The sequence below is a fragment of the Trematomus bernacchii genome, unplaced genomic scaffold (assembly GCF_902827165.1).
Source record: "Trematomus bernacchii unplaced genomic scaffold, fTreBer1.1, whole genome shotgun sequence".
NCBI classification, from domain to species: Eukaryota; Metazoa; Chordata; class Actinopteri; order Perciformes; family Nototheniidae; genus Trematomus; species Trematomus bernacchii.
The window spans coordinates 1127722-1250259 of record NW_022987669.1 but is presented as its reverse complement, the minus strand read 5'-3'; the positions used below and the strand labels follow the sequence as shown (position 1 = coordinate 1250259).

General features: G+C 40.6%; 1 protein-coding gene across 2 annotated transcripts; it reads left to right on the top strand.

Moving 5' to 3' along the window:
* The first annotated feature begins 46922 nt into the window (after positions 1–46922).
* On the top strand, positions 46923–110291 carry basp1 (brain abundant, membrane attached signal protein 1). Of its 2 annotated transcripts, none has more exons than XM_034135972.1 (2): positions 46923–47035; positions 106927–110291. In XM_034135972.1, exon 2 carries the CDS (start codon positions 106943–106945, stop codon positions 107687–107689), a length of 747 nt encoding a protein of 248 aa, XP_033991863.1. In that variant the 5' UTR covers positions 46923–47035; positions 106927–106942; the 3' UTR covers positions 107690–110291. The 2 variants fall into 2 exon arrangements, with proteins under 2 accessions (XP_033991863.1, XP_033991864.1); XM_034135973.1 differs by lacking the exon at positions 46923–47035 and adding an exon at positions 104004–104195.
* The last annotated feature ends 12247 nt before the right edge of the window (positions 110292–122538 follow it).

The following is a 122538-nucleotide window of genomic DNA, read 5'->3' as shown; positions in this document are numbered from 1 at the left end:
TAGATGTGATGAAGGCTTTTCATTTGAAAAGCCCCTCTGCTTTTGAGCCTGACAAAATAATTATATAAGTAGATAGAAAATGCAAGAAATTGTTAAAATAATCCATCCCCTTTTCAAAGCTTAGCTCATTAGAAATTTGCATGACAAAACGATACGTGTATTAAAACATAATTTTGAATGAATTATTGTGGAGCTGCATTGAGATCCCAGCCTACACATTATTTTCTAAAGACTTAATACAACATATTAGTTTTTTCCAAATGGTTCAGCTTTAAGTTGAGCCGTAACATTTACCAGCTGTTGCAGGATAAATCTTACATGATTGTTAAAAAGCTCTTTGCAAAACCAGCAGTACAATCTGGGTCTCGAGGGAAAAGAGAAAGTGTTCTGTGATGACTGTGAGTGACAACACAATAGAAACAACGCACAGCGTGTTCAATGGGAAGCCTCAGTCTGGGAAACAGGAGGAAGTCTGCGAGGGCAAAGTGACCTCGAAACCTTCGTCTAGAGGACCAATCAACTGTCAGTCTTTGTGGGAACCAATCAGCACGAGTTCAGCGGTTATTGAGATTTGAATGAATGGACACACATAGTGAGAGTAGGGCATTGTGGGAACTGCAGTGTTGACATTAGGAAAGGTCTGGGAAAGCCTCACAATGACTCACACACACCAAAATAAACACCGAATCACACATGACAGGAACACAAACACACGTCGGTGAGTTATCTGCAGAGCCAGACGCACACATGCCTCACACTGTACACAAACACAACTGCACACAAACACCAATAAACAAACAGTAATTATACACATGCATTAAAACACATGACACAAAGCCAGGTATCAAATCATACCCATTCTGCACCAAAATGAGGACGTGTTGAGGTTTTTAAAACACAAGAAAATCTGTAAAAAATAGAGGAAAGACTCCTTTTATATATATTTTTCTTCTTCTGTATTTTACATTCAACGTCCAAACAAAGAACTGGGCAAAAAGCAGGTTTAGTAAACAGTGAAAATGTTACGGGGATTACTTTATTATGTTCAATAAATCTAACTGATTCAATCTCGTTGAAGCAGTTTCTGTCGTGTTTAAATGGAGTGTGTTTTACCACAATCAATGCAGACTGGTGGCCTTAAAGCATATATGTCCCATGTGTTTGTTATATTAATACATTATAACAATTGTGCAAACTCTCACAAACATTGACTTTATAAAAGTAAAAAGTAGGTATGGTTGCTCTCACACACACTTGATGTAAAGGGTTAATGGCAGACCCTGTTAACCCCACTGAACTTGAATTTAGTGAATAGTTACACACAAATAAAAAGTCATCTGATCACTAACGTCATTACGATTCCTGCTCTTGGCACGTCTGCACACAATGTAATGGTAATCAACGGTATTTCAAACAGATTAACTGCTCCTAGATCATTTCAAACGACCCAAAGCATTGCTTTAAATGTCCTTATTCAGAATTGAAATGGTTTAGTGTGTTTTCATTATCTTGATTGTGAGCACGTGTAATCGGATTACCTGTGGAGCGCAGCTTGCTTTAATATTCTCTAATCCATCGATCTATACATGAGGCTCCGCTGCTCTTATCTCTGCTTATCTTTTGGAAACCACATTCTCTTTAATCCACTTAGGACTGAAGTCTACTCCCTCAAACCCAGTTAGGAAACTCATTTTGAGCCATTTGGTTTTGCTTTAAAAGGAACATTTTTGGTAGAGTTATAAGAGGAGGCAGAACTAAGTCAGTTACAATTAGAATAATGGCGTTAAATTGCTATGAAATGTTTATGTTTGCAAGCTTTAAAATGAAAAAACGTGGTCACTGGAATGCACATCATCTGTCATAATAACCTCTGCCTTCCCTTCAGCTCCCCCTTATTGAATTCCCAGACCTTAATACCCTTTAATTAGACGTTACATACCACTCATCCACCAGCTCCGTGAGCAGCACCATATTATCCTGCAGAAGCCTGGAGCTCATGATACATGACGTGTCACTTTGTAAGAAAGTCCAGAAGGGTTTTCCAAACTTTAATCTAAACTAACAGACTGTTGGGTGATGGGTCGAGTTACTGTTGTTATTATTATGTATTTATTTCAACATGGACCGTGCATACAAATACATTCATCTCAGAAAAGAGAAGAGATGAATTATGCCAGATTTGAGCTCATTTCCATCTGCAGTCCTTAGGCAGGTACAGTTAGTTAGAGTTACACATCTCTTGTGCTGCTGTATGTGGATAAGGGAGATTAGATGGTCCATGCTTGTGTTTACTATCAAGTCCTTTATCTGCATTTTCAGGCTGATTGACATATTCTGCTCAGAGAAACTCCCTCTGAAGGGAACTCAGGGATTTTATCCTTTGCAGACCATTGACATGCACTAAAACCTATTTAACACACTACAGGAGAGGGAAACACACAAAAACCAGCACAGCCAGTAGTCCCTTGAAAAGTGTGTTATCAGCCATTGGTTGGTTATTAAATCCATAAACAAACACTAAACAGACAATGTGAAAAAGCTAAAAAATATATATTTCAAGCTATATTTAGCAAAATATGTTAAAGAATTGGATGAAAATGCAAAGCTACTGGTGTTCACCTTTAACACTGAACAACGCTGAGTTCCCATAAAGACAACCCTGACATCCAAATGAATACAGTGTGTTGGCTTGAAGCTGCACAACAGGCTCGTTAACAAATCACCAAGGGGGCAGATTTACCCTTCAAAATGCCACGAATAAGCACGTTTTAACACGGCAGAAGCCATTATCCGTCCTGCGAGCGGCGCCTTGATGTGGCAGCAGAACAACAGAGCCCAATCTCAGCCTCATCAAACCCAAAGGCTCGTAAGTGAGGGGAGAGGAACGCCAAACTTCCCTGATGCAGGAACGAATGCAAACCCCTGGCTGTTGGTTTGTACGGGGTTAAATGAAACCATATGTGAGAGGCAGCAGATCGGCAGCCACATCCTGCAGGACGCTCCCTCGGAACATTTGTTTCATATCCCAGGAAAAAGATTTATTAAAACCTACTGCAGGTCTATTTAGGATCATTCTGAAGCTCATTCAGAGTGGAAGCTGTCATTCCACAAAGAAATAGTGCAACTGTAAAAGCCTTTGTCAGCATATACGGGGGGTTTAAGTGACTATAAGGATGTGACTCAATGCATTGTGGGAGAAAGTGGTGTTTTCTGAGGCGACTGACGATGATGGAGAATGGCAGACGGTGTTTATCTCAACAACATGCCAACAGACAAAGACACACAGTTATTCTGCACACACACACTGTTGTGATGAATTGCTATCATATGAACATGTAACGCGGCAGCCATAAAACACACATGGACTGGTTCACAACAGCCAAGGCAACTCAGCAACTCCTCCGAAGCTTTGAGGAGTTGCTGACTAAAGTTTTAAATAATGTTGACGATAGGTTTTTCATTGGCTGCGATAATCTGCCTGCTGGCTTTATTGTTACTATGACAGTATCTGTATGAAGCTGCTTTTTTATTGCACTATTGCACACTTTCCTAATTACATTCAACAAAAGTCTGATTCATGAAGTTACCTCGAGTATTCAACCTAAAACCTGATCTTTTTGTCACCATGGCTTTTTTTGTATGTTATACACGTTTTTCCTTCATAGTAGTAAATAGTAATAGTAAATAACTAAATAACTATATAACTAGGGATGTCCCGATCACCTTTTTTTGCTCCCGATCCGATTCGGATCATTTGATTTTGACAATCTGCCGATACCGATTTTTCCCGATCCGATCTTTATGCAATGCATTAAGAGAAAAAAAAGGTAACAGATAACGGCTGGTCATCCAACGCGATGAATTCAGCTATCTTGGCTGTTATTCTTTTGGCCTTTTCACTGTTCTGGGGCAGTTTCTCTTTCCTTTTAAAAGTCTCTGAAAGTGTCGGTTGTTTCAGTGCCGTTACCTGAGTGGCCGCTGTGTACTCGTCGTGTTGTTGTTGGTGGTGTTTGTATTAGATTGGTCGTGTTGAACGTAGCTCTGTTCTTTCCACCACGCAGAACCTCCGCCTTGCAAACATTGCATCTGGCTGTTACACTGCCTTCGCTTTCAATTTTATAATACTTCCAAACTCCTGACATTTTCTCTGTCCCGACTCCCGAGGCACCAGCTGAACGTAGCCTCTCGTTAGCTTACTGCTACTATTAGACACTGCGCCCACTCTGTTGCCAGATTTGAGAGAAATAAGCAACCAGGTCTATGAAAACAAGCCCAAAAGAACACATACATGATGTTGTGTAATTTTAAACCAAAACTAAGGCCTCAGGATGGCTTTAAGACGTGAAAATGGTCATTTTTGTTTTGTAACATTAAATAAAATAAAAATATTTTATAAAAAAAAAAATCCCGATCCCCGATTTTTTTCTCCCGATTCCGATCTTTTGAAAATCACGTGATCGGCTCCGATCCCCGATCACGTGATCGGATCGGGACATCTCTATATATAACCCAACAGTTATTGCTATTACTTTGTTGATACAGCTCCCTTCGTGCCTCGCTGTGAAGTCTTTCTTAAATTTTGGATATACTTGTGCTGTACCCCATTTGGAAGAGGCCAATCACTTGGCTCCAGAAAGTGCTGTTTGCCGTGTTGTGGAGAAACGCTCCTACAATCAACTTCACACTCGACACCGCCCTCCCTTGGGTCCTCAGAAATACACCCGCCAAGTTTGCAGTGGATTAGCTGAGCAGTTCTTGAGATATGCGTAAAACAGCACTAAATACTACAAACACAGACAGAAATACTCCAGACATAATAGACTTAGATGAAGCACTAACTTTTTATGTTTGTAAATGAAGCCCTTCCTCCAGCGTCTGACCAATTGTTGAGTGCCAGCTATAACTTTTAATGGAACATCAATTATCTGAAAACGTCTCTTTTTCCATCTTCGTCCACAGTTGTTTTGTACCAAATTGTGTGACTATTGCTTATAGCAAAACTAAAGCAGAAAAAGAAGCCTTGGACCAATTCAAAAATAGTGGAAAATATGTCTATTCTCAGATGGATGTGGCTTATGTGGAAAGATTCGTCTGACCCAACAGAATCCAAGACAACATTGAACATGAATTTAGTTTCTGAGACAACTGGTTCAAAAGTGAAATGACAAAACGTAAAGTTCTTGTTATAGCGCCGCCATCAGGCCAAATTGCACCACTTTCAAAACGGCAATACATGTAGTGAAGTAGATCAGATGATTGGAAGATATATGTTTATCTCTGGGATTGTGGAAGACAGTATTTCGATCTGTCTGTAGACACAAACTGAAAGACTGACAATAAAGTTGACTTGATATGTGAAGGACCCTCACAGACAGATTCCTTTCTTCAGCCTTGCTTCACGGTTAGATTCAACTTGGTTTTAAGCAGGAAACAGTTCTTTCAGCAGAACGTTTGCTGCTCAGATTCTTCAAATATTTCTGTGTGTGAATATAAATGGTCTATTTCTTTACTTCTCAAGTGTGACTAAAGTGCTCATCCTCACTAGAGGAGATTGAAAGACCACGTGTAGACAAAGAAAGGCTTTCTGTTAACATCTACTGTACGAAAACTACTTTAGACCGGGACCAAGAAACACATTTGTTTGATCTCCACTTACGCAGCTGCCGTGGCAAGAGAGCTGACCCACTATGGCAGGAAACAGGAAATTAAAATAATACATGAGCAGTGAAACCAAATGTCTCTTTCAAAACACAGAACATATTTAGCTAATAGGTCCATTTACTGCATTGACCACAGATTCCCTCCAACTCATTTTCACTGCCAACGACCACAAATGACACGGGGAAATGAGCGACAGAAGTCACCCCAGAAAAGAAAGAAGGTATTCAACACACAACTTTTACAAACTGCATCTTTCTTAGGCGTACTGAGATCCCCATGAGGTATCTCTCCAATGTTTTCCAGACAAAGGGAAGATGGTGAGTTAAGGTGAAGTTCACAACAGTCATCTCGACAAACCACAGAAACGCAGCATGCCAAGAGGCTCCAGTACTGCTGTTTTATCTTGATGTACAACATAGAAATGACTTCCCTCATTAATCAAGTGCAGTATCATTCACAATCATCAGCGATATGCCTCATGTGCTTTTTCAATGAATTCGGAAAAAGCTTAAAAACTGTAGGCTTAGGAATGAACAAAAGGAAGTCTGTTTTGTCAAATTCATACAGAACGTTTCCACTGACCACAGGATCAACTTTAACAAGCTCCCCTCCGCTTACATTTGCTCCTGATCCTTATTTTACTTTTGTAATGACGTCAACGTTAGCTCAGAGGCTCTGTGGTTGGACTAAGTTTAGAGCCCAAACTCAACTCAGAGATGGTCAACATCCAGAGAGCGCGTTTGTGGTTTCATTTTTCCTTAAGTGTGTTTTGAGTGGGAGTTCAGGCAGGGTCTGTTTCCTCTCAGCCAGGACATCATTACTTTGAATACATAGTACATCAACATGTTGCTAGGGAAGATTCAGATCTCACTCTTGAAAACAACTGGGGTTAGAACAGGACAGTTTGAGATGACTCACTACATTTTGGTTGAACTCGAATTAGCATATTTTGGTTACTTTTTATTTTGTCGAAAGCAGAAAACTAGCCCTTGTTTTTAACTGTTGAGGATTTAAATGCTAACACTAACCTGTCCACAATGACAATGCCAACATGCTGACCTTAAGTAGATAGAATGTTTACCATGTTAATGAAATTAGTTTAGCTGGTTAGCATAATGACATTTGCTAATTAGCTTAGTTTAAGGTATCTAGTTGATCCAAAGTCTGGACTGGATATCCTGCCATGGCATGGAAACAACATACACAACTGCAAAAAGAAGAATTAACTTAAAGGGGACCTATCATGCAAAATGCACTTTTGTACGTCTTTTCTACATGAATATGTGTCCCCGGTGTTCCAGGGAACTCACCAAGTGTCAGAAAACACAACCCTCTCTATTTCCTCCATACCCAAATCTCTAAAAAAAGGGGCTGCAACGGATCTGATAAAAACTGATCCAGATTTGAACACTGTCCTGACGTCAGGACAGTGGCGCTACGGCTATTGGGCCAACTCCACCAATCAGGAGGAGACAGCCACGGCCATTGCCGTTCGAAAGCGCTGGAGACGCTGTAGTACATATGCCAGGCCTGTAGGTGGTGCTGTTCTCACTGAATCTGCCCTTGCTAAAACAGGGGTAAAAAAGTGAAAATTGAGCAAAATGAGGCATGGCTAAAATGCATGATCTGTTTGGTATTTTGAAGAAAGAAAAAGTATAAATATGCCTTATATAGGTATGGTCCTACACTATATTATTATAATATAGCGTGATAGGTCCACTTTAAACCTACGCTGTAGATCTTTGGTTTTCAACACATACATAAATTCAGTTATAGCTAAAACCCGGTCATTTCTTATTGCCTTTTTTTCTGACCTTCGTGTAACACATTGAGTCCATTTTCTACAACCAAAGCAATTGTAGTAAAAGTTAAGAGAAACACATGTTAACTGCTGGTAGGAGATGTGATGTGAACTGCTGTCTTAAGCGTCAAAACCACACACGTTCCAGTACAAATAAAAAAACACAAGTATGGACCTGAAAATAAGCATAATAATGTCCCCTTTAAATGTTAGACCACGTATCAAATGCAGGCCTGGAGAAATATGAATGGATTTTTAAGAACTTATTTAATTGTCTGTCTGCCTAAAAATGCCATATTGTAATCTATGAAGTATCACCATATGACTTTACTTTGTGCAAAAATGCTGTATTGGTAATTTGCTTGTTGCCAAAACAGTCCAGCATTTGGGATTTCATAGCATATATATTAACAATGGAATAAGCCTTTTGTATTTACCTACTGCTTAATGTGGACTGACTTAAAACAGCAGTGAAGGTGGAGTTAAGATGTACTTCATGGCACAAATAGGACACCATACACCCACAGCTTTTAAATAAAACACTAGCTCACAACCCACTCAACATGTAGCACCTGGTAGGCTTGAATTATTAACAAAGTCACTGTCAGGATGGGTCGAAGGTCACGTCACTCTGCACACTCTGGTGTCGGAGAGTGGGCGGGAGCAGAGGTGTCGATTGGAGGACAGGAAGCAGCTGCTCATCGGCTGATCGTCCTGCTGTCAGTGAGCAGAGTATCAGGAAACATCCGGGACAAAGACACCTGATGAAGAGGGATCCACCGGGTGATGAAAGGGATACCAGCTCAAAGGGATGGCACTTTTACGGCGATCGCAGCTCAATCAAATATTCAGTTAAAGCGTGGTGTAGGAATTAGTCCTAAACCTGGAAACTGGTGAGCATTTAAGCACTTCAGGGCTAGTCAATGAAGTCAATGTTTTCTTTGAATGTGGTTTAGCCTGAAATAAAGTCTGTGGTTAACAAAGCTGAAGAGATTTATATTCTACGACTTGAAATACGTCAATACATTTCCCAACAGGTGAATTTAAAAATGGTGGTTGCTAACAAGGAGCTAAATGAGACGACTAAACGTCATCACGCCCAACATTAGCCTCCTTTAGCTTAGCGGTGGAGACGTGAAGTCATGTGACCGTGCTGTAGTTCCTCTATAGCCCAACATTAGCCACCTTTAGCTTAGCGGTGGAGACGTGAAGTCATGTGACCGTGCTGTAGTTCCTCTATAGCCCAACATTAGCCTCCTTTAGCTTAGCGGTGGTGACGTGAAGTCATGTGACCGTGCTGTAGTTCCTTTATAGCCCAACATTAGCCTCCTTTAGCTTAGCGGTGGTGACGTGAAGTCATGTGACCGTGCTGTAGTTCCTTTATAGCCCAACATTAGCCTCCTTTAGCTTAGCGGTGGTAACGTGAAGTCATGTGACCGTGCTGTAGTTCCTTTATAGCCCAACATTAGCCTCCTTTAGCTTAGCGGTGGTGACGTGAAGTCATGTGACCGTGCTGTAGTTCCTTTATAGCCCACATTAGCCTCCTTTAGCTTAGCGGTGGTGACGTGAAGTCATGTGACCGTGCTGTAGTTCCTTTATAGCCCAACATTAGCTTTCTTTAGCTTAGCGGTGGTGACGTGAAGTCATGTGACCGTGCTGTAGTTCCTTTATAGCCCAACATTAGCCACCTTTAGCTTAGCGGTGGTGACGTGAAGTCATGTGACCGTGTTGTAGTTCCTTTATAGCCCAACATTAGCTTTCTTTAGCTTAGCGGTGGTGACGTGAAGTCATGTGACCGTGCTGTAGTTCCTTTATAGCCCAACATTAGCCTCCTTTAGCTTAGCGGTGGTGACGTGAAGTCATGTGACCGTGCTGTAGTTCCTTTATAGCCCAACATTAGCCGCCTTTAGCTTAGCGTGGTGACGGTGAAGTCATGTGACCGTGCTGTAGTTCCTTTATAGCCCAACATTAGCCACCTTTAGCTTAGCGGTGGTGACGTGAAGTCATGTGACCGTGCTGTAGTTCCTTTATAGCCCAACATTAGCCTTCTTTAGCTTAGCGGTGGTGGTGTGAAGTCATGTGACCGTGCTGTAGTTTTTTTTAATGTTTGCTTTTTTACCTCTGATGATTACACTTATGCTTCAATGCACCATTATAAAAGTGGAGTATATCTGTTTAAATGATCTTGCAGAAGAATACATGTAAGTATCATAAACATGCATTTGCCAAAGATCCAATTTTCTGCAAAAACTTCCAATGGAACTTCCAACTATTGGCTTGTTGTGGAGGGAACGAGGGAGATGCTGCCTTTCTAAAGAAATACATCATCACTACATTACTCTAATAAAAACATGCCTTAACAAATGGAAGTATAACTCTTTCCCACGCTGCATTCTGAAAACTTCAGAGACACCCAGCGTTGGGAGATGAAGCTCCCAGGATCCTCCTCAGCTGCTGAGTGGATAATTAAAAGGCATGTAGTGCTGGATCTGGAGAGCAGCTGTAGGGTGGATCCATGTGAGCGAGCAGCTGACTAGAGAGACTAGGAAGAGACTCTTTTTTTTAGTTGGACGACAATCAAACAGCCAGGGGAAACACACACAAGAAGACTGAGAACAAGAACACTGGGAGTCTTCACGTCAACTAGCTCATGGACACTTCTAATTTGTTTACTGTCCTATAAACCTGTGTTCCTGTTTGCACTCCATTTAAAGACAGTTACCAGGAACCAAGAGGCCTAACTTTTAAACATTTTCTCATTTGTTATTGACAGTTAGGGTTAGGGTTATCAACATATCTAGCAAACTAAGCAGTGTTGCCACATGAAACAGCAAAGGTCACATACTTAATGAGTGAGTCAATTTTTTAAATGCACATTTATAACAAGATTGGATGTGTCAGGATCAGTTGGATTGATTGCAAATAGTATGTAATAAGTCAGAGCAGCATGTTGCATTGGAAAGAAGACAATCTTTTTGTTTTAAAAGTTGAGAAAAGCCAAGTGTTCTTGACAGAATTGTAAAGCTGCAAATGTAAAATCTTCTTTGATTGCAGGTGGATTGAAAGAGTGAAAAGATTCCCGGTGCGGATTCAGTTTCATGATACCCTGAAATAGAGTTTTGCAACGAAAAAAGAAAGTGTCGTTTGAAGATTTGTCACCTTTTGGTATTACAGTCTACCTTCAAAACTGAACAGAAGCACATGGGTCTTCACTGTGAGTGTGACAGCTGATGCCTGCCATGTGTAACGGCTCTGATAACAGTTTTCACTCAGTCCCACAGCCTCATTATCACTACTGGAACGTTTACTTTCTCATCTGCAGGCAGACGCCGTCCAACAGGTCATTTTCTCCACCGATTCTGAACCACGTGTCGACACACAACTCCCTGGAAAAGCTCAGATCAAGCCTCAATTGTCAGAAACTATCATTTGTCAGTTCCTTCGAAAACACCAACCTTTCAGGAACAAACTCCCATTAAGTCTGTCCCAAATGCAGAGAAGTCTTAATGCCTCATAGTGAACACCCAGTCCCTTTTCCAATACATCTAATTGCTCAATCCTCCATACATCTGCACATGTCCTTGTATGTGTCTGGACCCGTCTGAATCCAGTCTTTCTGGAGGAATCTGTAGGATCTGGTGATGAAATCTGTCTCAACAGGGTGTGGGAGCTGCTGCACCAGATGACTTTGACCGTGATGTTACATAACCTGAGAAACCCCCGGGAAACTGTTTACAAAGGAAGTGTTGTTATTGTTGTTTATGACTCCATGTGACTGGAAATAGTGTTAACATCAAGACAAAGTACCGACTTCTCATGTGTCCTTCGAGGCATTTCAAGGAATCATAAAACACGTTCTAAGAATATTGCCAATGCCTAGAATACTTTAAATGAAACTAATACATATTTGATCTCACAAGACAACTACAGTATAAGACAATAGAATAGAAAGCCTTTATTGTATATATAAATATATATGTTTGCGTTCACTCTACAGTGAGTGTGCATTTTTCTTTTATAATATTGACTAATAGCAATCACAATAAATACCATTTGTCTCGTCAGTTCAAAACAACTTGTATGACATTATAATTTCCTTCTCATGTAAAACTGTAATCAACAACATTTGAGTATTAACACTACACCTCAGGACTTTATATTTTAAATATTATCAGTAACAACAGAATTTAGAGCAGAGTTACATCTTCATCAGAGGACAGGCAACATTATAAAACCCAACGTCATAATGTCAAGAGATGAATAATCATTAAAGTTGTGTTTTGCATTGTTTACGTTTCAATAAGTCCTACGTTTATGCAAACTTTTGTAAATTAATTGAATTGACAATAGGGATTTAATCACTAAAAATGTGACGATTATTTATAAATTGTATTGATATTGTCTTTTAATGACAAATCAAAAGTTTAAAGTGGACCTATCATGCTATATTTGAATAATTCTTTTAGCTCTGTTTTAGCAAGGGCTGATTCAGTGAGAACAGCACCATCTACTGGCCTGGCATATGTACTACAGCGTCTCCAGCGCTTTAGAACGGCAATGGCCGTGGCTGTCTCCTCCTGATTGGTGGAGTTGGCCCAATAGCCGTAGCGCCACCGTCCTGACGTCAGGACAGTGTTCAAATCTGGATCAGTTTTTATCAGATCCGTTGCAGCCCCTTTTTTAGAGATTTGGGTATGGAGGAAAATAGAGAGGGTTGTGTTTTCTGACACTTGGTGAGTTCCCTGGAACACCGGGGACACATATTCATGTAGAAAAGACGTACTAAAGTGCATCTTGCATGATAGGTCCCCTTTAAATATAAAAATGGAAATATTTGTTGTTGCTTCCAGCCTTAAGATTTTCTCTGTTTTGAGATCACTTCATTTATTATTTAAATACATACAAAACAAGAGTAAGTTGACATACATTCAATGGAGTCTAACCCCAGTTTCAAAAGCTGTCATTTGCACCAGAACATGACAAACTAAATTGACAATGAAAACTATAAAACAATAAACAACGGTAATGATTTACCTGCTAACATGATAATGATGTGATCTGCAGGGAATACTTCTGTCGTTCACAATAAGGACACGACGGCCGGTGAGCAAACAACACCCCTCCTTTATCGTTCCCTCAACAAACACACCTTGAAACATTAATCCATCAGATCCCGATGACAGCGAGCAGTGTCCTTTTGCACCTCCTGATAATGAGTCTGAGTCAGCGTGGCTAAATATTCATCAGCTCTCATTATGCTGTTCTCGTAACTCGCCAGGATTAAACTCTACGCCGATGACACCCTGGATTTATAACGAGGATAATGTTTATGACTCAGCCGTGCATTCACTATTCAAAGTCGTTGAAATGGGTTAATCCCTTCTGACATGTCTGACATGAAATTGGTCCATGTTCTACGTTTGGTTACAGTATGTCACATGTGCAGAACATCTTTTACATCTGAACGGACCTAAATGCAATTTTCCCGCTGATTTTTCCCCTTGAGAAGACTGGAATTATAATGGGAGGATTTGAGCGTGTGAATACACATATGAATATGGAGTAGGGAAGTGCTAAGCCAACCACTTTGTGTAATTACACGCTGAAACACTCTAACAATGTGCAATGAATCAATCCATGAGGAGAAAACACATGTCAGAAAGGCACATGTGTGTTTAAGGTCAGACATGTTGGAAACGTTGGAATGTGCCGACTCCCCCTGAATATTCGATGGAGTCGGGAGAGTTTGGTTGTGATGGAGGAAACAGGTGTTTGTGTTTATAGCTGTTTCTGAGGGATTGTTAACATGCTCTACTTACTGTCAGCCTACAGCACAACACAACATTTATTCGTTGTTCAATGGAGAAAACAGGTCAGTATTTAGTCTTCTTTAAGATTGAAAACACTCGTCTGCTACTTGCACGTTCATTTTCAAGGTTTCATTGAGGCTCCGTCTCCTTTAAAGGACATGCACGACCAAGACACGTCAAAAACTGGTTAACAAGTCCATGCTGTTACAGAACACATGTTGCATCTGCATGACTTTAAGTTGCACCTTTCCCATTGGACGGAAAAGCCCCAAACACCCACCAACATCTGGCTTTTGTCTTCAGTGGGAGAGGTTACAATCAGCATTCATTCCCAGGTCAAGAGTATTTATCGACTCCGGAAACATGACACTCTGGTGAACGTGCTAATTATCGGCCCTTTTCTGGTGCTTTGTGACAACTGTTGGAGCGAATATATGAGGAATAAAATCAAGGAATTGGACCTGCTGATTATCGTAAAACACACTTCATTAAAACTTGACACAAAAACTGGTCAAACCCATGTTTCTTGATCCTTCAACTGTTCAAAAAGTCACCAACTTAACTTCAAGTTTGAAAGAGAGACTCAATAAGTAAGAAGTATAAAAAAGATGTTACGTCCATAAAACTTTTCAGGCACATTCGTGACGTTGAACATTAAATTAATTTGCATTTAACGTATATAATATCCTGCTTTATTTATATTTTGTTTACTGTAAATTGGTATTTCAACATGTATCATTTCCATTTTGAGATGTTTACATTTTAGAATTGTTCATTTGTAGTCTTTTAATTTCTCTTATGTGCAATGCCTTGTCTGTTATGCTGCTGCAACGCAAACATTTTCCCAAATAGGGATCAATAAAGTACATCTTATCTGATCTGATCTTATGAAAAGTCAAACTAGTCTGCTGGAAACAGGAAAGGACGATTTTCCTGCATCTAAAAAAGCTGAAAAAACACGTTTATTTTATTGCGCAACCATCGAAGGGTGATATTTCTGACCTACACGTTTAGGTTCAACTTTTTAAAACATATTTGTAGATCTTCTATAATTCAAATCTTCTGAAAGCGACCACCGCACTGCGTTTCTGACCCACCCTATGAGGTTCAACTTTATTAAACATACTTGTCCAAGAGAGCAGAAACTATGTTGCTGGACCCAAGACTCAGCACACTGCGACTTCTCACACATTCACTTTTTCTTAAACCAAATAAAGTCGTTATTTTCTTTGAGTTGGCTCGTTATCCCAGCACCTGGCCCGGCTACTGACGACTGGAGAGATGCTTTTGGGTTCCCATTTCCACACAGCCACATGAAACAACAAAGAGGACACTTCCAACCCCCCAACTAGAACATAAACACGCTTATCCTGTTCATGCAAGAAAGATGAACACGTTCAAAAGAGATATGGAGAAGCCCTTTGAAAACAAACAGCTTTGAAGTGGAGACATTCTAACTTGCTTTTCCTGTCGTGTTTTTCTCGACCGCTTCCTGCTTGTTTTAGGTGTTTATCCACGTGACGGCCATTTTGGATTATTCTCATATCAGTTCATCCGAGGCAAAGATGTGACAAAGGCAGAGGTCACTAAGTACATTTACTCAAGTACTATACTTGAGAGATACTTGTACTTAAATTGAGTATTTCCATTTTATTCTACTGTACTTCTACTCCACTACAGTTCAGAGGTACATGGTATACTTCTCCTCCACTACATGTATTTAATACCTTTAGTTACTTCACAGATGTGGATGAATGATGTGAAATATAATCAAGTGTTAAATCAGACTTTAGTTCCACCTGGAGTAAATCCTCAAGCTACCCTGCAGTATACAAAGTCATTCAAACTAGCTGCACCTTTACCAGCTTTGAGAACACTTTCATGATCAATCATTATAAAACATATCATATATATTATTCTGAAATGGACCAATCTGCACAATGACTACTTTTACTGTCGCTACTTTCACTATATTTTGATGAGAATACTTTTATACTTTCACTTGAGGAACATTTTGAATGCAGGACTTTTACTGTAACAGAGTATTCCTACACTCTGGTACTTCTACTTTTACTCAAGTACAAGATCTGAGTACTTCTACTTTGACTAAGTACAAGACCTGAGCACTTCTGCTTTACTCAAGTACAAGATCTGAGTACTTCTACTTTCACTCAAGTACAAGATCTGAGTACTTCTACTTTTACTCAAGTACCAGATCTGAGTTAGTACTTCTACTTTTACTCAAGTGCAAGATCTGAGTACTTCTACTTTTACTGAAGTACAAGATCTGAGTACTTCTACTTTTACTGAAGTACAAGATCTGAGTACTTCTACTTTTACTGAAGTACAAGATCTGAGTACTTCTACTTTTACTCAAGAACAAGATCTGAGTTAGTACTTCTACTTTTACTCAAGTACAAGATCTGAGTACTTCTACCTTTACTCAAGTACAAGATCTGAGTACTTCTACTTTCACTCAAGTACAAGATCTGAGTACTTCTACTTTTACTCAAGAACAAGATCTGAGTACTTCTACTTTTACTCAAGAACAAGATCTGAGTACTTCTACTTTTACTGAAGTACAAGATCTGAGTACTTCTCCCACCTCTGGACACAGGTTAGAGAAAGCCATAAGGTTGCCAGTTTGAATCTCAAAGCATGTAATAGAACCAGTGTGACCGTTGCAAAAAGCAACCGTCCCTGTTGTTTTGGCCTGGGCCTGTGCAGGCCTGACCACAGTCCACTGATCCTGGACCTGTGCAGACCTGACCACAGTCCACTGATCCTGGGCCTGTGCAGGCCTGACCACAGTCCACTGATCCTGGACCTGTGCAGGCCTGACCCCAGTCCACTGATCCTGGACCTGTTCAGGCCTGACCACAGTCCACTGATCCTGGACCTGTGCAGGCCTGACCACAGTCCACTGATCCTGGACCTGTGCAGGCCTGACCCCAGTCCACTGATCCTGGGCCTGTGCAGGCCTGAACACAGTCCACTGATCCTGGACCTGTGCAGGCCTGACCACAGTCCACTGATCCTGGACCTGTGCAGGCCTGACCACAGTCCACTGATCCTGGGCCTGTGCAGGCCTGACCACAGTCCACTGATCCTGGACCTGTGCAGGCCTGACCCCAGTCCACTGATCCTGGGCCTGTGCAGGCCTGAACACAGTCCACTGATCCTGGACCTGTTCAGGCCTGACCACAGTCCACTGATCCTGGACCTGTGCAGGCCTGACCCCAGTCCACTGATCCTGGACCTGTGCAGGCCTGACCCCAGTCCACTGATCCTGGGCCTGTGCAGGCCTGAACACAGTCCACTGATCCTGGACCTGTGCAGGCCTGACCACAGTCCACTGATCCTGGACCTGTGCAGGCCTGACCACAGTCCACTGATCCTGGACCTGTGCAGGCCTGACCACAGTCCACTGATCCTGGACCTGTGCAGGCCTGACCACAGTCCACTGATCCTGGACCTGTGCAGGCCTGACCCCAGTCCACTGATCCTGGACCTGTGCAGGCCTGACCACAATCCACTGATCCTGGGCCTGTGCAGGCCTGACCACAATCCACTGATCCTGGGCCTGTGCAGGCCTGACCACAATCCACTGATCCTGGACCTGTGCAGGCCTGACCACAGTCCACTGATCCTGGATGACTGAAAATAAAAAGCTCTTTTTGCATTTGTTTGTTTGAATGAGGAGGCGCTCTCCAGCTGTTTAGAGTTTGCGGAACAAAGCGACTGAATGCCACAAGCCCAGCCTGTAATCTCAGTTATGCTTGCTGGGCAGCTTCCTTGTTTTCTCATCATTGAGTCAAACCTGCAGCATCCACAGAAAAGAAAAAGGCCAATGGGAGTTTTTGTTTGCCATTTTTAGGTCAGGCATTTGTAGTGGGGCCTTCATGACCTCAAAAGGGACTGTCGAGGGATGTTTGTTATTTCACATCTCTCCTACTCTCTGTCATCATAACACCTGGGGATGTGCATGCAGCAATACAACTTTGTGCACAGATCAGATCAATAAGTCATTCATTAGATTGTAGTGCATCAACCCTTTCCCCCTGAGCCCCTCACAAACACACCATCACTGCGTTGACCCCACAACAAACCCTGCATACCACCACCCGTTATGCATTGTCTACTTCTGCTTATAAAACACAACGATTGTCCTTTCCAGACTTTATGAAGCCAGACCACAGGAAATCCAGATCCTGATTAAATAAAGCCACAATATGTTCCTGTTCTAGAGTCAAAGGACTGTCTGGACAATGTGAAGTATTCTTTTATTCAAATGGTAGAACGGTTAAAACAAAGGGGGTAATACGGGACTGTCAGAATCAAGCTTGTAACCTTAAATGAATTAAGATCCAAATGTTTTTCCCCAATGCACAATAGCTGCAGCATCCTTTTTGGCACGACAAATCTTAAGTACCAGACTCCTCGAACAACGCAACATAATATACTTAAAAGAGAAATACAGAAAATAAAAAGGGCAATAATCAAAGAGTCACAACAAGCAGCAAACTGCAGTTTCAGATTGAGCAAATGTCCCGTCTGTGACTCATCGTCACCACAGCCAGAGCTCCACCGCTGTCTGCAGCAAACCAGCCAAATCAAACTCACATGGGGAGTTTTAAATCCCAAGATAGAAACTAGAGTTTGCTGGACTTTCTGCAGCTCATGCTTAACTGTGCTGGAGTGACTGTGGCTCTGAGGTAGAGCGGTCGTCGTCCAATCGGTGGTTTGTGGGTTTAGTCCCAGTCCTTCCAGTCAACAGGTCTCCAAACATGTATCTTTGGGCAAGACATTCAACCCCAAATGACTCCTGATGGCATGTTCAACTACTAGATCTGAATGTAAAGACTGGTGGGACGTCATGTGTACATCAATACATAACTGTACATGTATTCGTTTAGCAAGCAGCGTCCAATTAAGGGTACAACACAAGCCACAGTAGATCATAGGAGGAAATAGGATATGATATATTGGCATATTTAGTGTAAATACATCTCAGAAATACTTTGCTTTTGGTGCTGGAAGTGCAGAAGGTTTTAAAAACGTGACTTTTTCCTGTTAGTCGTCGGATTTTGCTAATAGTTCCAGTTATCACCTTAGATATACTACATGAAACTAAAACTATGCAGTACCATTAGCGAAAAAATAGGGCCATAAAAGGTAGAACATGACCAGACTCCATACTGAAGCCCACCTGAACTACTTTACTCTGCGTGTGTGTGTGTGTGTGTGTGAGTGTGAGTGTGAGTGTGAGTGTGAGTGTGAGTGTGAGTGTGAGTGTGAGTGTGAGTGTGTGAGTGTGTGTGTGTGTGTGTGTGTGTGGCTGGCAGCTGAGAGGCCAGCGCTGCCATGTGTTGCCCAGCTGTGCCATCGTAGCGCAGGGAACGGGCAGAATATAAATACTGTCTTCCCCTTTCTGCCTTTCTTCAGAAACACAACAGACGCCTTGTTGTAGGAAAAGAAAAAAGGGCATTTTTACCCTGAGACACACACACTGCGAGGCGCACAAATTAAAGCAGTATTTCAACGTGACCTATAACTGTTCAAAGCGGGGAAAGTGGTGACACATGTAAGTAGGTTTTGGTCTTGTTTCAACAACGTTTTTTTTAGTTTAAAGTTCATTTTTTATACAATGCGGCCTCTTTAAGGTTGTCCCATTGGCTTTTTGTGGAGGGAACCAGGGAGATGCTCCCAAGAGTCGGCAAGGACTCTTTAAAGTAGAGACACTACATACTGATATACACCTGAACATCAGCAGGAGAGGACTCTTTAAAGTAGAGACACTACATACTCATATACACCTGAACATCAGCAGGAGAGGACTCTTTAAAGTAGAGACACTACATACTGATATACACCTGAACATCAGCAGGAGAGGACTCTTTAAAGTAGAGACACTACATACTGATATACACCTGAACATCAGCAGGAGAGGACTCTTTAAAGTAGAGACACTACATACTGATATACAACTGAACATCAGCAGGAGAGGACTCTTTAAAGTAGAGACACTACATACTGATATACACCTGAACATCAGCAGGAGAGGACTCTTTAAAGTAGAGACACTACATACTGATATACACCTGAACATCAGCAGGAGAGGACTCTTTAAAGTAGAGACACTACATACTGATATACACCTGAACATCAGCAGGAGAGGACTCTTTAAAGTAGAGACACTACATACTGATATACACCTGAACATCAGCAGGAGAGGAATCTTTAAAGTAGAGACACTACATACTGATATACACCTGAACATCAGCAGAGAGGACTCTTAAGTAGAGACACTACATACTGATATACACCTAACATCAGCAGGAGAGGACTCTTTAAAGTAGAGACACTACATACTGATATACACCTGAACATCAGCAGGAGAGGACTCTTTAAAGTAGAGACACTACATACTGATATACACCTAAACATCAGCAGGAGAGGACTCTTTAAAGTAGAGACACTACATACTGATATACACCTGAACATCAGCAGGAGAGGACTCTTAAAGTAGAGACACTACATACTGATATACACCTGAACATCAGCAGGAGAGGACTCTTTAAAGTAGAGACACTACATACTGATATACACCTGAACATCAGCAGGAGAGGACTCTTTAAAGTAGAGACACTACATACTGATATACACCTGAACATCAGCAGGAGAGGACTCTTTAAAGTAGAGACACTACATACTGATATACACCTGAACATCAGCAGGAGAGGACTCTTTAAAGTAGAGACACTACATACTGATATACACCTGAACATCAGCAGGGAGAGGACTCTTTAAAGTAGAGACACTACATACTGATATACAACCTGAACATCAGCAGGAGAGGACTCTTTAAAGTAGAGACACTACATACTGATATACACCTGAACATCAGCAGGAGAGGACTCTTTAAAGTAGAGACACTACATACTGATATACACCTGAACATCAGCAGGAGAGGACTCTTTAAAGTAGAGACAACTACATACTGATATACACCTGAACATCAGCAGGAGAGGACTCTTTAAAGTAGAGACACTACATACTGATATACACCTGAACATCAGCAGGAGAGGACTCTTTAAAGTAGAGACACTACATACTGATATACACCTGAACATCAGCAGGAGAGGACTCTTTAAAGTAGAGACACTACATACTGATATACACCTGAACATCAGCAGGAGAGGACTCTTTAAAGTAGAGACACTACATACTGATATACACCTGAACATCAGCAGGAGAGGACTCTTTAAAGTAGAGACACTACATACTGATATACACCTGAACATCAGCAGGAGAGGACTCTTTAAAAGTAGAGACACTACATACTGATATACACCTGAACATCAGCAGGAGAGGACTCTTTAAAGTAGAGACACTACATACTGATATACACCTGAACATCAGCAGGAGAGGACTCTTTAAAGTAGAGGACACTACATACTGATATACACCTGAACATCAGCAGGAGAGGACTCTTTAAAGTAGAGACACTACATACTGATATACACCTGAACATCAGCAGGAGAGGACTCTTTAAAGTAGAGACACTACATACTGATATACACCTGAACATCAGCAGGAGAGGACTCTTTAAAGTAGAGACACTACATACTGATATACACCTGAAATCAGCAGGAGAGGACTCTTTAAAGTAGAGACACTACATACTGATATACACCTGAACATCAGCAGGAGAGGACTCTTTAAAGTAGAGACACTACATACTATATACACCTGAACATCAGCAGGAGAGGACTCTTTAAAGTAGAGACACTACATACTGATATACACCTGACATCAGCAGGAGAGGACTCTTTAAAGTAGAGACACTACATACTGATATACACCTGAACATCAGCAGGAGAGGACTCTTTAAAGTAGAGACACTACATACTGATATACACCTGAACATCAGCAGGAGAGGACTCTTTAAAGTAGAGACACTACATACTGATATACACCTGAACATCAGCAGGAGAGGACTCTTTAAAGTAGAGACACTACATACTGATATACTGAAAAGCCAAATAAAGGAGAGGCTTTTATTGTGAAAGGATAAAACAGGAACAGGCAACATTACTGCAGGGCGTTTAATTCACTGTTTGCTCAACCTCTCTGCTCAGAGCTTCATAAACATTACACTTCCTGTCCCTGCTTCACAATTACAGCTTTCCACTGGGCGTCTATAGTTAGAGTTTCATCATGGAGCTGCCTAGAATCCAACTCTAGGCAGAGTCTCTTCAGGTAACAGCAGCTAAATGGATAATAAAAGTTATCTAAACGCTCTTCGGGTAAACATTACACCAACTTTTCTTTGCTTTTCTTTCAGCCGTTTTGAGAAAATCCAGCACGCCACGTTTTATATTAAATCAAAGTGAGATGTCCCACTAATCCCACAGATCTGAGTATCGCAAAACAGCCTTGATGTTCAGGTATAAAATCCCTTTGAAGCAGTGTGACCCTCTAAACTGCAGAGATAACCTTGTGTATTCTGGCTGCAGCTATTTCCCAGATAAAGTGTGAGATCTCTGGGACACGCTTCAACCATCAGAGCTTTTAACGTCCTTTAACGACTTTGTGGCTTATTTTGAAAAGTGTCAAGTCACTGAGTGCACTCGCAGAGACAGGCTAATAACGCTGGTGGCTTGGCCGTTGGAGAACTGGGTTAAGTGGCGAGGCGAGGGTTGCATTACAGGAGAATTACTTTGCAGTGCATGTGTAAACAAACTGGAAGAGTGTATTCAATCACAGGAATGTTTAAAACACCACATTCACACAGTCTTATGAGGTAAGGGTCCTCTGGAAGTAACTTAATGCTCACATTTCCAAGGAGAGGTCAGAAATGATGTCTACTGCCACTAAAGTTTTAGCTCAATGACACTTTGACTAGCATCGAGATAATATTCAGAGAAACCATTTTAACAAAAGAACAGGAAAAACCTGGACACACATCTGCGTTTCAAGATTGAAGCTAAAAGTTGAATATTGGACAAAATAGAACATATATGATCTGTATGGATGGCCGTGGTTCAAAGGCTGGATTCATTTGTGGTTTAGGAATCATTTGACAAGTCAAGCTAAAGGAATCCCCAGTTTAAGCCAGCGACCAAACAAAAACAAACCGTTTATTCATCCCTCAACTCCTCGTAACACATGACGACTAAATGCAGCTCATTTAAAGAGTCCCTCAGTAAATTGCTTTAAAAGTGCTCAGATATTACCACATTGTAAATTGACATCATGCTTGGATGAAAAAATACTATTCACAGCAAGCGAGGACCATCTAGTTGACGTCTAGATTTGGTAATGACTTCGTTATATTATTGAGTTTATATAAGCAGACAAATCAATCTCACATCAGGTCAGGTGGCTGTTCTGGACTTTTACCCTTATCTAAAGTTCGAGATGTTCGAGTGTTCCCATTCAGGATAACCTTGAGAGCTCGTCCTCATACTGTACGTGTTGACCTAAAGAGTTCATGTTGAATCAACAGTTCTGTTATACTTGTTTCAACAACTTATGGATGACTGCTTTGGCCGGTACATAGAACCATATACAGACACGGAAATACTACAAACACAAGAGATGAATGTTGCCTGCACATCTTCAAAAACGTTCCCCAGTTGTCTCAGTTTTAACCCGAGGTGTCTAGACCTTTTTTGACTGCACTTCCTGGAACTCCACTAAACTTTGAGCAAATGCATTTCCTGCAGCAGACGTGTGTTCCAAAGCTCTTATCTGAATACATATCGTCATCTTGAGCATTGAAATTGCACTAACTGTTAATGGACTTCATGAATCAAGCATGAACCTGAAGAGAGACGCCGCTCTGATTGCCTTTTTGGCTCCATGTTGCGGCAAAGAAAAAATCAATCTGCTCGTTAAATCTGATCAACTTTTTTCATAATGGCCAGAATAAAACTCTGAGGAGCCTGGAGAGGAGAAGCACTCTTGAAAGGTAACAGCATGGCACGAGCAGCAGCAGATAATTACTGGAAATGGAGGTTTGGTTTTTTGGATTGTGCCCAGCCTGTTTTATGGGGTGTGTGTGTGTGTGTGTGGTGTGTGTGTGTGTGTGTGTGTGTGTGTGTGTGTGTGTGTGTGTGTGTGTGTGTGTGTGTGTGTGTGTGTGTGTGTGTGTACGGGGGTTTCCAGGAAGCAGAGTCCAGGATCAGATAACCCTCCTACCTCTCTCCCAGATATGATCAGAAACAGAGCTGCATGTCTCCGAGGCAATAACTGACGTCCTTTGTGGTTTGGAATCACAATGTTTGTGCGTCTCTTCACGATGTATTTCACAGGGAAAGTTGGCTTTTTTTTTTAAACATGGTCCAGCTTTATTATAAGGTCATTACAAGTATTCAGTAAGAGCAGCTAAAGTGGGACGGTAAAGACTTCCAACTACACCTCTTCTTCCAAGATGAGCCTGTCTCAGATAAACGGTTATGTACTTAAGTCACAGACAAACCCTCTAAAAAATGGTTTCCCCAACCTTGAAATGAACAGACTGCATGGTTTACTGCATTCATGCTATTGTTGTGACTCATTACGTTCTCCCTCTGCCAACCAGAGATTGGCGTCTAACTTCATTCATACCACTAACGCCCGACTCCCAACCCAACACCTGGTTTCCCCTTATTGTAATCTGGGGTCACTTCAACCATGTCACTATCAAAAAGGACCCAGTCCAACCAGAAAGAGAAACAACAACTGGACTTGCTGTATGCAAACGTCAAGAATGCCGTCTTTAGTTTGAATTGATACACATTTTTCCAAACCTTATTTCCCCACAGGATAAATAAAGTACCTTGAATCTCATTCTGATTAAATCGTGCTTTTTTAGTCTTGGCATCCAATCAATGTGCTTCAAAACCCAAGCCAGCATTCGCACCAATCAGAGGTGCTATGTGCTTATCGGAGGTGATAAATATTCACACTCACGCACTGACGGCACAACCAACAGCAGCAATTCATGGTTCATTTTCTCTCTCGAAGTCACTTTAATATGCTGGACCACCGACCGTCTGATTGGTAGACGACCGTTCAACCTCAACAGCCTTAGCCAACCCAAAGAAAGTAGAGGATTAAGACACATCTAGCCACATTCAACACGCTCTGAACACTGTTCTCAGCTCTTATGGAAACATATCAGAGCGTTACATGTATGACCAGACTTTACACATATGGTTGCCTGTAAAGAGGATTTGTTCTGCTCTCCTGGAGAATGTGAAAGGTGAGAATAGCTTCCTTCCTGCAGGTGCTTCAAGTAAATCATTACAGCGGTTTGTGGGCCAGGTGTTTGTGGACGGTTATTTTGAGGGCAAGGTGTGTGTGTGTGGTGTGTGTGTGTGTGTGTGTGTGTGTGTGTGTGTGTGTGTGTGTGTGTGTGTGTGTGTGTGTGTGTGTGTGTGTCTGTGTGTGTGTGTATGACAGTGTAAACCTCCCTCAGGTATGTGTGAATCATAAACCACAACATACCAAACAGCCTCGTTAGGTCGACCGCTCGTTTCTTTTGGCAGGTGTGCATTTGACTGGCTTGCTGCGACAGAAACCCATTTGTACCGTAATGATTTGTCGTTGTCGACACTAGATAAGTTGCTTTCTGATGATTTGATTTGCCAAAGATTAAAACGATTAACATAAAAGCATTTGCTAACCATGTTAACAATGTATTGGTTAGTTGGTTTATTGAGCAAACATGTCGTTTCTTTCCTATTTCCCGTTTCTAAAATATGAGGATTTAATGCTTTTATCTCTCTTTCTAAACATGTTATGGACTAACATTTGGGCTTTAAGAGTCATTTGCAGAAAAGACGACGAGAGGACAAAATGAAAACAATGTGTGTACTTTTATTAGTTTGTTAAATCAACATTTGGGCAGCTCCTTTGTGACAGAAATCCTCCATTATTTGAATATAGGGTAAAGAACAGCAGCACTCTGACACACACCTTGGATGAGAACACACTCCCTCCTCTGCTCTCTGAGTGACTCCTCGTCAGGGAGCAGAAATCAAACCGGGTCAGATTGAAAAAACGTCAGGTTTCCTGTTTTTAATTGAGCGTTTCAGCAGCGGGGGGGTGGGGGGGGGGGGGGGGGGGGGGGGGGGGGCGTGGAGCAGCAGGACTCTGAGGGATTAGTGTCAGGAGAACGTCTCACATGAAAACCTGTTTCACTGGATTATGAAATATTGCATCTGCAGCCACTGAAGCGAGCACAGGTTCCTGCAGGGCGCGACACTGAGTGTGCTCGGGCTAACAGATAGGTGGACACTCTACACACAGGAAGAGAGACGGTTTTTAACATTATCTTAATTATTATGCACTTTCTACTCTGTTATAGGGGAGAGGGATCCGTCTGCTGTTCCCCATTTGTTTTGGGAGTTTGTTCGTTATTTAAAGCATAGATTGAAAAGGAAACAGGGATTGTAAAAACACAAATGTGCCAAAACACAAATTAAGAAACATCCTCACCAATTTGAGGGAAACGTGCAGCGTTTATTAAAACACAACGGAGACCAGGGGACACAAACTAAAAAACTGTCTCTGTTGCAAAGTTAGCCATCTCATAACTGGAAGTGTTTGTCAGTGTATCTGAAATGACTAGGTTTTACAGCAGATCTGCAGAAACATCAGAAGGAGTCATGTGATCACATTGTTCAAATAAGCCAATAAAACTTATATTTTAGGTGAGTTTCCAGAGATGTTAGCCTCTGCAGACCATTTACATACACACAAACCTACTACCAACAATCTGAATAGGGCCCCTTTAAGCACATTTCACCTTTTTTATCAGTGAAAAGAGACTCATGTAACTGACCCAGGAACCCTTCAATAGAAGTCATAAAGTCATGTCACGACAGCTGAACCCACCCCATCACAACAGAGCACAATCTGGAGACAGTGACGTGTGGAAATGGACCTTGAAGATCTCCTCCAGACCTGTTTAAAGACTTATAAAACTACCATTGACGTCCTCCTTCTCCCTCTTTACCAGAATATATAAGCATGCATGTTGTCCATGCGTCCTGCAGCTCCTTGTGAACACATGTGCAGGGAGTTGGAGGGAGAGGGAGAGGTTAGGAAGTGTTTCGATCCAGAGGAATGTTTCGAAGGCTCCCGGCAGGAAGTGAAGGCTTTATGGAAATCCAGAGGAGGAAATGAAGGAGGCAGAGGAAGGTGATGGAAGAGGAGAGGAAAGAAAGACTAATGGATGGAGGGGGAGAAAGAGCGGGAAGGAACACAGAGCGATGATTTACTGACCTGTGGATTCAAGGAGTGAAAGATACACCCTAATGAAGACTACATGTCCTGGATTGCACTTGAGTAATTGCTTTAATATTTTCAGGGCTAAACAGCGTGCCAATGTTTGTGTACGCAGATATTTTTATCTTCTAGAAGTCATACATATTTTTTTTTAAAAGCTTTCCATTTCATAAAATGCATTTTTTTGTTGTATTGTTGTTCAGAGACGCAGATCCATTTCTTGCTTAAATACATTTATTTTGAACGATGATAACGTCCGTCACATTTGAATTGGCAAGCTAGGAACCAGATTTTGTGTTTTTTGTACATTTAGTTAGTAAGTCATTTCAGTCTACAAAAATGAGCTTCTTTGTTTAGCTGGACAATTTAATGACAACTCTGCATTGAAGATTCATCAAATACCCAAACACGCTATATACAAAAGTGCAATTTGTCTAAAATGGTTCAAAAACATATTTTGATATCTTTGGTGTCATATTGCCGTTGCATAGAGAAAGGAAACACGCTTTGTTTACTATTGTCAGAAAATGGCCAATGCTTGACGCAACGTACTCCGTTCCCTGTCCATCTGTCCGTCTTTCACATCAGGATCTTAAATTAATAAAAACCGCACTTCTATAGTTGTTGCATTTTATCGCATATTGTTCCTTTGTGTTGTTTTAACTCCAGAAAAATGGCTGTCAATTCATATGTTTGCATATTTGTGAGTCTGAGTGAGCTCAAAAAGGTTCAGGAGATTGCCCACACTATTGTGGCATGGATTAACGGAGACAAGAAGCAGATGTGGAAGTACCTGGAGCATCAAGTCAGAAATGTCTTATCCTAAAAAATGTAATATGTGAAGGACAGGAAGACACAGAGTCGGCCATGTTGGTTCTTTAGGTCCTGCATTTTACTTTAAACGTTAACTCTGCCACTTATTAGCAGGTTAGTCTATTGACGTGTTTTCTAACTTATTTTTGAACATTTTACTTCAATTCATTGATAAAAAAGTGCAAATTCAGGTGCATTGCCTTGTCCACATGACGCCTTAACAAAATAATTTCCCAATTTGGGATCAATAAGGAATATTTGACCTCTGGTTTCAGACAGAGGGTGAAAAGAGGTGCATTAAAGCATCAACACATGATTATAAGATCCTGAAGTTATTTAGTGCATTTTAAAAAAGGAGGTAGAAGCGTTCTTCATCAAATGAACTTCCAGGATCCGAGGAACATTATCTGTGTTTTTTTCCACTATAATTACAAAACAAAGAACCCCAAAAATGTGTAAAACTACCGGATGACTTTGCGTAAAATGCCAGGTCTCTCAGATGTGTTGGGAATGCAAACAGAATACGAGCGGCTTTTAGTTCATATTTCCGGGAACCATTTGGTCAGAAAGGGCCATAAAACTATTTATTATCAAAATGGTTTTAACAACATTTCTGTCAATCCCTTAAAACCTAATAAAACTAATCGTGAGGCGCTTTGGGGAGAGGTCAGAGGTCAGGATCAGAGTCCAGAGTCTCACTCCTGCTTTACCACCAGGTTGCAGCTATTAAAATCATCAATTTAAATAGAGCCGGCTGCCAAAGAAAGGGAATAAAAATAAATAGGTTTCCTGTCTGGAGCTACAGACTTTCTGTAATTTCCCACAGTCACAGTACCCCCCCCATCCCCCCCCCCTCCCAGTATATGCAGTGGTTTGACAGCTTTAAGATGGAGAGCAGGCGGCGCTGGATCTCATCCAGAGAGTCTGAAGGTGTCGTTTCAGCAGCAGCGTTAAAAAGCTTCCAACTCCCTACAAGCAACTCAGGGGAAAAAAAGTTTTCGTTGCAAACTCAATTAAGTGTTTCAAGGCAGGAAAGCGAGACTGGACCCCCGCTCAAGATTCATTCATTATTTTTGATTTATTTAAGAGGCCTTTTGGCCGTGTTCCCTCTCCTGTAGTGTGTTCTATAGGTTTGAGTGCATGTAAATGGTCTGCTAAGGCTAAAACCCCTGTGTTTCTGGGGCAGTTTTCAAGGTAAAGAACGATCATCAAGCCCATTCACATTCATTGTTTTCTTGTCGTACGTTGGCCAAATTGCATCGACATTTTTGCCTTTTTTCTACTAAGACAGGAGTCACTATTGGGTATGAAAAACGGATTCCTCAGTCTCTGATTGGTCCCTCATCAAGGTGACCTGAAGAAACTCCTAAAAAAAACCTGCAGACACTTCCTGTTCACTTGTGATGCTTTTCTTTCCTTTGTGTTGTGACTTGCAGTGGATTCTGCATACACTTGATCTTTACTGACTCTCAGTATATTAGGTCCTCTTGTGAAAAAACTAAATACCACAGCCATGCAATAGCTCCTCCTTAATGAAGGTTATAATAATGGAAGGGTGTTAGTTGCCACAGGTGAATTAAATATTGACAATTATAACCTTAAAAGTCAAACTCCTGACCAAATGTTTTGAAGTGTGCATGACGGTTCAACCATTTTCTGGCCATATTTGACTACGACTTAAAGTGGACCTATCATGCTATATTATAATAATATATTGTAGGACCATACCTATATAAGGCATATTTATACTTTTTCTTTTTCAAAATACCAAACAGATCATGCATTTTAGCCATGCCTCATTTTGCTCAATTTGACATTTTTTAGATCTGTTTTAGCAAGGGCAGATTCAGTGAGAACAGCACCACCTACAGGCCTGGCATATGTACTACAGCGTCTCCAGCGCTTTCGAACGGCAATGGCCGTGGCTGTCTCCTCCTGATTGGTGGAGATGGCCCAATAGCCGTAGCGCCACCGTCCTGATGTCAGGACAGTGTTCAAATCTGGATCAGTTTTTATCAGATCCGTTGCAGCCCCTTTTTTAGAGATTTGGGTATTTGCATGATAGGTCCCCTTTAAGGTAACATTAGAGGACACATCTAATATTGCACGCCCACATACTTTTGGCCATATTGTGCATCTCTGAATTGTTTAATTGTAGGCATTGCCCGGTTCAACTGTTTCTTCTTCACTGCCTCTTTCAGGAAAGGAGTCTCTATTGGGAATGAAAGGCAGATTCCTCAGACTCCTCAAGGTGACCTGAAGAAACTCCTAAAAAGCTTCAGACTGAGCAACGATTCAGCTGAACGTAAAACTCAGGCGTCCTACGTCCGCTGTGCACGAAACAACAAATCTGCAAGCAGTTTAAATTCCTCTCAGCTCCACGGGAGTCAGGTTTCATCTTCAGAACGAGCCAGGAGCCACAGCGGGAGGGACGACGCTCACCATCATCGTAAAAATGAAGCCGTTTCAGATGATGTTTGTTGTGGTGAGCCCATTACCGTCTGATCGGCCTGGAACGCTTTATGGCTTTAAAGGAGAAACGCAGGGAGAAAGGGAAAGGAAGAAAGAATAAGACGTTTCTCGACTGGAGTCTTGAAACTACGTTTAGGGTTGCAGATTGTCACAGGCGAATTGTAGAAGTGTATCCGTCTGAGAGACTTCATTACAAGCATAAAGAAGAAGTTCTTGACACCGAAAACAAAGACAGAAAAATACGTTTCTGGACTTGAATGTTTACGGTCGCAGGAAACAGATTCTCACAGGCTTATTGTAGAAGTAAATCTGTCTGTAGGACTTTAAAACAAGCATGAGAAGAAGTTTTCAACACCGAGAACACACTGCCAAGACCTCAGCCCCCGTAAAGCTTCATGTTTGCTGATCATTTATCTTCATTTTCCAACAAAAAAACTCATAAATTATGAAAAGCTCTGCCAATTTGGAGCTATATAAACTACTGTTCCTGCCAGCATAGAAACAAGGACTTCTGATCTATTGGGCAGAAATGGAAGAAGTATTCAGACCCTTTACTCAAGTACACTCCAAATGACTTTTGGTTAAGTTCTGCATTGGAAATGTTAATTAGAAGTAAGTAAATATTCCATGTGTACAGTAACTGTGTCAACTCAGGTCTCCTTTGTGTTATCAGTGTGTGTGATGAAAACCATAGCTCACACACATCCCTGCACAGCAACACCTGAGGGCATGCTGCTCTCTGATTGGTGGAAAGGTGAAGACACGCCCACCAGTTCAAATAAAAACAAACCCAGTAACCGTCAGTCTGCAGGCTCAACTGTGAGGCTCCACTGCTGAGTGCACACACACACACACACACACACACACACACACACACACACACACACACACACACACACACACACACACACACACCACACACACACACACACACACACACACACACACACACACACACACACACACACACACACACACACACACACACACACACACACACACACACACACACACACACACACACACACACACACACACACACACACACACACACACACACACACACACACACACACACACACACACACACACACACACACACACACACACCACACACACACACACACACACACACACACACACACACACACACACACACACACACACACACACACACACACACACACACACACACACACACACACACACACCTTACTGACGCTTCGATAAGCAGGCTAATACCGCTGCCTGTCATTGGATATAATAAAAGTGTATATCAACCAATCTGAGACCAGGATTTTTTTAACCTGAATGAAACCTGCCTCGCCCTGCATTCTGGGAGAATTTGAGGGTTTAAAAATGTAATTTAAAATGGTTCTTCCACTCTGCAAAAGGCTTTTATTTATGTTGGTATGATTCAATTAGAGGGGGTGACATAGCTGTACCCACCATGAAAGTCATTCATGTATTTCTGAGGTGTATAAAACGTCACTTTTAGCGAGCAGACATTTCGACATTGGCGAAGGTGGCTTTCCTCTCCAACCACTTCCTCTTCTTCTCCTCCGAGAGAGCAGTAAAATATATCTTCTGTTGAGGAGACATTTCTATAACTTATATCTAACTCTATATAAAAAATGGAAACAGGAAGATGAACAGAAGAAGGTGTGTTTAATAAACTACTAAATTACTTTTAATACAATGGCAGCAGTGACAAGTGAGGAGTCGGAGGGAATAAAGATGGTGTCTGTAGTGTGGATCCGTATCTTTATTTGAACAATTTAATCAAACATTGCATGCCCCCCCGATCCCCCTGATAGGCTGGTTTTGGACCTCTGTATTTATAACATCCTGCATAAGGCCATGGGTGAGTGATACATGTGGTCACATAGAAAAATACCAAAGGGTTTGTAGATGTTTTGAGCCAGTTGTCTGCAGGATATGGATCAACAATTGCTTCTAATTTCACCAAATCGACTCTGATCATCGATCTCCAATGACATTGTGTAGTTGCTAACCTGCTGACCATCGGATTTGGGCTCCTAGTAGATTCTAAAATGCTACGTTTTCTAAATGTTTTGATCCAAAAACCTTACCGCCAGTTAAATGACAGAGGATACTTCCCCCAAAAAGGGGCGGGAACAAGACATAGAGGGAAAGTACCCGACTTGTGCTGCTAAACACTTTAAAGTCAGTTTAGCAGTGATTCTAGATGAGTTTCTTCCACTCTTAAACCTGGGGAAAGGACATCCAGTGATTGTGTTTTTCTTTGCAGAGGAGAACCGCTGCCTCTGAAGAAAGTGAGCAGCTGATGGAGGTCTGCAGTCTGACTCTATTTATAGAGCCGCTCTGACTTCAGACTGTTGTGTCTGCAGAGGTCATTAGAGAGGAGTCCGTCCACTCTGCTGTCTCTGAGGGACTGAGCTGCACCTCTGAAGACAGAGCTGTATTTAACATGTTGGAAAAACCTCTCAGACTTCATACACTTTCACTGGATTAGAATCAAAATGCACCAATGAGAAGGAGCAACTGAGACGTGTGTTTTAGTTTACATCAAGTCCTGCAAATAACACCTTTGTACTCTTCACTAACCAGCATTTGCATATGAATGCCAAGTCTGTGGGCATGTTTACTGTAAACTGACTGTGGCCTAGGCTCCACGGGAACGAAAACGGGTTGAATCCGCATATTTCTCATGCGTATAGCCCTTTAAGCTCGACGACGCCGTAACGGAACGGTAGAAACGGACCCTGCAAACGACAACGGGTCCAAAGGTGGATAGATCTGGGAACGGAGCGCTCTGGGGGGTCCAACGGGGCCGTGTGGTCGCCTATACAGTCATCCGTTTGTGATAATGACGACTCAATAGCCCCGCCTCTGCTGCTCACCCCCGCAAAAGTACACTGCACACTGAATTCAGATTATTTATCTTTATCTCGATATGGACATAAACGCGAGTGAAGTCTAATCTGACAGGACGGAGACACGCAGCTCCTCCCGCTGCATCACACACACTTCAAGTCAGATTATCACCCTTAGCTATTTTAATTACCTCTCAAACTACCTAAACTAGTTATAAATATGTTCATTTTTACTGTCGGGTCACTCATTACAGGATCAGCTGCTGCATGAGACAGACACTGACGCTGTCAGAAGAGAGGAAAAAGAGATGTATTTGATGATTATATATCATTATATCGTCGTTATTCATTTGTTTTAAAGCTCAATAAATAACAATGAAGACCTTTGACCGGCACTTTTATAATTTTGTCCGGAAGATTTAAACTTTAACACACGCTGACCGGCGAAAAACTCTGCCCGGTTCCCTCGGCCCCCACCGCGGAGAATACACAGAAGTGCAGCCATGACAACCATTCTTCTTCGCTGCTTTTGTGGAGGAAGTTGCTGCTTTTGTGGAGGAAGTTACAGCGCCACGTACAGGCTCGACATATGTACTGCAGCTTTTCCAGCGGTTGGATCTAAACGGAGCCGTCTCGTGTAGCTTGACACAATCCGGTGTATATTGCGTGGGGACGGAAGGTTTTTGGCGATTGCGTTTGCGTTACTCCGATGCGTTTTGCCGTATGCGTTCCCGTGGAGCCGGGGCCTGTATTCATATATTTCACTCTGTGACTCAATTCCAACCCGTGGTCTCCTTATTTCCACTGAAGACATTTGAAGAAACACATAAGAGCCGTTATGAGAGTTAATAAACCAATACAAATGTAATTGGTATTACCCTGGGTGCACTACAGTTGTAAAAAAGCTTCAGGAACATTTCAATAACAACCCAAGCGTATTTTTGATTGACGTTGAATTGCACGAAAAAAGTGTCATAATTTACATTTCTTTGTTACCTGGAGTGCACAATAAAAAAATCCAAATAAAGACAATAATGTTGATATATGTACAACAACTACGTTTAAGTTGACAGTGTCTGGAATGCACACAACAAATCCTCATTTAGTGAAAACTCAATATAAACACAGATGTCTTTTTTGCAAATGAACCCTTTAACTGTCAACGTCTAACATATTTCATTCTATAATTTAGAGTTGAGAGCAGGCAGTAAAACGAATCTACCTGCAAACACGAGTGCAGATATGAACACAAAGCACTCATTGACATTAAATATACCCATGATGCATTGTGTGTGAGTTTGCACAGACAGTGAGGAGTGTTTTATTTACTCAACGTACTCAGGGAGTCACCCAGTGATCTACAGAAGCTCTTCATCCTCACAGAGTCTTCCTCCAAACCGTCTTCAGTGTAAATATGAAACAAACTGGTCTCAAACTGCTGGAGCCCTTTTCCTTAAAGACTGGGCTCTTTGTCTCCGCTGCGATTAGCTGGCAGATATGAAGGAAGGCAGGCCGATATAGGAGACGATTGAGCACGCCTGCCTGCGTCTGGCTCTCACAAATACCCCCCTTTTTTATTTCTCTCAGACTGGAGCTCAGCAGCCAGATGTAGTCGTCACAACTCTTCTGCTGCTGCGGCAGGAAAACCTCTGTGTTTGTTTTACCTCAACGCTCCTGTGAGCTCAGCGACCTTTGGCCCTGAAAGCCTCGCTGGGGTTTGAAAAAGCACGAGAACCAATGAGACGGCGGCAATCTCTAAAAACCAGGAAGCAGGATGTTTGTTATCAGCTGTTTAACCGTTACACCTCCACCTGATAGTCTGCTTGACAGAAATGTTAAGTACACAAATGTTTTATGATAGACATGTATAGTAGGGTCCCCAGCACATAGAAACTGCCAGATTCTAACTTCCATATATTGGAAAATGTGTACAATTGCCATGAGTTGCATTAATAAGCATTAAATAGCATATGCAGAAAATAGTTTGACTGATTTGGACCATTGTTGTGTTGTGTTTGAGGTTATTGAGGATGTTGAATCAATTTCTGACAATTTAAGGATAACAAATGGCAGTTTTGGGTCCTCTTAAACTTAAAAATCGACCCAAAATGCATCAAAATCAGCCCACAGTGAGTACAAATACGGCCACTTTCTGGTTAAAACTGCAATATTTGATCCTGAAATTGTCAGAAATCCTTAATAACCCCCAAAAACCACTCTAAAATTGTCCAAATCAGTCAAGCCATTTTTATAACAATTGTCTGGATATGCTATATAATGCAAATGAATGCAACTTGTGCTTATTATGCAAATTGCAACAACATGTCCGGGTTCCCAAGAGGACTCTGTGAGCTGGCAAACAGACTATGGAGAGAAACCGGTTTTAAATGGCTCTCAGGTTTTGTCTGTCAGCGGTTTTACAGCTGCTCAGATGAGAGACAGATATCTTGAAGGCTCGGAGTCTCTACAGGAAACATTGAGGAGTGACTCAGGTGTCCGTTACCTACAGAGAGGTGTGGAGCCTGATGTCGTAAGCCAACCGCATTTAGAGCCTATTAGCCGTGAGTCACAGCACGTGGGAGATCTACACACCTACCAGGATTCAAGACCAGTGGAGAAAGTATTCAGATGGTAAAAGTACGACTAGATTGATCAAAGTACTCTGTAACAAGTTAAAGTCCTGCAACTGAACCACCCACATGTTGATTTATCTGTCGAGAACACACACCGCAAACATTGTTACGAGGCTGATAACAAGATTTCTTAGGAAATGAAATGTGTTGTTCGTAAAGAGAGCCGTATAATAATCAGCAACCAAAGGTTCCAGCATGGCTCACTCTTTACACCCAAAGATACACCTTTAAAACCATTGACACTTTTTCCTGTTAAACTTATATATGCGTTTGCTCAATAAACATCAGAAACGTTCAAATGTCCATCATCAGTCCCTAAAGCTTGAACTAAAGTCTTCAAAAAGTCTTGTGTTTTTCCAAACAACCAACAGTCCAAAACCAAAATATAGATATCAAAAGACAAGATAAAAGCAGAGCAATCCTCACAATGACCAAAGGGATGTTCAGGTGTTTTGCTTCAACATCAGAAGACTTTAAATGTCCATCACCACTTCCTAAACCCCAATCTGAAGTCTTTAAATGTCCTGTTTTTTCCAACAAACTGGCTAATGGTGCTTTTCCACTGCAGGACCTAGCACGGCTTAGTACGGTATGGTTAGGCCTTGGTAGGCCAGGCTCACTTTATGCTGCGTTTCCATTACAGTTTACCAACTGGGGTAGTAACTATAGTAACGCAGTGTAGGCGGGGCGATCAGCTGTTCGGCGGGCGGAGTGACGCTGCGTAAAACTGCCGTGACGTCATCTTCAAAACATCAGCCGTTAGCTGTTAGCTGTTAGCACTCAGAGCTCACAGCTCCTCATATCTGTTCAGAAACTAGACAAAAGTTAAACAAGTACAAACCACAGACTGCCTGTGTCATGGTGAATACAGTCACTGCTTTATTTATGTCTGTATAGGCCGTTGTTGTGAGTGTGGACGGTCGGAGCATATACTGCGTTAGCTTAGCCAATCTCCATTCAGAAAACACGCATTTTAAAAGGTTTTTCGCCTGCCGTCTGTCTGCAAACTTGTCAAAGCATTAATTCATGGTTTTTACTAACCGGTATCAGTATGTTGTTACTTCGGCATCATTTTGAAACGTGTATTACAATTAAATCACGGTCAAATATGTTCATCTTGTTGTAGTTGTAGCCCCCCCTTGCCAGCGATTCTCTCTGGCCATTCAGCAGTCGAGAGTGTTTACGTCACTAGTTTAGCATACTCAGCCCGGTTGTTGGCCCGGCAAGAACCTCGATTTTGGAGGGCCAGAAAAAAGGTGAAAAAGTAGCCCTGAGCCGGAACTACCCCTAGTGGAAAAGCAAAAAACTTAACGCTTAAACCGTGCTACGCGCTGCAGTGGAAAAGCGCCATAATACCAACAGAGAAAGAAATAAGTCCTCTTAATTAAGAAGCTGAAACTAGGAGAAGTTTAAAGACGAGTTTAAAAACTAACAAATCATCAAAGAAGTCCAGTCTTGAAGTTCTGGCTCATAATGAACTATTAACCTCCAGCTATGTATAGAAAGTTGCAAGTGTAAAACCATTGGGGAAACATCTAATGATTGTTTTCTTGTTAAATCAAGTAAATGTTTATTTAACAAAAGATCCGAAAACCTTAAATTGTCCATCATCATTTCCTAAATCCTGAACTGAAGTCTTCAAATGTCTTGTTCTTCCAACAACAGACCAAACACTATGTCGTTTACAATCAATCACCAAAGAGAAGAAAGAAGCAGGGAAATTCTCAAAATGTAGAAGTTGAAAATGTAGTCTTTAAATGCTGGTACTTGATTAACTATTAACAGACTACTTGTTTCAGCTATGTTTAGGATTACAGGGTCCTTTCAGCGAGTTAAAAGAATAGTAAACTACTTTTCTGTGGAGATATGTGGAGTTGTGTTCATATAGGGAGCTATCTAATAACCACCAGGCAAAAGTAATATCTTGACTCCACTAACGATTGTGTTCAACTTCTTGGTAATTATTGTTGTAATAAATTATCAGAAAAACCTTTAACTGTCTTGTTTGTTCCAACAAAACAAAAGAGAAAGACAAGCAAAGTAATCCTCACACTTACCAAGCACTTGATGACCTATTAACGGACTAATTGTTTCAGTTTGTTTATGATTACAGGATCTCTTCAGGCAGATAGAAGCAGGAACAATAAGATGGATTCTTTGCATGTTAATGATAACAGCTTAGGAAACAGAAGAGAGCATCATCTGAAACACAGGGGATCACAGACACTAAACCCCCAACTGTCCATCATCACACAACCATTTCATTAAGACCTCGTTATCCAATCAGAAGCTTCCTCTTCTGACATCTATGAATAGCTTTACAGCACTTTGTTCAATGGAGGAAACTGGGAAAGAGATCCACTGGGACCCTCCAACCCCCCAGTCTGATACCTTACAGTGTGTGTGTGTGTGTGTGTGTGTGTGTGTGTGTGTGTGTGTGTGTGTGTGGTGTGTGTGTGTGTGTGTGTGTGTGTGTGTGTGTGTGTGTGTGTGTGTGTGTGTGTGTGTGTGTGTGTGTGTGTGTGTGTGTGTGTGTGTGTGTGTGTCATTTGAAGTGCTTTATGACACCTTTGCTGCTATAAAATCATTACATTTGAATAAGAGGTCATAGGTTATGTTCCTCATTGAGCTTCATTGAGTTAATCACATGTTCCATTTTCCATTTTCCCATATAATGATAATTTAGGACAACTTGTTGCTCCTCGGTAGTGAGTTAACTCACTTTATTGCACTTTATGGTAATTGTATGCAGATAATAAACAAATATTATCCCGATAAGGATTTACACTGTTTTTTGTGATGCTGAAAAAGTGGTTACCTCAAAGTTTGATGCGTTTAAAGTGCATGCTTTGGAGTAAAAGTGTTCCCAATGCAACACAGTGCATGGTGAGATAGTTACAAAGCATCCTGAAGTGTAGTATAGGAAGCATAAGGAGTAAAACACATTGCATGGAGTGTTAAATCTCCTGGAGCCAGCATGCTGCAGGAGAGAAGCAGGAAAACCCTTCTTACCTCCGTGAAGAAGTTATCCATTGCCCTGGTTATTGTAATCCTTGAGGATTTACTGTATGGAAACCCCGCGTGCGGTCAGTCCCACTCATGTGTTGTTAGTGAGAGTCCAAACTCAAAGGGAAAAGAGGCTCAGATCCGGGGGTCTCAGTCCATGGTGTCCCTGCTGCAGGATGGAGCACCGAGAGTACCGTAGCTCCACGCTTTGTTTCAGGGGTAAATCCTCCTGGAGAGTCCGGGAAAAACGCTCCTCCTGCAGCCTCACAAAACTCTCTCTCTCTCTCTCTCTCTCCTCTCTCACTCCTCACTCACTCTCCTCTCTCTCCGGGTGTAGTTTAATTGTTTGCTGAGACTTTAAACGAGCAGCAGAGAGAGGAACAGGAGCCGGGAAACTTTGGAGAAGCTCCGTCAGTCAGAGAGAGAGAGACCGGTGCACACAGAGATCCTGAAGCTCCACCTCCACAGACAGCAATTTCTCCCTCTCCCTCTCCCTCCTCCTCCTCTTCCTCCTCCTCCTCCTCCTCGCTGTGGAGCTGAGTGAGTGACAGGTTTGCAGGTAAACAGCAGAAATGCATAACTGGTGGAAGAAACCTACGGAAGACAAGAAAACAAAATATTTAATGTAATTGTTCACATCCAGAAAAACGTTATTCAACCTTTAGTATGTCAGGTAAACTATGGCTCAATTTTAAATGTCAAGTTCTTATCAAAATGTTTCTCGACATTTCATCTTAAATTTCGAATTTCTAACCAAACATTTTGACTTATTTCATATTTATTCTCAACATCTTGCCTTTTGTTCCCAAACATGTTTACTACGTTCCCAAAATGTTGACGTTGTTTCCAACATTTTGAATTGGTTCCCAAAGTTTTGGCATTTTTCCCAATTTATAATTTTTTTTTGCAAAAATGTTTACTTTGGGAATAATTCATGAATGAAATCTACGGAAGGCAATTAGGGACCGGAAAAAATACATTTCATGCACAATATTTATTTTATGTGTCAAGTTTACATTTCAATTTGTTTATCAAAGTGTTATTTCAACTTTTTTTCTGGGCATTTCATTTTTATTCTCCAAATGTGGCTTTGTTCCCAAAAATGTTTACTTTGTTCTCAACATGTTAAATCTTCTACTTCTTCTTTGTTTGAACCCACTCAGTTTTGGAAACTCGTCAGGTTTTAAGATCTGATGACAAACTTCTGACTTAATTTGAATTTCTTACACAAAGCCTGTGACTCCTGTCTGTATTATCCCATAATGCACTGCATGGTTACACATTAACATTCCAGCTGTAGGTTAACAACACTCAGGCTTCATGTCTAATCCAAACGTGTGTGTGTGTGTGTGTGTGTGTGTGTGTGTGTGTGTGTGTGTGTGCATGCGTGCGTGTGTGTGATTGACCTTTGACCCCTCTCTGTGTTTGCCCCCGGCCCTGCCAGATGTCCTGGTGTTGGGGATTTAGTGCCCCCTGCTGGTGAAGGCTGAGGTTTTTATCTATGATTCAGGTTAACTTCACGGTGTATAAAACAGATCAACATGTAACCCCCTTCTCCTTTTGGAGTTAAAAAGCAAAGGTATTCTCTATTGAGTGGATATACTGTAGTTAACGATGTGTATTTAGTGAGAGCGTTATGGATATTTCCAAGAGACAGGTCAGGTTTCAGGTGTAAAATCTCTGAGAAAAATGGCCAATTTATGTCAGAAAAAAGGTTTGACTTGTGCATAAGACCAACAGATATGTGCATGTTTTGCAGAAAGATTGCTGAGACTTATATTTCATTTCTGGTTGGGAGTTATGAAGAAACTAGTCAGGTTTTTTCCAGCAGAAATCTCTCCAAGATGTTTCCCGAACATTCAGCCACATTTCTTCTGATGTCACTGTGATTTCTCTTGAGCACTTTTATGTATAACCTCTAGAGAAACAGGAGTCTTCTGATGTGCTTCAGATGATATAATCATGTTTTCTCTGTGGAGTCTTTGGAGTCAAACTTGTTTTGAACATTAATGCATGTGGTTTTGAAATCCTGTGACTATCAGCCCCTGGGAGAAGAGTGGGAACACAAACTGAGAAGCAACAGGAATAAAACATGCACTAGTGTGCGTGACAATAGGAGGTAGATGTTTGATCTCTCATCATACGGTGAATCTGTTCTGCAGTGATGCTCAGGTTTAGGGAATGGCATGCATTCTCTCAAAAAAGTCCATCAAAGACGCAAGAAATGTTTAGTTTTTGGAGGGAAATGACTTGCTCAGGGTTTCTGTGGATCCAGCTAACATTTGTCGGACAGCTTTGGATCAAATGAGACTTTATTTAGCACGTCTTACATCTCAAATCTGCTATACATCCAGAGACCAAAAATGACTCATTTAGACCAAGAACTGGGGTACTTTATGTCTTAGAAGAACATCTCTTCAGCTTGTGACAATCACAGTTTCTCTCACACTTATTTTATGCTTCTGACCAAAACTAATTAAAAACACATTTTGACAGATTTTGACTTTCAGCTTTATTTTGAAATGTATCACCTCTTTGTATCTTGTCTTGTTTCACTTCCTGTCTTTAGTTTCCCTCCTGTCCGATTGTCTGATTGTGTTCACCTGTGTCCCCCCCCCCCCAAAAAAAAATCTCCTCTGCTCTACTTTGTGTGTCATGTGTATGTACATTTCCCCTCTGTGGGACTAATAAAGGAATTCTGAGACAAGCAAAGAGGAAATGCTAAAACTCGTTCCCACCCTATAATACCTGTTCTTTGCTTGTTCTTTAAAGCGATAAACAGCAGTGATAAGAAAAGAATAAGAAGTACTCTATTGATGGATTTCTTTGCGTTTCAGCAGCATAAGGCATGGTGAGTGGTGACCAAGTGATGTTGGACCTCCTGGTCGTACCTGGAGTCATTAGTCGCTGGGCGTTTTTTCCTCACCTCTCTGTTGTTAACGCACCCTCCCCCAAAGGTCACCTGTCTGGGCAATGTCACCTCAGCAACGTTTGACCCCTCCCTCAGAGGTTAAGTAACACCTGCAGCCTGTGAGCCCCTCAGGAGGTCAAGGGTCAGGGTCGAACTGGATTTAGTGTGCAGAATGAGCCTTACGAAACGTAAGATGCCGTAAAGGCTCATTCTCACTCTCGAGCCGCCGTGTGAAGGGTCTTCAGGAGTTGACATGAAGGTGTTGGTTTTGAGAGGAAGAGTGAGTGATGAGGAGCTCTTAATATCCTCTGCAGGTTTCAGCAAGTTCACAACAATCACAGAAGCTTTACCTCGCAGGATGCTGGGTTTAAAAAGCTCAAACCTCTTTTTCTACTCTTCCAGACATACTGACTTCAGAAACATGACTCCTCAAAGTGGACCTTTACTTTAGTAAATGAACGGATGCTTTGATGATTCAAACGTGATTGGCTTGTATTGGGCGATGGTTGTCAGAGTTTAAATGAATTCCTCTTCAAAACCAAATGAACGGTCATATTGATATTCACACTCAATGAGTTGAGTTCGATTTAGTTTAGTTAAACCTACGTGTAACAGCTTAGTTTAGTTTACTGGCATTCACACTCAATACGTTTAGGTTATTTAGTTGACCTTAGCTTAGCTTCTCTTCCCTTCGTTTAGTTTAGCTCAGTTTATTTATATCCACACACAATTTGTTTGGTTTAGCTTACATGTATCTTAGCTTAGTTGAGTTGAGTTTGGGTTAGCTTGGCTTAGCTTACCTTAGCTTAGCATAGTTTAACTTAGTTTAGCTTAGTTGAGTTGAGTTGAGTTTTGATTAGCTTAGCTTACCCATAGCTACGTTTAGTTTAGCTAAATTTAGTTTATTTTGATTAGGTTTAGTTTGGTTAAAGTTGGCTTGATTTTAGTTGATTTTGTAGTACTTAAAGGTGGGGTAGGTAATTTTGGAGAAACCAGCTCGAGTGCGCTAGAATTTGAAAATACACAACCGGAAAAAATCTGCCCCTTCCTTCAGACTTCCTTACAAAACCCCTCCTCCAACACACACGAACGCGCACATGACCAATGAGGGCACGAGATAAGTTTGTGCACAGATGGAAGGCTGACAGGCAGGTAGGCCATCCAGTTATTTTAGCCGGGCCGGCTCAGATGATTGGTCGTGCTTTTTACAGTACTACAGCTTCCACAGATGACATTTTTTTTATGGATTATTTGTCAAAGCACTTCAGATATTCATTGCTATCGGGATGTTAAGAGCATTCCATGGAATATAACAAAAAGTGTATCTCGAGCCGGTTTCTCAAACTTACCTACCCCACCTTTAAGTGTAGTTTATTTTAGTCTAATTTGGTTAAACTTAGTTGAGGAAAGTTATATTTGATTAGTTTTACTAATGTTAGGGATTCACTGCAGGCTGCAAAGAATGGCATGAACATGAACTCTCAAGTAAAGAGATAGAACATCAGCTAAAATATAACTCTACCAGTATCTTGTTTCTTTGGACTCATCGCCATGACGATCACAGGAGCCACTTTTCTCTGTTGGTTGATTCTTCGCCAAACTTGAAACTGTCCCAAACAGGAAGAGGAAGACAAACACGTCCTTCCTCTCTGCTCCTAAAGATGTGAGATAACGGGGTCGGGACTTTTTCTGCCGGGACTCCTGCTGAGAGTTTCAGTGATGAAGCCAAAAGCGACTTCCTGACTGGCATCGTGATGAGAGGAGGACGAAAACACCTGGAGGACAAGGACCGGCTGGAGAGACGGGTAACATGTTGTGTCTCTGTGTATGTGGCGCATCGAAAACACTGTTGTTTCAAAAGTCAATCAACCCTTTGGAATAACCTGCATGTTTGTATAAATGTGTTCCAGATAACGCTCTGATCTTCACCTAAGTTACAATAATAAACAACCACAATCTGTATTTAATGACTAGCACACATATAATGGCTTTGGAGGATTTACCAAGAATCCAAGGGTTCACTTCCTTTGTCCACGCTTCGAATGTTTAATGGGTCTGTTCAATAAAGACATGAAAGATTATGAATGTGTGTGTGTGTGTGTTATTAGCTTAAGCACATTGTGTTTGTCTATCGTTGTGACTTTGGTGAAGATCAGATCACATTTAATGAACAAATCATGACTAAAACATGGGAATTCAAAAGGGTTCACGTACCTTTTCTTACCACTGTGACCAGCCCAGCTACTTTCATGCAAAATGTCAGAACATTATTGTGTCTAGTAAAGTAACATGATGAGTTATAATACCCTATACAAGATTAAGAGACACTAAAACGTTACGTATTTTAGTTGATAACCACTCAAAACCTGTGGAGAACCCGTCATTGATCTATGGAGACCCCCTCAGTGGGTCCTTTTAAACGTTCAAAGACTCCTGGAAGTCTCATCAAGGCCTGATTCAGGGAGGGAGGGGTTGGTAATTACATGCAGTGAAGCCTGTCTTTACCTCCCTGTGATTACTGAAAGCTAAATGCTAATCTCAACCACTTACCGACCAATGATGACGCAGCAGACTCTGGGCATGACGAGCCTGGGGATTAATATCAAGCTCTGACAGAGAAATAGTGGAAATACAAAAAAAAGTATTTATGTTAAAGTTGATCTCCAACATCCAAATGGTAAAAGTGTGAAGAAAGTGGAATAAATGTGTTAAATCCATTTGAATGGAAATTAGGACTCCTCTCTAGAAGATGAATCTAAATTAACCATGTATAAAGAACGGAACATTCATCATTGCTTGTACCATTTTAACTTGTAGACAAATAGCCTTATATCACTTTATCTTATGTTGTTTAAATCCTAATCTTTTGGATGAAAGAGTTATTCTTCACCAAGAAAAAGATATGCAAACTGTCAATGCTCTCATGCACCTGCACCTCAGTTAGTCTATCTTTCAGAGTAAGGACCATCAGAGGATCTAGAAACAGAAATATCTGTATAATTAAACTGAAACAAGCGTCAAATCCAAATGAAAAGTTAAAGAGAGGATATACAGGTGTATATATATATATATGTTTATAGCACATGACTCTCTTTACAGTCACAATGAGTGGTATTTATGTTACTTTCTGTTTGACCTCATTCTATTTGACATGTACCTTGCTTATCCCTGCATTCTAATTGCACTATTATGTAAATGAAACTGTTTTCTTGCACTATTGGATGTCTTTCTCTTTGAGACTTCTCGGTTCAGGATGCTGAACTAAAAGCTTAAATAATAGCGGTGATGATGTGTGTGTCGTGACTCGTCTCCACACCGCGCTTCAAAGCTGCGTTTGAACTCGACTCTGATCTTTGAAACTGCTTCTTCTTTTTAACCTCAGGCCGTAAATTCACTTCAATAAAGCGATCCTTTCGCTGCGTGGCAACGAGCGACTCTTCAACTCAAAGTGATGATCAGAGGTGTGGGAGCTCTTCTTCCGGAGGATTCATCTGCAGATGGAAAACAACCATCAGATGCTCCCTCAGGTATTACGGGCTGCTCACTACAGCAGGTGGGGAGCTCAGATACTTTGGGATATACAAATAACAAAGACAGGATTTATTTAATTGTAAAATATATAATGACGGCCCCCTTCCCTCCCTTCATACCTTCATCCCTTCCTTTCCTCATCCCCACATATCTACACACTTTTGTCCATGTTTTATATAGGTATGGCCCTACAATATATGTTTCAAATATAGCATGATAGGTCCACTTTAAGTCTCTACTACAGACCAGCCAGACAGACATGATCCTTCTTCATCCCTTCCCCCTTTAGTCATTCATTCTTTAATATTGTAGTGAAACTAGAATGAACTCCCTCTATGGTCGTCATGTTCTGGCAGAACTCTCTAAATTGCACCCCCCAGCACATGAACCCAAACCTCTCTTTGTGTCCCTGCCAGTAAGTAAAGATGTTCCCTGTGAACTGACCCTTAAGATAAACACCCAGAGGCGTGTGCAGCGCTGCCTCGAGTCTCGGTTGGAGTTCATACGCGGTTCTCAGCAGAGGATCATCTCAGCGCTGACAGGGTTTATCAGCCGCTCTGAGCAGAGGTCAGGTGAAGTCGGTCAGTCGGGTCACAGACTCTTCCAGAACAAACTGACCTCTCCGTAATCCCCCCACACACTTCCTGCTGTAGGGAGAGGAGGGGGCTGCAGTAAATCCCCCCGGAGCAGCTGATAACAAACTGCTGAATCACTCTGAGACCAACCATGGAGCAGGATGCACGTTCTTCAAGCTAATGTAGAGATATCGCATTATACAACAGCTTCTTACAATTATATTCTGCATGTCAAACTGTAATTAAGTCAAAAATGGAATACTACTCGTACTCGTGGTGTTCAATTGTCCTGGTTAGTTGGTGAGAAAATATCTGTTTTGTAAAGAAGCCCTGGAAGTAAGACATTTTTGTTTCTGTGGGGATCCATTTTCGTACAACAGGTATATAGAGAATAGGTCTTGCCTGGTGAATGTTTCAAAATGTCTTTATCTACAACAAAATGTGCAACTGTAAATTACACAAGGTGGGTGAAGTGTTGTTGATGTAATACTCATTGTGGCCACAGGAGACCAAAGTGCATCACTTCCCTATGACATGAATTGGATTAAAACCATTTGTGTATCTGCCACACAGAAGGAAAGGTAAAATATTCTTCATTAATAAGTTCTGTTCATTTAAGAAAACACATTGTCTTCTTCATTTGTTTTTATAGGAACAAATGAAACAACTCAATTATTTGCAAACACTGCCATCTAGTGTCTAAAACGGAGTACTACAACACAGTGGGAAGAATGTTATATTCATAAAACAAATATAATGGATAGGTAAATATAAGGTGCATTTTCTTAAGAAACCCTTTACTTATACATTTTACTGATATCGTTTTTGAAAAAGGATATATATTTTTAAAAGTAGTATTAGGGCTAAAACTATTGATATGTGGATTGACCTAACTTTGAATACAAGCACTATTGAATCAGTTACTTTACACATTTCAGTATTCTTAGATTTTGTCCACTGTTTACATATTCTATTGACTTTTTTGTTGACTTGTTATTACTAATTAAATGTCACTTAATAATGTTATATAATGTGTTTTGCATTACAATGTATACTGTACACTTGCCTTGCATCATGTGCATTCATTCATGCATCAACAAGTCATTTAAACTGATCGACAGAGTCAGTGTGTGTGCAGTGAGGGGCAGGGGGCGCACAGAGACCACCTTCATGCACACACACTGAGCACAGAGCCGTATTACTGCTAAAACATGCGCAGAGAAAATTCAGCTTATATTAAAAAACACGAGTTATAAAACCACATCTACCAGGAAGAAGGGGTTTTAGACAAAGACGAAATGTGTTTAAAGCAAGTAACTTCCCTACTTGTGAGCTATGAAACATGTTAGAGGGATATTACTGGGTTTTTTGTAAGAATATTACGATAAAATTACCATAAAGTACAATTGGATATCCTAACAACCAAATATGGATCCCTAAAGAATCCACATTTGATGTATCATAATGCTTTATTATAGCAATAGTCATACAGTAAAATAGAGATGAAGCATTGTGCTTATGTGTGTTTGCATGCGTGCAAAATCCACCCGCGTGCGTGTACGTATGGATGCGCGTGCAGCAGGCACGAGCCGCCGGGCGCGCAGGAGAAGCCGCAAAAAAACCCAGCAGCCGCTACTGAAACTGCGCGAGGAGCAGAGGAGCAGAGGAACTTCAGAGTGCACGGTAAGAGAAACAAACCTGCTTATTCCTCTCCTTTCTGCCCAAAACAGCTTTTTGGGATGCTTTGACTTGTTGTTTATTTTTAATTGTTTTTGTTTCATCCCTTTTGTTCTTTTTCTCTCATCTCTCCGTTTGGGGTAGCGCACTGCATGAGAAACGAGACAAAAGAAGCGGTACATTTGACGCGAGAAAAGACAGACAAGAGAATAAAAAGGGAGATTTGTTTGGTTTTTAAAAAACATTTCCAGATAGTATTTCTTCTTGTATTCTTCTTTTTTTTATCCAGGCGGAAAATGTGCACGAGCTTAAAAAGGGGTGTGTACCGTCTGGAGGAACACGCGCTTCAGACACATTTTTTTTTCTTTACACTTTTATTGAGGAAATCTGCACAGAAGCGTCTCCTCTCTGACACTCTGATATTTATTGATTTCCCTGAATTGAATTATTATTATATATAACAATCACAGGCTGTATTTTTACCTCATCATTTACAGCCGGTAAACATTTCCAGAGACCCCCCCCCCCCACCCTCCTCTCTCTTTGTCTGTCTGTGTGGAGGTGTGAAGCTGCATTCACACACACACACACACACACACACACACACACACACACACCACACACACACACACACACACACACACACACACACACACACACACACACACACACACACACACACTACACACTACACACTACACACACACACACACACACACACACACACACACACACACACACACACACACTACACACTACACACTACACACACACACACACACACACACACACACACACACACTACACACTACACACTACACACTACACACATTTGTCCTGATTTAGATGAATTATTAATCGCATATTTCCGTTTTTTATTGCACTGAGGAGGTGGAGGATGGAGGAGGATGAAGAATAGGAGGGGGCAGGGGGGGATGTGAGGATGAGGAAGGGGGTGATGAACAATTAGGGATAAATACCCCCCTACTCCTCCTCCTAAATTAAGTTCATCCTCTCATTTGGCTCGTGTTGCTGCTGCATGTTATTTCAAACTTTATTGTCCATCCTCCGTCCGTTCAGAGCCTGCTCCTTTGTTTGCCGCGGCACGCATGCGCAGTGTGAGCAGGGTGTGGATGCGAGAGATGCCACCTTGCCTATCAATAGGATGGAGAGGAGGAGGAAGAGGAAGAGGAGGAAGGGGTTTTAATTCTTCGTCTATTCATTTATAGTGAAAGAAAATTTGATTAGAAATAACATTTTTTTTTAATGATTTCTTTGTGTGTGTGTGTGTGTGTGTGTGTGTGTGTGTGTGTGTGTGTGTGTGTGTGTGTGTGTGTGTGTGTGTGTAGTCGGATTGAGTGTGAGCCACAATGCCAGTGATGCTGTTTTTACTGAAACATCATGCAGTAGATCTAAGTGATGCTGTACTGAAAAATGTTTATTGATCAATTGGCGTAAAGACAACATATTAACGATTATTAAAAAATAGCCGACAGCCATTATCAAGAATAAAATGGCAGACTTTCTCTGAATCCTGCCTCTAAAATTGATGCTGCTTCTTTTGTCTGCTTTATATATTTGTTAATGGAATATTTTGGGGGCTTTTATGGAGGTTTTACTAAACAACAAATTGATTATTTGAATAAAATAGTCAATAGGTTAATCAATAATAAAACGTTGCATTAGCTGCAGCCCTAACTAAACCATCTGAGGTCAATATGGAGTTTCCTATCAGTGCCTTTACTGAGTTGGAATAATGTCCGACACTTATCCATTATGTTGTAGTGGAATTGATGTATTTAATATGTTTTATTCAATTTATTTCCATAATATCCATGCAATATTTATGAAGTGCTCCTTTGGGAATATGAGTTATCAGTGTGGGGCGCCATTGTGACTTTTTAAATGTATATATTATCTGTTTTGTAAAAAAGTAAGTAAGCATTACTGCAATAATTACTGCATTTTGGGATATATATATATATATATGTGTTCAACTATATATTTATCTAAAACCCAGGGGCGCCGCTTGCGGACAGGCAAGACAGGCAACTGCTTGGGGCCCCGGACCAGAAGGGGGCCCCCAAAGAAGGTCGATTGAAAACCGACAACCTGAAACCCCCTTTAATTTACTGCAATGACATGTCGGGAAACCCCCTCTAGGGTGCCCCATGCATAGCGCGCCGTCAAAAGCTGCTTCATAAGTTAAGTTTCGTTTCTCCGCACTGCACCGCTCCGCACCGCACCGCTTCGCACCGCACCGCACCGCTGAGCACATGCACATTTAGTACATTTTGCTTAAGATTAAAGCTTCTTGATTGAACTCAATTCATATAGAGAGGTCTGTGATACGTGTAAGAAATGTGTTAGAAAAAGTCATTAATAATGTGGATAAATGGAGCATTCTGATTGGTTCATACACCGTCATGTGACTGTGATGTATGATTCTGCCTGGGCAAACATGCCTCCAAGTAAAAAAACAATATATATAGATATTAATACAACAATTAAGTAACGAAAAACACATGTTATCTTTATAATTATATGAGAAGAAACACACAATAATACCCTGTCTCCAATCATGTTATTACAACTGAGCTTTAGCTATAATATTCTTCTAAAGCTGTTCTTATTGTGTTGGCTTTGAAGATGTCACAGCTCCCTCTGTGTCCTGTTATAAGATCGCTATGGCAACGTGGGGACTGTAGTCATGTGACCCGTCTGTGTGCCATCTGATTGGCTCTCATAATTCTAGCCCTGAGTCCGTTCATTCATCCTGCTGCAAGGAGACAAACAGACACCTGATGAGAAGTTACTGCTGTGACTCATCCATTACCAACACTCATGGTGTGTGTATGTGTGTGTGTGTGTGTGTGTCAGAAAAGAGAGCAGACATGGCAATGATACATTTCTTGCCATATTCTCTTATAATCTTTGTGTTAGATATTGTCTTTTTTGTCAGAGAATATCAAAAGTTTTTTCTCACATTTACTAAATTAATTTTTTAGATTGTAACATTCCTTTTTACAACATAAAATACGTCAGTAAATACTCCACTGGTGAATTTAAAATGGAGGTTGCTAACAAGTGTCTAAATGAGACGACTAAACGTCATCACGCCCAACATTAGCCGCCTTTAGCTTAGCGGTGGTGACGTGAAGTCATGTGACCGTGCTGTAGTTCCTTTATAGCCCAACATTAGCCAACTTTAGCTTAGCGGTGGTGACGTGAAGTCATGTGACCGTGCTGTAGTTCCTTTATAGCCCAACATTAGCCTCCTTTAGCTTAGCGGTGGTGACGTGAAGTCATGTGACCGTACTGTAGTTCCTTTATAGCCCAACATTAGCCGCCTTTAGCTTAGCAGTGGTGACGTGAAGTCATGTGACCGTGCTGTAGTTCCTTTATAGCCAAACATTAGCCAACTTTAGCTTAGCGGTGGTGACGTGAAGTCATGTGACCGTGCTGTAGTTCTTTTATAGCCCAACATTAGCCAACTTTAGCTTAGCGGTGGTGACGTGAAGTCATGTGACCGTGCTGTAGTTCTTTTATAGCCCAACATTAGCCAACTTTAGCTTAGCGGTGGTGACGTGAAGTCATGTGACCGTGCTCTAGTTCTTTTATAGCCCAACATTAGCCAACTTTAGCTTAGCGGTGGTGACGTGAAGTCATGTGACCGTGCTGTAGTTCCTTTATAGCCCAACATTAGCCTCCTTTAGCTTAGCGGTGGTGACGTGAAGTCATGTGACCGTGCTGTAGTTCCTTTATAGCCCAACATTAGCCGCCTTTAGCTTAGCAGTGGTGACGTGAAGTCATGTGACCGTGCTGTAGTTCCTTTATAGCCCAACATTAGCCTCCTTTAGCTTAGCGGTGGTGACGTGAAGTCATGTGACCGTGCTGTAGTTCCTTTATAGCCCAACATTAGCCGTCTTTAGCTTAGCGGTGGTGATGTGAAGTCATGTGACCGTGCTGTAGTTCCCTAATTCGTTTGGACTACAGATGCGAACGATCACTGAAATCTGGGTATTTTTAAACTGTCAAGTTGCCGTTTTTTTGCCATTGAGCAATTATAAACAATTCTGTATTCAGCTCTCTTCATAGATCAATCAGTTTCCTCCTCCTCTATGTCAAAGATTACAAAAACAACAAAGGCACTATTTGTCGAGGCTCCAGTTTGTCATGTGATCAGCCGGATCACTCTCACACGACGCAGCCTCCATCTTAATTAAGCCGTCAGCCTGCAGACGGACGCTCGTTATCCAACAGCAGAAGAGATGGAGCAGGACAATAGGAGGCTGCTAAACACACAACACTATGTGTGTGTGTGTGTGTGTGTGTGTGTGTGTGTGTGTGTGTGTGTGTGTGTGTGTGTGTGTGTGTGTGTGTGTGTGTGTGTGTGTGTGTGTGTGTGTGTGTGTGTGTGTGTGTGTGTGTGTGTGTGTGTGTGTGTGTAGAGGAAGGTGGGGAATGGGTGCAGCTGCAGGTTGAGTCACCATTGCCGATACTACTGTCACTACCGCGGCAAAGAAAGTAGACAATTTAACACAATTCGGTCCGTTTTTGGTCTTCATTTCTCAGAAAAATACTGAGATGTGGAATACTTAATAATTAGTTCATTGATGAGTTGACCTAAAAAGAACAAATAAACGACAATGAGGATATTCAAATCATGATTGAGACCATTATCAAGCACACAATGCCAGACTGTCTCTAGATCCTGCTTCCTAAATGTGAGATTTTGCTGCTTTTGTTTGATTTATATCTTTGGAAACCACATATTTTGGGCTCTGATGGAGATTTTTCACTATTCTCTGCCCTTTTTCATAGACGCTGTGTTAGTTGCGGTCCTATTTACACCATATGAGGTTAATAAAAAGTTGCCTAGAGGTGATTTTACTCACCTGGACGGACCATTCAAATGAACAAAAACCCTTTCTCACAATGCCCTAACCCTAACCCTATCTGATTTGAAGATATTCAGTGCCTTTTTCTAGTAATATGCTTGAATATCATTCAAATTAGACACAAAAGGGTATTTTCTTCCTTAAAATAAAGACTGATAATGATAGGTGGATGATGTCAGTAGATGCTGTGAGAAAGTGTCTCATATTTAATAAGCGAGTGTTATGGAAGCAGGTTGTGTTTGACCCTGTGATGAAGTGCAGAGCTCCAGCCAGATGCTGACTGCCTCGCAGCATTCATGCTAATCCTGGTTCTCGTGACTGGGCAAGATGTCTCATGTATGTTCTGATGTATGTATGTACTGTATATAAAAGCTGAGTTGTACTTCATACCTGTTCTCCTACTTTAATGAGTGACGAGTGGCTCCAGGCTGCATTAGCTGCTACTAGCATAGCCCATCCTTACATCCAGATGTTCTTGAGAAGTAGAAAATGGAAAATCTATGACCACTATTGTAGTGTTTATGATGTGAAAAATGTGTCTGTGGCTCAAGGGATAATTGGTAAATATCTACCAATCAGAGGGAGCCAATCAACATGTTGAAGTGTCCTTAGCAAAGATACCCTAAATTGCTCCCATATAGAAGTGAATTTAAGTCACTCTAGTTAAATTAAAATGTAAGACAACACCAATGATATCTGATGAAGGGATCAGGCTTGAAGGCTCTCCATTCGTACCAAATTTCAACACTGTGTATATTCTATATTTACATTATTATCCGCTCAACGTGAGCAAACTGAACGACTTCTACTGCATTTTCCACAAGCTTGAAATGCATTTATGGTTGTCCAACATATACAATCGTGTAGTGACCACCAACATTCATGATCTGAATCAACCATTCATGATCTACTTTTGCGATTGCATTTAGTTTTTTTCGTCGGCCTCTCATTATAACAAACAAAACTGATGGTTAGTGTTGGGGAAATATTTTCCAAGGCCCATAACTTTGACCCAGTTCATCAGTTCAAACTGTCCTGACTGAGCACACGCACCTGTAGCCTTGGCTGCTGTGCTCTCAGTGTTTTGTCTCCCTGCTCCTGCCTGCTGGCGTCAGCTGATAGAGGTGTTATGATTCTATCTTGTTCTGCACAATGTTGATTATTCTCTCTGAACTAGCTAAACACACGGGTCTGGGGTAGAGATCTTCAGAATTGACGTGGCAACTCTCCCGTGAAGTCAGAACCTCTGACTCTTTGACTTGTTTTGTGAATTCTCCGGCCGAAGCTCCAAATAAACCCATCAGTGTTTGACATCAAAGCTCCAGCTCTCCCTGTGTCTCCTTTGAGTCGGTGACTCCTCCTGCTTTGCTACACAGAAGTTTCCCCCACAGTTAGCAGTGCATGCGATTTGATTTACCCAGTGACACACACACACACACACACACACACACACACACACACACACACACACACACACACACACACACACACACACACACACACACACACACCCACACACACACACACACACACACACACACACACACACACACACACATACTATGTATACATCACTTCAGGGGACATTATATTGACTTACATGCATTTCCTGGAGACTTATCCTAACCGTAACCATAACCAACACATGCCTAACCCTAACCAAGTCTTCACCCTAAAATGAATGATGCCCCTCATGGGGACCGCCATTATGTCCCAGGGAGGCGAGTCCCCACACGTGACTGTGTAAACAGATTTAGGTCCCCACACGGATAGTAATGCTAGGCCACACACACACACACACACACACACACACACACACACACACACACACACACACACACACACACACACACACACACACACAAATAACCAATAGTTAAAGAGTGACAAAGGGACAAAAGTCATCTACAAAGAGTGAAAAAACGTTTCACAGTGTAATATTCTGAGTTTGGGAGTGAAATGAGGAAGTGATTTTGTTGGAGTGTCGCCACTGTTCACAGCCAATTGTTTTATGTTGTTTGACAGAGCGGCTCTCTGCAGTGTGAAGGTGAAAATATGAAGTGTTGGCTGAGTGTTTACTCTCTATAAAAAGAGTGCAGGGAAACCAGACGTGTATATTTAAAGCTTGATAGGACTTCTGCATGTGTTTGACTAAAGTCCGCCTGACAGGAATGAGGAAGTTGGACGTTTCGAATTTGTGTCAAAGGAAGCGTGAAAAGTGCCTTTCTAAAAGTTTATTTTGGTGCTGTTTACACTGAAGTGGAGTCACAGGGTTTACCGGCAAGATGGAGGCTGTGTGACGATCATTTCCCAACAACATGGACGCCTCATGGTTTATATCTGTCTTTTTATAGAAGTTATAATGAGGAGCACCGGGACAGAGAAGGTCCCACTGAGGTTGTGTCCTCTGTGTTTTTAAATCACCTGGGGGAAGATGATGATAGTTAAAAAAATACCCAAGGCCAACAAATGTAACTACCTTTCCACTATTGGTTGCATTTTTTAGATTAAAATGTTTAGGTGTTTAAAAGAACAACGTAACATTGGAAACAAATGCCTTTTCTGCCTATATTAAGTATTTATTTAGCAGGTTATCATTATCATAGGATATCATTGATACGCATTATGTCTTGAATATGTGTGAGTTGTAAAATACATTGTAAAATGCTGCAAGAACCACTTAGAACAAATTATTTTCAACACTGTGATAGGGAATCAAACGTTCCAAAAAATGCCAGAACCTGATACAAGTAGGGACATCAATGCACAGTTTATTTAAAAAATCTATCAAGGTTTATGTCCTTTTGTATTCTGTCTAATCTTGAGAATTAAATAACGTAAAAATAAACAAATTGCCTCTTGCAAAAATCATATTTTGCCAATAGTAATTAACAAAAGTCCTAGAATACACTCAGACACATAGAAAAAAGGGAAGGGCAATGGCATTAAAATGATGGCAACATGTATATGATCTCATGTATATATAGTCGTAACTACAGTGAGAAGATATGTTTCGTTAAGAGTCTGTGTAACAATGGTAAAATATGTTTTTTGTGTTTTTTCTGCCACCTAGTGACCAAAAAAAGACCTACACAGCCTCAGATTCATTACTAGTGTAACGTTCCCAAGCATCAAGAAAAACCTCAGTGTTTCATGAATTTGGAATCATTCTAAAAATATCTGAGAGTACCTTTTAAATAGTTAAAGTGGACCTATCATGCTATATTTGAATAATATAGTGTAGGACCATACCTATATAAGGCATATTTATACTTTTTTTTTTTCAAAATACCAAACAGATCATGCATTTTAGCCATGCCTCATTTCGCTCAATTTGACAATTTCTAGCTCTGTTTTAGCAAGGGCAGATTCAGTGAGAACAGCACCATCTACAGGCCTGGCATATGTACTACAGCGTCTTCAGCGCTTTGGAACGGCAATGGCCGTGGCTGTCTCCTCCTGATTGGTGGAGTTGGCCCAATAGCCGTAGCGCCACCGTCCTGACGTCAGGACAGTGTTCAAATCTGGATCAGTTTTTATCAGATCCGTTGCAGCCCCTTTTTTAGAGATTTGGGTATGGAGGAAAATAGAGAGGGTTGTGTTTTCTGACACTTGGTGAGTTCCCTGGAACACCGGGGACACATATTCATGTAGAAAAGACGTACAAAAGTGCATTTTGCATGATAGGTCCTCTTTAAAGAAAGACATCTGCAGAGCAAGACCTGACGACGTGTCTCGCTTCAACATGAGCGCTAACACGGTTTAACAAGTGCTTAACTCGTGTCTTTGACCCGGAGTCAGTGTTTTTCTGCAGCCAGAGTCCATCAAAATGAAAATGAAAGTTGCGTCTGACCCTCCTCGTGTCCTGAAGGTTTGACGGCGGTGCAACATGTCCTCGGCTCTTTCACCATGAGCTCCATCTGTCACATCGCATGTCGTCTTGCAGGACATTACTGCTCAAACCGAAAGAGACAACGCTATCTGATATGAGGGGGTGGATGAACTCAGCAATCTCAGCTTTGCTCTCTGAAGCTGAATCCCCAAATCCACTCTGTGATGGTTGAATTAAACCAGGGGTGTCCAAACTTTTTTCTCCGAGGGCCACAGAAAGATATACGAAGGCCTGAGCCACTCCCTAGAGGCATATCGCCTCATAAGTTCAGTTATAAGTCGGCAAAATCAATTAAATGTAGGTTAATTATTCTTGATACGTGAAAATGCTGTAAGAGAAAAACAGCTCACAGCTCTCCATATGGTTTCATTTATTCTGTTGGCAGCTCATTGCTTAAAACAGAAGCTTCAGATTGATTATAATAAGAGGAAATATGAAGGGTTTATTTCAAGGTTGTTATGTAAATGTGTTATTGGGCTTTTTTATTATCAACTTAGATTTGTTAGAACATGTTTTCAACTTTAATAGACTGGATTTATTTGAAAATTGGGCTCATTAACACATGAATAATACTGTGTAATATATTTGAACATATATATTTAAGAAGTACAATATAAGACAAGCAGAAGTGTATTATACTTAAGTCATTATACTTTTTGAATTAGTAGTTTGGACACCCCTGATTTAAACATTTAAAAAAGGACAATACTACTGAAACGAAACATGACTGACCAATCTTGAATGCCAGGAGAGAGACCTGGCTGGCACCCCTAAATAAATAAAATTAATTAACACTCAAACTGTCAAACTGTCACAACTCGGTCGTCCTCGTGGGTTTGAAACTCATTAGGCGAGAGGAGATAAAGAACCATTACTTCTTCCCCCAACCTGTCCTCTTCTCTGTGGAGGAGACATATTTACATTTAAATAGTTTGAGATTTCAATAGCTAAAGAATTTAATTTCAGATTTAGATAACGGCACCTGTGACTGCGAGGTAATTGCTGTGAAACAGAATCAGATTATACACACAGTATTGATAAGGGTTTTCCCCGCTATGTCAACAACTCTCCTCTCAATACAGTAACACTTTTACAGAGATATGACTTGTGGTTTGGTTAAATAATAACTGGCTTCAGGCTTGTTTACCGTGTGAGTTTACACAGCGGCTACACAGAAGCAATTCATGAGGAAATACTTGGCATTCCTGTCTCATGATCTCTTCACTTCTGTGGAAGCATTTCGGATATTGTACCAATCAATTATTAACCGTTGGAATTTCCTGATGCAAATACAGTGCAGTGTGAATTATAGATCAGCGTGAACCTCGGTATAAGTTCACAGTCATATCTGCCGGCTGCTCAACAACAGTGAGATGTGCAGCAGCCATTTTGTGTCCTGATAAACCTTTATTTTCCGAGTCATTTTTCACCATGAAGCTGATTGAGCTCCACAGCTTTCAGGAACCATCATTACCAATCCTCCGGTGGCTCTTTACTCTCCTGTTAATCCTGAAGGACGGCAGAGTCTCAGAGCTGCTCTTTAGTGAATCTTAAAGGCAGCGTTTCAAGAGAGAGTCTGAAAATAATGAGATGGTACAACAGAGTTTAGACTGGAAGGAGCCCGGCCTCCTCTGCAGTCCCAGTTCTGTCAGCCGCCTTCAACGAGACAGGAAATGACAACGAGGAAAAACATTTACAAAAATATCTTCACCGGGATTTTTTTCTTTTTTTCTCAAGAGCGAGACGTGATCAAGGGCTTGTCTGAAACACTCGGTGTGTGTGTGTGTGTGTGTGTGTGTGTGTGTGTGTGTGTGTGTGTGTGTGTGTGTGTGTGTGTGTGTGTGTGTGTGTGTGTGTGTGTGTGTTAGCAGAGAGTCGAGCTGTAGGCCAGTCATAGGTCACATATTTCTCAGACACACTGTCCACATCACTCATTAATAAACAGTGTGTGTGTGTGTGTGTTTATGTGTGCACATTTGGGCCAAAGTGCTTTTGCATGCAAGTGTGTGTGTGTGTGTGTGTGTGTCTGTGTGTGTGTGTGTGTGTGTGTGCGTGTGTGTGTGTGTGTGTGTGAGTGTGTGTGTGTGTGTGTGTGACATTAGACTGTGAGGAGGTGGATATTTTTCTACATGCATGGTAACAGCGAGGGCTGATTTTACAACAATGTACGTCTTATAGTATTATACAATATTTTAATTTACCTGAAGCCTAAGGAGCAGACGTTCATTAAAGTCTAAATGTAGGGTTATTTAAAAACCCTAACCCTAACTTTTAAATATATCCTTGTACATATATGTCCAATATGTACTTTCTGATCTAGATATTTCAATTTTTTTAAATAGAATAATAGAAGTTATATAGATTATTTCTCATGTATCTTTTTTTTATCATATCTGAGGCCTTAAAATAGAAATAATTCCTTTTCAAATAATAAAATGTTTTACTATAATTTCGTAATAGTTTGTATACATTCTCTTAAATATTGATGCTTGAATACTTTCAATTTCTTAATTAAAAAAAATCATTGTTTATGCATTACATTTGATTGAAAATTATATATCTTTTTTAGATGTATCATACTGTATGTCAGGACATTTATTTTAGTTAGAAAAAAATATCAAATTGAATATTTATTTGTGTTATTTTATATAATCTGTTCATTTTTGGTTAATAATAATAATAATAATACAAATAATAAATTGTATTTGTAAAGCACCTTTCATTACTAAAAGCTGCTACAAGGGGCATCAAATATATACTTAAAGGCTGAAGACTTTTCTTTTTGCCGCTGCTTTTAATTAAACTATTCATATCTTAAACTGCACAGTAACTTTTATTCATGTATTTTTGTTAATGTTTATTTTATCATCGTTCCTTTTTAATGACTGTTTTTAAATGCCATTTTTTCTTAATGTCTTTCATTTTTGTAAAGCACCTTGAATTGCCTTGACTTAAAAACACAAGTTTAATAAAAGGCTTTGTTAAAAAGAAGCGTTTTTAGGCCCTTAAACTTAAACCCCTAACAATCCTACCGTTGTCTAAATGTCTGGATATGTCATTTGTTCTCTAGCTCAGCTGTGACACAGTAGAACGGCCAATCAGAGGCAGTCTAGACTCCTCAGACAGTGAATGATGTGAGTGCTCTCACCCTCCTGTGGCTGTGTTTTCGGGGTTAGCTGGAGTTTAGAGTCGACTCTGTCCTCTCTCCTTGTCTGCGGGACACAGACACACTGTACAACACCCCCCCCCCCCCCCTCCCTTCTCTCTCTGTCTTTGTCACTGGTTCTCTGTTGTGTCTGCAGACAGCGGACACCCGCCACGTCCAATTCCTCTCCGCCGGTGTCTGTACCGCTGGATGCAGACGCCTCGGTGACAGGGGTCATTTAGCCGGGACGCTGAGAGAGGGCCAGTTTATTTATCTGAGACACTCAGAGGAAAACAAGGCGGGGTGGAAGTCTGAGTCTGATTTGTGTGTGTGTGTTTGTAGTTGTGTCGTTGGATGATTCAGCTCAAAGCCATTTTATACTGCTACGTTTGTGTATTTGAAGCTGATTCCACAACCACAGTTATCCTTCTCTTGACTAAAGTTGTGCAGGAATGAGCCTTAAAACCTGGAGATGAGTCAGCATTATAGTGACAGGGGTCATTTAGATGGGACGCTCTGAGAGGGCCAGTTTATCTGAGGGTGCACGTCTGAGTCTGCAGTGTGTGTGTGTGTGTGTGTGTGTGTGTGTGTGTGTGTGTGTGTGTGTGTGTGTGTGTGTGTGTGTGTGTGTGTGTGTGTGTGTGCGTTTGTAGTTGTGTTGTTAGATGATTCAGCCGAAATACATTTTATACTGCTACGTTTGTGTTTTTGAATATACCTCGTCTCGTCAATGGTTTTCTGAATGTGTTTTTGGCTTAAATAAGATCTGTGGTTAACACAAGCTGAAGAGATTTTTATTGTACGACATAAAATACGTCAGTAAATACAGAACTGTTGAATTTAGAAACTGAGGTTGCTAACAAGTGTCTAAATGAGACGACTAAACGTCATCACGCCCAACATTAGCCGCTTTTAGCTTAGCGGTGGTGATGTGAAGTCATGTGACCGTGTTGTAGTTCCTTTATAGCCCAACATTAGCCTCCTTTAGCTTAGCGGTGGTGACGTGAAGTCATGTGACCGTGCTGTAGTTCCTTTATAGCCCAACATTAGCCTCTTTTAGCTTAGCGGTGGTGACGTGAAGTCATGTGACCGTGCTGTAATTCCTTTATAGCCCAACATTAGCTGCCTTTAGCTTAGCGGTGGTGACGTGAAGTCATGTGACCGTGCTGTAGTCCCTTTATAGCCCAACATTAGCCTCCTTTAGCTTAGCGGTGGTGACGTGAAGTCATGTGACCGTGCTGTATTTCCTTTATAGCCCAACATTAGCCACCTTTAGCTTAGCGGTGGTGACGTGAAGTCATGTGACCGTGCTGTAATTCCTTTATAGCCCAACATTAGCCGCCTTTAGCTTAGCGGTGGTGACGTGAAGTCATGTGACCGTGCTGTAGTTCCTTTATAGCCCAACATTAGCCTCCTTTAGCTTAGCGGTGGTGACGTGAAGTCATGTGACCGTGCTGTAGTTCCTTTATAGCCCAACATTAGCCACCTTTAGCTTAGCAGTGTTGATATGAAGATAATGTGCAAGTATCATACGTTTCACACGGACATTATTTTCTGCAATAATCCAAAATCAAATGCAAAAGTCACATTGTTACTGGGTCGGCCGAGAAAACAACTCTACTGGAGCTCTGGTTGAAAGCAGGAAGCAAATTGTAAATAAAAGTCACCTGACTGACATGAAGTTCATTATTTACAACCTTCTGGTGACCTGTCATTCTCCAGGGGAGCAGAGGAAGTTCATCTCTTGTGTTCAGCTGATTGTTTCCTGTATTTGTACTAAAACTAAGAAGTAAGAGAGGATGCAAGTACGTACGTTTACACACTGTCTGGTATCTGAGCAGGATGAACTGAATTCATTGAGCTAAAGCATTAATTGCAACAAGTGCATCTGGGTTTATGCTGGTGTAAAAATGGGGAATTAACTTCAGAAGCCCCACCTGCGAGCGCATCTTTAGATTTAACGTGTGAATATGTACAATGTTCAGCTTTAACAGTATTAGATATCCTGGAATAAGAAGTAAATTAGTCATATTTTGAAAGAGGGAAGTGAAAAATGCAGTGTTTGATGTGCGTGGGCAGCAGCCGGTGATAAGACTTGTTATTTTTCTCTATGTTCATCTCATGCTTGTGAACTAACTCCCGCCTTTTTTTTTTTTTAATGTCTCCCTTCATGTGTCAGATTTATGGAAAGATTTTAAAGCGGATCCCAGTGACGGTGCTTTATGCTTTCCTGTGCACTGGGATCTAGCTGGTAAAGCGGATCATAAACATCACAGAGAATCCCCAGAAAGCAGTCAGGAGTTATTACGCTGAGCCTCGAACGCTTCTGTCCGCAGTTATGATTTACTGAGCATTTAACAAGACCTAAAATACGACTCAAACCAACACAAAACCTTAAACCAACCACCTGACCGTAAAACCGCACATCTGTCAAGGCAGAAACAGTTTCACGAGTAAATAAACATTAAATATTTCCTTGCAACTCTTAAATTCGACCCTTAAATCTCATATAAAACACATGACTTTCCCCCAAGAGACCGCTATTTGTGTCATGTTTGAAACCAGAAGTCAACATTGATTTATTTCTCACTTAACGTCATATATAAGAAAAGGCCACTCCTATAGTTTTCAACCCAAACCACAGTCTTTTCTTGAGTCTAACGAAGTAGTTTTGATGCCTAAACAAAAAAAACACAATGTTTTTTCTCAACCTTACAAGTTGTTTCCTGAGAAAGCGGAAGTTTATTTCAGAAAAGACTGTAAGCATGCAACAAAATGAGGAATAACATTTAATAACATATCACCCTAACCCTTGCATCAAGATACGATACATAGATGTGATTAGGGCTGTGCGATTATGGCAAAAATCATAATCACGATTATTTGGGTCAATAATTGATATCACGATTATTAAATACGATTATTCATTGACTCAATTTATTGAACTTTAAAACAAATACAAATAATAATTTGAACAGTATCTTTTTAACTGTTGATTACCCTGAACGTATAATTCAACTGAAAAACCAATACAAAAATAAATGATACATTTAAATAAATAATATCAAAATAATAAATACCAATAAACAAGATCAACAAATATTTTGGAGCGCACTTCCACAAGCTACTAAACATATATAAATATGATAAATACAAATAAATGAGACCAAAATTAATTAGATCAAATATAATGCACTGTCACAACCTAGCAAAGCTAAATAATAGTTTTTTTCGATTATGTTGTTTTCGTAATTGTGGCAGGCCAAAATCGTAATTGCGATTAAAATACGATTAATTGCACAGCCCTAGATGTGATGATGATGTGAGTAAAGTCTTTGCAAAATGAATCTGAATTAGTGGAAAACAAATGCTGCCTGAAAGGAATACTAATGATAAGAAATATGTCTACGATATGCAGTTAATGAGCTAAGACCTGCCGAAGGACTGAAAGTCGTTTAAACCCCATTTCCCATCAGAGTTGCTCGTTCCATTCCCAGAAAATGTCACTGGGCTCTGATCCGTCGTGTAGTGCCGCAGAGATATTGATTGATGTTGGACTCGGCTCTGGCTCCATGCAGACAGATGGAGAGGAGGATGGCGTGGGACTCTGGGAAGAAGGAGAGATGGTGGTGGATCGAAGCTGCAGAGATATTGATTGACACGAGAGATTAAAGAACTCTGGAGCCAAGGCAAGACAGAAAGACAGAAAGATATGTTCTCTGAAACTAACCCGTGGTGGTGTTGGTAGCCAAATGGATTCCTGTGTGATACGTGTAGATCATATTTGTTTCCTTCCTCTTAAATTTGACTCTTTATCTCATATAAAATACAAGACTTTCCCCCGAGAGACAGCTATGTGTGTCATGTTTGAAACCAGAAGGCAACATTGATTTATTTGTCACTTAACGTCATATACAGTATAAGCAAGGCCACTCCTTTAGTTATTTCATTTCAAGACATCTGAAATGTTCTCTGAGACGATCCGCGGTGGTGTTGGTAGCCAAATGGATTCCGACGTGATACGTGTAGATTATATTTAAAGTGGACCTATCATGCTATATTTGAATAATATAGTGTAGGACCATACCTATATAAGGTATATTTATACTTTTTTTTTTTTTAAATACCAAACAGATCATGCATTTTAGCCATGCCTCATTTTGCTCAATTTGACCATTTCTAGCTCTGGTCAGATTCAGTGAGAACAGCACCATCTACAGGCCTGGCATATGTACTACAGCGTCTCCAGCGCTTTCGAACGGCAATGGCCGTGGCTGTCTCCTCCTGATTGGTGGAGTTGGCCCAATAGCCGTAGCGCCACCGTCCTGACGTCAGGACAGTGTTCAAATCTGGATCAGTTTTTATCAGATCCGTTGCAGCCCCTTTTTTAGAGATTTGGGTATGGAGGAAAATAGAGAGGGTTGTGTTTTCTGACACTTGGTGAGTTCCCTGGAACACCGGGGACACATATTCATGTAGAAAGGACGTACAAAAGTGCATTTTGCATGATAGGTCCCCTTTAAAGTATTTCCTTCCACTTAAAATGTACTCTTTATCTCATATTAAATACAGGACTTTCCCCGAGTGTTAGGTTTGAAACAAGAAGGCAACATTTAATTATTTGTCACTTAACGTCATATATAAGAAAAGGCCACTCCTATAATTTTCAACCCAAACCACAATCTTTTCTTGAGTCTAACAAAGTAGTTTTGATGCCACTCCTATAGTTATTTCATTTCAAGACCTCTGAAATGTTCTCTGAAACCATCCCAAAATGGAGGGTGAAGTGATACGTGCAGATTATATTTACCTCTATAGTGTTTGTACCTCTCTGATTGGACAGTGCTTCAGGAAAAAGCAGATAAGCAATAATTAGACTGACCTGAACTCCAGTATCTTCCTCCATCACAGAAATATAAGCTACGTCTCTGTCTGGCTCTGTCTTTTCTCATTCTTTGGGTACGATACTCAACCAAAGATGTCTCCCTTAGGGTTGTTGACCGTATTGAAGTGTATGTAAGTCGTTTTGGAAAGAATCGCCAGAGGAATGACGTCATGTGTTGCAATGTTGGTATTCGGCCTAATAGATATATGTCATGAAGTTGGACCTTAAGCACAGGACTTTGACCCCGTTGACCCACATCCTGTTTGAAAACAACATATTGCATTTGTGTTCATTTAACAAACGTCAATGTTTCCTGAATTTAACAAAGTAGTTTTGTCGTCTGAACCTACAGAAGTTTAAGTCTCTCTTTCACCTGTATATAACTTCGTCCAGATTGTATGAACTAGACCATTTATGTCTAGTTCAGACCATCTTGTCTATTTGAGATGTATGTTGGTACATGGTCCCTGACAAATAAACTTAAATGTCTGGCGTTTTAACTATGTCATCGCAACCAGAAATTGAACGAGAGGGTAGAATTAGGTCGAACCCATCCGAGTGCATTTTAACCCCAAATTAGAAATGGCAGTGGTATTTTAACTTTTCGTGTACTCAGTATAGATGAAAGCAGTGTTTTGAAGCATTATCTCGTCTAAGTCAAGCTTTCAGACATGGGCAACGTAGTTTACAGTTGCGTTGTAGTTCCTCTAGTAGGTATCATGTGACAGAAAATGAGGACAACTCAAATTCAGACAGCAATCAGAAAAAGCAGAACAGAAGTCTTTAAAGGGGAGATGTTTTTTGAAGCTTTTCTGGGTAACTGTGTTAGAGATGGGCTACAACATAAACAGAATTGTTTTATAAACCTTAATACTCATGTTAAATGCCATATGTTTGGGTGCTGTGATTCTACATCACATAACTTCTCGTTTTCGCATTGGACACAAGGTAAAAAATCGATAAATGTAACATTTTTATTAAACAATATAACCTGAGCTCGGCAGTTTGAAATTCAATTCTTTATTCTGTAATTCCTAAATGTTTGTGCTGTTCACATCCGCCTGCAGACTGGTTCAACTTCTCTTTACCGACACTAAACACCTGTTCAGGATCTTCAGGTATCCTTTTGTTCTCTATGTTTAATTAAAACCAGACAGAAAGGGGAAGGTATTCAAATTATAAAGAAAACAAAGCTGCCGTACATTAACGATAACGTGCAAACACAGCTGAGAACACACAGTCCTCCAACGCTCCTTTCAACACACTCAACACCACCACGTATAACCAACTGGTTATGACGCAACTTGGTTATTAGCTTATTCAGTTTCTGGTATTTCCATTGTTTGAAGTAATCCACACTGAAAACCTAGATATATGTTTTAAAGAATTCAAAATGGATTAATAAATGGCCATAAAACCACAAAATCTGCATCTTTCCAAATATTTATGAGGTATTCCAACACAGTCTCACGGCATTTCGTGTTATAGTCACGAAATTAATCTATTGATTCGTGTTCACCAACACGATTTCGCCATTTTTTTCGTGTCACACAGAACGATTTTAAAAGCAATGTAAATAATAACAAATTAGAAGGAAAAACACATTTAAAAAAATACAGATTTCAGTATTCTGACACAGAACGATTTTAGAAGCAATGTATTTATATTGGTAGTATGTTTCGTGCCTGCACCAAATAATAACAAATTAGAAGGAAAAAAAGATGACATAAAATACAGATGTCAGTATTCTGAGGCTCTGAGACATTTCTTTTCCTCACTGACGGCAAAAACACTCAGACATTATACAATTTAAAATAAAAGGGATAGGGTTAGGCTTAGGGTAAGATATTGAGTAAGAACATGTTTTTATGAACCACACAGCTTCTGGTCTTCCAAGACCCGACCGGACAAAAAGACGTGTTGCAGGCACGAAACATACTACCAATAGAAATACATTGCATTTCAAATCGTTCTGTGTGACACGAAAAAAAGGTGAAAATCGTGTTGGTGAACACGAATCAATAGATTACATTTATTTCGTGACTATAACACGAAATGCCGTGAGACTGGGTTGGGTATTTTGTCTCTTCAACGCCCAGGCTACGCCAAAAAGCTACATCAGGTTGGTTGCTTGGTCAAAAGGTGAACAAAAAACCCAACTTTATGGCTGGTGTTTCACTTTCCCCCATTGACAAACGTGAAAAAAACAACCCCTCTTTCCAGGCGGGTGGGCCTTCTCATTGAAATTCAGCAGCGCCTGCGAGGAAAGATGCAGAGACGAGACCACGGTTCTTTTGAAAGGAAGCAAACCGAGTACTTGACAGCTCTCGAAGCCTCCTGTCTTAACAGCGAGTATCTGAGTGGTGTTGGTGTGTGTTGGTGTGTGTTGGTGTGTGCTGGTGTGTGTTGGTGTGTGTTGGTGTGTGTTGGGAGGCAGGGATATTGGCAGGAGCCTGTGATGGAGTGGAAGATGGAGCCGGCTGTCACTACAGTTTGCAAAGAGTCCCTTTGAAATGACAGAAAGGGCTGAAACATCCACCGTCTCCGCTCAGGGTCCATTTTGATTTGTGGTTTATGATGTGCACTTTATTGCAGCTTATCTTACATGTACTGTGTGCACTCCTGCTCAAAATGGCTGCTGTGGACTGATCAGAGAGAATGGCAGACGCTGCTAAAGGACCAACAAGTAACAGCTTTACAAACTGGGAAGAAAGACTTCATAAATAAACAAGATGACTTTCTCAAAAAGCTTAAATCTTGCCAGGTATATTATCTAGTCAGAATATGTCTTTACATTTGATATAAGACATAAGCAGAGGTGGGAAGTAGCTAAGTACATTTACTCAAGTACTGTACTTAAGTAACATTTGAGGTACTTGTACTTTACTTGAGTATTTCCATTTTATACCTATGAATAGATATCATATATATTCTGAAATGGACCAATCTGCACAATGACTACTTTTACTGTCGGTACTCAAGTACAGGATCTGAGTACTTCTACTTTTACTGAAGTACAAGGTCTGAGTACTTCTACTTTTACTGAAGTACAAGATCTGAGTACTTCTACTTTTACTCAAGTACAAGGTCTGAGTACTTCTACTTTTACTCAAGTACAAGATCGGAGTACTTCTACTTTTACTCAAGTACAAGATCTGAGTACTTCTACTTTTACTGAAGTACAAGGTCTGAGTACTTCTACTTTTACTCAAGTACAATATCTGAGTACTTCTACTTTTACTCAAATACAAGATCTGAGTACTTCTACTTTAACTCAAGTACAAGATCTGAGTACTTCTACTTTTACTCAAGTACAAGACCTGAGTACTTCTACTTTTACTCAAGTACAAGACCTGAGTACTTCTCCTTTAACTCAAGTACAATATCTGAGTACTTCTACTTTTACTCAAATACAAGATCTGAGTACTTCTACTTTAACTCAAGTACAAGATCTGAGTACTTCTACTTTTACTCAAGTACAAGACCTGAGTACTTCTACTTTTACTCAAGTACAAGATCTGAGTACTTCTACTTTTACTGAAGTACAAGACCTGAGTACTTCTACTTTTACTCAAGTACAAGATCTGAGTACTTCTACTTTTACTCAAGTACAAGACCTGAGTACTTCTACTTTCACTCAAGTACAAGATCTGAGTACTTCTCCCACCTCTGGACATAATAACTTAAGAAGTAATAATGCAGTGAGATCGAGGGTCTTGTTTTTGCAGCAGCATTTTTATCATCCAGCGCAGCTCAGAATTCAATTTGAGATTTAAAATGAATGCAGTCATTTGTATTCCACGAGGCATCCTGAAAATAGAGTCTGACTAGATCATTAGAAATCACATTTAGTTCGGACAAACTGAGGAGAAAATGGACTTCACATTAAGCCGAATGTTTTCTGGAGATGAATGAGTTTAGTCGTTGATATTCAGGCGACAAACTGCAGACACTAATTCACTTCCTCACGCCCTTGTAGCTGCTTTATTACGCCGTGACACAAAAACAAAACACTGCAGTCAGTTCGGAAGATGTTCTCCTGATTTATTATGCCTTGAATGCATTTGACCCAACAAGCTTCCTGTCAATGTCATTGAATCAGACACTGTCTCGGTATTTAAGCCGAACATCCACGGGCATTTCTCCACATTAACATCTTGTTATGCATAACGGCAGAGTTGGTTATGTTACAAATATGAACAAACATGCATGGTCAAATCAATAGCTCTATATCCTTTACGGAGCGTCCACACAGCAGCGTCAAAAAAATCTTGGAGGTGGGCGTATCTGAAGCTTGGGGATTTTTTGCGAGCAAGGCACCAACAACCAATCACATGAATCTCCCGCCCCCGACATACGAAGCAAAACAGTTTGAAGTAAACTGGATATAAACTCCAAGCAGGCGAAAACCTACCACTGTCTCTGCCACCTCCCTCCATGCCTGGCTCCTCCGGTTTGTATCCCGGTAGGTAAATAGGGACTGGTCATAAAGCACCGGGTGATTCCCTACCGCTAATTTCTGCTCCATTTTTTGGGATATGAGGAAATGACCTGCGGTATGTCTCTCCCAGCATACACGCCGTTTGATTGGCTAGCGCTTGAACTGTCAGATTGGCATACACGGGATTTGATTGGCTGACGCTTCCACCTCAGCTTCAAAAGTTGAACATTGCTCAACTTTGAATCCTGAAAATCCTGAAAATCCTGAAAATCTCCGCTCTGCTGCCCACAATGCAGTTCGGCGAAAAGTGAGGCAAAGTGACGTCACCCCATTCAAAGTGAATGGGCAGAAGCGTTAGAAGATTTTTTTAACGCTGCTGTGTGGACAGTCCGTTACACATACATCAGTGGCATTCAGCTAGCATAAACCATCTATTTTTGTTAGCTTTTTCAGTCAGTTTTGAATTAATAAGCACAGTTTATAATGAGAGCTTTCACTAACATGTGACACATAACCTATGACACTCATGTATTTAAAAAAAACTAAAATAAACCCTCTGCCATTTTCAACACAGCTAGCTATAGCTAACAAACATGAGACACATTCCTGGCACTCGTATTAGGGATCGCTTGTTTTAGCAAGCCGAGGTAGAAGAACTGCAAATATATGAAAACAAAATCAAGGAGTAGTCACAGATATTAAAGGTCACCTATTATGCAAAACCCACTTCTTCATGTCTCTTCTACATCACCATGTGTCCCCTCTTCTTCATGTCTCTTCTACATCAACATGTGTCCCCTCTTCTTCATGTCTCTTCTACATCAACATGTGTCCCCTCTTCTTCATGTCTCTTCTTCATCAACATGTGTCCCCTCTTCTTCATGTCTCTTCTACATCAACATGTGTCCCCTCTTCTTCATGTCTCTTCTACATCAACATGTGTCCCCTCTTCTTCATGTCTCTTCTACATCAACATGTGTTCCCTCTTCTTCATGTCTCTTCTACATCAACATGTGTCCCCTCTTCTTCATGTCTCTTCTTCATCAACATGTGTCCCCTCTTCTTCATGTCTCTTCTTCATCAACATGTGTCCCCTCTTCTTCATGTCTCTTCTACATCAACATGTGTCCCCTCTTCTTCATGTCTCTTCTACATCAACATGTGTCCCCTCTTCTTCATGTCTCTTCTCATCAACATGTGTCCCCTCTTCTTCATGTCTCTTCTTCATCAACATGTGTCCCCTCTTCTTCATGTCTCTTCTACATCAGCATGTGTCCCCTCTTCTTCATGTCTCTTCTTCATCAACATGTGTCCCCTCTTCTTCATGTCTCTTCTACATCAACATGTGTCCCCTCTTCTTCATGTCTCTTCTACATCAGCATGTGTCCCCTCTTCTTCATGTCTCTTCTTCATCAACATGTGTCCCCTCTTCTTCATGTCTCTTCTTCATCAACATGTGTCCCCTCTTCTTCATGTCTCTTCTACATCAACATGTGTCCCCTCTTCTTCATGTCTCTTCTACATCAACATGTGTCCCCTCTTCTTCATGTCTCTTCTTCATCAACATGTGTCCCCTCTTCTTCATGTCTCTTCTACATCAACATGTGTCCCCTCTTCTTCATGTCTCTTCTTCATCAACATGTGTCCCCTCTTCTTCATGTCTCTTCTACATCAACATGTGTCCCCTCTTCTTCATGTCTCTTCTACGTCAACATGTGTCCCCTCTTCTTCATGTCTCTTCTACATCAACATGTGTCCCCTCTTCTTCATGTCTCTTCTACATCAGCATGTGTCCCCTCTTCTTCATCAACATGTGTCCCCTCTTCTTTATGTCTCTTCTACATCAACATGTGTCCCCTCTTCTTCATGTCTCTTCTACATCAACATGTGTCCCCTCTTCTTCATGTCTCTTCTACATCAACATGTGTCCCCTCTTCTTCATGTCTCTTCTACATCAACATGTGTCCCCTCTTCTTCATGTCTCTTCTACGTCAACATGTGTCCCCTCTTCTTCATGTCTCTTCTTCATCAACATGTGTCCCCTCTTCTTCATGTCTCTTCTACATCAACATGTGTCCCCTCTGTGTAAAGAGACTCTGAAAGTTTCAGGAACAAAGATTCTCTCTCTTTTTGATCCATTTATATAAAAACCTGTCTGAAAATGAGCTGATCAGATTTTGGCCACTTTATGATGTCATAACGATGTGTTGTCTTGTGTAACCATTAGCCAATCAGCAACCAAGGTAACTCCCCCACCTTATCACCTGAATCTCCTCCTAGAGCACCATTGAGTTCTTTGTAACCAAATCTCTCTCAGAGGGGCGTGGGGAGGGGCTCCTTATTTTCATCTAAAGTAACAGACAGAGAATCAGCACTTTGGAAACAGGGCTGAAACAGAGGGGATTATGGGTAATGCTGCAATGATCTGTTTGGTGTTTTAGCCAATCAGAGACAGGCTCTGCATATATCTGAGACCTGTAATATATTGATGAGAAACAGTATCACAGGAGACCTCTAAGTCCTATTCTTCCCATTAGTTTAAACAATCAGCCTTTCTTACTCGCCATTCCCCACGATTGAGGACGTCCAATATGGCTGCCAGAGGACGCCTTATGTCAGCCCTCAAACATCAAACTTTAACAAAGACAACACAGAACGGCTCAGCCATGACACATACTGTTAGTGTTAGACACAACACTGGTCACTATGAGGGTGTAGACTGTCGGGAAAACAGGGAGCGAGCAGACAGGAAGTGAGAATGGTTTGCACTGTAGCTGACTGATGACAGTAGGTTACACCAGGCCATACAATATAGACTCTTAATATAACTTATAACCGATTTAGAGTTTCAAAATATCCAAAGGTAACCAGAAGCATGAACATTATGTAGACATTTAGCTCTTTAAAAAGTGTTTAGTGTGCAAAACAAACTAACAAATAATACAATAACTCAAGATTTATTGTAAGTTATTGTATATTCAAATCTCCAGTCCATTGATTATAACGCAGTCTCCAAAACCCACAATGCATCGGAGTACGTGAGTAGGTATTGCTTTTTAGTACCGTACAAACAATACCAACCAAAATGTGACCAAGCGGTTTGATATTTAAACCAAAAGAGAGCTGTCAAACATTCACTTAAAAGTTGAATGGCGGCTTTCTCTGCAAATATATGATATGAAGTCAAACCCATAATAATCAGGCTGGTTCTTTAGCTACTCTGATGACTAAAGAAAAATGTTATACATCCAATATGTTCCCTTATTAAGGACTGAATCTGACCCACAATGCATTGGACTATGTACTGTAGGTAGGTCTTGCTTTTTGTGGTAAACAATACCAACCAAAGTTTAATATTTAAACCAAAAGGGAGCTGTCAAACATTCACTACGCTGTGGTTGATTGAGGAAATATGTAATTGATCACGTTATGTATACATACTGACATAATTAAAACACAATAGATAATCAGGGTGGTTCCTAATCTACCCCACACTGCTAAGGATAAAGAAGGACTGTATAAAAAGTTCAATTATTGTATGGCAACTGCGCTTGGAGGTCGTCTGCGGTCACTTCCATAGGAGCACAGACTCGTTAAAGTTGAGTCCTTCACTTGACAGAAAAGGGCTTTTCAAATGAATATTTGATGGGAAAGAACGCATAGTGGCTCAGAAATGCTGCAGCCACACTAGCCACTAATTAGCATACCTCAGTACGGACTGCTGTTCATTATTCTCTTCTGCTTTCATACTCGACAAGTCGGGATAAAATATGTGTTTTTGTAACCTTTCAGTACAAAATGACTAATACTGAATTCAGAGCATACATTATGGCAAATTAAGTCCAGTGTCTACCACTAATACGGCTTTCTTTCTTTAAAACTGATGCCTTTAATAGTGTTTTATTGTCAGAATTTTCTACTTTAATTATATTTTGAGATGTTTAAATTCTAGTATTGTTTATTTCTACTCTTTGATTTCTACGTATGTGCAATGCCTTGTTGTTTTTTATGCTGCTGCAACGCAAACATTTCCCAATTTGGTTTAATATAATGTTTGCAGCTCTCTGACGCAAATTAAGTTCAGTGTCTACCCATAATACGGCTTTATGTCTTTCAAACTGATGCATGATGTTTGCAGCTCTCAGTTAATACCATTCAGATGTGGCACTCATGTTTGATACTCCTTTAGAAACCAAGAGACAATATTAATAAATTGGTTTTATAAATAAATTGCTCTGGCAGATGCACTGGTATGAAAACACCGGGGTGAGTTGGCTACACTTTGCAGCTCCCCCTAATTGAGAGCATTCGAAGTGCCTTTGACAGATTGAGTGGACTGCAGTGCATCGTACAATTTAGGAGACAGAGAGGCACGATGCCAGACTGAAAACATTGGGACTGTTGGCAGCGTGGAGAGCTGCTCTCAAAGGAAAAGGCAGTGCTTCAATTATCGCTGTCTACATACAGTACTTGCTTCAATAGTCAGATATGAAGCCTGGTTTCAGTGGGGGTTTTGATTTGTTCCTTTCTGCAGGCTGATGTGGTTCATGGTGAGGTCAGTTGTGCATCAGCGTATTGGTTTTCTGATTAGATTTATTGTCTGTCTTCTAAAACTGCAGTTTGCACCATTTTGCAATTAAAGTAGTTGCTTCTGGTGACGGACCTACAGGAAATCATCACCTGACTGCACTGAAAAAACTGAAACGTTGACTTAACCCTTGTGTTGTGTTCAAAAGCTGTTACCGTTCATGGTGTTCGCGGGTCAATTTTTACCCATGATTTATCTCAGTCCAAAACACTCAAAAATAATGACTATCATCCAATATTCTTTTAACTACATCATAACAAACTTATTATTGAAGAAGATTGAAGTTATTGTCATCACGTAGTACAGGTACTATGTAACAAAACGGTTTCTCTGCATGTGACCCATCCTAGTGTTAGGAGCAGTGTGCTGCCATTATGAACGGCACCCGGGGAACGGTGTAGGGAACGGTGCCTTGCTCAGGGACACCTTGGTAGCACTTGGTCTCTCCGGGACTTGAACTGGTGACCTTCCAGTTGCCAAGTCAAGTCCCTATGGACTTCGCCACCACCGCATTATGCATTCATAACCGTACAATCCTGTTGTCATTTTATGTTATAGCCCCAAAAAACATTACACCACATATTTAAGTAAAACATGTGATTACATTCACTCATTATATTCACTATAGTGAAGACAGTGGATCATTACGTTATCTGACTATAATAGACTAATATTAGAATACAATCTCCCCAAAAAAAGTTTTAAATTATTGTTACAGTGGATGAAGTTGGTGGGGCGTCTAAAGTCAAAGATGAATGAATGAACTATTGGGCCAAATTTGACCCCGAGTGACCCCCAACAATTCTGCTGGGTCTCCCCAGACCCGAACACCAAATTATTTACTTTTATAACTAAATGACTAAAATGGTCAAAATCAGTTTTGTAGTGTTTACATAGCTGTTGTGGAGGATAACAAATGTTTGGAGCGTAGTTATTATATCATTTTAACTTGAAACGGGTCACGGGAGACCCGAACACAACATAAGGGTTACACTAAATGTATTATGTCAACAGATTTCACATAACTGTATTAGGTTAGTTGAAAGCAATAATATGAATTTGAACCTAATGTTCTTTATTTAAATATTATTGATTTCAATTAACCTAATACAGTTATGTGAAATCTGTTGGCCTATTGCATTTAATTAAAGTCGACCTCTCAGTCTTTGCAGTGTAGCGTTCCTCTGCAGCACTATGAAGCCTATGAGAATATACTAAGTTTGCTGATGTAGTTGTATGACCCAAAACATGACCATATGGTTCATGTTCTGTTCTCATTAACCTCCTTCTAGCAGCAACAGGTGGCTGTTTTTAGCAAAAAAGCTCAGATTTGACACCTTCTGCCACAAAACAGTCTATGAAATCAAGCCTCCTAGAGTTGAATTACATTCTAACATGAAACAAAACTAATGTGAAATAAGGACATCTTTAGGTTTTGGTTTTCAAAGTACCCATGATCATATTTCCAAAGTCAACAGAGCACCTTTGTTTTTATTCCCTATTCATGTAAAACATCAGCTGCAAACACCGTGACCCGAAGACCTCACAATCGGGATGTTTGAAAAGTGACCACTCTGTCTTTGGTTGCTTCATTAATTCCTCTATTTGTATATCTATCTGGTTTCACCATAAATATGATTCACAGTGTGTAGAGGAAGCTGTTATCGGCTCACACAACCAGTTCCTCTCTGATTCACCTCCGGACGAAACCTAAGAGTCTCATCTCAGTTTCTGTCACTCTGAGAGGCCGAGCAACCATCCAGAACAAGTGTGTGTGTGTGTGTGTGTGTGTGTGTGTGTGTGTGTGTGTGTGTGTGTGTGTGTGTGTGTGTGTGTGTGTGTGTGTGGCCTAGCATTACTATCCTTGTGGGGACCTAAATCCGTCTCCCTTATGGGGACATAATGGAGGTCCCCATGAGGGGAATCATTAATTTTAGGGTGAAGACTGGGTAAGGGTAAGGGTACGGGTTAGGCATTTGTTGGTTATGGTTAAGGTTAGGATAAGTCTCCAGGAAATGCATGTAAGTCAATGTAATGTCCCCTGAAATGATGTATACATGGTATGTGTGTGTGTGTGTGTGTGTGTGTGTGTGTGTGTGTGTGTGTGTGTGTGTGTGTGTGTGTGTGTGTGTGTGTGTGTGTGTATGTGTGTGTGTGTGTGTGTGTGTGTGTGTGTGTGTGTGTGTGACATTAGCCTGTGAGGAGGTGGATATGTTTCATTTGACCACAATGTACGTCTTATAGTATTATACAATATTTGAATTTACCTGAAGCCCAAGGAGCAAACGTTCATTATAAAGTCTAATTTTAGGGTTATTTAAAAACCCTAACCCTAACTTTTAAATATATCCTTATACATATATGTCAAATATGTACTTTCTGATCTAGATATTTCAATTTTTTAAAATAGGATAATAGAAGTTATATAGATTATTTCTCATGTATTTTTTTTATTATTAAAAAGGCCTAGAAATAATTCCTATTCAAATAACAAAATGTTTTACTATAATTTCGTAGTATTTAGTATCAATTCTGTTGAATGTTGATGCTTGAACATTGAATATTTTCTTTAAAAAAAATCATCTGTTTATGTATCTCTGATCGTCTCATGCTTATAGTCTGAACTGTAAAAGCTTTTCGCTGGGCGCTAATAGCATGACGGCTATTAAAACCCATTGGAAGTGCCTCGCTGCATGATAACTCCAGCAGAGTTTCATTAACTAGGAATCTGAATTTATTTAATGACGTTCATTTCAGGATAAATCTGCCAGGTTGCACAACATTGATAATATGTGTGTGAAGCGATAAGTGAAAGAGAGCGGTGCGGAAACGAGTCCTAAACACAGATATCATTTAGCATTTTACCACTTTCGGTTTCCTCGTCTCGAACATTTGACCAAAACCATATCTTGAGGAAACAAAACAAATGAATCCAGTGTTCAATTGTTCTTGGAAAAGCATCACAATTACTGGGATACCTGAACAGATCAGCCATTTATTAGTAATATCTAGAGATGTCCCGATCCGATCACGTGATCGGGGATCGGAGCCGATCACGTGATTTTCAAAAGATCGGAATCGGGAGAAAAAAATCGGGGATCGGGAATTTTTCTCTCTTAATGCATTGCATAAAGATCGGATCGGGGAAAATCGGTATCGGCAGATTGTCAAAATCAAATGATCGGAATCGGATCGGGAGCAAAAAAAGGTGATCGGGACATCCCTAGTAATCCATGCTTTACTGTTAAGTCAATGCAAAATGTATTGAATGAAAATGGCTTAATAATAAGATGAGCAACACTTCTGCTACCGAAAGACTCTTCGACCGTGATTGAAATCGTTCTTATCCAGAATATAACAGCAATATACGATACCAAGAATACCAAGACAATGCTCAATGTTTATCAGAAAAGGATGTGTGTGTGCTCTGGGTCTTAAACTTATTCTTAGTCAAGATTGATCATCTCTGTTTCCTTACCAAAACATAATGTGAATTATTCATGCTTTCATTATCCCGTATCCACTTCCTAGAATAAAATAAATCTTTAAGGCAATTCAGGGATTTGTTTTTCCTCACGGAGAACTCTCGCTTGAAATAATGAAATCTAACGATGTTGTTTCCAGCAGTAAATGCTCAGTTTCGTGCGGACATGCTCCACTTTGTATTCCCAAAGATCCGTGATTTCCCAGAGGATGTGAGTCCTTCGGGGAATTAGCTGCTATTTTTAGAGAAATGATTCGGGAACATGCACATAAGTGTAATTTTCATAAAGAGGTAAATAAAGTGCTTTTTTACTGGCTGCTCCCGTTGCTTGTACTAAGTGAAACTAACTAAGTTTCGAAGAGCACAACTGTTTTTATTGCTCTTTATCTTAACTTGAGCCATTGAGAATCAACCATTCGATTCGTATCAGCTTTATATTCAGAGGATGTGAAGGTTTCTAATCTTTCTACTGGCGAAAAAAAAAAGCTGTCATATCAAGGTTGATCAAGTTCATGACAACCCCGGACAGGAAAGAAACACAAGAGTAATGGAAATCCACTGGCTCGCGTCCAGAATAAACAAAGGAAATCCCATAAACCAAACAACGAGGCACAAAAAGCAAACTGAGACGACTTCTCTTCTCTTCAAATTAAACTCTTTCTGTTTGTTTAAAGCCTCGTTTTCCATGTACAGGAAGCAATGGGCTGACGGCCAACGTCCACAAACACACGGTGCATACTTACAGTTTCTCTTCATTATTTCACAGTTAGTTTGGCGTGTAATTCCATTGGTCTTGACATCTTATCTGCTGCTCATTCGGCATCGTTGTTGTAATTTGTCGGAATGTTGCTTTAAAGGTCCCATGTCATGGCCATTTCTACTGATCATAATTCCATTGTTGAGGTCTACTAGAATATATTTAAATTGTGCAATTTTCCAAACTCACATTGGTTTCTCATACAGCATCTCTGTATAGTATGTGTATTCACTCTCTGTCCTAAACGGCTTGCAGGGGTGTCCAAACTACACCATTTTGAATCGGCCCTCAGCAAATTCATTCAAAGGTCTCATGGAATATGGCCGACAAATGAAACTTGAGCTTGTCATATATTGTACTTCTTAAATATAAATGTAAAAATATATTACACAGTAGTATTCATGTGTTAATAAGACCACTTTTCAAATCAATTCAGTCAATTAAAGTTAACATTTTCTAAAGTACCTATCTATCTAACATATCTTAGTTGTTCACCAGACACTTTTTTTACGCTGCTATGAACAATCTTGCACTATGTACATTCCCTAAGTGACTGTTATTTTGTTATTTTGTATATATTGATTGTTGTGTTTTATTTTAAAGGTCCCATGTCATGGCCATTTCTACTGATCATATTTCCATTGTTGAGGTCTACTAGAATAGATTTACATTGTTCAATGTTCCAAAATCACATTGGTTTCTCATACTGCATCTCTGTATAGAATGTTTATTCACTCTCTGTCCTAAACGGCTTGTTGGAGCTCCTGCCCCCCCCTCCCTGTGAGCCCACTGTGCTCTGATTGGTCGGGACGTTGCGAGGAGCGGACAGGTTTCCGGGTCGGCGATACAGCGAGAACAAGCGAAACTCATCCTGAGCACACACAAACACTCACAGCCGAAGTAAACACAATAAGTGTGTCTTGATATTGAGTAAGAGGTTTCTAACGCTGTGAGAATGGGTCTGCGGAGAGCATTTCTCCACCATCCCAACTTGTCTATTACCAGCATTCAGGGAGCTCTATGCAAGTCAATGGGGACTCCCTGTTAGTTAGCCAAGGGATCCTGGTGTGTGAGGTGCTCCACGGATTGGTCCATTTGGGCCAATCCGGTCATTTGTTGTTGATTTGGGTGTTCACACGTCACAGAACCCAGGAAGCAAACAATGGAAAAAGAGAAATCTCCAACGAGGCGTTCTGGGGCAGCATAGACAGGTCTTCTCTGTGCTAGAGTTTTACTCGCTACAGGGTGTACTTTGAGGGTTTGTGACTCTGCAGACCGTTTACATGCAGAAAAAGCTTCATAACACACAAGGGGACGGGTAATAACTGGAAAAGCATGACATGGGCCCTTTAAGGTTAAAAATGAACACGTCCAATCTTAGGATTTCTGTGTAAATACATGTCAGTAGGATGGAGTAAACAGAACATGGACGTTGCCTTCTTTACAAAAAACAAAGCTTTGAAAGTTTGGCGAACTGTAGGTATAGCTGTAAGATTATAAATTAAGTCAACTACACCCTATATGAGGCTAGACTATAGATTTGATTTAAAAAAGTTCAAAGTGTTCACTGGGAAACTGTCTCAAATTTTACTAAAATAACTGTTCCTGCTGTTTCCAATTCTAAACATCGTATCTGCTGGTCATTAAGGTTAAAGGTGAACATTTTCAATCTCAGGGTTTCTGTGTAAATACATGTCAGTAGGATGGAGTTAACAGAACATGGACGTTGCCTTCTTTACCTAAAACACAGTGTCGAAAGCTTGGCGAACTGTTAGGTTTGACACTAATTGTTGACACTAGCGCTATACCGTTAGCATTGTTACTGTTGGAACTTATATAAGCATGTTCAACCATTGCCTGTATATATAGATGTGTATTTTATTAAATGTAAGTTAACCTACTTGTATAAAGTCCAGGTGACAAAGCTACGTGTAGCATCGTGTCAACGTTAGCAGCTGACGCTAGCTTTTTAAAGCATTAGCTAGCTTGTTAGCCGTGCAAATCAAACAGTAAAGCACACAGTATATTTTCTAAGTGAGCATAGCCGTAAGATTTGAGGAGCTTACATTAAGTCAACTACTGATTACAGCCTATATGAGGCTATACTATCGATTTGATTTTGAAAAGTTAAAACAGTTCACTGCGAAACTGTCTCAAATGTTACACACATAACTTTTCCAATTCTATAAAGCAATATGTATCTCGCTTTGAGAGGAAGTTTTGAAACCCAAGAGGTTCCTCCGTTTCATCAAAAGCTACAGGTCTTATCAAGATATTCAGCAAGACCTGTGTTTTGTCTTTGGAAAACTCCTGATCAGAATTTAAATTGAACTTCTGTCAGTGTGAGAATTCCTTTGTAAAGATGGAAATGATGTGTGGGAAAGAAACAGCACAAAGAAAGTGAGATAACTAACAAATCCGTTCGTGTATAGAAGAAACGTTTCTACCCGTTTATGGTGTACCTTCTTTTAAAGCCACATTAAGTACACATTGAGTGTTTTATTGGCAAAGCGCTACCACTTTGAACTCTACCTCTGCTTTCTGTAATGCTGCTGATAGACGAGACTATCCTCAGTTTGCTGCTGGAAAGGAGAAGAAAAGGCAAAAAGCTAAAAGCCTTAAAGTGGACCTATCATGCTATATTTGAATAATATAGTGTAGGACCATACCTATATAAGGCATATTTATACTTTTTTTTTTTCAAAATACCAAACAGATCATGCATTTTAGCCATGCCTCATTTCGCTCAATTTCAAAAATGTTAGCTCTGTTTTTGCAAGGGCTGATTCAGTGAGAACAGCACCACCTACAGGCCTGGCATATGTACTACAGCGTCTCCAGCGCTTTCGAACGGCAATGCCGTGGCTGTCTCCTCCTGATTGGTGGAGTTGGCCCAATAGCCGTAGCGCCACCGTCCTGACGTCAGGACAGTGTTCAAATCTGGATCAGTTTTTATCAGATCCGCTGCAGCCCCTTTTTTAGAGATTTGGGTATGGAGGAAAATAGAGAGGGTTGTGTTTTCTGACACTTGGTGAGTTCCCTGGAACACCGGGGACACATATTCATGTAGAAAAGACGTACACAAGTGCATTTTGCATGATAGGTCCCCTTTAAATGAAGAAGGTGGTGCAGACTTGTCCAGGCCACAACGTGACATTTACCAGGTGACGTGACCTGTTTCAAATCACTTCAGAGACCAAAAATACGAGGATTAGGAGATGATGTTTCTCAAAAAGGAACCCATGATTACTGACAGGCTGTAGAAATGAATAATGGAGGCATGTAAACAGATCATAGAGATCGCTCTACTTGATTTATAAGGTGATAGTAGACGTTAAATGTAGAACCAGAAGTGGTTAACAGAGTTTATTCCTGTGAACATTTGGTAGGAGGTGAAGCTGCTAAAGAGGAACAGAACATCTATTCTGGTTTATAGATTAAGAGTTTCTTCTCTGCTTTTGTAATTTGCCATTTACTTTCTTCTATGTGCCAGTTTGTGCTTCATAGGTCGATTGCACATTAATGAACACTTAAAACATGAAATGTCCCAATTGTAAATATGCCGGATTTAGCTTTGAGCTTCTTTCCATCCGCAGTCCCTCACATCAAACATTAAGAAAATGAAAATGACAAACATAGCAGTACAAATACATAAAATGCAAGAAAATTAATAATAATAATAATAATAATATTAAGAAGAAGAACAGCAAACACTAGTTTTCTTATCGTCAACAAATCTTGAGAGAATCCTTCAATACTCTCTGTTGCTCAGTGGTTTCTAATTAATGTACATTTCTCTGTATGAAAAGCATTGATTAGTTAGAATAATGATTGCATTAAACCAGCATGCCCTTATATTATGTGCCCTAACATAAATCCCCTCAAACTACCCTTAACATAGGGTTATAGTTTTTAAAAAGCCTTATGATTGTTGCCTCAGCAAAAACATGATATTTAGAAACACCAACATCTGATTTGGGGAAAGAGGATCCATCTTCAGCATCTGGGGCGGACACTCAGGTTCATTTTTGCATCACATTTTTAAAACTGAGTGATGCACAATAGTCAGCATTGATGTTGGGATGCTACAAGGAGTGATGTTGCCACTATCACCATCTGTCACTATTTTAATTTAGGCCTGCTGATAATCTGCAGCTTGTGTTGTTTCCTGTTTAGATGGCAACAGCCTTCTAAGTTTAGATGACAGGAAATGATCTGACAGGTCAGCTTGTAGCGGGTTTGAACTCTTTTTAATGGAGTGGGGTGCCAGTCAGAAACAAGTCTGACTAATAATAATCAAAAAGGAAGAAAAATAGTTAAGTCAAATCATACACAAAGCCATTGAATAATTCAGCAAATAACTCGCAATGCAGTACAAAACGAATCACACGTCTTTTCAGTTATATTTCCTTGCAAAATAACACACATATATATATATATATATAGTTCAATCCCGTTGGGTAGAACACCAACTTAAGTCCATTCCAGTTCATAGAGTCCAAAAACAAAGGCACTCAAAGAAAGTCCGCTCCGGTTTTTCCACGGATTGCTGCAAACAAAAGGAAACGCGGAAATACAAAACCAAAAAAAAGTGTATTTAACAAAAAGGCAGACGCAAATACCATGGGTTTAGAATCGCCGTTTTAGCCTCAGTCAATTTACCCAGTCACGCCAAATCTCTGTCATTCTGTGAGGAATTTCCTCCAGCACGAAACTCAGCAGAGGGAAAGGAAGGATCCTCCTGACACACAACCACACACTACACCTTTATGTTTGGGTTTGACAGCTTACCTGACACTCGTCTGAAGTGCTCTGACGGAGTAAACGGCACCCATCTGGTACAGTTCAAAACAAACACCAAATATGGTTCAAGCCCTGAGCCTGTGCTGATGGAGGAGAGAGGAAAAATAACTCCAGTCTTTCAGAGGAAGAGTCCTTGAGTTATGGTCGTGACCTGGATCGCTTCAGCTGGAGGTCTCTGCTCAGTTTTGCAGAAATATATGCAGTAACTAGTCTGTGAAACTGGGATCAAATGAAGGCAGAGGTCACCTAGTGGCAGGCTTTAGGAGTAACAGATTACATGTAACGGGATAATACACAGGTTACAAAAAAAAGTACTCCCTAATACTTGAAATGTGAATCGATACGCCTACTGCCTGAATCTGCTTCATGGTTTTCACTTTCTTTGGTTCATTTGTTTTTATTCAGCAGGTGAACCTATATGTTCATAAAGTAGTGTGTGTGAGCTTAACTGTGTGTGTTAAACTAAAACGGAGCATTTTTTCTGTCTTTTTTAAACTGTAATATGTTCTAATTTGTTCCATTAGTGTATAGGCTACTGAATATGCTTAGTGAAAGGCGAGTTTTCCTATACTTAAAATCACTTTTAATACTTAAGATCTTGCTTTCCAAAGTCACATTGATCTGTTGTCTTACATAACACACTTAAGTAAAAGACATCTTGTTGACATGTCTTTCATTTTGTATATATTTGCATTGCATTTGATATTGAGGTCATCCGAAATGTACGGAAATATATCAGGTTACTTTTGACGCAATCCATGTTCAAAGTAACCCTCCCAACCCTGCCTTGTTCCCTATAAATAGCCCCACAATAGGAGTGAATCGCTCTCAGATCATTCATCTGTCCGGCGAGGATTCCCGCCCGGCGGCATCTCGTAGAGCGTATTCCACATCGCATGTTTCCTCATAAACAAGTAATGACTCACGGAGCCGCCTGGAGCTGTGGGCTGTCAGCAGGTTTAGCATCAGGACCTAAATTCACCCCGCTGCATGGGAAGTTACAGCCAAGTGGATGAGACCAGTCTGCATCCCCCAATCTGGAGGTTGTAGTCTCAACATTTTGAAACGTGTAGTTATCCATTTTACTAAGAGATGATTACTGAGACAACTAGGAGGTAGAATCATGGATGTCTGAAGATATCTGGAGACAGCGTTGGAGGTGGCAGTTCCTATGAAAGTTGCTCAGCTGCTCATGAAGCCAAAATGGACTGAATATACAGCGAAATAACCAGAATCTGGGCCAATAAAGCGTGCACACTTGCGCCTCAGATTTCAGTTTAGTCAAATGAAAGGAGGGAAAATACCTTGACAATTTGGGAATTTTCCAATGTTTACACCCTTATGATTTAAAGAAGGTCTATAAAAGTAGTCGTACGGGGTATTTAGTTGAACAAAAATCAGCTGATTTACAGACGTCTCTTTTCCAATGTAATTCAATGGGGAAAAGTATTTTTTGGGCCCAATGACGTCACTGACCTACACAGCAGTTGTAGTATTACCGTTTGGCCACTAGGGTGATTTGCTTCAACTTCCTGGGGCTCTGGGTAGAAAATCATTCCACCTTCAATCTATGCTTCCAATATCAACTGGAAATGGCCATTTAGTGGACTGAAAACATTCAGAAAAAGGAACATATATATTGTGTTGAAGGGTTTGTCCAGATTTCCGGGTCTGTATAAACGTTGCATGAATTGTTCTTCACCTCACGACGACCTCTGGCTAGATCTCAGACCCAAACCGGAGTCCTGCCTGTTCCTGCTCCTCTGCAGACTCTCTATCTCTTTAATGTGAATGTTTGGTTCAGTTTACATTTCGCCACGAAGGGCCCCTTCTTGTTTTCTTTATAGCAACCTTGAGGCTGACGGATGGCCGTGTGTGAGTGTGTGTGTGTGTGTGTGTGTGTGTGTGTGTGTGTGTGTGTTAGCAGAGTCGAGCTGTAGGCCAGTCATAGGTCACATATTTCTCAGACACACTGTCCACATCGTTCATTAATAAACAGTGTGTGTGTTTATCTGTGCACATTTGGGCCAAAGTGCTTTTGTATGCAAGTGTGTGTGTGTGTGTGTGTGTGTGTGTGTGTGTGTGTGTGTGTGTGTGTGTGTGTGTGTGTGTGTGTGTGTGTGTGTGTGTGTGTGTGTGTGTGTGTGTGTGTGTGTGAGGACATGCGTCAGCGCTGCCTCTGTGGCCCTCTGCAGACACAGACTGTCACATTGATGACTGGAAACTGCTTCGACTGTTTGGTTGTAATCTCCATTTTACCTCAACAACAATACACACACACACATGTTTATAATCAATACATGTGAGGACCCCATTGAGTCATGCATTATCAAGCCCTCGAAAAATGTTGATTTCCTGTTTGATCTGAAGGGGAAAATAAAACAAGATAGAGATGCATCCATCTTTATCTTGATTGACTCAAAAAGTCAAATAAATGTAAAGTCTTTTCTTTTGTAAAATACTGACACTTTAACGACTTAAAGGTGGGGTAGGTAAGTTTGAGAAACCAGCTCGAGATCGCTAGAATTTGAAAATACACAACCGGAGAAAATCTGCCACTTCCTTACAGAGCCCCTCCTCCAACACACACGAACGCGCACATGACCAATGAGGGCACGAGATAAGTTTGTGCACAGATGGAAGGCTGACAGGCCATCCAGTTATTTTAGCCGGGCCGGCTCAGATGATTGGTCGTGCTTTTTACAGTACTACGGCTTCCACAGATGATATTTTTTTATGGATTTTTTGTCAAAGCACTTCAGATATTCATTGCTATCCGGATGTTAAGAGCATTCCATGGAATATAACAACAAGTGTATCTCGAGCCGGTTTCTCAAACTTACGTACCCCACCTTTAATACCCTCACCAGACCATTAAAAAACAATCGATTATATGATACTTAAATTAGCCAGAACAGGATTCAGAATAAGGAGTACAACTCGGTTCTGCCTTTCAATCAGACAGTCCCTCAGTATAATGGAAAATCCTTCCCCTAACATCTGTAAACTCACCGGTAAAATATTTAGGAAACTGCAAGTCACTCTACTCTCCAAATAACTCTCCTTCAGTCACAGTGCCATGTATCACTGCAGCCTCCAGGCACTTATATTTAAGTCATTCAAACAAAAGAAGCTTTGGCCTCAAGACATGAGACATAACCACAAGCATCACAATGTTCAGACACAAATCAAACAACATTTTTCACAACAACCACTAACCGTCACATTAGCAGAAGTGAAACCAGACTCTGAGACGAGTGAGACTGAAAGAGGACATATTATGTTCATTTTCAGGTTCATATTAGTATCTAGTGTCTCTACTTTAAAGAGTCGTCTCCTGCTGATGTTCAGGTGTATATCAGTATCTAGTGTCTCTACTTTAAAGAGTCGTCTCCTGCTGATGTTCAGGTGTATATCAGTATCTAGTGTCTCTACTTTAAAGAGTCCTCTCCTGCTGATGTTCAGGTGTATATCAGTATGTAGTGTCTCTACTTTAAAGAGTCCTCTCCTGCTGATGATCAGGTGTGTATCAGTATGTAGTGTCTCTACTTTAAAGAGTCCTCTCCTGCTGATGTTCAGGTGTATATCAGTATGTAGTGTCTCTACTTTAAAGAGTCCTCTCCTGCTGATGATCAGGTGTGTATCAGTATGGAGTGTCTCTACTTTAAAGAGTCCTCTCCTGCTGATGTTCAGGTGTATATCAGTATGTAGTGTCTCTACTTTAAAGAGTCCTCTCCTGCTGATGTTCAGGTGTATATCAGTATGTAGTGTCTCTACTTTAAAGAGTCCTCTCCTGCTGATGATCAGGTGTGTATCAGTATGTAGTGTCTCTACTTTAAAGAGTCCTCTCCTGCTGATGTTCAGGTGTATATCAGTATGTAGTGTCTCTACTTTAAAGAGTCCTCTCCTGCTGATGTTCAGGTGTATATCAGTATGTAGTGTCTCTACTTTAAAGAGTCCTCTCCTGCTGATGTTCAGGTGTATATCAGTATGTAGTGTCTCTACTTTAAAGAGTCCTCTCCTGCTGATGTTCAGGTGTATATCAGTATGTAGTGTCTCTACTTTAAAGAGTCCTCTCCTGCTGATGATCAGGTGTGTATCAGTATGGAGTGTCTCTACTTTAAAGAGTCCTCTCCTGCTGATATTCAGGTGTATATCAGTATGTAGTGTCTCTACTTTAAAGAGTCCTCTCCTGCTGATGTTCAGGTGTATATCAGTATGTAGTGTTTCTACTTTAAAGAGTCCTCTCCTGCTGATGTTCAGGTGTATATCAGTATGTAGTGTCTCTACTTTAAAGAGTCCTCTCCTGCTGATGTTCAGGTGTATATCAGTATGTAGTGTCTCTACTTTAAAGAGTCCTCTCCTGCTGATGTTCAGGTGTATATCAGTATGTAGTGTCTCTACTTTAAAGAGTCCTCTCCTTCTGATGTTCAGGTGTATATCAGTATGTAGTGTCTCTACTTTAAAGAGTCCTCTCCTGCTGATGTTCAGGTGTATATCAGTATGGAGTGTCTCTACTTTAAAGAGTCCTCTGCTGCTGATGTTCAGGTGTATATCAGTATGTAGTGTCTCTACTTTAAAGAGTCCTCTCCTGCTGATGTTCAGGTGTATATCAGTATGTAGTGTCTCTACTTTAAAGAGTCCTCTCCTGCTGATGTTCAGGTGTATATCAGTATGTAATGTCTCTACTTTAAAGAGTCCTTACTCATTGCCTTCAAAGTCATGAGTCATGATGGTTGCAACAATCATTTTGAAGATTAGTAGTTTCTTTGACCACGAGGCCGCGAGCATATTCTGTTTCACATGAAGGCAAAGTAAGCGTGACAGGAAAAGTGCTTTTGCTCTGTTGTTGACATTGTTAAACCTCAAAAACATGATGCTTCAGTCCATCGTGGATGAACTGGGAGCTGTTCTGGGTTTAAAAAAACAACAAGGTCTTGAAAACCTTGATTTCCCCGTGCATTTTCCCTATTTATTGTGTTTATGGTTTTGGCCGGTTGACAAATAGCTGTTCTATTAGGCCTCCCAGGATATGACTGCCGGCCCATTAGTGCATCAAATTAAATCAGACTACATCAACAGAGTGGATTGCTGTAGATAAAGTCTGTGAACGTGCAGGTTCATTCACCTTAGGGATGCTAAGCTGCAGACGTTGTAGCTGAAACGCACCACAACAACACAGAAGAGTTTTACTGGTACTGAATATCACACATAGTTTTAGGGTCGGTGGGATTGCTGCAAAAAAACATAAAACCAGATTTTAGGACACTTCTATTTCTTTTAACAAGCAGAGGACAAGTTAGATGGGTTTGCAGAGACTTTGCTGCAGAGATTGCACTCATTCACCATGACATTGTAATTAATCGAGTAAGCAAGTGTTAATATTTTTATCCTGTAAACCCTACGGACCTTTACATGATAACATTTATGTTCTGTTGTGTACATGCTAACAGTTTCCTGCTTTCAGAAACCTGGATATTTTAGCTGAAGATAACTGATAAGCAACAGGAAACTGTGGTTTGCAAATAACTCGTGCATTCATTCAGAAACCTTATCTCCCCAGCTGGATTTGAACTGTATCTATCTGCAGTTTTATAATGATAATATTATAATTCCTGCCAATATGTGTATGTAGTCTAATTTTTGGTTGTCTATGGGAGTATTTTAAAAGTAAATACCCCACTAGTGGATTTAAAAACAGAAGTTGCTAACGAGTGTCTAAATGAGACGACTAAACGTCATCACGCCCAACATTAGCCGCCTTTAGCTTAGCGCTGGTGACGTGAAGTCATGTGACCGTGCTGTAGTTCCTTTATAGCCCAACATTAGCCACCTTTAGCTTAGCGCTGGTGACGTGAAGTCATGTGACCGTGCTGTAGTTCCTTTATAGCCCAACATTAGCCACCTTTAGCTTAGCGCTGGTGATGTGAAGTCATGTGACCGTGCTGTAGTTCCTTTATAGCCCAACATTAGCCGCCTTTAGCATAGCGATGGTGACGTGAAGTCATGTGACCGTGCTGTAGTTCCTTTATAGTCCAACATTAGCCTCCTTTAGCTTAGCGCTGGTGACGTGAAGTCATGTGACTGTGCTGTAGTTTCTTTATAGCCCAACATTAGCCGCCTTTAGCTTAGCGCTGGTGACGTGAAGTCATGTGACCGTGCTGTAGTTCCTTTATAGCCCAACATTAGCCGCCTTTAGCTTAGCGCTGGTGACGTGAAGTCATGTGACCGTGCTGTAGTTCCTTTATAGCCCAACATTAGCCTCCTTTAGCTTAGCGGTGGTGACGTGAAGTCATGTGACCGTGCTGTAGTTCCTTTATAGCCCAACATTACCCACCTTTAGCTTAGCGCTGGTGATGTGAAGTCATGTGACCGTGCTGTAGTTCCTTCATAGCCCAACATTAGCCGCCTTTAGCATAGCGATGGTGACGTGAAGTCATGTGACCGTGCTGTAGTTCCTTTATAGCCCAACATTAGCCGCCTTTAGCATAGCGATGGTGACGTGAAGTCATGTGACCGTGCTGTAGTTCCTTTATAGCCCAACATTAGCCGCCTTTAGCTTAGCGGTGGTGATCGTATGATATTAGTCCTCTATGGTTAGTTTTGGTTAGGGTCAGACCAGGGCTGCATGGTCAGAGTAGGATGGATTATGTTTTTGTTCAAATAGGTAATTGGTTACAGGTAGTTACCGTTGATATCTGGCATTCCTCATCTCCACATTTATCAAAGATGGAGCCTAATGTTCTCTTTGTTAGCTCCGACCTGTTTGCTCATAATTCACATATTTACCTCTGAAGTTCACGTGTGTTTAAAGAGCTCTCCGTGCCGTCTCATCTTATCTTTTCATTACGCTGTATGGATTGATGAAGGAGTCATGGTTAGTGCTCAAATAATGCTGTTTGCCTCTATTGTTAGAACATTAGCTATAAAGCTGGACCCTGTCACGTCGATTGCTCAATAAATCTTCTCGAAATCGATAAGAGTTTAAATTAAAATTGACATTTTCAAGCTTGCAATGAAGGGTTAAATCCCGTCAAAATGTCTGTAGGTCTTTAGTTTGTCTTCTGTCTTCTTCTTTATGTGTTTGAATATGTCCCTGTGCACTCAGACATGACCTAGGCCTCGTGAGTCAATGGTATCGCTCTATTGTTTTATTTCTTTCCCAAGTTAGTCATTTGGTTTCATTCAAATGGGAGGTTTATTCCACAACTGGAACACTCTGCCCCTCCATGTGAGGTCGGCCCAGACCCTAGGGGTTTTTAAATCTACACTAAAAACACACTTCTTCTCTCTGGCCTTCTAGTCAGAGCGGAGCACGACTCCTGACTTTTCCCTGTGTTTTTTATATATCTGTTGTAATTTATTGTCTTTTATTGTGATTGTAGTAATGTGTTTTTATTACATGTACAGCACTTTGGCTCGACCAAAAATCGCTTTTAAATGTGCTTTATAAATAAAACTTGATTTGATTTGATTTGATTTGATTTGAATTGCTCCTATTTTGCATTCAATATTTTTCAAGATTCAAGGCTTTTATTATCATTGGTACCTAGCTACAGTGTAGTTATGTCGATGAAAATCTTAGGTCCCAGGCTCCTCCAACAGTGCAACACAATAAAACAGATAAAATAGTGCAAGCAAATACAATACAAAAGAATAGAAGTAGTAGGATTCAGTTGTCATTAACAGTACTGACCGGAAGTGATGTCCAAAGCACAATTAACACAATTAACTAATTAATCACAAAACTTGCAGCCGATAAAATAAATCAGTTTGATTGGTCACGTCTTTGATCATTTGTGACGTCATGTGAGAAAGGTTCCCCATGTTTCCTGTTACACCGTCAGACCCAGCAGCTACAGTATTAGCCCTCATTAGCATGCTGTCCCAGAGGAGCAGCTGTGGCCCCTTCACACGGCTCCTCTCTGGGATTCAGGCTGATGCTCGGTCCCTGGTGGATCCTGGAGACTTTATGGAGTCTGATCCACCTGAAGCTCTGTAACTCTACAGGTGATGAGTCTCTCAGGTCCGATCAATACCGCCGGTGAATTATTCATAACCTTCACAATGAATTACAAACTGGAGAGACACATAAGTATTGATTCAGCAATCTTCTTAGTCCTGTCTCTGGTTGAGCAATTAGACAGACCTTCTCTAAAGCTAGCTGAAGGATCAGGAATATCTGTCTGGCCCTGCTTTTAAAGAAAATAGCCTACATGTTTTGGTAAATACAAAACAGGCCTTGGGGTCCCCAGGTTTACTCTGCCTTCACCTCTGACCTTTCTTATCTGTTCGGGAAAACAGAGCCAAGGCAGCGAACACATCAGCGTAAGGTCGAGGTGTTCTTGATTGGTTAATGACCACCTCGCTGCAGATTAGCGCCGCTTTATTACATGGCTACGTACTAAATAAACCAACGACTGCGTAGCAACAACTGGATCTGTGGCAACAGCAACGTGACTTATAATGAATGGCAGCACTAATCAAGGTTTTCTGTAACTCTCCAAGTCTGTTCACGTTTTATTTTCCATTAACCAGTCCTTAAACACTGCTAGAGCCCATACTGTACTATTTTCCTTTATAACTTTATTAAAACCTTATTGGGAACTTCTAAATCCCAGAAAATGCAGTATTTGTCAAATAAATCTACCTCAGAGAGTGACGAACACCCCAGTTTGCCAAATGTTAAGATTTAGGAGTAAAACAGATCCATGATAACGAAGACTTCAACCTTTTCTCGAACTATCTTAACATCTTTTAGTATCTTGAATTTGATATCTATGAGTGGCTTCATATGAGCTAAACCTTCCCATGGATAACTGTCGACCCAGTTACATCAGCTGCCAAATGCCTGTACCGCAGTGCATTGTGGGTATTTAGCTGAAGCCTTGATGGCACCTGTTCGATCACTTACTGTAACAGCGCCTGAAATTCTGACCTGGATCTGTCAGACTACAATAAAATATTTTCAACGTTTTTTTTTCAGCAGGAAAACAAGGCCAGAGGCTCCGCTCCGTTTCACAATAAATCAGCACAGATATTACAGGTTTATGAGCGGAGGAAAGAAATGTTCTTTATCCTCGCTTCAGAAGGACAAACTGTCTGTAGAATCAACAAAGACGACATGTCGGAAACATCACGACAGAAAATGAACATTGTTAATGAACCAGACAGGCTGTATTTCAGACGACTAATAGTGACGTGTTTTTGCTGTGAATTCGACCATTGAATTTAAATGCTTTGTTTTTATTAACATGATTCATTAAAGTGGACCTATCATGCTATATTTGAATAATATAGTGTAGGACCATACCTATATAAGGAATATTTATACTTTTTTTTTTTCAAAATACCAAACAGATCATGCATTTTAGCCATGCCTCATTTTGCTCAATTTGACATTTTTTAGATCTGTTTTAGCAAGGGCTGATTCAGTGAGAACAGCACCACCTACAGGCCTGGCATATGTACTACAGCGTCTCCAGCGCTTTCGAACGGCAATGGCCGTGGCTGTCTCCTCCTGATTGGTGGAGTTGGCCCAATAGCCGTAGCGCCACCGTCCTGACGTCAGGACAGTGTTCAAATCTGGATCAGTTTTTATCAGATCCGTTGCAGCCCCTTTTTTAGAGATTTGGGTATGGAGGAAAATAGAGAGGGTTGTGTTTTCTGACACTTGGTGAGTTCCCTGGAACACCGGGGACACATATTCATGTAGAAAAGACGTACAAAAGTGCATTTTGCATGATAGGTCCCCTTTAAGCTTGGGATTAGATTACTTTCACATACTTCAGTATCCATTCAAATACACACAGTAGAAAGAGACTATCATATAATTAATGTTTGGCTAATTTAAAAGGTGTAAAGCATACTGGAAGATGGATATCCTCCAAACTAAACTTCAAAATAGTCCATCTTTCCAAGGACACATAAGAGTTTTCTGTCCATGTCAGAATCAGCAGAACCTCAGTATGTCAGGTTAAGCTTGTGGTAATAAAATCCCAGTATTTCTTCCATTTTATTGGACATTTTCATTAAAACATCAACAAATACTGTCAGTCTTTTAGTTAAACCCCGTGTTTGTCAAGGTTATTGGACAAAAAAAAGGATTTTCTTCCTCATTCATTGAAAACTTCTGTTTCAAAGGTCAGGAATGAACTTTCTCGCTCATTTAAAAAGCATTTTCGCTACAGAAAAGGGACCAGCAGAGAGTTTGTGGTGAATACATTTCCATCCAGACGAGCGTTTTGCAGACAGGGAGGTCATGTGAGCGTCTGAGGAGGCGAGGACTCAGCAGAGTGAAATGCCACTGACTCCTCAGAGATGGACGTAATCCGCCTCACTTCTCTGTTTTATTTTGTTTCCTCTGAAGCCAACAAAGCTTTCCCAGCCCATTCTTGTGTTTTCGGCGATAAATGTCCCAGTATGATCCGTCTGAAAGCGCCTCGCCGGCTCTCATCAGCGCTGAGTGCGTCCTCTGAACACCGATCAATAACCGTTTCTGCATCAGGAGTTTCAGAAAGCTCCGTCGATTGGAGGATTGATTCTCTAAACACCAATGAATGAATGTGTGTGTGCTTTGTCTCTGCTTGTGTGTTTAGCATTAGTTTGGTTTTGTGTGTGTGTGTGTGTGTGTGTGTGTGTGTGTGTGTGTGTGTGTGTGTGTGTGTGTGTGTTCAGCCTGAGGCCACAATAACAGTGTGTGTGTACTCTGAGTAATTAGGCTGCTGTCCAGAACAAAGCGATCACTTCCTGATTCAGGATTAAATCCAAAACAAGCTCACTAACCAACTGTTAGTCATAAAAAAAATACGCTGAAGTGTGGAGGAGAATTATTAATCCACATCAGTAGTCTGATACGAGAGGAACAACTTTATTACTCCTTTTAACCTTGACAAAAACAACAAATGCCATGTTCCAATCCTTCCTTTCTCTCACAATAAAAGCCCTTGACATACATTCAAAACTAATTTAAACATGTGTTGTTATTTGGCCTCTGGTATGTAAGTGATACCAAATAAAATCTGATAATCTTGTTCTCTGATCCCTAATAATTGAAAATGAGCAACCAAACTCAAATTGTTTTCCATTTTGTCAAGTTTAGTGGAAATAAAATAGATTTTTCGTCACACAAAAACGTTCTTTATTCAAGATTTTTGACTCCAGTTGTAACTTTTTAATCACTTTACTTGCTTTTGCTGGTTGATATCAACTCATATCTCCTAAAATGTTTAAATCTATCAGCCTCAGACTCATTGAAATGCACACAGATGATGTTATCTTCCCTCAGCTGGACTCGCTGTAGACTCAGAGTGTTTACTGTTGGACAGAAATAGCGGTAGCCGCCGGTGCTAACTCCGACTCAGGGGACCAGCTCTGACTTTTACAGATGGTTCACTTTGTGCCTGCTACTGTTCCCTGAATTCCCCTCGCAGCGCTACGTTTGAGGGCTGGAATGAAAATGTAGAATATTTGGGAGGAAATGTGGAATACTTCTGCATCGTCTTTGGCTCTGATGTCGTACGGCTTGTTCGGAGCGTTTTCAAAATAGCTGCACACTGCTTTGGGAAACCTTCGTCATGGACTCAAATCTGTCATTTCAGCTTCTTCAATATCTGAATGCTACCTCCCAGAATCCTCTGCTGCCTGCTGTTTCTTTAAACTCAGAGCCGGTGTGGAGTTTTTTTTTTTTTTTTAAAGAATATTTTATGTGTGTGTCTGTGTGTGATTGGGCCAGATTTTCTGCTCCAGTTTCCCCGGCTGTCCTGCTGCAGTTTGTGAAACAGACTCGTGTTAAATCAGCCAGCTGGATGTCAGCGGGAGGAAGTGCTCAGCCCAGTGTTATAAATTATAGCGCTATACGGACATGTTGGGAGCACACACACACACACACACACACACACACACACACACACACACACACACACACACACACACACACACACACACACACACACACACACACACACACACACACACACACACACACACACACACACACCCTCTCATTGGCCTCTCACTGGATCGTTTTGGTGGGAAGTATTTCAGTACAAATACTTCCTTGCTGTACTTAAATACATTTTTCTGGTATCAGTACTTTACTCCACTACTTATTTTTCTGACGACTTTTTACTTTGACTTCTTACATGTTGAACCCAAATACCTGTACTTTCTACTTCTTACATGTTGAACCCAAATACCTGTACTTTCTACTTCTTACATGTTGAACACAAATACCTGTACTTTCTACTTCTTACATGTTGAACTCAAATACCTGTACTTTCTACTTCTTACATGTTGAACACAAATACCTGTACTTTCTACTTCTTACATGTTGAACACAAATACCTGTACTTTCTACTTCTTACATGTTGAACACAAATACCTGTACTTTCTACTTCTTACATGTTGAACACAAATACCTGTACTTTCTACTTCTCACATGTTGAACCCAAATACCTGTACTTTCTACTTCTTACATGTTGAACTCAAATACCTGTACTTTCTACTTCTTACATTTTGAACACAAATACCTGTACTTTCTACTTCTTACATGTTGAACACAAATACCTGTACTTTCTACTTCTTACATGTTGAACACAAATACCTGTACTTTCTACTTCTTACATGTTGAACCCAAATACCTGTACTTTCTACTTCTTACATGTTGAACTCAAATACCTGTACTTTCTACTTCTTACATTTTGAACACAAATACCTGTACTTTCTACTTCTTACATGTTGAACCCAAATACCTGTACTTTCTACTTCTTACATGTTGAACTCAAATACCTCTACTTTCTACTTCTTACATGTTGAACACAAATACCTGTACTTTCTACTTCTCACATGTTGAACACAAATACCTGTACTTTCTACTTCTCACATGTTGAACACAAATACCTGTACTTTCTACTTCTCACATTTCCCAAACAGGCTGGTTCCTTTAGTTTGAATGTGTGTTTGGTGGCGTGATCATTATTATTTAGAGTCATTGCGTGCCTATTGATTTGAACACGATCCGTGTATCCATCATTTCCTGGTCTTCTCTAAAGAAGAGGGACCAATGAAAACGTTGTCATGTTGCCGTTGTTCAGCATGGAAACATTCATTAGCTAACAATGACATTATTGTTCTATTAATATAAAGGGAGGTCAGGTACTCTTTAAAACAGCTGCTAGTTATGGGTACTTTTTACTTCAGTACATTTCAAAGCCCTCTTTACTTTTACTTGAGTAAAGAAGTTTAGTCAGTACTTCTACTTCTACCAGAGTATTTTTAAACACGAGTATCTGTACTTCTACTTGAGTCAAGGAGGTGTGTACTTTTGCCATCTCTGGTTATAATACTTACTTATTCCTTACATACCTTGACTGATAAAAACAACAGTCGGTACAGAGAACTTGTTCGTTGCTTCCTGAGATGTCCAAGTTTGGCGCTGATTACCAAAATAGAAATTAAATAATCTCATCCGAACTAATTTGGCATCTCTGTCGCCGAGATGCTGCAGAGAAATGGTCGACAGATGGATGAACAGCTGTTCTCAAAGCAATCACTGTAACTCCCAGTTGTAGGGGTTAAACAAACAAAATACAACCTGTTAAAATGTTTTATTTAATCCTTGCATCAGAGGAACTTTGGACAGATCACCCTGCTTATGCTAAGCTAGGCTAACCACACAGCTCAATGCACAGAAATCAGAGGAATATAAATTATTATGAAATCATTGTTGGAAATAAATCATATAGCATATTCCTTAACATTGTATTTACTGACATTTGTTAGACGTCACTTCTCCACGTTTCTTTGCAAGGCTTAATCAAATCACTCGATAGCTAATGTGTGATGATGAGCAATAAATTAGGTGGTGTGTCAAAGATGTTCAGAGTAATAACATCCGAGCATTATGGGTAATCACATTCAGCTGTAGAACAAATTAGACACGAGGGAAATCGCTTTGACAGGTTTTACTGATGTCTCATTAGATTACAGACCCAGTATAATGTTTAATTCAGGTTTGCTTACAAGTGTCTATTCTATGGAATGTGTATTACTCAACAGTATTTCATTCAAGTATCATGTATATTAAACGTGTATATTTAGGTTACAGAACATGATCAGGCATATTTGCACTTTTATTTTCATTTTTCTGCCGGTCTACATGCATTTTAAACATTCAAAACACTTCTATGTCAATCAATCAATCAATCAATCAATCAATCAATCAATCAATCAATCAATCAATGTGTATTTATATAGCCCAATATCACTCATCATTATGTCTCAGTGGACTTTACAGTGTGTACAGATTAAGAATACGACACCCCCTGTCCTTCGACCCTCACGTCGGAGAAGAAAAAACTTCCAAAGAAACCCCAAAGTTAACGGGGAAAAATGTAAGAAACCTTGAGGAGAGAAACAGAGGAGGATGCCGTGTGTAAATTGAAAAGATAATACATTTACAACATAGTCCAAATGCGTGCATGTGTATAATAAGACTATGAATCCATGGAAAAACGTCTTTTAACAGCTTAGTTGGAATCGGGTCTAAGATACACGTTGATGGTTTAGAGCAGAGGTGTCCAAACCTTTGTCACCGAGGGCCACATACAGAAAAATATACGAAGGGCTGGCCCGCTCACTAGAGGTCTATTGCCTCATAAGTTCAGTTATAAGTTAGCAAAATCAATCAAATGTAGGTCCATTATTGTTGTGAGTGTTGGCAGCTCCTCCCTTAATCAACAGACACATGTACACTATGCTGCCCCAGAACGCCTCGTTGGACATTTCTCATTTTCCATTGTTTGCTTCCTGGGTTCAGTGACGTGTGAACACCCAAATCAACAACAAATGACCGGATTGGCCCAAATGGACCAATCCGCAGAGCACCTCACACATCAGGGTCCCTTGGCTAACTAACAGGGAGTCCCATTGACTTGCATAGAGCTCCCTGAACGTTGGTAATAGACGAGTTGGGATGGTGGAGAAATGCTCTCCGCAGACCCATTCTCACAGCGTTATAAACCTTTTTCTTACTCAATATCAAGCCACACTTATTGTGTTTACTTCGGCTGTGAGTGTTTGTGTGTGCTCAGGATGAGTTTCGCTTGTTCTCGCTGTATCGCCGACCCGGAAACCTGTCCGCTCCTCGCAGCAGATTGCAGCAACGAGCCTCGCAACGTCCCGACCAATCAGAGCACACTGGGCTCACAGGGAGGGGGGGGGGGGGGGCAGGAGCTCCAACAAGCCGTTTAGGACAGAGAGTGAATACACATACTATACAGAGATGCTGTTTGAGAAACCAATGTGAGTTTGGAAAATTGAACAAATTTAAATCTATTCTAGTAGACCTCAACAATGGAAATATGATCAGTAGAAATGGCCATGTCATGGGACCTTTAAAATAAAACACAACAATCAATATATACAAAATACCAAGATAACAGTCACTTCAATATCTCAGGGAATGTACATAGTGCAAGATTGTTCATAGCAGCGTAAAAAAAGTGTCTGGTGAGCAACTAAGATATGTTAGATAGATAGGTACTTTAGAAAATGTTAACTTTAATTGACTGAATTGATTTGAAAAGTGGTCTTATTAACACATGAATACTACTGTGTAATATATTTTTACATTTATATTTAAGAAGTACAATATAAGACAAGCTCAAGTTTCATTTGTCGGCCATATTCCATTAGACTTTTGAATGAATTTGCTGAGGGCCGATTCAAAATGGTGTAGTTTGGACACCCCTGGTTTAGAAGAAAGAAATCATTGCATTCAGTTGTGCAAGGTTTATGGGAGAAAAGGAGTCTACTATCTGTGTGAAGCGTTGGAGTTCCTCTCTGTCAGCTGCAGTGTGAGGGAGGTCAGGTGAGAAGTGACCGAGCAGTAATGGAGTGTGAGTCTGCAGCAGAGTGTGTGTGTGTCTGCAGCAGAGTGTGTGTGTGGCTGCAGCAGAGTGTGTGTGTGGCTGCAGCAGAGTGTGTGTGTGTCTGCAGCAGAGTGTGTGTGGCTGCAGCAGAGTGTGGTGTGGCTGCAGCAGAGTGTGTGTGTGGCTGCAGCAGAGTGTGTGTGTGGCTGCAGCAGAGTGTGTGTGTGTCTGCAGCAGAGTGTGTGTGTGGCTGCAGCAGAGTGTGTGTGTGGCTGCAGCAGAGTGTGTGTGTGGCTGCAGATCGCTCTGATAAGGCAGCAGTGTGTTGCAATGCAGGTCAGTGAGTCACAGGAGGAGTGTGTTGTAGCTCCAGGCCTGATTCAAAGTGGGGTGTCTCTGTTCAACCGTGTTTGTACACAAATGTCATCTATTAGGAACAAACAAGCTGATGCCAAGTGGCGCATTTAGGTGCTTTTGTGTCATTCCAGCTGATTCTATTGCTATGTATTACATACAGTGTCTCAATGGGTTCACAGGCATATGCACCTTGGTTACATTTCTATTTACAAAGAGTAAAATGCAAGTGAACCAAATTGCATAATTGAATGTTGTGTGTGTGTGGTGTGTGTGTGTGTGTGTGTGTGTGTGTGTGTGTGTGAGGTGTGTGTGTGTGTGGGTGTGTGTGTGTGTGTGTGTGTGTGTTGAGTGAGTGAGTGAGTGAGTGAGTGAGTGAGTGAGTGAGTGAGTGTGTGAGTGAGTGTGTGTGTGTGTGTGTGTGTGTGTGTGTGTGTGTGTGTGTGTGTGTGTGTGTGTGTGTGTGTGTGTGTGTGTGTGTGTGTGAGTGAGTGAGTGAGTGAGTGAGTGAGTGTGTGAGTGAGTGTGTGTGTGTGTGTGGGCCTAGCATTACTATACTTGTGGGGACCTAAATCTGTTTACACAGTCACGTGTGGGGACTCGCCTCCCTTATGGGGACAAAATGGAGGTCCCCATGAGGGGAATCATTCACTTTAGGGTGAAGACTTGTTTAGGGTGAGGGTAAGGGTAAGGTTAAGGTTAAGGGTTAGGGTTAGGCATGTGTTGGTTATGGTTACGGTTAGGATAAGTCTCCAGGAAATGCATGTAAGTCAATCTAATGTCCCCGAAGTGATGTATACATGGTATGTGTGTGTGTGTGTGTGTGTGGGTGGGGGTGGGTGTTTGGTTTAATGGCCAAGGTGCCAGTGAAACAGGTGTGTTTTCATTATACTGTATGCCAAAGGATATTTTTTTCTGCAGACGCGAACATGCTGGCTAACAGCCTTGCATTGGCGCTTCTCTACTTTGTTTTACGTTGGAAATGCGAAAGGAAAAATAGCTTTTTTTCTTATCTGCTTCGTGCTGTAAAGTCGATTTTCCATTGGACATGAAAGGGCAGTGTTGGGAAAATAGTGAATGTCCTCTTCCAACATCAGAGTAGCATGCTAACTAAGGTATCCTAACTCTAGCTGTGAACATGACAGGATGTATGATTACCTAGAAGAGCATCAGGACTGTTTGAGGCATATGATAGCTATGTGATTAACATGATGATTCAGCCTCTATGGAGAGAGACATATGACAAGCCTGCTCATTTCTGACGTGGAGCTAATCTGAAGTAAACATTGAATACTGCTTTCTATTCCTCCATCTTGTGACTGTGTAACTCCCTCTCTTGGATATCAGCATGTGAAGGACACTGTTCAGGAACTAGTTGATGCTCTGTATGTGATGACTACTTCCATTCTGGAGAGGATCAGAGATACATGGATCCTGAGATTGAAGATCAAGCCGGTGAAGAGTGACATTTCTTTAATAGGCGGTGTGTGTCCCAGCAGGATGTGGGGGGGGGGGGTCAGTGATGGGGGGGTGGTCAGTGATGGGGGGGTTGTCAGTGACAGCTTTAACCTTTAACGTGTCCTCTTGGACGGCAGGAACTCAGAAGCTGCCAGGCCGGGGATTTACTGAGACCCCGAGACCTCCTGGAGACCTCCATCTGCCGAGCGGAGAGAGATCAGAGATCATATATTGACTGAGAGGGATTTAAAATGGAGTCAAAGTATAGTGTGTGTAAGAAAGAAAGAAAGAAATGCAAACCAAACACAGCAACAGTATGGGGTCAAAGTGGTTTGAATTAAATGTATGTAAGGGTTAAACTTTGTTTACAAAAATTGATTACAATTAAAATGTGTTTCTTTAAATATAAAACAATCTGAAGTATTATCGTGGAAACGTTTTAGAATACATTTATTTCAAATGGCATGAACGCCTGAAACATCTCCATTGGACTTCCTGAACATAATGACATCACTATGTAACACTCCGCTCCTATTGGCTAGCGCTCCGACACATTGTAAACATTGACACATCTACATACTGATATACACCTGAACATGAGGAGAATAGGGTCCTTTAACCTGTCAAGCCCCAAATCCCACAAAAAGTTTTTTTTATTTAATTTTTTTTAATTTGGATGGAATGAATACCTATGGTGATAATTCAATGTAATCATTTTTATAGTCTGGTACCTGAAAAAGGTCAAATGGCACTGATGGAACCAGATGTACCCAAATGTGCCGAAAGCTTATTCCGCCTGGAACCTTTTTTTGCTAAACCTCTCTAAAAAGGTCAAATTTAACTTGTTTCGCCTCAATCTTGATACAGGGTACTTATTATATGTTATAGTTTGGATTCCTAAAGCTTTTAGTCTACCTTCCCATCATTCAAGGGTGGTTTTCACTATAAGTAATGTGTTTTCTTTAGGCGGAGGTAAGAATTTACCTTTTTTTACTATGTTCCATCTGAATTTACTCTGACTGAGAAAAATCTATATTGATTCTGACACTTCTACATCCAACTCACAGATGTAACCTTGCTTTGATAAAATAAATTATTCATATAACCCTTTTAGAAGTGAAGTTGTAGTCATTTGTTTTGGGCATGTCATTTTCGAGCCTGAAACCTGAAAAACAGGCTCGGGGCTTAACAGGTTAAGTATGGCTTATCGTCATGGAAACTCTCATTAGTGCAGATTTCATCACATCAAAAATCTCTGCTTTACCTTTGTGTAATTCTTAAGAAATAAAAGGAACTAGCAGAGAAAGATATGTTGAAGTTGAACCCTCACAATGAAACAGAAAGAGAAAAATAATCACAGGAGAGAGAGACTGTAATTCAGACATGCCAAAGAAAATATAAGTAGAGACAGTTGGTGCAGAGCCGAGAGGAGAAGCAATTCAGAGGATTTAAATTACACCGTGAGGACAGAAAGCACTGCAGGTGTCGAGAGCAAAGGCATGGAGAGGAGGAGTGATGAAGGAGGAGGAATACTGCAGAGAGGAGGAAGGGTAGACGGGGAAAAGAGAGCAGAGTAGTGGCGTCTCAGCGTGGGCGTGACAGATGAGGAGAGAGAAACAATCTAAAGAAAAGTCTCCCGGGAATTTAGCTCGTCTTAAAGCGCTTTTTTTCTGCCTCTCGACTCGACAGACACAAATTTGATCATCGATTAATAACGTTGTATAAACACGTCTTCAGTGCTGAGCGATCCATCATGAGTTTTGTTGAGGGATTGGAGAGTCGGTGGTTAATGAAGGCAACTGCTGAACACGGTGAAAAAAACCAGGGGGAAAAAGTGCAGCTGGTGTGAATATGTTGCACTCTCAGGAGAAGTAAATGGACCTGAAACGGATGCACTGAGATCTCACTGTTTAAAGGTTTGAAAACAGGGCGAGAGATATTAAAGAATAACCCAAAGGAAACATTTAAAACACAGACATGGAAGTGGTTGAATTTAAATATGATATTGCTGTTCAGCAGAGACAGACTACCTTGCATCAAGTTAGCCAAGAGTATACGACAAACCGTTCTTTCTGTTGCCGTCTGGCAGACGTTACCGCAGCATCCTGGCAAGGACAAGAAGATTCGGACACAGTTTCTTCCCGCGGGCAGTGAGACTGTTAAAAAATTGAACTGTTGAAACATCTTCAAAACATTCTTCTGCTACTCAGTATTATGTATCTAATACCTAATATATATATATCATTCCAATAACTTGTATATAGACTCGTACTGCACTATTCCACATCATCACTTTATTTTGTAACTATTATTCTTTTTGTATTGCTCTTGCTCTTATTGTTATTATGTTGCATTGTTGGAGAAGCCTGTGACATAAGATTTTCAACTACATAATTACTCTGTAGCTATGTCAGATTGACAATAAAGAACCTTGAACCTTGAACCTTGAACGTCCAAAGATGAAGAGAAGCCTTTCTGACCTGAGTTAACCTTACGTCACAGACCAGCAATTCATGTTCACATTTTTATGATTCATCCGTGTTTTTATTGCCTAGCACCAACCATACCTTTTTTAAATAGTAATCCATTGATGTAGCATTGCACTGCTATAACCTCGTGTGAACAGAGATCGCGCTAACCGAATATTTTCCATCTATGACGGATTTTTTTAACAATGACGGAAACATCTGAAAGCAGTCCGTCATTTTGACAGACTAGAACAAACTTGGAACAGCGCCAAAGCTCCCCCGCAGCGAGGCTCCGGTGTTATGCCGTGTTATGCATGCCCGCCAAAAAGGAAATGATATTGTTTCTAAACCTAACTTTGTCGTACAAATCATAAATGGCCATGACATGCTTTACGTTGTGCGCTCCCGCGAGGTGCAGTGGGCATGCATAACACGGCGCTAACACCGGCGCTAACAGTTCACGAGTGTGCGTCTCCCCCCCTTTCCTTTCCTTTACTTATGGACAGTTTAGCCATCATGAATCCAACGTTTACTGCTCTTGACAAATAGGAAATAAATGAATATAAGATAAGATAAGAGGTACTTTATTGATCCCAAAGTGGGCATTTTTTGCATTGCACTAGCATAAAAAACAACAAAACAAAACAAGGCAATACACAATGGTAGAAATTATAGAAAATACTAGAATTTACACATCTCAAAATATAATTAAAACAGCATTAAAAAGTTGAAAATATACAATAGACCGTGAGGATAAAAAATCGCCAAACTCTGACAATAGAACACTATTAAGGGATTTCCAAATTGACCGATCAGAATTGTAATAACTATTGTTAAGTCCTCCTGATGAAGTTAAGGTAATTAAGACTTCATGGTTAGCGTTGTTAATGGAGGAATAACACGTTTCTGTTAGGGTTAGGGTCAGCAAAGAGTTAACTGAGAATCTTTGTGACTCATAGTTTTAGCAGAGAACAAGAGATCAGCCTCGGTCACTGACTTCACAGCGATTGAGATCAGGGATTAGCAAGGTTAGAAGATGATTAGCTTTTTTACATCTGTAACAATGACACGGCGTCTAAGAGGATTGAGACACTTAATACTTAATCCTTATGGGAACCTTTGAAAGGTCAAACAAACCATTTACACCCATTTCAATCCATGAAATCTCATTGTTTTCAAGATGCAAGGGTTTTGTAGTTATGGCAATGAAAATCGTAGGCCCCGAGCTCCTCCAACAATGCAACACATTATATAAAGGACATTTATAAAAAATGTTTTGTAGATTAGTTAAAAGCTGTAATAAGCCATAGAACTTGATACACATGTGATTCCATTAATCCATTGGAAAACGGAGATAAAACAATCAATTCAAAGACGTTAATGTAAGATGAGCAACAATCCAATCATATTTCAATTGTATGGTTATATAAAAATATACATTTCAATTATTCTCTTGCTCCAGCTGTGTGTATCACAAATATCTTATGGTGAAAAAAATATACATGTTGTTTGTTTATCGGGGCTCGTTAGGCTCCAATTTTTCCTGTTACACACTTTTTAGTCCGGCCTCACCAGAAATGTAACATTCTGGTTTTGTTGGACTTATTTAAATGCATTTTAAAGAGCCTTTTCATTGTCAAACACTTCAGCTAGGTCATCTTGTGTTTTTACGAAGCACTATGACCATTGTCCACATAAACTGACGCTGGGAATTTTACGTCGGGCAGATCAAACTTCCCTTTGTGCTTCCCTGATGGCCGTTTTCAGGTTAAATTAAGTCTTTTGTGCGAGCCAGAGCATTTTCTCCAGGTTGCCTCAGCTCTTCAAACACTGGAACCTCACGCCCAGCAGCGAGGGAGCGTGCCTTCGCTTGAAAAGCATCCATTGTCCGCTCAGATGATTGTGAGTCATTGTACAAGCCGGGAAGTCAAATGATGGGACGTTAGCAGAGAGACCTCCATTGTGGCATCGTAGAAAGCTGGGAGAGGAGCGGCAGATACGGACCGGCGGAGGTTCAGGGGAGCTTTTTGCATGAATAGTGGAGTAATTCAGTCAGAGAGGTGATTAGCATTTTGAGTGGATTCACCGCCGGCTTTGTCCCATTCAGAGGGAGAATCTGTGAGTAGCCAGCTCTACCTTTCATTGGGAGGAAGGGGTCACACCTGCTTACAGACATGTCTTACAGGTTTAAAATGTACAGGTGGACAAATAGATGATTTGTTGGTACATAAAAAAGGAAGTATTTTGCGGCGTTGTAAGGTCAGTGCTTTTAAATCACCACTTGAAAATATGGCTTCTGTCTTGATGTTGGAAAGAAATCACTTACTCTTGTCAATTGCAAAAGTGATTTTAAATAGATTTGTTTAAATACCAAAGATAACTCATCATTTCATAATTGTTGCATAGTGATATACAGGCCTGATTTAACGGATTCATTTGTAATGCTCATACCTCAAAAACTCATTTACTGTAGAAAACACCAACATTTGGGACCAATGGACAACATTGAAAACTCCTCACAAAAACATTGACAGGTATTTTGAGGCCTTGTTAAGTCCATCAAAATGACCACCTTGGAAAATATAACTTTTATTTAACGTTGTTGTAGATGTTTGCATTAATACAAGCAATGCATACTAGAGAATGGGTTGTTTTTTTGCTTACCCTGAGACCTGAGAGCAGATGCAATCCAGTCCTTCTTTTGCTAATACTTTGAAAACTCATGCAATGTTGGGAAATGGAGGTGAACGTTTTTAATTAACTTTAAGTGTGGATGAACATAGTTAGATTTGGAAAGTGTGTATTGCCCATCAGAGGTTTTCGGGTTACATCTGAGCAAACACTAAGCGATTACATTTAAACTAAAGCTTATATCCAGCAATTTTCTAAAATTGAGGAAATTCTTTTTTTTCTCTACTGTTGCAGGAACAGAAGAGATTTAGCAGATTTATCCGAAGATCTTATGACTTTGATTACTGTTTGATCCAATAATGGATATCAACAATGTGCACTCTGAGTTCTTTCTGGTCATAAAACTAAGCTTTCTCGAGCTAGTAAATAAATAAAGTGGTTCCTTATCAACAAACTGTCAAGGTTAAGAAACGTATCTTTAGTTTTCAGGTCTTTTTTCTACAGTGAAGCACATTCAGGACTTTTTTGTGGCTTTTTCCCAACGAGCAGAAGAGACTGCCAAGTAGCTTTTGGCAGTTTTAAGCATGAACATAGAGACTTCATATTTTAAAGCAGCAGCATCCGATTGTTCCCTTCTTGAGTCCTTGCTCCTAATAAGCCTGATTTGTTGTGGTGTTGAAGTCCTCTCCCCCATCGAGCAGACAGATGGTGATATCCATGAACAAATGCTTCAACTGTAGTCATGAGCCAGGAATCTGCAGGTGTGTGTGTGTGTGTGTGTGTGTGTGTGTGTGTGTGTGTTTAGCCTGCCTGTACACAGTAATATCTACATGCTCAGAAATGCATACCTACAGCTCTTACGGTGCGTCCACACGGCAGCGTGCGTTGAAGCTTGCCGGTGGGCGTGTCTGGCGTGCGACCAACAACCAATCACATTAATCTCCCGCCCTGGACACACAAGCATTGGCTAGCGCTTGTACTGGCATATGATTTGATTGGCTGGCGCTTCCGTCAACGCTTGAAAAGTTGAACTTTTCTCAACTTTTGAAGCGAGCAACGGAGGCAAAGCGACGCGACGGAACCACAATGCAGTTCGGCAAAGCGTGACGTCTCCCCATTCAAAGTGAATGGGAAGCGTCTCCGTTGAAGCACACAACGCTGCCGCGTGGACGGGCCGTTAATCATATGAATTGTAGTCTCTTAACACAGAGGTCGACACATCCCGGTAGAAAAAAGACGATTCTTTGCAGACGACACCATGTTTTACGTGTGTCACACTTTATACAGAAGGCTGCTAGCTTTCTCACATTTTTGCTATATATTAGGTTGTGAATTCAGGCTGATAGCTATTCATGTTTAAACATGTGTTTCTATTGGTTTTTCTCCACTAAACAGGTACCATGTCAAAAGTATTGAGCGTATTATTTCTGTGTAAAGTGCAAATTCAATTAGCCAGTTGCAGTAGTCGTAGACAAAACACCATTTCATGGGAGTTTTGTCTCAGTAACAGTCATTTTCATTTGCTCTTGCTTGTGGAAAAACGTATTTGCATTTATAATTTAAAGTTGTTGATCGAACAAGAGATGCTCTATGATGATAGAAGATGAACATTATGGTTTCAAACGACTCGTACTGTTTTCAGTGAGAGGGAGACATCATGCCGGGAGGCTCTGTGAGCAGCATGTGCTTCAGATTGAGAGATTGCATCAATGATGCAATACGGGGGATGTTGTTGCATAAATGCATGGCTAGTGGCTGCATATCATTTATATGAGCGTTCGTACGAAACCTCATGCAGAGATGTCAGATTATTCACTTTCCATCTTGTAGAGGCTGCCGGTGCAATAAGTGTATTCCTTTATGCCACGAAGAGAGACTGCGCTTGATCAAAAATCATCTTCTGAAGAAGAACGTTGCTCAATGCATCGCTCACTCAGAGCTTCCAATGTGCTCAAGACTTGATTCATGGTTCCCTCTCTCATTCTGTCCATTGTTTGGTTGTGTTTGGAGAATGTTCTTGCATCTTACTGTTGTACTCTCTTGAGTGAATATCATACAGGACATTTGTAATTCAACATGTATATTTTCTACTTTCCTGTTTATTTCTAATCTTTTAATTTGTATTGTACAATGCCATGTCTTTGGCAAATTGGGAACAACAAAGTACTTCTTATCTTATCTTATACTAAAATCTATGTATTTTCATCTTCTGTTTCAGAGGCCAGACATCCAAAATGGGAGGCAAGCTCAGCAAAAAGAAGAAGGGATACAACGTAAACGATGACAAGGCCAAAGACAAGGACGCCCCGGCCGAGGGGGCGTCTGCAGAGGAGAGCGAGGCGCCGAAGGACATCAAAGACGAGGTGTCGGCCGCCAGCGACTCTAAGGAGGTAGCGAACGACACGGCGGCGGCCAAGGAGGAAGAGAAGAAGGAGGAGAAGAAAGAGGAGAAGAAAGAGGAGAAGAAGGAGGAGAAGAAGGAGGAGAAGAAAGAGGAGAAGAAAGAGGAGAAGAAAGAGGAGAAGAACGCCACCCCCGCTGTAAAGGAGCCAGAGAAACCTGCCGCCAACGCTGAGCCGAAAACAGAGGCGCCGAAAACAGAGGTGCCGAAAACAGAGGCGCCGAAAACAGAGGCGCCGAAAACAGAGGCGCCGAAGAGCGAAGAGCCCGCCAAGGCCGAGGAGAAACCCGCGGTCAAAGAGTCAGCGCCTGCCGCCGTGAAAGAGCCCGAAGTCAAGGCGGCGAAACCTGAGATTAAAGAAGAGGCCGACGCCAAAAAGACTGAGGCCCCGGCGGCTCCAGCAGCCAAAGCAGAGGCGGCCATCGCTGCCTCCCCCGAGCCGACAGAGGCCAACGCAGCGGGAAAAGAGCCCGCCGCCGCAGCACCTAGTTCAACACCAGCCGCCAGCGAGACCCCCGTCAAAGAGGCCAACGCCACAGAGGCACCAAGCAAGGATCAAACCGTAGCAGTTCAAGATTAATGGACAGCTTCTTTTCGGAAATAACATAAAAAGTACCTAACTCAACCATGAAGATAAAAAGAAAAAAAAAATGAAATGTACTAGCCCACCACCCATATTATGATATTAACAATAATAATAATAATAGTAGTTGTAATGGTAATGATTTGATGAACCTGAGCAGCTACCTGGAGAAGTCCCCCCCCCCCCCTCGCCCCCCGCTGCAGATTATAATTGCTATTATTATTGTTACGTTTTATTCTATTTTTTTCTGCTGTAGTATTTGAACTTTGATACGAGTTTGTGTCGGCCATTCGCCTAGCCATCCCACCTTCATCATCGTCTCCCTCCTGAAGGCAAGAGGCTTACCCCCCGCTCTGAGGACGTCAGAACGGCTACTTTTGAGGACATGGGACTGAGGGAAGGAGGGGGTTTGAGAAATGTCTTTACCAGCTGGACTTCCATTGAATCGGTCCACTTTTCTTCTTCCTCCTACCCTCCTCTTCTGAGTATCCTACTCTCCGTCTTGTCCTGGTACCTCCAGTCTTTCTTTGGAGTTGTAACCGTGTACTTTTTGGTATTCTTGGGTTGTGTTGGGTCTCTATACGGCAAAAACTGATGAGTTTAAATCTGTTGTGAGGACTGAGAAAGCTAAGCCTTCCTGAGACATTTTGGAGGTTGAAAAAAGTCCGGCTTTGCAGAGCCAAACACATTCTTAGACGTATAAAAAAAGTTTCAGATAAACTTCTACATTTTGTACTGAAACCCTTGGGTATATTGTAAGCAAACTAAGTGGTTTTTTAACATTTGTAATACACTTATAAATTCTGCAAAGCCTCCTTTTGAAAGATCTCCAGCGTGTTCTTAGAAAGTCCGATAGACTTCTCGGACTCTTTGTCCAAATCTGATGACGAATTTGATCAAGGTACTAGGCAAGACAGATATATTTTGGGACCTGGGAGACATTCACAATCTCGCCTAGCGTTAGTTTGATCGAGCTTAGGATAACAAGCTGGTGACGTTTATTGAAATATCAGGAGATGTCAGGAGTTAACCACTTTTTCTGGGATTGGCTTGAGTTTCTGGACCGTTAAGTACGTTTCAGAAAGTAGACATACTTACAAATGCTGTGAGTAAAAGTTCTACATTCTTCTTAACTCCAGCAAAATATACTTATTAGGAGTTAAAGTATATTGTGAAACCATATTAATACTGGGCAGAGATGGAAAGTGTTAACATGTACTTACCACATGTTGTTTTATCACAAACTAGAGGAAAGACCCCCAACAACAATCCCAATTTCTGGATTTTTTGGAATTACATTAGCTATTTATATGTGTTGATCGTCTTGATTAACCAATCTTCAATCAGTAAACCCATTCACGTAACTTTCTCATATAGCCTTTGAAACTTTCTTTAGATCACAGCAGGAACATCTGCGGTGCAAACCTCACCAGTTTGGTATCTAAGCGGCTGAAAACACCCCGGTCGAGATCACAGATTGTGTTGTTTGTCAGAGGTTGGTGTATCAGTGTAGCTCTGAAAACTCATGGAGGACCAGAGGGGGGGTTTCTGTGAATGATCAGAGTCATCATTAACCTACGTGATCTTCTTTGGTCCCGTGGAAAACGCCATGCTATCACAACGGGATGGAAAACTCTTGCACATGAAAAGGGAGCTTCTGATTTCTCATTTCTCATTCAATATATACGGCATATATGTACGTAAATGCAGCGGTGGAACAAAGGTATTTACCTATTTTACTCAAGTAGAAGCAATGTCACGGGGGTAAGAAACACTCCATGGCATACCTGCATTTTCTTATTTGCTACAGTTTCCAAGGGGAAAGTACTGAAAGTGGAGAAGAGAGTTGACCATCGTCGTGCTTTTGGATCGGCAGATAGGAAGGAAGCTTTTATATAAGCTGAAAGAAAGGAGGGCTGATTGAAAGAAAGGAGGTATAGAAACAAGGAAAACTGCAATAGTGAAATATGTAAACAAGAAAGGAAGGTGATACGAGGGAAAGGAGAGATTAAAGGACAGGAAATATCAGTGATCATGATAGACGGAAGATCTTAATTTGCCAAATTGGAGTACTCCGAATTGAAAACAGTCAAGAAAGTACCTTTTAAATTGTCTTAACTTCAGTGTTTGAGTAAATAGACTTTTGTAATGTCCACCTTTGCCTCTATATGTCAGTATATATCTATATATTTATCCATCCCAGCTTTCCATTTGCCAGTTTCTCTGTTTCCTCCGACTGACACCCAACACGTCCTCCCAGCACTCGTCAAACCGTAGCAGAAGCTCAAACTGGAGGAGCGTTGCGTGTCACTCGGCTCAGTTTTTTCTTCCTCTCTTGACTCAGTAAATTGCATGTCCGTGGTTGGGTGAACCTGTAGTCCTGTCTTTTTGGTCAAGTGGGAAAAAAAGTACTAATTTCTCAGTTTTCTGCATCCATCGCAACTCCAGTTGATATTTTCATTCCATGTCTCACCACTTGCTATTTCCACACCACAAACAAAACAAAAAGATGATATGGAAATTGATGCATTCAAAATTATATGTACTTGTATAAATGGTGCAACAGTAATAAAATGTAAGAAATTGACTGAAACCTTGAGGATTCTGTGCAAGTCCACTTTTTTCCTGCATTCACAATTTAACCAAACAAGTATCTAGGTCATTTATTTACAAGACATCCAAGGAAAAGACCCAAACAATACATATATATAGCCAAACTAAACAGCTGTACTGAGCTTTATTCAAACTACACAGTTCGGCGAACATAAACATAAATGATCGTGGTGAAGATGATGATTAAATTAGGATTAAAAATCGGGAGAGCCGGCTGCATTTCCTCTCGTTCGTTTCTTTCGACTAAACAACATTATTTTGTTAAATAACAACATGGTGATGTTTTGTAAATGATTACATGTCTTATTTAGCACAGACTATGATCCTATCCGTGACATGGATCTTAACAAAGATCCGCTATACATTAGTACCAGATATACTGTACATCCAGCTTACTGTATCGAAGTTGATTTCACATGAGCTCCAGTGTGGAACCCCACTGCACCCCCTGGTGGATCAATGATCCATTGCAGCTGGCTTCACAATAATTACATTTATTTATCACGGGGGCGGTATCAAGTCAGACTGGGGGCCGGCTCTTCATCACGGGCCGATCACGGGCCGATCACGGGCCGATCACGGACCAATCACGGACCAATCACGACCCTCGCGTTTCAAACTGTCTGAAATAAGATGCTCCATCTGTAGTTAGGAATGTGTGAATACAGAGATGGTTAGTTAACGTACTATAAAGAAAAAACTGCTAATGAAATTATTAGTTGATCAACAGAAAATCAACCATTTGCATCAACAGGTTGTTGAAGTAATTTTTTAAACAATGACGAAGGACTTCTGTTTTATATAATTGGAGATAAAACAATCAATTCAAAGATGTTAATGAAGGATGAGCGTCCGTCACAGTTTTCTCACATTTGAAACACACTCCCACAAGTCTTTTCTTAGTTGTGACTGAGGCTGGTCGATACACTGGAACAAATGCTGCTCCAAAGTAAATATATAATAAAAACAAGATTCTCTTTTAATAAGTGAACAAATCTGCCAATAGAACAAGTACGAAAAGGCTTGGTAAGATTTCTTGAAGTGAAGATGGGATATTTAGATAAATGAGATCTTGTATTAAACTTATTTTGAACTATATTTGACCAGAATTATTGAAATTGTAAGAAATGCTTAGACATTTTCTGTTTTCTGATGTTAGTTGGAGATTTTTTTATAAAAATAAGATGTTTTTTTTAAGAGACTTTGACTTAAAAAGATGCTTAAGATGCCTTGTCTAAAAACAAGACGTAATTTATTAAGTCTTATATCAAGTGTAACGACATATTCTGACTAGAAATTAGACAAATATACTTGGCAAGATTTTACATTTTTGCAGTGTAGCAGTCCATGCCTCATGCAAAAGGAAAAATCCATTCAAATCTAAATTATATAATTCTATAAAAATATACACTTCAATTATTATCTTGCTCCAGCTTGTGTGTATCTCTCAAAATGTAATATATTTGGATAAATATCAACACAACAAGTCGTAAACCACATCTTGGACTCTCCCTTTTCAGGGTTTCTTCAGACATTTGAATAAATTACCAATTAATTATTGGAAAATGATTAGAAATGTTAATTGATAAGCTATATGTATGTACAACATTACAATGAAGGTTAATGAATGAAATAAAAATGTATTTGTTTCCCATTTATAGCCCCACAGTACGATGTGAACAGGTAGTAATTGAAACATGAGGTGGTGTGATGCTAATGGTCACACCCTTGACATACGGTGTGTGTCAGAATCACACACACACACACACACACACACACACACACACACACACACACACACACACACACACACACACACACACACACACACACACACAGACACACACACACACACACACACACACACACACACACACACACACACACACACACACACACACATACACACACACACACACACACACACACACACACACATACACACACACACACACACACACACACACACACACACACACACACACACACACACACACACACACACACACTGAGGTGGTGGTGGCAGTAATTCCACCCCTCGTTGTCACATAAAGAAGATGAATGTCGTCTGGGACATCAGTAAGAGGACAAACTCGGAGGAACGAAGCCCCGCCAGGAGGGGACGACTGATGTCTTTATCTCTTCCTCTTTCTCGCCCCCCCCCCCTCTCTCTCTGCCTCTCTCTCTCTCTCTCTCTCTCTCTCTCTCTCTCTCTCTCTCTCTCTCTCTCTCTCTCTCTCTCTCTCTCTCTCTCTCTCGTGTGGATAAGGGACAGTAAATCAAGGATGAATCTCTCCGCTGTGATTTACACCTGTTCAAACCCTCTAATACCTCCCCGTGCTTCACTCAGGCCGGCGAGGCTAGATAAGATGGAAGCTGTAGAAAAAGGAACTGGATTCACTGGAAAACTGAAACGTTGACTTTAATTACATTTAATTTCACATTATTATATTAGGTTAGTTGTCAGTGTGGGATATATCCAATGATCTCATCACAAGGCCTGATAACTAAACAAATGAATACTTTCTTAATGAAGAGGTTTCCCGAGATGTTGTGCAGTCTGAATTTGAATATTTAACTCAAGTCTGATTCATTCAATACATGAGAAACATCAAAATCACACAAAATCCCTGATATTTACCTATTTATTTTGGCTACTTGCCCCAAAAAAAATCATAAATTAATCTTAAAGGTCCCATGTCATGGCCATTTATACTGATCATAATTCCATTGTTGAGGTCTACTAGAATAGATTTAAATTGTGCAATTTTCCAAACTCACATTGGTTTCTCATACAGCATGACATGGGACCTTTAAAAATAAGGTATTTTCGCTTGTAATAAGTGAAATCTGCCAATAGAACAGGTGAACATTCGCTTGGTAAGATCTCTTGTAATAAGATGGGATATTTAGATGAATGAGATCTGGTCAAATATAGTTCAAAATATGTTTGTTTTTTATGATGTGTTACAAAATAAGCCAGAAATTCTCCAAAGTTTTCTGTTTTCTGATAGTTGGAGATTTTCCAATAGAAATGTAAGAAAAAACACTCAAAATAAGATGCGTTCAAGAGTCTTTTTGACTTAACCAGATACTTAAGATGTCTAAAAACAAGACATATATCTCACTGCATTATTACTTATTAGGTTATTAGGTCTTATATCAGGTGTAAAGACATATTCTAACTAGTCATTAGACACATATACTTGGCAAGATTTAGAGTGTTTGTAGTGTAGCAGGTCAGATTTACTAGCACGGCAGAGTGTGAACATATGTTTCCACCCAAACTAAAGCAGTGTCTCATCATGGAATATGTCACCGTTACCTGACATAAGACTGCTTGCAGAGAGCGTGTGGTCTAAATATATATACGATGCATTCTGACATTTCTATTTTGGTTTCTATTTGAAAACACTTGTAAGGCTAGATGTGTCTTTCAGTCTGTCAGAAATATTAAAACGCTCAGAAGCAGAAACTCTGACCTTCAGTATGTGGAGCGATACACACACACACGCACGCACACACACACACACACACACACGCACGCACACACACACACACACACACACACACACACACACACACACACACACACACACACACACACACACACACGCACGCACACACACACACACACACACACACACACACACACACACACACACACACACACACACACACACACACACACGCACACACACACACACACACACCCCTGCAGTGGTAACTACAGGCTGCCAGGAGAGTGGTAGAAGACAGACGGAGAACAATGAAGGACAACTGCTATTTTTCTCTCACAGTCCCTTCCATCAAAGACAATGTTTAGGAGAAAAGAGACAGACGGGCAGTAATTACAGATATGCAGTGCTGTCACTTTGAAGCCTTTTCATTTCCTTTTGGGAGGACTGTAAAGTGTCAGATGGTGCTCAGAGGAATGCAGCAGGTGTCTACTTTCAATAATAACGTTAGAGGGAAGACTCGTTAAAAATGAAACGTGTCCATGGTGGCAAAGCTTTATGGGTACATTTAGGACAACTTTGCAGCACCAAGAAACAAGTATAGCTTAATTTACTCAAACCCCTTTCCCACCAAAGTGGTTTCAGAGCCAGTTCCTCCTGTTTCCACTGCAATGGGCCGACTCTTGGCCCCCAAAACCTGTTATTTTCTGGCACCAATAAACTGCTCGTGAAGACACCAAGAATCGAATACGTCAGGTTTACGTCGGAGGCTGGTGTGAGATCAAGGTGAGCAATAACAGCTCATGGCACTATGGGGAAGAGAATTAAGATGTAACGAGCAGTAGTGCTGAGTAAAGTGACTATACGTGTACACACACTTATAAAAAACACTGTTATATAAAGTCCTGTGGAGCCCATGTTGATCAGAAACATGCATACAAGCAGAGGTGGGAAGTAATGGAGTACAAATACATGTTTCTAGTATCAGTACTTTACTCCACTACTTATTTTTCTGACGACTTTTTACTTTTACTTCTTACACTTTGAACACAAATACCTGTACTTTCTACTTCTTACATGTTGAACACAAATACCTGTACATTCTACTTCTTACATTTTGAACTCAAATACCTGTACTTTCTACTTCTCACATTTTGAACACAAATACCTGTACTTTCTACTTCTTACATGTTGAACACAAATACCTGTACTTTCTACTTCTAACATGTTGAACACAAATACCTGTACTTTCTACTTCTTACATGTTGAACACAAATACCTGTACTTTCTACTTCTTACATGTTGAACCCAAATACCTGTACTTTCTACTTCTTACATGTTGAACCCAAATACCTGTACTTTCTACTTCTTACATGTTGAACCCAAATACCTGTACTTTCTACTTCTTACATGTTGAACACAAATACCTGTACTTTCTACTTCTTACATGTTGAACACAAATACCTGTACTTTCTACTTCTCACATTTCCCAAACAGGCTGGTTCCTTTAGTTTGAATGTGTGTTTGGTGGCGTGATCATTATTATTTAGAGTCATTGCGTGCCTATTGATTTGAACACGATCCGTGTATCCATCATTTCCTGGTCTTCTCTAAAGAAGAGGGACCAATGAAAATGTTGTCATGTTGCCGTTGTTCAGCATGGAAACATTCATTAGCTAACAATGACATTATTGTTCTATTAATATAAAGGGAGGTCAGGTACTCTTTAAAACAGCTGCTAGTTATGGGTACTTTTTACTGAAGTACATTTCAAAGCCCTCTTTACTTTTACCAGAGAATCTTTAAACGCGAGTATCTGTACTTCTACTGAAGGAAAGGATGTGTGTAGTTTTGCTATCTTAAGTTGTACATTAAGACTTCAGATGAACTCTCTTATAACGGGCCTAACTGTAATCAGTGAGATCACATGATTCCTCAGTTCAGAGGAAATGAAAGGCAGCAGAAACCTTTGTTTTCCACCAGGATCTGAGCTTGTGATGTTTGTGTGTCTCTGCTATCAAGAAGCTCTTCATTTGTCCCTCTCTGTTGCTCACTTCTCTCCCGTTCTCTGCGATGTGACTTTGCTTTGAAGCCTGTAACAGTGCGAGCGTCGCTTTCAAAGCCTCGGTGTGTCATTTAGCTTGCTGACTGCGAGCAGGTCCTCACACAGCCTCCATCTGGCTTTGAACCAGGCGATGTGGGGGAGGATCAGAGGAAGAGAGAGGGATGGAGACAGAGGAAAGATCAGTCAGATCCTCCTGACGTGTGGATACTCTCCATCGGGGCCTTCGGGACAAATGTGCCGCCATCTCTACTCTGAGTCTGTCAGAAAGGATCTAATAGGATGTAGGATAGGTCGTCATCTTCATCAATTTCAACAGTGTGAGGAACAGCTTCATCTTACTAAAAGTGGAGAAACAGAAGCTGATGGAGACAGATTGATACGCTGGTCAGTGTTGTGTACGAATCCCAGATCAAATGCACGCTAAAGCAGTATCATCTTCTCAATAAAACATCTTTGCTGATGTTTTTTCGGGTCTTCTGGCCAATCAGAATCAAGATTGTTGCCAGAAGTCCCCACGGAGAATAACTTTGCGGTAGAACTATTCTTTATACATCCATGGGTACAACTTCAGATACAAATGAACACATAATGAAATATGACTCCCGGTTTGATGATTGACAGGTCACAGAACAATGGGGGCTATCTACCCTTACCCACAATTTAAAGTAATTCACACAGACTCTCTCCTCTTTGCTCTTCTCTCTGTGTGGAGCAGTAAGTTCAGTTGTCAGAACAAAGTGAAAAACAAACAAGAGGCGCGTTCACACCGGAGTACTTTTCCCGTTTAGTTCCGATAGTGCCTGGAATTTTGCGTTCACACCAAAAAGAGAACTTAGTCCCGAGAACGTTTACCCCCATTTTTAGTGCCTGCTAGAGAGGTGGTACTTTCCTGGGGAGAAAAAAGTACCAATTTCTGATTGGCTGGGCGAATTGCAAACCACGCCCCGTAAAACTCTGAAATGTTTTGTGAAGCCGCCATTGTATTTGCTGGCATTAGCATTATTAGCATTAGCATTAGCCCCGCGCACCAACGCAGAGAGACTAACTTATGGCAACACAAAAAAAAACATGGGAGCGGTGGAGATGAGGAGGTGTCGGCGTTTCTGGCGATTTACTCTGAAGGCTTCAGTAGAAGCTGCTGGGAGTCCCAGCAGCTTCTACTGAAGCCAGTCCCCAACTCCGGGGACTTCCGGCCGGGGACTCCGGGTGGCAGTATACGCCGTGAAGTGGTTTGCGGCCTGCCAGTAAACCCAAAGCAGAAGAAGAAGAAGAAGTGACGTCAGCGGCTTCATTTGCGTAATCTTCCCTCAAGGACTTATTCCGGTGTGAACGCGATCTGCACTTAGTTCCATGGGATACTAAGTATGGCAAAGTACTTGGTGTGAAAGCGGCTAATGGCTAAATATATATAATTTCGGGTCGCGACTATCACATTTCAGACTTGATCTGACAAATGAAGTATTATCGTATTATCATATTATCTATTATCGTATTATCGTATTATCGTATTATCGTATTATCTATTATCGTATTATCGTATTATCGTATTATCGTATTATCGTATTATCGTATTATCGTGTCATATTGGCTAGATTTAGCATTTAGAAACATTCACCAATTTGACGTTTACTGAAAGCGCTGCATAAACAAAATGGTAAACAACTAAAAAACTAATAGAACATTTACTGTACATTAGTCAGTGTCTCTGTGCATGAGGAGTGTAGCTCTCTTCTCGACACAGATACAGGTTGGTTCTTTATTCTTGGAGATATAAACTTGTAGCTCCCCTCTTCCGTTGCGCCGTGAGAACTACACCAAAAAACAACATATATACATAGCCAAACATACAAATATATGAAGGAAAATAGGACATGGCGCCCACATGAAAACATGAAACAAATACCTCGTTGGTCGCTTGTCGTGAAAGGAGATTATTTGTACCAGTACATGAACAAACATTAATTCCTAGGCACAAAAACAACAAACACTTGAGGTCATTAGTAGTTAGTAGCACATTGGTGTAACATATAAAACAAAACTGTATTAAATCATGCCATATTCTAACGATTTGAATATTACATGAAATAAAGTATTTATTTATTATGAAATGTACACTGCAAAAATGTGAAATCTTGCCAAGTGTATTTGTCTAATTTCTAGTCAGAATATGTCGTTACACTTGATATAAGACTTAATAACTTAAGTCTTGTTTTTAGACAAGGCATCTTAAGCATCTTTTTAAGTCAAACTCTCTTAAAAACATCTTATTTTATAAGAAAATCTCCAACTAACATCGGAAAACAGAAAATGTCTAAGCATTTCTGGATTTCTTTTGTTACAAATTCCATAATTCTGTTCAAATATATTTAAAAATAAGTTTCTCATTTCTCATTTATCTAAATATCCCATCTTTACTTCAAGAAATCTTAACCAAGCCATTTCGTACCTTATTATATATTTACTCGTTCTTGGAGCAGCATTTTTTCCAGTGTATTAGGTTATTCTTTTTAAATAAGGCAACTTTGTTACGTCATTTATAAGAAGCATTAGTGTAAACAGTGTATGGGAAATGTCCATTTGCAGTGTTTTCTCAGCCACTACTCGGAGCAAGTGGAGCATGAGGTCGCTGTTAAAATATTCAGAGTTTCCCATGATCCCCCCATGTTTCCCCGCTCTCCCTCGTTCTTGCGTAATCTTACATAAGGCGTTGAATATTTAAAGCGGGTTTAGCTCGAGTGCCGCTTGTTTGCCGCTGAAGGAACGAGGACGATAGTTAAATTCACTGGAGAGAGGTGACGCTGATGGAAAAACACAAAACAAGAAATGACTGTTGGAGATAATTAAAGGATGTGTCATGCAGTCTCTGAGGAAGAACACACACTCGTGAAAACCTGCTGTGTTTGAGTTTGATTGAAATGTTTACTCTCTGAAAGAACAACCTGACGGATGAGAACGTGTTCACTATCAAGAAACCCCACCATTAGGTAGTTTCACATGCAAATCCACAATGTTCATTAATTCTAGCAGCTATTTGGTAATGAAGTAGAGATATCTTATTGTGTCTCACTGTGAAAACAATTCTGCATTTTCCTACATCTCCCAGAATCCCTTTTGAAAGCTTTTAAAGAGTCCTCTCCTGCTGATGTTCAGGTGTATATCAGTATGTGGTGTCTCTACTTTAAAGAGTCCTCTCCTGCTGATGTTCAGGTGTAAATCAGTATGTAGTGTCTCTACTTTAAAGAGTCCTCTCCTGCTGATGTTCAGGTGTATATCAGTATGTAGTGTCTCTACTTTAAAGAGTCCTCTCCTGTTGATGTTCAGGTGTATATCAGTATGTAGTGCCTCTACTTTAAAGAGTCCTCTCCTGGGGGGAACACAGGGATTTGAGCCTTTGCAGACCGTTTATATGCACTTGTAATTGTCTTTAAAATGTGGAATATAGTGAATTCAATTAAAGGTGGGGTAGGTACGTTTGAGAAACCGGCTCTAGATACACTTTTTGTTATATTCCATGGAATGCTCTTAACATCCCGATAGCAATGAATATCTGAAGTGCTTTGACAAAAAATCCATACAAAAATATCATCTGTGGAAGCCGTAGTACTGTAAAAAGCACGACCAATCATCTTACCCGGCCCGGCTAAAATAACTGGATGGCCTACCTGCCTGTCAGCCTTCCATCTGTGCACAAACTTATCTCATGCCCTCATTGGTCATGTGCGCGTTTGTGTGTGTTGGAGGAGGGGCTCTGTAAGGAAGTGGCAGATTTCTTCCGGTTGTGTATTTTCAAATAGCGCACTCAAGCTGGTTTCTCCAAAATGACCTACCCCACCTTTAATGTGATGGCAGAAAACGTTTTAAAACCTGTTTTATCTTAACTTAGAAGTATAATAAGGGCTAATGGCCATTGCTGATTGAAAAAAACTTTAATTAAATTAATCTAACTTATTGCACAAGAATAAATTGAGCATTTTGTCAAATTAATAGACTTTAGAGTCCTTTCACATGATAACGGCTTTAAATTATGCACATCTATTAGAATAACCCTTCTTTTTAGAGCCTCCATAAAAAACCCATCTATGAATCTCTTAAATAATCCATAAGAGTAACACTTAGTTTTTAGGGTAGGACATTAAAACAAAAACTCATTAAACGTTTTTTAGTCAGATATTTATGGGGGAAATCATGTGTTTTGGTTCGTAGCCAACCTGAGAGTTCAAATGAAGCTTTATTGGTACAGCACTATTATACACAGTATAACAATTTGGTTAACAACAAAAAATAGACAATAATTCAAACATGTAAGGACACATGTGTACATATACATGATATCAAGAAGGTAAAATAATCAAATAATCAAAAAGTTCAAAACCAAGTCAGTAAGTCAGAAATAAAAAATAAAAAAATTAATACAATTAGAAAAAACTAGTACAAAAATACTCCCTCAAACAATATCAAGAGAATATGTTTTTTAAATGTGAAGATTTCTAATTAATAGCTAGTTAAAAACGTATTTGTTTTCAGCTGCAGTTGTAGTGTAGGGTTAGGGTTGATAAACATTGTTAATAATCTCCATCACACAGAACCCAAATGGACTGAACGCTGGCACCAGAAGACGATAACAGCAGTGTATAAATTACAGACTTAATGACTTCTTTAATTACTCCCAGGAGCTTCCTTAACGGCCCACGACAAAGAACCCGACGCCACCTTCTTGTAATACAAATGGGAAGCTGAGAATATAAATAACTCAGATACCTGCTTTCAAGTCCAACGTATCATCCCCATCGAGAAATCATCCCACGCTGTAAAAACTCAGAATCTTGCCAAGTATATTCGTCTAATATCTTGTCAGAATATGTCTTTACACTCAATATAAGACCTAATAACTGAAGGGGTAACAATGCAGTGAGAAAGAGGGTCTTGTTTTTGAACAATGCATCTTCAAGACTCTTGAAAACATCTTATTTTGTATCTCAAATGAAACAAGTGTTTTAAGCTGCTGTGGTTTTTGTAAAAAATAGTTCATCTTGTTCTTCAGGTCTCAGGAAAATGACATGCCCAGAACAAATGACTATAACTACACTTCTAAAAAGGGGTCAATTAATAATCTTTTTTCTCAAAGCAACCTGTGAGTTGGATGTAGAAGTGTCAGAATCAATATAGATGTTTTTATTTTAAAGTAAATTCAGATTGAACATCAAAATGCAAAACAAGTGACATTTGACCTTTTTAGAGAGATTTAGAAAAAACAAAACACTTCTGGGGTCATTTGGGTGCATTTTCCATATCTCTGGCCCCCCTCGGTCGATTTTGATGATTGACACCACTTTTGAACCGTTAGAGCCAATAGAATTGAGAGGGAGTTCCTAAATCCATCTAAACATTACCCATTGGTGAATGAATGATGCGCAGCCAGCATGCCCAAAACCGGAAGCTGGGTTACAGCTCTCATACACTCTATATGAAAAATCAGTTTATTGACATAAATATGATGATGGATTATCAGTAATCATTTCAAAGTGACACAGAGACATTGGAGTAACCTTCAGCAGCGTTTATATGCGTTTGAATGCCATTGAACACAACTTTTGATGAGAAAACAGCAAAGGTAAGACGTATTTGCCGTTTTGGCTACCTAAAGCTAAGTTGTGTGTTGTCTGGTTTCGCCTTTGCTGCCCTGAGTTCGCTCAGTGATGAAACTTATACCATTGGAATCTGTGGAATCTCAGCTTTCATATGATATCTTGTTTGTGCAGATCCGATGAAATATTTCTACCATGAGTTATGTGCTAAATGCGTTAGCACTCTTTTGCTTAGTGCTAATTCAGAGGATCAGCGTTAAAAATTCTTCTTGGAAAATCACCATCTAACGTCAGAAAACGGAACACTTTTGAGTATTTCAGGCTTATTTTGTAACACAACATTTACTGATCCTGGTAAGATATCGTTCAAAGTAAGTTTTCCCGGCTACTCACAAGTTCTCCTTTATCTAAATATCCCGTCTTATCTCAAGTTATCTAACCAAGCAAATGTTCACGTGTTCTATTGGCAGATATTTTTACTAATTACAAGCTTGTTTTCATTATTCTTTTACTTGATTTTGGAGCAGCATTTTTTCCAGTGCACAAAAGAAGGGCCGCCACACAATGTACAACAATATTTTGTATTACTGCCGATTTTTATTCCATATTTTATTCCTTCTTATTCCATTCCATTGCAATGAAAATACTGTTATATTTTACTATTTACTTTAAATATTTTTCTAGTTCTCTACCCGTGTTTTTAATTCTTGTTTTCATGGACCACGACACCAAGTCAAATTCCTCGTACGTGTAAACCTACCTGGTAATAAACCTGTTTCTTCTGGTTTTTCTTTCCTCATTGGTCCAGGAGCTTCCTGCTTCGTCCTGATTGGCTGAGGAGGCAGGAACGGAGCAGACTCTCGCCTAGCAACAGGCAGAGAGACTGCAGAGCCCTGTGGGGGAGCAGCTGATAGATGGAGCATGTGGAGAGGGAGGAACATAGGAAGGCATATGTACATGAACACACATGAACACACATGATGCACACACACACACACACACACACACACACACACACACACACACACACACACACACACACACACACACACACACACACACACACACACACACATACAGTAAGTACATCTTGTTCTGTCTTACTGACGCTTCGATAAGCAGGCT

Excerpts from the sequence above, each read along its gene's own strand:
- basp1 (XM_034135972.1), top strand. The coding sequence starts at position 106,943 with ATGGGAGGCAAGCTCAGCAAAAAGAAGAAGGGATACAACGTAAACGAT.